General features: G+C 35.5%; 3 protein-coding genes across 8 annotated transcripts in view; all 3 read right to left on the bottom strand.

Moving 5' to 3' along the window:
- Positions 1–25,032, bottom strand: part of LOC120772577 (filamin-C) — a 95,843-nt gene extending 70,811 nt beyond the window's left edge. For 2 of the 6 annotated variants that reach the window (XM_040101280.1, XM_040101279.1), the window contains exon 1: positions 2,987–3,855. In XM_040101280.1, the coding sequence (XP_039957214.1) occupies positions 2,987–3,223 (237 nt within the window). In that variant the 5' untranslated portion in view covers positions 3,224–3,855. The other 4 variants (XM_040101277.1, XM_040101276.1, XM_040101275.1 and 1 more) reach the window with 4 other exon arrangements.
- A 4,680-nt stretch (positions 25,033–29,712) lies between these two features.
- On the bottom strand, positions 29,713–36,501 carry LOC120772899 (trigger factor-like). Its single transcript, XM_040101779.1, has one exon. The coding sequence runs from the start codon at positions 33,140–33,142 to the stop codon at positions 32,714–32,716; it is 429 nt and encodes a 142-aa protein (XP_039957713.1). The 5' UTR covers positions 33,143–36,501; the 3' UTR covers positions 29,713–32,713.
- On the bottom strand, positions 33,102–123,380 carry LOC120773048. The gene is made up of 12 exons (XM_040101979.1): positions 123,349–123,380; positions 107,907–108,730; positions 105,920–106,262; positions 103,454–104,460; positions 60,925–61,076; positions 60,084–60,225; positions 55,983–56,132; positions 39,319–39,486; positions 38,819–38,975; positions 37,014–37,180; positions 36,519–36,875; positions 33,102–33,165 (listed from the first exon to the last, which is right to left on the bottom strand). The coding sequence occupies exons 1-11, from the start codon at positions 123,378–123,380 to the stop codon at positions 36,550–36,552; spliced, it is 3,468 nt and encodes a 1,155-aa protein (XP_039957913.1). The 3' UTR covers positions 33,102–33,165; positions 36,519–36,549.
- Positions 123,381–144,179: the final 20,799 nt, after the last annotated feature.

The following is a 144,179-nucleotide window of genomic DNA, read 5'->3' as shown; positions in this document are numbered from 1 at the left end:
AAAAGTATTTCGAAAATGCAAGCCCGACTTCGAAAGCTAATAAAATCTGTCAAATAAGCTATTTAAGTATAAAAAAGTAGAAGGTTTTAATATTATTACGTTTTTAGTAGCGTAAATAGTGTAATTAACAAGTACGTATTCAATAACCTCTACCTCAACATTCGAAGACAAATACTTCGATTTTGGATGCTGACTTTGAAAAAAATAAATAAAATTTTTAGTTTCTTGAACTCAATGTCACAGAAAGCAATGCAACTGATCCCTTACCCAGTCTATTCGATTTTGATTGCTGACTTCGAATATCGAAAAAACAAATTTTCTCGCACTAATGCTCTGAAAAAGCAATGCAACCAGTCCTGTGTTGTACAGTGTAAAAGAAAAAAAAACCAAATCCTTCACATAATCGATATCAAAAGATCAAGGGTTTCAAATTCAACTTTTTAATGGAACATGTACGAATTGTTCAGACGGAAGCACTGCCGGATGAACTTATAGATAAAATCAAAGTTATGTATGGGATATTTTTTTATTTGTAGAGCGAATGATAGCTTCAGTGCGAACGTAGATACTGTTTGTTCAACTGTGAGTTCATTTCATAAATATTTCTAGGAGGTTTAGTGTCAACTAACAACTGGTAGAACCATTTCTGTTTTGTTTTAACGAGAAAACTTGTAAAAATTATAATATTACAGACTTTCATGTATTAAATATAGTGAACTCACTATTTTATCAACTGCTTTTTACAAGCTATTCTAGTAATGAATAAATATGTTTTGCAGAAAATTTGTATCAAAAATTTTCGGCACACCATCAAATTCTCAAAAAAATTAAGTTTCTTTTATTAAAAATTAGATTAACCACGGAATGAGCTTCTGTTTTAGAATATTTATATTTATATAATCAAACTCTCTCAATTCCACTCCATAAGAAACATTAACGTTCGTTGTCTCAAGGATTGTTCAAAAGTGCAGAAAAATTTTCTTGATAGGATTCAAACAAATAAAAAGAGAAATATCTCAATGAATTAAAAAATCGGCTAACTCCTATACACATCAATATTTCATTAGAAATCGCACAGCTTCCCTCTTGAAGTTGCAAGAATACTCTCTAAAACTCCTAAGTAAATTCTGCGCGGCTAATGCCATGCTGCTAACGAAACCACACCCAACAGAAATACAAAAACTTAAATTGTGTGCCAAGTTAACTAAAGTTGGCTACAATAAGTCTGCATTCATTGAGTAAGTATTTATTATAATTAAAGGTATATGTTAATTAGAACACAAATGAGTGGGAAAAATCGAATGCCAGCAATATCCGCGTGGCAAATATTTAACTACTTCTTTGTTAATAACGACAATGTCATGCCATTATTTAACTCTTTATGGCAGCTTGAATTCGGAAATAAGGCGTTTTCATTGATAATACAAATTAGTACATATGTACCTATATAATATATATACATATATGTATTTACCTACATATGTGCGAGCAGTGGTTTCCTCGTGCTACATTTAGAGCTGGCTCCATGGGCAAACGTGGACTTGTTCGCCTAATACGTTAACATGGCATGAATATAAATTACACCAATCCACCGCATTTGTACACACTTAAGCAGTGATATGTAGAGACGCCTGTGGGGGACGCATGTGGGCTTAAATCGGTAGATGTGTGTGTTTATGCCAGAACAGACGTTAGAATTATGAGCGGGTGAGATGTGTGCGGGTATACAGCGTACGTGTATGCTGGTATATTTCAAGCAATTTGCGTGTGGGTTGCACATTTTAGGCCATCTTGCCATTGTCACAACAACAACAAATCTTATGCTTAATATTTTTGTTTTTCGTTCATATAGAGAACTTCATTGTGTTGTGTGTTAATAAGCAATGTGTTTTTGCTATTTAGTCACAATTGTTCAAGTCAGCGATATATATACATACATACATGCATGTGTGTGTGTGTGTGTGTGTATAAGATAGCTGCAATTACGTTTTGCAATATCCATTTACCTATTTTTGTGCGGAAATACTGCGGAAATACTGCGGAAGGAACCTACTTAGCTTGACATGCATTAATATTTATGCACAACTTTGTATATAACTGTCTTTAGCTGGCATGCCCACACCCGCTAGCATGGTATGGTGCACATTTGTCCACCGGAAATGGCTGGCGATTTGCATGTGTTCTACAAATAATGCCGTAAGCTTGATTTTAATATGTTATATTGTGAAAACCAATGGCTAAAAGTCAGCGAATTTTAAATAGAGTTAAAGGATTTGGTAATAGCAGTTGGAAAAGTAACTGTATAAAGTGTAGTTTTATAAAAAAAACACTGATATTCTCAAAATTAGAAATTTCGTAAACGAATATGGAAATTTAGCCTATGCCACAAAGTCAATCAATTCCCATCAATTCTATAAGGCATGGAAAACCCTCCACCAATGTAAACGAGTGGAGCTGTCGGAGGGAACTTGTGTTTTTTTTTACGAAATATATTATAATATGGCTTTACGTCCGTACTGTGGTGGTATACATTCGTTTTAGTTACTCGAAGCTATTAACTTTGGCTTAATTTTTTAGCTTACATTCTAAAGCTAAAAACTGACAGGAAAAAGGCAGATTATTTGCAGTAAAAATTAAATATCTTCATTTAATTAAAAAAAAATAAAAAATAAATAATAAAATAATACTTTTTACTAAGCATGAACTCGAACTTCGAAGCTAGTTATATAGACTTCTAAGACTTACTGGAAAATGTCTGACTATCTTTTATAAAAGTTAAAAATCTTTATACAATTAAAAATAAAACCTCATGGAATCCTTTAATAGAAAACACAGTCTTTAAGCATTAAGGAAAAATTCCTTGCAGACGTAATATTCTTAAATATACATATATGTATAATTAACATTTACTTTAACAAATTTAATATACATTTTTGAGTATATAATTTGTATAATTTATAAGTAGAGAGAACTTTGCAACACTCACCTGCATGCCCGTTGGACGCAAATGCTCGTTCACCCAATTGCGAAATGTGTTCGCCTGTATTTCGACCCATAGGTCCTCGTTGCCGCGTATGTTCATGCCCTTGGCGGCGGTGCCTTCGGGGCTGCGCGCCACCAAACCGGCATGGGTGATCTTCTGCGTTTCGGTGCTGCCATCGGTGTTGTGTTTCAGCAGACCGGCGTGTGTCACTTTGGCACCTTTAATATCTTTCACATCCATCCTGCGCGAGGATGACTACACACTGTCACTTAAGCGATTCGTGCACTTATTTTTCTTAGTATTCGGATTCTTTTTCTTTTTTTCTCGTTGTTGTTGTGAAAAGAGTAGAGCAAAATGTGCGAAATTCGGCGTTTAACACAATTTGCGTTTTGTTTTCATAGTGAACTTCGCACGGTTACGTCTAACTTTAATTTAATTTTGTGTACTAAATAAAAGCACACCAACACACACTCAACTGCACAGACACTCGCCCAGGCACAAGTGCGCGCTTTGTTCTTTTTCAATTTGCCTGTTGGAGGAGATTTATTGGGTAGGCAATCACCTGCTGCGCACTCACTTATTTGGGCAGCTTGCTAACTCTAAGATTCTTTTAATAAATTGCGTTTTGCGATTTTGAATATTTCGTTTCGTTAACGCTGAAATTTGAGGAAAGAAAAGCTACAATTAACACTACTTAAACACGATTTCAATTTACTTAACAATTATGTAATAAAATTTGCCAACACTTTTGCCTTTATAGTCAGGCTTAAGCCTTTGAACCAAGCTACAAAGATATATTTGATTTTATTCACAAAAAATTGCCAACTTTTCACGCGTCGAATTGTCGTGTGTGCGCGCTCAGCCACTGCTGCGCTCAGACTGAAACGCGTTTTTAGCCAAGTTCGCCAATTAGTTTTTTCGAATGTTGGAACAAAAAGCAAAAATCTATTCAAAAATCCGCTCCGCTTGATTCGTTCACCAACACCAGTGTGCACTCGACTCAGCTCAGCGCCAACCCACACAGTTTCAACATTTCAAGTCAGCCTACTCACTTTTCGTAGCAAGGCTTGTACAGCGGCAACCACAACAACAACAACAACGCTGAATCAACAACAGCTTAGCTCTTTACAGACATATTTAGACTTGGCTTGAGAAACCTGCCTCAGAACGTCAACAAATCGCAAAAAACGATGACGTCATGCACGCTTTTCGAAAATGAAAATGAACAATGTGCGCGCTCACCAACACATAAGCGCAGGCGCACATTGCACACGCTCTCTCACCACGCGCTTACTTCACAGATCTCGCTTAGCTGCGGCGCTCTTGGCCAGTACACACAAAGTGGCTAGTTGCCGCTTTAGCCGGCGATCTTCTGACTTTTGCCTCTGCTCCCAGCTTCTCACTTTGTGCGCTGAGCTTTTTTCTTGCTGCTGCGACTTGTCTAACTTGTTTTTGGCTTAGAAATAAAAATTCGACTGCTCGCTGCTGCGTAGTTGCTGCTGTTGTTGTTAAGCCGAAAAATAATAAAATAGAATTTTGAGTGAGCAACTTAATGCGAAATCGTACATCAAAGAGTGCGGGTGAAAAAAGCATAAAATAAAGCTATGGCAAAGTAAACAACAGCGAACAAGCGTCACAAAGTGCAAGCAACAATGCTAATCAGTGATCAAAACGGATTACACTGAAGAAAATTTTGTGTAATACACAAGAAAGAAGTAATGATTTTTTTACGAAACGGATGAACTCTCTTGGAAAGGTATTTCAGTCGCACTAGCGACAGAATGAGAACGGGTAAGAGCTTCGCTGCTATGCACTGCTGGATGGTTGGGCCTCAGGCGAACTCGGCAAGCGCTAGTAGTCTACCAATCACAATGCCCTTCTGGCCCAGCGTAAATCGTTAGAAGTCTAATCTCATTCAGAATAATCTGCTTCGAAGAAATATATTCGCCCAAAACTTTCTTTCGACTGCCCCTTAGTCTGACCAAAGCTAAAATACCTTGGACCTCAGACGTTTAGACATCCAGATGAAATTTCGGAACTGAAAATAAAGAACCCAAGCATGTTTGTAATCGATTGATTGCGTCCTTTATTGCCATATAGATCCCTTACGGAGCTATGGCCATCCGAGGGTGTTGAGTCCTTTTCATTGTGGGCCATTTTTTACTTGGCGGGTTCCAAACACCGCGAATAACCCAGGTGTGGGATTGTTCGCCTTCTCACTTTAACTCGCTTTCAACGGATTTTTTTGGCTACCCAGCGGAAACTCGGTCTAAGGCCGAAAGTCATCAGCTGCTTAAGCCACTCCCAAGTGAATGGCGCTGAGAGAACTTACCCCACTTGCGTGGACTTCTACACAGGACTCCATCTTTCCTTCAAGGCCCTTTGTCGAGTGCTAATAACCATCTACATGAGTTTTCATATGACTTCACAAAGGAGTGCATATAGCAGTTGAAGTGTGATCCGCCCGCCATATTGGGGAATCAGTCTTCCAAACTAACCAGACCCAATTAATAGTAAATATTAATATTCATCCGAGTATGTTTTCAGAAAAATTATTGATCTTAAATGAATTTTCTTAGTATAAACCAAATGCGGAGATCCATAGTTTAATTGACTCAAAAAAGGTATTAATAATAGCCTTTATGCATTCGGAGTCGGAATACATTTTAGGCATAACTTTATAAATATTAAATAATTTACTAGTGTTGTAATTATTACTAAAATTATTAAAGCGTGATCAGGAAAAATGGTAAGTTGTTCTATAAGAGTAGAGGCTCTGTCTTGAAGGCCAATCTTGAAGGCCAAGGGCAGCTCATGTTGCATCGAGAGCAATAATCTTCAAATGGAAAATTTTCGAAAGTAAGTTTTTTTTTATTGATTTTCTAGAAAGATTCAGGAAGGAAGAGAGAGGAAATTTGTTGCGCCAAAGGTAGGTGAACTAACGAATCTATCGAGAAAGTAGGACCTTAATAATTCTAAAGCGAAATATGAACTTTTTTCGAATTCCATTCAAATGTTTGGTTAACTATAATGAAATCTCAGATGTTACGCTTTTTTGTTGTTGTGTTTTTAGTTAAAACTGCAAAAGTTATATGAAGATTTATAGACTCTTCAGTTCCAATTATAGAATTCTTTCATCTCAAGTAGGTAAGAGTAAGTGATTTATTACGCTTTAATACGCTTAACTGTTCATACTTATTACGCGCTATTACATAAGCATAACTAGAAACTACACTTGTGTTCTGTACACAATCACAAGTCAATAACTTGTGAATGAAAACGCCGTGAGCACTTTATAATTTTTTTTTGCTGATAACTGCTTAGCCTCAGCCGCCAGTTCATTATGGCCACATACACACATAAATTAAGAGAACCACAAAAGTAGTCACCTATGGTGCGACGGTTGAGTGAAACCAAATGAAAAATTCCAGAAAATGCTGCCTTCGTGTTGACACCTGCGCGCTTGAGTAACCAGCTGCGCTCAGCTCAGCGTCTCATGCTGAGTTCTACGACAATATCTAATACTCCTAACGCGAGTACTCGTACGAGTGGGTATATTTGTTTGTATGTATATGTATATTACAAGACTGTAAAGCTTTTCGCATTTGGAATCTCACATCACTACTGGGAAAAGACTGCTCGCTTGTCGTGATGTCATAGTTCTGGTATTTTGTTGATTTGATTTTTAGTAATTTTATGCCAAGCCTAAAATATTTTTACAACTTTTGTTTAGTTTACGATTTAAAAGATAGGTGATTTAGCATGTATTTGATATATATGTATTTTAGGAAGTTGAAACATGGGTGGGGTAAAGTGTCAATAATTTGGAATGAAATATTACTACTGTCTATTGTGGCGCATTTATTATTTGTTTATATAAAAAACTATACAAAATACTAAAATAAAATTGTTAATATTGGGTAGTAGAATAAGTCTTTTCGTATTTTCTCAATAGATGTCGTTGGATTCGTATATGGTATCGCCTGTGCTACCGATAACATTGTGTCATACTATGTAGTGCTGGAAAGGTAAGATTTTAAGCTTCATTGAACCAAAATAAAATTAAAAAAAAATCGGGGAAGTTGAAAAGTTACAGCTGTTCTAAAATGAATGAAAATAATGAAGAAATTCGCTATATTTTGAAAAATTTTTCTATAAAGAAGGGAAGAAGAATGCCACGCAAGCCACTAATGAAATTTGTGAAGTTTACGGAGACGATGCTATACCAGTTCGTGTAGCACAACAATGTTACGCTCTGGTCGACTTTTCGTTGAAAAAGTCGATGAAATTAGAGAAAAGATTGACCAGGTCACATAAGCAGCCTTGACATCGCTAAGGAACTTAACATTCATTATCAAACGGTTTTGAACCATTTAAAAAAGGCTGGCTACAAAAAGGAGCTCGATGTTTGGGTACCACATGAATGGTCTGTGAGAAATTTAAAGGACCGAATTAACATCTGCGATTCTTTGCTGAAACGAAATGAAATCGAACCATTTCTGAAGCGAATGGATAAAAGATGAACTATGGTCCAAGCGTGGTGAAGCTCAACAAATGGTCGTAGAGCCAGGATTGAGGCCTTGAAAGGTTATGCTGAGTGTTTGATGAGATTGGAAAGAAATCATCCACTATGAACTGCTCCAGTCTGGTCGAACGATTGATTCGACATGTTACTGTCAATAGCTGACGAGACTGAAGCAAGTAATAGAAAAAAACGGCCAGAATTGATCAACAGAAAGAGCTTCGTCTTCCATCAAGACAACGCTAGATCACACACAGCTTTGATGACTCGGCAAAAACTGGCAAAGCTTGCCTGAGAAGTTTTGATGCATCCATCATATAGCCCTGACCTTGCTTCATCGGACTACCATTTGTTTCGGGCAATGCAGAACTGCCTTTGTGGAGTAAAGTTGGCTTTAAGAGAAGCCTGTGAAAATTACTTGTCGCAGTTTTTCGCCGAGAAACCAGAAAAGTTTTACACTGATGGCATAATGTCTCTAGCGGAAAAATGACAAGAAGTGGTCGTCCAAAATGGTACATATTTGGTTCATTAAAGTTCATTCGAAATATAAAAAAATAAGTTGAAATTCGATTAGAAACGCGAAAAGACTTTTTTACCTACTCTTTATTACTTACTTAACAAAGAACACAATCCACAGAAAGAAAGACTTCAAACTTCACAGAATTGTTCCTAAGCAAAGAACACTTCCGTATGGATTTGTGGCAAACTTGAGCTAAGTGAAAAATTTTAAGTAAGCGAAATTTGCATTTGCAGAGACACATTTATGCCAATTCTACCAAAAACTCAATCAAAATTCTTCACAAAATCACTTTACACGAAAAAGAAAAAACCTCTTCAGTTGAGAAACGAAAACAACTTCGACAAATAACTGAAAATCCATATGAGAAAATATATTAGAAGTGTCACAACCACAATTTATGGTGAGAAAATCCTCTCTCGATCGCTGGCAATCAAAACTAAGCGCCAAAGCAGGTGCAAAGCAAGCGCGTTGTCAACAAAAAAATATACGCGCCAACAAAGAAAATGCAACGACACAGACACACTGACAGCGTGGCAGCGGCACGGCTCAATACTTTCGAGCGAAAAAATTGAAGAATTATTGAAACTGCGACGGCGTAAAAAAGTAAAAACTAATCCGTTTCGCTTCAGATTGCCAAAAAGGTGCACCGCAACTGATTGCTGGCGACATTGTGTGCATGTATGAGTGTGACTTGTTATGTGTGTGTTTAGGTGGACTGGCCTCAGAGTGTGCTCGTGGTGGCAGTGCTTTGCGTCAGCTTCGTGACAGTTGCAATGCGCCGGAAATCGCTGCCGCCTTTTCCGTTTTGTGTCACTTTAACTGACACAAATACGCTTAGCAACAACAACTACCACAACAACAACTAAGGTAGTGTACAATTCTGCATGCAGGCAGGCGGCAGGCATCCAGTTGGCTGGTGTATTTTCTAGAATGGTTGTTGCTAAGCGCCCATAACGAGCAAAAACGAAATGCGAATGCAAATAAAACTTGGCATTGCGTAAAATAGCAGCAACAATAACAATCAAACTGACGTTTATCGCTTGAAGTTTAAATGCCAAAAATGAGCGAAAAGAACCGTGAGGCTTAGGCAAAAACAATGTGCAACGCACGAAGTGTACACAAGTTGCAGTTGTTGTAGGTGTTTGTGTGTGTTTGTTGGTGCGTAAAAATCGCAATTTTAAATGCAATACACACATACACCAGCTTACACACACACATATTTAGAATTACAAAATATTGCGCATAAAAAATATTACGACTTTGGTTCGCGTTGCCGCCATCAGCCATCAGCTTCGCAGTATTCGCTTTCATCTGCGCGTTGTCAGCTGTGTGCATGTGTGCGTGGGTGCGAGTGTGTGTGCGTCGACCAATACAGCGATACCCGTTACATTGTTTTCGAATTCACCATAAACGTGTGTACGTCACCCGTTCGCCCACGAAAATATTTGCTTGAACGTCATAGCACTTTCGGTACTGATATTGTTGGTTATAGTTGTTGTTGCTTTTACAATTTTCACGGTGAGCCATTAGCAATGCATATTTCGCGAATTTAATGCGCTAGTAGGATATTTAAAGTACAAACAGTCTACGTTGGAGTAGAGAGAAGTCTCCGAAGAGTGGAAAATATGGTACGAAGGTGTGTAAAACTTCTCCTTACTTTGAGTTCAGGAAGCACTGCTACTGCAAGTTCGGCTTTGCAATGTTTTGCAATCGCCAATAGCTTCGGTTCAAGTCACTAATATACCGGAGAGTTTGAAAAAGTAGTTGACACTCCGATCTGCTAAACATACATACATATATATCGATAGACTTAATAATTCCTTGTTATATAGTCATTTGGGATTGGAAAGTGATGCTTCTCGAAATACGTTATTTTCGTTATGAAGTTCCAAGGCCAAGTGCAACATCACTCAAATATTTCGGTCCAGTTGTCTACAAGTAGGTTTGCTTAGACTCTTTTGGAGATCGTCCTAGATATATTTTATATATTGCTAGATAATAGATATCTTGTAATGATTATTTGAATATACATATTCGATTTTTTAAAAAGGTGGCGTAAAGATTTCAAGCCAAATGCCAACTCTCCCCCAAAAAAATTTTCATCGGAAAGTAGTATAAACTCTCTGCAGTTCTATACTCAAATTGAAATCAATTTGATTGAATTGTTGTCAGCATTTTCAATTGGAAAATGTTTTAATGAGAATTTCTAAACAGATGGCAGCTCTCCACAAAAAAAAATTTACCGAAAGTTGAATAAAACTGCTAAAGTTTGTCAATCGAGTTGTCATAATTTGATTTCAGGTAGATTGTTTTAGTATTTAAAAAAGGTGGCAACCCCATTAATTCAGTTTTTTAACTGTAAACTTTCTTATATATTTTTTCTTTGGTTTTTGTCGCTGTATTAACTTATTTATTTTACTAAACTGTTTAAACAAGAATTTCTAAATAGGTGGCAACACTCCACAAAAAAATTTGTACCGAAAGTTGAATAAAATAGCTTTTGTTTGATATTCGAATGATAATAATTTATTTATCTCAAGAAATTGACTGAAAGATAAATTTTAAACAGGTGGGAACTCCTCTTAACCACTGTTTCCAACGTTAAGTGCCCTAAGGCTGCTTTATTTCTTCATCTAATGTTTCTTTTGTATTATCAACTGTTGAAACTAAAAATTTTCATTTAGGTGGATTGTTTTGGATTTTTAAAATAGGTGGCAACCCTTTTAAGTCAGTAGTTTTAGCTGCAAACTTAAACTTTTAGCTTGAAATCTTGTAATACTACATTTTCAGCATCTAACGGTATTATACATACTTTAGCTGCGTGTTATTTTCATTAGGAGCTTTTAAAATTTAGTACACAATCTCTGCCAGCAATGAATGCAATTTTCCTCACAACACGCTACACGATAAAGGGTAAAATACTATAAATCATACATACAAGTATGTTTGCTTTTAGCAGTAATTGTTTTCCAGTTTCTCATATGAAAATGGGGACGGAAAATTGGGTTGACCTCAACAGCTTTACCCAATGAGGGACGCATACTAGTATAAAAAGAATGCCAGACAATTGCTTATCAAAATTTGCCTTCAATTTATTTATTTATTTATAATGAGCTTAACCTCGATTGCATGCATCTATTTTGTATATCAAATCAGAAAAATGTAAACCAGGAACTGAATTTCACAGACAAAGCCAGATGCTTCTGCACGCGCTCAAACAGATTTAATTTGCTGTAAAATTAGTTTTAGTTTAAGCAAAAAGTATTATAATCGCGGTAAACAAAGACAATGCAAGCACGCACACACATACAGGCATACAAATGTATAATATAATTATATATGCGTGTGTGTTGCGGTGCATTCGATTGTAAAGAAAAATATCACAGTCACAGCTAATCGCATGACTGCATTCGAAAACAATTTCATACACCCATTTGAGCATTTCAACTGATTTTATGAACTCTGTATATTGTTTTGTTGTTTTTTCTGTTTTTTATTTGTGCTTTATTATTATATTTTGTTTGTGATGGCGATTAATGCACGAGTCATTTTCTGATTTTCAACCCGTTTTCCTTCACCACAGACACACATTCACACCTACTTAGCTACAGAACTGCGCACATACATATGCTTGTAGATAAATAAATATATGTAAATGTATTTGTGCTTGTGTGTAGGTAGTTGCATACAAATCGACGAAACAATGACTAATTGCACGCATTTTAAGTTCAATGCCAATGTCAGCTGAGTTTGGCCCGCAGCCGCTGAGCTGAGTTTAATCGAGCTGAGTTGTACAGTCATTGTGGCTTATAGAGCTATATAGGTATGTGTGTGTCTGTGCTGTTGTGCTTAGGTGAGTGCGGACTGTCAGTCCTCATGCGACAATGTCACTTATGAGATCACAAGGCTGCTGAATTGACTTTGCGCTGCAATTGACAAGTCACTGATGGCGCTTAGAAATTATATTAAGAAAAGTGAAATCGGTGCATGAGGCATAATGACCGATGCTGTTTTGTAGAATTCCATAAACGATTACGATGAAAAAAAACACGCAGACCGTGGAGCGTCATTTCAGCGCCGCTCGCAGCAGCTCGAATGATCTATGGGACGGGTTTAGCGTCGAGATCTTAAATTGAAAGCGTACAAAATGCAGCTTTTGCAAGAACTGCAGCCACTCGACCTTCCCAAGTGACATCTCTTCGCTCTATGTGATGTTCTTAGAAGATCTGATCTCATTTCTAGCTCAATGGATATGTAAACAAGCAAAATTGCGGCATTTGAGACGAAGAGCAACCTGGCGAAATTCAAGAGCTGCCATTTTACATATGTAGATAAACAATGGTTTGGTGTGGTTTGTGGGCCGGTGGAATCATCGGTCTACATTTCTTCAAAAATGATACTGGTGAGAACCATGACAACCGACGATTTGGTGTCTAAAATTGATGCTCCTGATCTCAGCGACATTTGTTTTCAATAAGACGTCATCACTTCCCATATACATCGCATCAACACTTCGGTGAGCAGATAATTTCACGTCTTAGGCCGGTCGACTGCCTACCAAGATTGTGTGATATCACATTGTAAGGCTCATTGCTGTGGGTATATGTAAAATCTTAAGTCTATGTGGACAATTCCGCTTCGATTTAGGCATCGGAGCAAAACAACACGCGTGTCATTCGGCAGTTACCAGTCGAAATGCTCGAATGAATCATCGAAAATTGCACACAACGGATGGTCTATCTGATAAGTAGCCATGGTCAACATTTGAAAGAAATAATTTTCAAAAAATTAGAGCCACAGAATGCTCTTTCGAATGATAATAAATATTCCTCATTAAATTTGAAGTTTCTGTGCTTTTTCTTTACAAAAATAGGGAAGCTCGAAATGGATCACGACTTAGTCGATTTAGCCACGTCCATCTATTTTTCCGTTTACTCATCCGTCCATCTGGCTGCAAATACGATGAACTAGTCTTCCCAAATGAAGATATTGGACCACTATAGCATACAATTGCCACACAAGCTGACCGCTTAAAATCTTGTATGTAAACTTGTTTATTTGTGAAAGCTATTGTAGCTTCGGCGCAAACGAAGTTAACTTTTTATCTTTTCTGGCCTCATTCCTTGAATTAATTGTTGTAAATAATATTAACCCTAACGCCACGCCCAACTGTCCGTCAACGACGCTCCGGGCTACCGCATAATTGAAGGTTTCTCTCACCACACCGCCATTAGCTGCTGTAATTCTATTTGTTTTTGCTTATTTGTTGTAAATAATGTTGTAAATAAGTAATTTTACAATTATTTACTTTTTTCACTCGCAAAAACGCTTTGCATGTCGCCGAGATAAGCGGATAAGCTAACTTTTCGGCGTGTCAGCATTACAGCAATTCAGCTTTTTGACTCGCCGCGCGTCGTTCAACGCTTAATTTGCTTTGTTAGATAACTACGTACCTGTTTATTTTGATTAAAAGCATTTTTGTGTGTTTTTTTATTATGTTTATCTTGTTTTTGCTCGTTTATTTTGGATGACATCAGTTTATTTTATGAATTTTTAACAACATCATTTAGTTGTTGTAGCTGTTTCACTGTCACTGTCGCGTTTTTGATTGGTGTCATCACTCGGTGGTTTATATTGTATAATAAGGGGTATAAAAATTGATTTTAGTTGTTGTTCAGTTTGTCATGTTGGCAGGGCTGATTTGGAGGGAGGAGAATTATATGAGAGCTTTAGTTAAAAATAGCGCAAATTTTCACTTTAATGATAAATTGGCTAAAAGTTAACTCAAATTTATTTTGAAAGTATGTTTAGAGGGTCAAAACAGCTGGTGGTTTTGGGTAAAAGTTCTATGAATTTGTGACAACTGGATTAGATATGTTTCTAGTTTCGAAAGTTTCATGTTCATCACCCCAAATACCTGATCTCCCTCGAGCTAAATGTTACTTTCATGCTTGGAGTTATGTAAGGCTCTAATATGGAAAAAAAATTAGCTTCAACTCTAACAACTTAACTTAACCAATTTCTAATTAGGGTGACGTTGAAACAGACTCGGCAATAAATCAGAGAGAAGTTGCCAGTTAAATTAAAAAATTTAACGAAATTTATTACGCTTCATTAAAATTACCAGTACTTGCTGCAAAGCTGCAATGTGTGTGTGTAAAATTCACAACAAGAGAACGCCTGTAACTCTATATGTGTTTGTGTCTCATCGCGTGTGTCACACATGTGCCAGAAATGCAGTTACTTGATTACCATAGATAGAGTTAACTGACGCCTCATGCACCGCATTCTAATTGAAACATTCACAATGGAGACAGCAGCTAAGCCCACAAACAAGCGATAAGCTTACACGCGCGCTTCTAATTGCAGTCAAAAGAATGCGTTACATAATATACTCACTTGGCAATGGCGCGGTTGTAGGGCAGCAAGTAGAAAAGACGAATGAAAACAAAATGCCAGAGAGCTACCTGTTGCGAGTTTGTGTCTTAAGTCTACTGTTTGCGCTGCCATGCATGGCATAATTACCAACTCAGCATGTATATATGTATGTGTCAGCATATGTGCGCATTCTATGATGAACTTGGAAGCGACTGTCTACTGTAACAGTACTTTCAGCGCAACTGCGACACACAAACAACAACAAATATGTATGTTTATGTGTTTCACTGCGCCGCCTGCTGACTGAGCAAGCGGCTTGAATAAGCATGTGAATGTAGAAGTGGTGGAGGAAAACGCTGCGCAACATTTTCATTTATGAAATTCTGTGTTTCGTCTGTCACAGCCAACATCAGCACTGCATTTAGCACACATAACTGACACATACGTCGTCGAATTAGCAACGCAAACGCAAATTTCATTGAAATTCACGACTCATCTGCGAAATTCGGTCAACGCTTTCCCAGAATTTCGGCTGCTAAGCTAATGAGCAGATGTGCATGCTTCAAATTTTATTTTTACGATTTAATTACAGCGTAAAATATACTAAAAGTAAAAAAGGTAAAACGAGAATGGCAGCTAATCAAAAGTATTTGCTGTTAATGGCAGGAAACGAGTTGATAAATCGATTGCTAATCAATTATGAATTGTAGAAGTGAGCAGGTTAGTAGTTGTAGGGTGGGGTAATATCAGTGGCACGTTTGATAAAGTTGACACCGAAAGGGCTTGGATGTAGCTAATGCTAAAACGTTGCAGCTGTGGGTGGAGAGGTGGGAAGCAGATTCTTATTTAGTAAAGTTAAGCCTTTCTCAAGCAAAGCAGTTTCTTGTTTAATAAGTGTAAAGCCTTTCCAAGATTTATTTAGTCGTTTAAGGAATAGTTTCCATTATTAATATTTATTAAAACAAGAAGCTAGCTAATTATAATAAATGCTAAACGTATTTTAGTAAAGTCTACCTTAATGCGCAGTTGGGACTGTTTCGTAAGTATGGAATTATTTCACTATATAGAGTTCAAGTCAACTTGAAAAGGCTGATATTTCACTTGTTGGCATACAAGTCAGTGAAATCGATTACAAGTTAAACGAAGTAACATTTAATTTCTTCTGAATATAAAGATGCTATCTTAATGAAATTGTGGACGGGAAACATAAGCGATCAACTGCACAGGTCCTCAACTGACAACCAGGCCCAGATTCAGTTAAAACAACTCGGATTTACTAACTCTTATAAGCACCTTTAATACACCCTTAATAAATACACGAAGGCACTGACTTGGTGAGGTGGAAATCCATATCAAGAAAAATTAATAGAAAAATTCAACATGGCTACGTACTTTTGAAAAGAGTTTCATGCTGAACTGAACGCAAGTCGAAGATAACTTTACGTACACTTTCATAGCCCAAACGAAGTATTTCTAAGATTTAAATTTTGTTTATATGTATGTATATGTGATTATGAGAAATAGATTAACAGAAATCTTGTCGGCAATAACTTTTGCCGTCAACGCAGATATATAAATTATATTTGAAAATTTCTAGACGTTTTCGCAGAAAACCTGAGAATATCAATATTAAACCTTGAATCATCTGCCTTCTTATGGAAATTTAGTGCAAAAGCGACCTAAACTAGGCTACATGCAAATGAATTACAAATTGAATGAGGCAAAACTACTCTAAATCTGAAAAGTAATCTGCCAATGGTTTGCATCCAGAGGAAAAGCTTTTGCTAGTTTTTTTAGTCAAGTTGTTTGACAAAAACAACCTTCATGTCGATTTGTGATTACTTAGTAAGGAAAAAAAATATTTTCAAAACTTTGATCGGACAGTTTGAATCACAGCTATATGCTACAGCGTTTCAATTCGTAAAAGTTGTTCGGTTATTGTAGCGCTTTCTTGGAAAATAATTCACGCTATTCGTTTAGTAAAGATATCTTATCGAGTGAAACTATTTTCCATACAAGGATTTGATTTTGATTGTTCAGCTATATTTCATAGTAGACAGTTATCGTCTATTCCGACAGTTTTGTGTGGGTGAAAAGAACATTTTTAAAATTTCTGCTGGATATCTCAAAAACTAAGATACTAGCTGAGATATATGCCTAACGTAAAATCACTTTTCATAAGTTTACAAGTGAAGGAAAACCTATTACTATTATAACCAGTGATATTGGAACAAAATGTGTCTTTTGGTTATAAAATGGTTATATATAGGTTATCATAAACTGAAACCAAATGTATGTTTTGGTTATAAATTGGTTATACATTGGTTATCATAAACTGGATATATTGGAGAGGTGAAGCTTAAGAAATTATGATGATGATATATTTAAGAAGACGTAGTGAATTCTAAGCAATAAACAACTCAATTTCGAATTTTCGAAGTTACGTTGTTTTGCATTTTAAGTGACAATATACTTTGTAGGGTGCTTATAATGCCAAGACTGTAGTTGTTTTCTTATTGAAAATTCTCAATATAAAGACTTTTTACAAAAATAGTTTGGTAACTCAAAACGCTGGATATAACTTTAGAAAAACTTTTCCACATACAATGTTCTATGTACATCCACTTCAAGTTAATTTCTGCACATCCAGTGATCTCGAAGCTTATCGAGAGTGTAATCTAAAAGTCTCAAAACGTGTTTGTTTCGATCACGACAACTATTTTCATTTCTTCAGTGATCCACACATGTCATCTTAATAAAATACTAATATTGTTTAACGAATATTGAAACTTTTTATTTATTCGGACAGTTAAAATGTTCAATAGAGTTTGCCAGTCCGACTTTTTACTTATAGTCTTCGCAAAAACTGCCTTTTACAGCCTTATTCTAAATGTAATAGTCTATCTTACCTTCTCGCCTAAAACACATTATAACAAAACTATATACCTCGAAATTTGATGCAAATTAGAACCAGAAGAAAAGAGAAGTAAAAAATATCTACCAAAATTTATTCCGCAACAGAACTTTATGGCGTTTACAAGTGAAAGTGTTCTCCGGCAAATGCTTATCGCATTCAATCTCGCTCCACTAAGCTTAATTTTTATTTTATACAGACATCTGTGTGTGTTTGTTGGTAAATAAATATTTTTAATTCAGTTCGGATTTCGCTTTTCGTGGCATATGTGTGTTTGCAGATTCGCTTAATGAATTCAATAACAGATTCATATCAAAAATGCCAACAACAGCACAAACAACAAAAATATGTTAACACAAAAATGGGGAAACTCGTTCGGGCAGCGAGAAATGCGCAAAGCTGAAAAATGAGCAAATACACAACAGCAAATAGTAGTGTTGGCAACAACAACACTAGCAAAAGCAGTTGTGTAGCGAACGAAGTGGTCAAAAAGCAACCAAGCAAACACAGCGTTAATCAACAGCATTCCAAAAATACACTTTTATTTATCGGTGTTGTGTGAGTGGTGGCGGTGGCACGCAAAGCGCAACACACGAGCTTAATGCCCGCCCGAGGGTTTCAGCGTTTGAGCGCCGAAATAAACAAGTAAAAAGGTTTCAAGTGATTACCACACGAAGTAATTGCAAAAATAGAGACAAGCGAATATTGTAGAAATTGAATAGAAAGATAGTGAGCAGCACGACGCTTATTTTACAAAAAATCTGGCTTGTTTACCAAATCGATGATAAAATTAATTTATTGAAACACAAGCAAGTAAATATGCTTCGCAAAAAATATTCGACAATCATTTATTATTATTCGCTGTTACCGAGCAGCGGAGAGTCGTGAAAAGTTAACGCTTTACGCGCCGAAAAATCACGCCAAAATTGGTTGCCGCGCGTGTGTGAGTGAGTTGTTTTGACGTGTTCAACGCCACCACCGCCAACGCCAACAACGACGCATTTGGTTTTTTGCAAGTGGCTGGCGGATTGCTGAGTGTTTGGTATATATGTACATATAATATATTCTTCATATTTGTATATATTTATGTATATGTACATATGCATATATATTTTAATATATAAATATATACATATGAGACTTTGAAGATATATTCACGTAGGTGTAGGCGTTGTTGTTGACACATTTCATTGACTTTTGCACCCGCTGCTATGTGGGCAGATTTACCCAAAAGTTTAATTGACTTTTTTAGCAACCAGTGTCGCAATTAAATGTAAAAATTTCAAAAATAAATATGTCGCATACGAAATTTCTAAAAAAAGAATATTTGAAATTATTGTTTCAGTGATCCGCCCACGTTGAACTGAAAAATATTTCTGATGAAGCAAACGCAATAAATACTAAAAAAAATTAAATTCAAAATTGGAGCAGAGTTCGCTGAAGTGAATTTCAATACAATATTTAAAACCATATTGGTTTAAAGAATTAGAGAAATCTATTGAGAGCACCAGCATATATCCGTAATTTGTATTCGACTTCTTAAAAGAAAGTAGATAGTAATGAAATTCAAATCAAACTAAATATTTATTGTGTATAAATTAGGGTGACCATGCTTGTAGAGAATTCAATTACCTACAAAAATATGAGGTCTACAATTTCAATTGACTTTTTAATTGAGTTATAAGAATTCTAAGAAATAAATTGCATTAAAATAATCTAACTTCAACCCTTCTAGGTTTTAAAGGGATAGGTTTCTGAAAAAGCAAGAAAACGGTTTTAGAGAGCATTAGATTTCTTAAAAAATGTATGCAACGAGATATTTTTTGAAATAGCTGGAAGCGAAATATGCATTTTTCTTCCCGTTACTATTAAGAACTCATACTTAAAGAGGTTTTCGTAGAGGCGTCTAGGAACCTATTTTCCAACTATCAAGCAAAAAAAAAAATATTTGGCCTTTTTAGCCACCCCAGTATATAACCAATATAACTTTAAAGATTTACAACCGCTTTTCGAAGTTATAACTATGTACACCTCGACTAAAAGAATAAGATGATTTCACTTTAATTACTTTTTGGAAAATTAAAATAGTTTAGAAAAGCTATAAAGACAATAAAAATTAAAATTGTGACAAAATACACCGGAAAATTGTAAATAAATTCCTTGGGTATTCCAAAAAAAAATATTTTATTTTTAAGCAGCTGCTTAAGTTGGTACACCTCAGTAGTACCTTGGGATGTTTGCAATGGAAAAAAATATCAAACAAAAAATTTGCCTATAATTTTTCTATTTCTAACCAAATTTCGTATGCGAAATCGTTCCGAATGTTGTAAAAGGCTAACGGTAATTCAGTTTTATCAAAAACACGTGACTACGACTGACTTTCAAAGACGATCAAGAGATCGTTGAAGACATATGTACCTCATTCTGGACGACCTTTGACGTCTTCATGGCAAGTGTTGGAGAAATGACAAAAGATAACAAGAAATCTCTCGCCAGTCTATTCGCATGTTTTTGGTGGATATTTTGGATATGAAATGCGTTCTTGCTCGACTCGTCTCGATAAAGCTGATTTTTTTGAGTACGATTGTTACCGAATTTAAAGCCAAAAACGCAAAAAACATTATCAGTCAACCACCAAATTTGGATAGTGTCATTTTTTCTTGCTCTCCACACTGAAATTTTATTCGAGTATTTCTTAGTTCATATATGATAATCTCATAAAGAAACTGTATTATTGTTCAGAGGCTGGTCACAGGTATATCACGTTGTATATTAGAGATAATGTTAGACAATATATTATAGGGCAAATTGTCAATAAGAATACATTTATAGAAACAATAGTAAATGGTCTTTATGCCGGATATACAATAAATTCAAACGTTTTTGAGGCAGCGTTTAAGATTTTCGATGATATTTTCGGTTTATGAGTTGCCCAGAAGTGTAGAATTTTTCAGAAAAAACGATTTGTTTGGAAAGCCAGCATGTTCGGTATTTGAAGGTATATCCTAATATAAATGGATTTAGTATTTATTTTTTAGTTTTTGTTTTGTTTTTTTTTTTTTTATTTAAGATAATTTTTATCAGAAAAAGCTCCGCAGTGTCAGATACCTTTATTCGGAGGTCCTCCAGAAAATCGACTACGAGATCAAGATAATATTTTTTATTTCAAAATTAATCGCTGATTATTATGGTGTATTAATTTCTGTACAAGAACATTTTTTGGCAATTTTTATTTATCAAATAAAAAGTAATCTCCCAAAAATGTATTCTTTCTAGCTTCCAAGTAGTTATAGGGAAGTTTAAAGTGAAATTTTTGCACCGATTTTCAGTAAATACAAAATTATTTCTATAGCATATTATATATATATTAGACTGCCTGCAAGCCTCCTTAGTAAGTACAATATGATGAGAGACTTAAAGCTAATAGTATTAATAATGTAGTTCTTAGAAATATTTTCTCACTTTCATCGTGAGCCCACCAACACATTAAATTTAGCTCTTTATAATTTTAAACACTCACTAAAAAATCAGCTTAAATAAAAACAACAAAATAAAAGCAAAATCGTGCCAAGGTCACCGCAAACGCCAACTGGTTGCAAAAAACCATGGACCAGCTGATTCAGTCAGCTTTGTTTTCGAACATCAAGATAAAAGCGCATGAGGCTATAATGACTGAAAGCAACAGTACAAATCAGCATGGAAAAGCAAATAAATATAATTGAGCATTGGCAATGAAAAAAAATAAAAAAAAAACAGAAAAGCTAGCAAATACAAAAATGAGAAATATTTATGCGTTCGTGTAAAATCCCAAAATTATTACAAATGTTGAAAGCAATTAATGAAAAGTAAGTGACCAAAGTCATTGCTGTTAATGAAAGTGACAGGCGGCGGACTACCCTAACAACAATAACAACATATTAGGTATCAAGCTACTATCGCCAACAATCTAGCTACCTTGAGGTCTGCAACTCAGAGCAAAGCGACAGCGTTGGTGTTGGTGTTGGGCGAGTGTGCAGCACACTTCCTTGTTGGCAACAGCGGGCCAATTCGCTGACATAGAACGACCTCTTGCCATATCATATAAAGAATTTTATAATACAACTATTAATAGTCTAAAAGTTAACACTCTGATTTCTAAGTCATAGTTTTTGCGCTTAACAGCTTATTTTATATTTCGAGCCAGGGTAAGCAGTTTAAAGGTCTTTATCAAACAGGCTTACTCATGAAATCCTTAAATATCTCATGCTTGAAATAAGAAGAATTACCGAAAAACCCTAAAATATTCTTCATAATATCAGTTTTAAGTTGGTATGCTAGCTTAGAAATAAAACAATCATTTTTCTTTTTATTTTCTGAGTTTAACCATTTAAGAATATTTTTACGAGTGGATTTTGCAAAAATTCAGTTACTTTCTGAGATTTAAATATTTTACTGGTATTTTTCTGGTCCGGCTTTTTATGACTTATTCTAGGAAAAAATTTACGTGAATCAAAATTATTAACTACAAGATTGAATATCAGAAATAGTATGCCTTCAAATGTGTTGCATGTCGAAGAGTTAAGCAACGAACTCGATATATTTATATCATGCGAGAAAATTGTCGAATGACATAAATCAAACTGCTGAGAATTTCACCGCGTGATTTTTTAGAATTATCGGCTAATAGTGAAAATTAAAATAAAACCGAAAAAATAAGCACTTTGTGAGGTTCATATCTATGTGTGTATTACAGTTAAGCTTTTTAAACCTTGTCGATTTCAACCACAGTGTAAATGTCTGTAAAAAATTAAATTATCTTAAGTAAAAAACGATGTTTTTAACACCGAAAAGGCAACCCTACATTGTATGTATTGGATAGTCGAAAAAGTCTTTTCGTATTTTCTTAATAGATGTCGTTGAAGTCGCATATCTCCAGTGCTACTAATCATTGTCTTATATCACATAGCGTTGGAAGGGTGAGATTTTAAGCTTCATCTAACCAAAAACAATTAAATTCCGGGAAGAGGAAAAAAAGTTACTGCAGTTCAAAAATTTGTGAAAATAATGAAAAAATTCGCCATATTTTGAAACTTTTGTTTAAAAAGGGAAGAATGCCACGCAAGCCACCAATGAAATTTGTGAAGTTTACGGAGACAATTCTGAAAATTTCGATGTGAAAGATGCACATCACTCTGGACGACCTTTCGTTGGAAAGTCGATGAAATTATGGAAAAAATTGACCAGGAACGTCACATAAGCAGCCAGGACATCGCTAAGGAACATAACATTCATCATGAAACGGTTTCGAACCATTTGAAAAAGGCTGGCCACAAAAAGAAACTAGATGTTTGGGTACCATATGAATTGTCTGTGAAAAATTTAAAGGACCGAATTAACATATGCGATGCTTTGCTGAAACGAAATGAAATCGAAGCAAATGGTAACAGGAGACTAAAAGTGGAGTCAATATGACAATAATGTGCGAAAAGATCATGGTCCAAGCATGGTGAAGCCCAACAAATTATCGCAAAGCCTGGAATGACGCCTCGAAAAGTTATGCTGAGTATTTGGTGGGATTGGGAAGGAATCATCCACTATGAGCTGCAACAGCCTGGTCAAACGATCGATTCTACGTTTTACTGTCAATAACTGATGAGACTGAAGCAAGCAATCGAAAAAACCGGCCAGAATTGATCAACAGAAAGAGCTTCGTCTTCTATCAGGACAGCGCTAGATCACACACAGCTTTGATGACTCGGAAAAAACTGGAAGAGCTTGGCTGAGAAGTTTTGATGCATCCACCATATAGCCCTGGGTTTGCTTCATCGGACTACAATTTGTTTCGGGCAATGCAGAACTGCCTTAGTGGAGTAAAGTTGGCTTCAAGAGAAGCCTGTGAAAATAACTTGTTGCAGTTTTTCGCCGAGAAACCAGAAACGAAACCATAATGTCTCTAGCGGAAAAATCGCAAAAAGTGGTCAACCAAAATGGTACATATTTGGTTCAATAAAGTTCAATATAACTACAAAAAAATGTTATATTTGATTAGAAATACGAAAATCCTTTATCGACTACCCAATCTTTAATGATCAGCATGACAAGTTGCTTTGATTTAGCCATGTCCGTCTGTGCGTTAGTCTGTATATACGCGACCTAGTCTCTCAGTTTTTGAGATATTGATCTAAAACTTTGCACACGTTCTTTTCTTACCAAGAGGTTGCTCATTTTTCGGAACCGCCGATATCTGTAATTCTTGCATAAGGCTTACATACAAACTGAACGATTTGAATCAAATGCTTGTATAGAAAGCTTTTTATTTGACGAGATATCTTCACAAAATTTGATAATGATTGTAACAAAATTTGAGTCACGAAGAGTAGAAGATTTTATTAATTGATCCCTCGTCTCTACGATAATACCTGAAAAGTTGCTGTTTGATGTCATAACTAAACTATAGGTATAATTGTTTTCATCACGATATTTTTAAAGATTCTGACAAGTCTTCGAAATAATTTCGATTATTATAAGCAATTCTCCGTCACATATTCCAGGCTACCATTATTGTCATTAACTGAGCACATAAACTTATAAGCATAACCTGGAAATCAATGTTTCCGTGTTTGCTACATCGATTTCTTAAGATAAGTTATCTTAATGGTTCAATTTGATCTACAAATGCACAAAGCAGACCGGCCCATTGTTTCCGTTAGTGTAAAAATCAAAAGCAATAAACTTAAAACCGATGATCGGCAAAAAGATGGAATTTCAATAAAACCAAAAAACGTGAGAACTGCGGATCAAAGACAAGCGGTAAATAAAACATGCAACAAAGTAGGAGGAAGCAAAAAATAAATAAACAAAAAAGGAGAAAAAGCAAAAAATTGTTACGGTACAAAATGCCGAAGAAAAACCCAAAAAATACAAAAGCAAAAAAAGCAAAAAAAAACAGAAGAAAAATACAAAAACAATAGCGCAGAATAGGCAACAAATGTGGATAAGATAAAAGCGGCACCTGCGAGCGCACGTTAATTACAGCCCAAATGAAGTGGCGTGTAGCGGAGTTGACTGGCGACGACGTTGCGGTACTTGGCGCTCAAGTATGCTGAGATGGAAAACAAAAAGAAAACAACAAACTAGTACAAAAAAGCAAAAACACGCCATCAAAAGAGTATCGAGTGAGTTACAGCGCTTACAGTGGAGCCATGGTGTGCGTGCAGAGCGCGCTTGTGGCAAGTGCCATACAAGCGCACAATGGACAAATGGGCTGGTGCGGCAAGCCGACTGTGAGTAATGAATTGCAGCGCGCAACAAGTTGAGCGGGCGGCGCGTTGAGACGAAGCGGGCGAGACGAAGCGAACAAGTAGCTCGCGAGACAGCGTCAGCCTGCAGACCAAAATAGACACAGAAAAATTCCAAAAAAAAAAAAATTAACAGAATAACAATTATGACAAAAGCAAGTAGCAGAAAGTGGCCGAATTTCTGTTGCTGTTATACACGCTTAGCGCTAATTTGAGCAGCTATTTATTCTTTAAAATATAACTTTATATTTTTGACACAATCTGTTGCATTTTACCGCTATTTGCAACGCAACAAATCTATTTTTATCACTTTTGGCGATTATTTTGTCAGCGTTTTGTATTACTTCTATGCACACTTGTTGTAGTTGTTGACTGCTTTTTTCACAATGCAAATTTTTGAGGAAAGCGACTGCTCCGTAGCACTTGTGACGAGCTTCAGACACGATCGGCAACTGTTGGTCGGCTTCACTGGTAGACTTAAAGTGGGCCGTGGTTAGGCTAAGCTTTCGAGGAGCTTTCAGTTTCATGCGCTTCCAGTTGGAAGTGATATGCTTTGAGAAAGCTCATTGGAATTGCGTGACGTCATAGTTGCTTGGTTGAATGTCAGAGTCGACGCAGGCAGTGCTGCGCTTGTGGCTTAAGTCTTTTGTTTACCTCTTACTCTCTTGCAGCGGAAGCTTATCTGTGGCTGAATATTTACATTTTGTTTATTTTGTTAGTTTCTTTTTGTATTGATAAGTGTAGAGTATTGGAAGCTAAGAGACAATTGACGAAACACGTGAATTTAGTTAAGAATATCCACTTCTTGGGGTAACACCAAGAGAAAAAGTGAATGAATTACCAGCAATAGAGCAAATTTGAGTTTTAATTTTTTTTCTCAATTTTCTCAAAATAAATCAATGGACCTTAGATTATTTAGGACCCACATATCAGGCTTTTTCTTTTGGTCTTAAGATTTCCTTTTCTGCCTTATAGGAAATGATCTAACAATCTGCAATTATTAAATGTGATGGATTCTTACGCAGTTCAAAAATATTTATTCAGAGTTGATTCAGAGTTCCTGATTGATTAAAGATTACCATCTATTAATATCCAATTAAATTCCAATATTGCAAAGAGAAAATACAAACAATTGAAAAATGAATCTCGATCATATTTAGCAATAGAGTCGCCACCTAATTAAAATTTTACATAATTTTTGTAAATTTAAATGCTTTCTTATAGCCTTCCAACAAGCATCTTAGAGATCTTTAATTAATTTTTTTTATAGAGTTGCCACTGCTCGAAAAAACGAAAAAATAAGGGGTTAAATCAAAACTTTCTAAAGGTATTTATAGAATATTTAGAGGTCTAAATTTATTTTTTTTATAGAGTTGCCACCGCTCGACAAAACTAAAATTTAAAATAATGCTACAGAAATGCTGTAAAAAATAAGGCGTTGAAGAAAAAAAGAGGCATTTAATTTGAAATATTTTTTTTTCATAGAGTTGCCAACGCTCGAAAATTTTAAAATTTTGGCAAATTCTACAGAAAGGCTGTCGGAAACAAGGTGTTAAAGCAAAACTTTCAGAAGATATTTACAGAATATTTAATTCTTAATTATTAAAAATATATTTTAGAACAGGGTTGCCACCTAACAAAATTTGAGGAACGAAAAATACTGCAAAATGGACCAATATAAATATATGATATATAAAAGCCTTTAGTTCTTACTGAAAAAATAGAAAGAGTTGCCACCTGTCGGGGACAGCAAAACTGTATTTCCATATTGAATATTCCACCCACCAGAAACCAGAAACCAGAAGAGAAGTAAACGATAATTTTTTATGAATTATTAAATATTTATTTTTATTAAATTTTTATTTTTATTCAGTTTACACGTTTGACTGGTTTTTTGAATTTTTTTTCAGTATTTACTTAAATGTCGTACATTTACATTTTCAAATAGTAGTTTTTACTTTTTAATTTTATTTTACTAAGATTTGCATTGTATTTCATAGAAATTACATTGCATAATTTTTTTAGTGGAATTTGTTTGCATTCATAATTCCAAGCTACAATCTCTCTGTACCGCTTTGTAATGCAAATTCAAATTTTAGAATAATCAACATTCCTTAATAAATAAAAAGATGAGATGAAAATCTGGCATTGAATATACATATATTTCTATATCGAAGCGAATCAATACATAGCCATACTTGCGATGCCAAAACTATCAAAATATGGAATGATAAATTTTTGTAACTGTAAATTTTGTTGTGTCATGGTGCAAACAGCTTTTACAATGAACTATCGCTGCCTCCATGTACTCCAAGCTCCTCTAGCTCTACTTTGAAGTATTTTTATTAACGCCATGTATGCTTTGTTTTTATTATAATCCACAATTTGCTGCCTAACTATGGCTATGACTGTTTATTAAAATAAAAAATATTTGTTTAAAAAGGAAAAAAAATATTTACAAAAGAAAATTGCCCACGGAGAGCAAAATATTGGCTAGTACTGAATTAATAGTGCTAATTATTATTATTTTTTTTTAATTTAAAATGCGCATTTTTTATTTGCAAAAAGGCGAAAATTCTCATTGTGTAATGGTTAACATAATAAGCTAAGTGAAATGTTAGCTATTTTTTAATAAATATTTGACTCACAAACACTTATAATAATTTCGACATTTTCGAAAAGAAAACTATTAACAAATATCATAAATTTTATCTGGATTGTGTCAACGTTAACAAATTCAAATATTTAATTATTTTTAGTAAATATGCTTGGCAAAAACTTAACTATTTATGTATGTACAACAATATATATTTTTAGTAATTTAAAATTACAAAAGGGAAATTTGGTATGGTTTCGAACCGAAATTAGGGTTTATTGTACATTATTTTGAAATTGAAATATAAATAAAAAATAATAGAATTTCTTTTATATAATTTTCAATTTCAACTTTTACAAAAAATAGAAAAACAGCTTAAAGAAAAAAATTAAATGTTTTCAGTAAAAATAAAATAGAATATTGACAAATTTTATAACAAAAAATATTAAAACTTAAAATAAAATATATTTTTAATTGAAATAAATTTATTTTTTAATTAATTTAAGTTTTAAAATTTTTTCAACGATTTTAGAAAAAAAACAATAAATTTTTCAGTTATCAGTAAGCAGAGTTCCGGAAGTAAAGTAATTGTTAAATATCAAAAGCAATAAATTTTATAAGCAAATTGTGATTCTTCGAATATGAAAATTTTTTGTAAATTTTTGGAAAAAAATAACGGATTAAAAAATATAAATAAAACTAAAAAAAAAACAAAAATATATATAACTTTTTTATAGAAATTTTATAAAATAAGTTGCGAACTAAAAAAAAATTGATAAATATAAAAAAATTTGAAATTTTGTTAAAAATTATCAATCAAAAAAAAAAATTATGAATTTCTGAAGAAATAATGAACAAAAAAATTTACATTATTTTTTGATAAGAAATATGTGAACATATGAATTAAAACAAACATGAATAAAAAACTTATAAATTTTTTAATAGCAATTTGAAAATTTGAATTTTTGCCAACAAAAAAAAACAATATGAAGTTTTGGGATAAAATATTGTAAATAATGAATTGAAGAAAATAAAACAATGTAAATTTATAAATTAAAAAAAAAATCGAATTTAAAAAAAAATAATTAAAAAAAATACGAATTTTTGAAAAATAACGAATTTTATAAGATTATGAATTTTCAATGTAATTTAAAAAAAGACGAATTTTGAATTTAAAAAAAAATTTAAAAAAAAAATATGAATTTATACAATTTTAAAACAAAAATAATAATTGAAAAAAACAGGTAAGAAGAATGTAATTATAAATTTTCGCAAATTTACGAATTAAAAAATATATATAAATTTTTGGAACAAAAACAAATAAAATTAAATTTTTGAAAAAAAAATTAAAATTTTTGGAAATAATTTTGTAAAAATTATGAATTTTGAATTTATTACAAAAAAAAACAAATTATGAAAATTAAAAGCTAGAGCTTTTCAAAATATATTAAAATTATGAATTAAAAAAAAATAATGAATTTAAAAAAAAACATTTATGAATTTAATTTTGGAAAATATTATGACTTTTCGCAAATTTATGTATCAAAAAAGAGTTTTTGAAAAATTATAATAATTAATTTGAGTAAGAAAATTACGAATTTTGAAAAATAATGAAATTATTAAAAGGATGAATTTTGAATTTAATTTAAAAAAAGCACTGATGAAAATTAAAAAAACAATCAATTTATAAAGATATGAGTAAACAAAAATATAAAGTTAGGAATTAAATACAAATAATGAATGTTTTTCAAGTTTGGAAGTAATTTTATATTTTTTTGTAAATTTTTTGATTTTATTAAAAAAATGTAATTCTATTAAAAATGATTGAATATTATATAAAATAATAATTTAATTTAGAAAAAGTCACGAATTTAAAAAAAAAAACAATTTACAAAATTTAGCAGTTTTGAATTTATTTAAAAAAATTGTGAAAATTTAATAAAATTGAGCTTATTAATGAAATATTCTTAAAAAAATTATAAAATGACGAATTTGTAAAAAAGGTATGTGGATTTTTTGAAACAAAAAATTTGCGCTAAATATACACGCCGATTTTATTTTAAAAATTAAATCCAATTTTTAATTATAGCTACTTCTTTGTTTTGTGAACAACCTAAATAGCTTGCTTCTAACCTGGCCCCGCTTGCTTGCAGCACCTTACCAACTTTCACTTGCCTTCTTTGCAAATTCAATGATTTTTTTTTGTAATTTCAGCGATAAATTTAAATTTCACGTATCACCTAAATTTAAACTGCTACTTAAGTGCTAATTAATTAGGTTTTCATTTGAGTTTTTGTAAACTAATTATTTTCCACTAGTTTTGCTTTCGCATTCCTTGTTTGGTAGTTCATTATTTGTTTGTTTGTTTGTTGGCTTGCTTTAAATTTAATATTAATTGCTAAACTCATTTACCTATTTTGAAAATGTCGTAATTTTTTTTATTATAATTTAATTAATTTTTTCTGTTTGTTTTTAGTTGTTTTGGTATTTATTTTTATTTCTATTAATTTTAATTTGTCTGCACTAGGTTTTTTATTGTTTACGAATTTTTAAAATTTTACAAACTTTCATACACACGTTACATACAATTACAACAAAACGACAAAATACGCCTGACTCACATTAGCAACTGCTGCTTGATACCGTTATTATTTTTATTCATACACAGTTATCTATATATTTTGTATTACATGTATATTTATGTAGTTTGTAGACAAGTCATTGGAATTATTGGTAAATATTTACTGCTATGCTCTTTAAAACTACAAAATTAATTACTTTTCATTAGCGCTTTTTGCGGCTCATTAGTTTTGGTGATTTCTGCTATTAAATTTTTTTCTTTTATTTTATGCAAATTTTAGTCATTTAGTGAATATCTCTTAGCTACACTAACGATGACGCTGAAAAGCTTTGATTTCCATTCTTTGTGTCATTTTTTGGAATTATTATTAATAATAATAATTTTAGTTTTAATTTTTACAACTCAGCTAATTTTTTATAATTTATTTTTAGTTTTTTTAATATTTTTTTTTTTTAATTTCTTTGTATGTTTACTCATTTGTTTGGCAGTTCTTTTCCAATAGTACAAATTTGCTTAGTTATTTCATTGATTTTTCTTGTTTAATTTTTTCTTCTTCTTACCTAATTAATTTCAAGTATTTTATTTATTTAAAGTAAATCGTTTCCAATATACACATGACAATTATTATTAATAAGTTTATGTTTTATTGAATCGTAATTATGTAAATTTCGTTTGATGAACGTATGTAAATGTGTATGTATGTAAGTGAATGCTGTTCTAATCCTCTTTCTTGAATAACTGTAAACCTTTTTCGAGTATAACTTATTTTTTGATTATTCAATTCTTAGCTACATACATTTTACAAGTATTTTCAATAGATTACTTCAAGAATTTGTCTTACCATAACTACGACACTTACGCACTAAAATTGTATATATATTTTACAGTATTGATTTTTGTTTGAATATATCCTAACTCTCTATTATTTTTATCTAGTTTTTTTTTCATTTAGATTACAATTACAAAGCACAATAGTGCATTTGGGCGCCATTATTTGCCACGCCCAACTCACACGCTTTCACTTGTACCCTTTTATATACTATGCTGTGGTAGTGTGTGTTCAAGAGCTAAATGTTCGTCCAATTAGAAAAAAATCTAAGATGATTATATTTACAGCAAATTGCAATGATTAACTATTATTTACAAAGTGTATGACGTCATCAGTTGTGAGCAGTTCTAACGGTGTTTGAGTGACTGTTGGCGGTGATATATTGTTTGAGGCGGTACTGCGCGGGTATGTGGTGTGACGCTCGTCGGTATTCGGATTGTGCCGATTACACCGTGAAAAATGTTTTTTATGGCAGTGTTAGATCACGTTCGGGAGCATGTTCGGGAGCATGTTTGGGGTTGTATGAACAAAATCCAGAAAATTACTGCGAAAGTGTTTCCACAATCATGTTTTGAGATAAGAACTGGCGTAATTTCATTTTGTGAAGGCTGGGTGTCGGCTATAACCGCGTAAGGTACTGAGTATAATATCTCAAATTCGAAATGCAAGAGTTTATCATATCTTTAGTATATTCCTCATAATAACAAAAAGAGAAATGTCAAATTGTCAACATGTGGACATTAAAGTGTTTGAGATAGAGTTCGAAAACCTCGAAGACATCATCTTTGTATTTGCTTATCAGTATTTTAAGAGGATATTAAATTATCAAGTTACTCCTTGAGCTTACGATGTAAGCGAATATGAAAGCATGTTTTTGGGTACTTAACTTCAAAGACACTTAGTAATGTTCGAAAAGGTGTTTTGCGTGTTTGACTTCGAATTTACTTAGCAATGTCTCTTAAGGAGCACACCTAGTGTGAAGTTTAAAAGGAAATATTATTTTTTCATATTTCGATAGGTCATACCTTTAAAAATATCAATCTAAAATTTTGCTGTGATACCTCATATAGTTTTTGAGTTACAAACCTGTAAGTTATAACCGATTGGTTCAATCAGCTTAATCAGTTTAATTTTAAACGTATTTTTTGCGATACTCTAGTCTAGTGAGGTAGAACTCCACTCCGTTTGAAAAACCAGCTGAACATCTAAACAGCGAAAAGGAAGAACGACTGGGGCGCTGTTGTAAACTCAGCTATAACCGCGTAAGCGTTGCCTATGCCAATAAAGCAGAAGTTTTCGAAGTTTCTGCAGTAATCACTCGGAGACATATGATCCGATCGCTATCAAATTTCTGCATATTCTATATATTGATCTTCATGTAATAGTATTTGATCTGATTAAGAATCGCCAAAGAACACGAACATCCACCGGGAAAGTCGGAATTACTACACCATTGAAGGATCTTTGTTTAGCGCCCTCGGAGATTGCTTGGAACTCGTAAAATATCTATTCTTTTTTCAAAAGTTTTAATGGGTATTCCGAAAATACGAATAAAAGCAACTTTCAAATATAAACAATTGCTCCTTGCCCGTCTTAATCGAAACAGAGTTAGATGTGAAATAATGAATGATGGAAATCTCTCGTCTGCTTCTCTGATATTCAACAAGATTTTCGCACTATAACTAGAATGCAAGAAACTGTATTTTACTCGACTTGTAACTATTTATATTGCTAGTGATCCCATGTACGATTAAATTCATTCTTATATCGAACATAATATCTAACGCAAGAGAAATCCGTGAAGCGAGCAATATTTTGCAAAAATTTTTATGAATCAAAAGGTATGTGTATGTGTGAGGTTATGTGCGTGATTGGCTTCTGCAGTACCTTACTCTAATACATACAAAAACTATTTGGCAGCTACCTGGGATGTACACGAATTGCATTTATTGAATATTCTGACTGTAAAGCTACGATTCTCACTTGTACATTGAAAAGAATTAAAATCTAATATTTCTAAGCCTACAAACCAACGCATCGAGACATTCACCACCTACTTTCGCCTTCGAATGTATGATACGCAATAAAACTCTAATCGGTTTGGCGGAAATTCTCAAATCGATGAAAACTTGGCTACCCGATCAGCATGCCGATCACGAGTTTTAGCTGCGTCCGATGTAGAGGCGTGTGGTCTATAAGCATCCGCTCCAACGCCACCAGTACCACCACCAGCACTGCCACCGAAATGTGTGGTGGCCTCGCCCTCTTCATCGGACTCAATCAAATTGTCATTTTCATTATCCTTGCCATCGCTGTCATCGTCCACGTCATTATCCTCATCATCGTCGTCGTCGTCATCATCATCATCATCATCGCCATCTTCGGCGCTATCCACTTGCATGCTGGGTCGTTGATGGCGGCGCGAGGGTGGCGTCTGTGTAGACATGTTCAGGTAACGTGACCATGAATACTTTGACGTCTCTGGCTCGGTTGATGTGAGAGCGGTGGACACATTCATTTCCCCTCGATTTTCCTCTGACATTACTGTAATTGTTGTAGCTGCTCCTGTTGTTTTTGTTATTGTTGTTGTTGTTGTTCAAACATATACATACACAGGTTTTCGAGAAAAAGTTTGGAGTTTGTTGTGTGAGCAAAGTTTGGCATTTGATGAGCAAAATTGCATTAAATTGTTGGTTAAAAAGTTTTTATGGAAAGTAAACAGTGTGTGAGAAAAGTAAACATTCATATTACAGTTGCGAATAGAAAATCTTATAAAATAAATAGGCTGTTTTAGTAAATCAATATCAGAGACTGAATTTTCATTCTGAATTTATTGACATATTGAAAAGATACTTGGATTTTTTTCTTGTTTGAACAAATCAGCTCTTCACAAATATTTCAAGAATCATCTGGTCTCGATCTAGTGAAAAAATCCATTATTTTTGCATTAAATTGAGGGTTTCATTTAGAATAGTTTGTTACAAGTCTAACATGTACTATTTCGTTTTGTAATTTTGAAGGTAAACTCATGATGGTACTCTCGTAGGAACCCTTGTCTCTATTGGTCAAAAGCTTGGAAAGTGTTTTGTAACAAACTTCGCCTGGGGCTCATCATTAACATTCACCATAGAAAGGAACATGTGTAATCACTTGGTTCCCGGTACAGACTATAAAGTGAATAAGAACTTTGCAATCAAGTTCCCGAAGCTGTTGACGAGTCAATAACTATGGTCCAATTATTGAGAATGCAGGTCCGCCTTTGGACAAGCTCAAAATCCTCATGACCATCAATCGCCGCTTGGAGACCGCTTGAGACTGCTAATCGCGGTACGACTACTGACGTTTTCGCTTGACGTGATCGTAAGTGACCCAGTAGTCGTCACCAGTAACCAGTCGCTTAAAAAATAAATATATTTTGCTGCGATCTTGCAACTATTCGAAAATAGAAAATCGGTGATGAGGTTTTTTCACTTTTTTACACTCAAATATGTTGAACTTTGTGGAGACTTATCCAAAATTACTTTAATACGAAGGAAAAATCAGCCTAAAGTTATCGCGTTTCGGTGAAAGTTTATAATGAACATGCTCCACCTAAACAAACGTGCCAGGAGTGGTTCGCACGATTTAAAACTGCTGATTTTGGATTGGAAGATGAAGAACTGGAAGCATTACTCGGATAAGATTGTTGCCAACACAAGAAGAGAGTTCAAAACCTTTGAGAGGCACACAAGTAACTAATTAGAAATATTTAAAACAAGCCGGATACAGTCAAAATCAAGGAATTTGATGGGATCAGAAGAGCATGCTGTTTTGCGAGCTTCTAACACCGGTTTAAACCATTATTGGGGAAAGCTACATGCAACAGTTCAAGAAGTTTAATCAAGCGAGTGAGCGCACAGATTTTTTTGTTAGCACGAGACAACGTCCGGTGTGTCTTACGTATGTACTTGCAGCCGTCAACCTTATCCCACTGCACTCAAAAGCACAACGGACCAAAACCATGCATTGTACAACGCCTCAAAATAATACAAGCTTTTTGCGAGTATTATTTGGTTCTAATTGGCCAAGTGGAAGGGAAACCTTTTCCACCTTGGTCGGGTTCGAAGCCCAGCTAAAACCTCTACCGTGGTGTGGGTCCGTCACTTGGGCGCAGTGCGACTCCACACTGAACTCCACCTGCCTTTAGGTTTAAGCCACAGTCATCACAAATATCCCAAAAGGACCAAACTCAATGTGCAGTTTGGAACGAACTCTAAGGGCTAAAAGCTCCCCGTTGTACCATATTCAAGTGTCCGGTCAGACCTTGCTGCTTTTGCTACTACCAGTCGAGCATCCATTCAACTCAATTACTGGTGAAATGTGTCGGTTGAATTCCAATTGTCTTTTAATTATAAGAAATATCATTCAAAGTCTACAATATCAGTTCAAGCTGAGTATTATTACGCTGTTTCTGACAAGACTACACGGATATTTCGAGGCAAGCCAAAAAACATACAAGGTGCATATTGGATTTTAATCGCCGCTCACGACAGGCATACCTTACCACGGGCAAATTCTACTCACTGCCCGCTGGGAGAATAGATACGAGACAATAATTTTAAATCATAACACCGCTCGTCCTCATGTTTCTAGACCGCTTAAAAGCTATTTGAAAAATAGCGGCTGAGAAATTTTACGATACATCGTCCTTATAGTTCGGGTCTTGTTCCTTCTGGCGACCATTTGTCCCGGTCGATGCAACAGGCGCTCACTACAGTTCACATCAAAACAGGGTATCAAAAATTGACATGTATCGTAGAGTTCTTTTGGGATGGAGTCGACAAATTGCCGGTATATTGGGAATATATACTATCTACAGATGGGCAATAGTTTGAATAATAATAATGCTTTTCTTAGACAAACGATACACTTTTGTAAAAGGAAAAACGCACGAATAAAGTAATAGTGGGTCTATAGAACTTAACCAAAATGTTTTGTAAAATAGTCGAAGGATAATGGCTTTATTTGCCTTGACTCTGTTGTATGTCAAATTTTGTTCGACATTTTATAATTTTCTAATGATTTGTAAATTTCGGTTATTTCTCCACAGTCTCTGATATTGATGAAAACAAAAACAATCACTGAATATTCACATCTAGTAAAATTCTAAAATTCTTGAAACACTTATGTTTAGTTTGTTTTTAGGAACCATTCAAATTTTGAATAAACACGAGGATGATCGCTGATGCTTGGCGAACAGTGACACTGATAGCGTTGATGATGATGGTGATGGTGATGACGAGTATGATGATGACATTGCTGATGCGAATGACAGAGGCGGCAATGCAATCAGAAATAGAAACATTGTTGCAAGCGGAAATTGAAAATGTTGCCGAATAGTTAGGTTGTTTCTTGTTGTTGTTTGTTCTTGATTTTCCCTTAACAATGTAATGAAAGGAATTTAGAGAATAAAACACATTGACTTGCTGGTACACATGTATGTATGTATACAGTTATATACGAGGTGCTGGTGGTCATACGAATGTGTGCGTTTATTTGTGTAAATTGTAGCAAGTGTCTGTGTGTGGGTGTGTATGCATACTCGGTCAGCCAATTTACGGAATACAAACACAAAATTGAGTGACAGTTAGACATGCGATGTACCGCGAGGAACACACATACATAAATAAAAGAGCGTCAATTTTCAGTTTAACATCTCCTGGACCACGGGCGCTCAAGGGTGTTGGTGATACTGGTGATTGTGTTCTGATTTGTTGCTGCTTGCATCCACACTGCGTGACACAGTTGAGTTTGTCGTGTTGTGTGTGTTTGAGAGTAGTTGGAATGTTTGTGTACAACGATAATGTCAACGACAATTTTAACATTTAACTACAACAACAACAAAGCGAGTCATGTTAAACATGATATGTACATCATACCGATCGGCTGATGGGGCAGCTCGCTCCCGTGTTATATGATACTCTCACGATTGCGTTCCATCTCCTCGGTCTCATTCTCCGGATCCAGACTGGATGTCGACGAGACACCGCATATTTGCATCTCGATTTCCGCCAGTCGATTCTCTAAATCCCATTGTTGTTGTGATAATTTCGTATTTAGAGCTTGATTCTCCGACTCCACAGTGTGCAGGCGCTCGCGCAGACGTTTGATTTCATCTTCTAAGGCTTCATGTGAACCGAGTAGTGGCGTAGTGCCGCCACCACCGATGCCACCGCTAGCGGCGGACAGACCGCCACCGTAGCATTCTAAATGCGAACTGGAATCGCAGATGTGTCCTGCGGAACGAGGTAAGCAAGGAAAGTATGTATAGTAGAGAAAGAAGTTCGAATGCGTTATAGGTAAACTACTCTTCATTATGTTTTATAATAATTAATTGAAACAATAGTTAATTTAATTGTTCATCATCGACATACCTGACCGACTTGGCTGTGACTGTAGTCGTGTTGAGTGATGCGACGTCGCGCGACTGCGCGGCCGATCGTCCGAACTATGCACACTAGGACTGACCGAGCCGGGTGAGTCGGTTGCGCGTGTGATGCGTTCCGTATAGGTGATTGTTGAGCGGGGACTGGGAGCACGACTGTGATTTGAAAATATCATATTTTAATTAGTTTAGTTAATAATAGATTATAATACGTATATAAATAAGCATGATTCTAAAGTAAATGTTTTTTTCTACTACGTCAACTGAGGCTTCTTAAAATTTTGAATTGCTTAAGCCCAATCTTCGATGACGATTAGAGACTTTTAAGATCTTGAAATCGCAAAAATAATCTTCCAAGAATATTTAGAGATAGGTTTCTTTAAGTCTGAGAGCGAAGACAATAGGGCAGGACCTGACGCGAACATAGCTGAATCGGCGATTAAGCGTCAAAGGTCGCATGAGGGATGGTACGAGTACACGATTGCGAACGGAGGCTGCGCCAAAAATCGCAAAAACGCTGGTTCAATAGAACTTGGCGCATTCGATCGCAGCAGGGAGTATGGCGCCATCTCCCACGAGTAATTGAAGAGAGTAGCGACGGCTATCTCATTAGTCTTCTTGAAGTTAATCAGAGAAAAGCCTTGGCCACCTTGACAGTGCCGAATCAACAACCTGTTCTCCATCTGTCGAATATGTTCTCGTCAAAATTTCTCAAATGGAATCATGACTACGAAATCGGAATGTTGCAGAAGTGGTTTAAGGTGTCTACTTGGTTATGACCATAATGCCACTCCCGTAGAAACCCTCGCCTCTATTGGCCAAAAACTTGGAAAGTGCATTGTAACAAGCTTCTCTTAGGGCAATTTTTTCATTCGCATTAACATTCACCATAGACAGGAACTGGAGTAATCACTTGGTTCCCGGTACGGACTATAAAGCAGATAAGAAGCTCTTAATCAAGCTCTCGAAGCTTTTGGCTGGTCAATAATGATGGTCCAATGATTGTGAGTCCTACATAAGGGAAGAGCTCATATCGGATGATTTTCAATGATTATGCATCAGGTTTTTGAGTAGATCAAAGTTATAAGTGAAGTTCGTGAAGTCACCGAAAAATTACCTGCTGCGGAATTGTCTGAATCGAAGAAGTTAAAAAAAGAGTACTTGAAAGTAAGAGGATCTCAAAACGTTTTGATTCATATTTCGAGTATGAGGTGGGTTAATACTAGATTTATATCAAAAGATCTGAATCTGTAGCTAAAAATCAGGGAGCAAATTCCGCGAACCACGTCAAAGTCTGTCAAAATCAAGGTAATGCTCATCGTTTTATTTTATTAATATGGTGTGGTTCATCAAAAGCTCATACCACAAGGTCAAACAGTTGCTGTTTTAAGGTGTCTACTTGAACCACTTCACCGAAAAAGATTGGATTGGTGTGCAGAGAATTCATGGATTTTCCACTACTATAATTATCCGTCACATTCTGGCATGATTGTAACTGGATTTTTAGTCAAACACAAAATGGAAGTCCGGATTTTTCTACCTGTGATATTTCACTATTTTCGAAACAGAAAAACTGCAACAACGTTGGCATGCTTCTATTGGTCCAAATAGAGCCTTTTGAAGGCGATTACGTTGGGTGCGTATGCAAATTCAAATGAGAGGTCTGTGGAAGTAAATCTTACATTATTGTCTCTGTCTTTCACTGCTTTTACACTTTTTCACGAATTCTCTTGACATTAAATTTTTTTTAGAAAAATATATATATTTTTTGTCTAACCGCTTGCAGCCACTCACCTATAAGATACACTTTGCTGTTGTTGCTGCTGCTGTTGTATTTGTTGTTGCTGCGCGAAGGACAATGCCGACGGCGGTGGCAGCCACATATCCTCCAATGTTGTACGGCCGCAACTCTCCACCAAACCGGGCGTCGATTGGCAGCGTCCCATGGCAACTACATTAAAGTATTTTACTATATTGTCAAATGCAATATATACAATAGTGAAATACGAATCAATTTTTTGGGTAGGAAGCATTTGGTGTGTTCATAAAATATGTGAAACAACAAAGAAATAATTATATAACTATCACAACTAGTGGGCAATTAACTCTGGCTTAATGCTAATTATGTGTACTAAATTTTAGTAAAAATAAAGTTTCCAACAAATAAATTAATAATTAGCAATAGCAAATCTTAATTTCAGTACAAAATCTTTTAATGGGGTTCAGTTTGGGTGGGGCAAACGGCAACTTTTGATTATTTTAGCTATTATTACATTATTTAAATTTATACACACCTTTCTCTAACGGCGCTTTTTTGTATTTCTCCAAACGCTTCACCGCTATCGACTCGAGCCGCACACGCGCCGCCGGATACTCCTTCAACACGTCCCACATATCCTTTTTGCTCAGCACGAAGAGGTCGCTATAGCCCACCGAGCGTACCGAGGCAGTGCGGCGATTACCTTATTTTTGTTTTTTGATTTTCGGACAAAACATTATTGAAATGTAAAGAAGTTGAAAATTAATTAGTTTAAGATTTCAGCGATAAATGAGTCTGGATCTTTATGTGTGATGGTCTTGCATGCAAACAGAAAATTAAAATGGAGGATTATGAAATGCTTCTGCAGGATGTTAGTGAATAAATGGTGGATTGAGAGCAAGCTATGCTAAGTATCGTGGTTTTTACTGTTTAAGTAATTGGCACTAAATTTTTTTCAACCGGGAAGAGATTCCTGGAAATAAATTAATTTAAATGAAATAAAAATTAAAATTGAATTAAAAAAAATTAAAAAAAAAAATTCAGTAATTTGTGTAAAGGTTTTTGCTTTTATTCTTAAGTAGAAATATTATGCGTTAGTTATGTCTCAAAGCAATCCCTTGGACTAACAACGGGGATATATCTGTGCAAAAGCAGCAACACTGCTTGGTGAAAATCAGACACGAAAATTTAAAATGTTAACACTAAGTGTGAAAAATTTTGAAAATAATATTTCATATCTTTAATATTTTATATGATTGAGTTACTTTGATTTTTAGAATTGCTTAGAAATTATTGTTATTCTCTATTGAGTTTGACAGCTTGATGAACCACTGTGTCCAACAGGCTGTGTAACGGCGAGAACGTAACCGTCAATGGTGAGCGATATCGTGCCAAGAAAACCGAAGTTTTGATGCCTGAATTTAAAGATCGGGATCTCGGCGACATTTGTTTTCAACAAGACGGTAGAACTTCCCAGATATCGCATGAATCAATGGGTTTATTGAGAGAACACTTCGGTGAGCAGATATTTTTTCGTTTTGGGGCGGTCGACTGGCCGCCAAGATAGTGTGATATCATACCGTTAGACTTTTTTCAGTGGAGATATGTAAAGTCTTAAGTCTGTGCGGAAAATTTCACTTCGATTCAGGCCTTGGAGCAAACTAAGCGCGTGTCATTTGTCAGTTACCAGTCGAGACAGAGTAAAGAGGACTTAATGAATGGACTGAGACGTAGCCGCATCAAACATTTGAGAGAGATAATCTTCAAAAAATAACTGCCAAGAAATATTCTTTCAAATAATAATAAATATTCCCCAATATTTTTGAAGTTTCCGTGTTTTTTCTTTAAAAAAGTGGGAGCAAACTTTAGTGTTTCATTTACCATATTAGAATTTGGCACTAAAGAAGAGTAGAATTCGTCCACAACTTTTCAAAAGTTGTACATATAGAACACGTTTTGAGAAAATAAAATTTCCCAAATCTGCTTTAAAAATTACTCGGAGACAAATAATCTGACCATTATCCTTTTTTTTTGTGCAGTAACCATATAAACATAGTTATCCATAAACTGGCCAACCAATTTTTGATTTGATTAATAGTTGAAAGCTGCTAGGCCATATATACTTTAAAATCAGCTTAATTTTTTTAAACTCCTCCATGTTTAGATTTTTAATTTTTATTATCTGTCGGACATTATGCAGATAATACTTCCACTATTGGAGAAGGCTTTTCGGTTGTAGGTTTCAGTTGTAGACCTTTCTTAACGCCATCGAAGATTACATGCAACTACTAATTTCAAGGCTTTGGAATTATTTTTATACATTCTGATTAACTATATATAACACTTCTAATATTTTTACAATTTCTGACAGTACTAAGTGTGCTACTATGATCGTATTGCATCTCTCTGATATAATTTTTAGAACTAAAAATTTCTAACTTCAATTAAATTAATTTTTCCCTCATTTTCGCTAAAGCTAGGAAACAAGTTCGTATTACAAAAAATTGACAGTGGAGATAACTCTACCCCTTCACTAACATACCAGTAATTTTAATAATGTCCAAAGTTGTTATCTGGTATAATGACAACATATCATTGCCAGGTGAGATTAATATATACTTACAAAATTGTACTAAAATAAAAAAATTAATTTTGAAATCAATTTTCGACACCTAAAGCTATAACGCAAACTGAAGAGCTAAAGGTTGTCAACCATTTTTGTATCGTTTTACAATTTAGGCTAATCAAAATATGTTAATGCACATTTATATTAATATTTCAAGCATCATATGGAAATTCCTTCTCAATTTATGTAATTTTATGTGCGGCTAACTTACATATTTCATAATTATTTTATGTAATTTTTTATCTCCCGTAAAAGCCATATTTTTGCATTATTTTTTTGCATTTTTTTGCTTTCAAAATAATTACACGCAAAACCGCAAATTGCAATTTATTTTATTTTGCAAATTTCAAGCAGTTTCTTCGCAATGAAACTAAATTTTTTTCAAAATTAAAATCAACAATTTTTTTTTACTAAAATCAACAATTTCTTTAAATAAAATCAACAATTTTTTGCCATCTCTGACCATTTGGTTGGTTTGGTTGGAATAAATTAAAAATTATCGCATTCTCTGGCAGTTTTTGCAATCGGCTCAATAATGTAAATTCAAAGGGTTAACATGTTGTTGCTATTTGCTGGGGTTTGTGGTGGCGGGGTGTGAAAATGTATTAGTGCATAAATAATTTAAAAAATGTGAAAAAATATTTATGCGCATACATGGATCTACATATTTATGAAAAAGTGCGCTAAATGCAAAATAAAAACAGAGAAAAATAAAACAACAACAACAACGATGTGTAAATGTGTGTGCAGAAATAACTGTAAAAAATGCTTAGATGCAAGTAATTGTGTTGTTGTTGCTACAATAACTAATGTCAAACAAAAAGCAAATGGAAGTAAATGCTGGAAAACAGTTCAGTTACTGCCAGGCAAAGCAATACAACGATGAAGATCAACGCTAATAAAATATGCATAATTATTGGAATTGAAATATTTATGTACTAAAAGTAGATAATTTGTATTTGTTACTTTATTTTTGTTGTAGGCTGACTACAAAATTGCATTATGTGTCTGTGTGTTGGTACCTGTTCTGCCTGTATGTGTTACATATGTATGTCAGTGGCTAGGTATTTACTACGGGTATAAATGATAGAATTGAGTTAAAAATATTTCAATAATTCCATAGAAGAATATACAGTATGTTTACAGAATTACACACCGCGTACGTAGACACATACATACACACATTTTAGAAGAATAAATATTTAGATAAAAATGAAAAATCAATAATATTTTATGCATAAGTAAGTGTGTTAAAATAAAATAAAAAAAATAATAAATAAGAAAGTGTAAAGTAAATATGAAAAAGAATATGAAAACTGCGCTAATAATTGAAAAAAGAAAATAAAAATTTAAGCTTTTTAATTTGGCATTTAAAACAAAAAAAAAAAAAGAATCAAAGAATTGCGACTGAAAGACATGTCAACCATTAAAATTAATATTGGTTAGTCCAAAAAGTATTTTCGCATTTCTTATCAAAATTCAACTTATTTTTTGTATATTTATAATTAACTTTAATGAACCAAATATGTACCATTTTGGACGACCACATTTTGTAATTTTTCCGCTATAGACATTATTCCATCAGTGTAAAACTTTTATGGTTTTTCGGCGAAAAATTGCGACAACTAATTTCCATAGACTTCTCTTGAAGCCAATTTCATTGCATTAAGGGAGTTCTGCACTCACCGAAACAAATGGTAGTCCGATGGTCTAAAGTCAGAGTTATATGGTGGATGCATCAAAGCTTCCCAGCCAAGCTCTCCCACTTTTTGCCAATTCATCAAAGATATGTGTGGTCTAGCGTCTTCCTGATGGAAGACTAAGTCCTTTCTGTTGGCGGTTCTGGCTGTTTTTTTCGATTGTTTGTCTCAATCTCCTCAGTTGTTGACAGTAAAATGTATAATCAATCGTTCGACTAGGAACAGCTCGTTGTGGCTGATTCCTTTCCAATTCCACCAAACACTCAGCATAACCTTTCGAGGCGTTAATCTTGGCTTTGCGACAATTTGTTGAGCTTCGTCAAGCTTGGAACATGATTTTTAAATTTCTCACAGAAAATTCATGTGGTACCCAAGCATCGGGCTTCTTTTTGTAGTCAGCTTTTTTTAAATGATCCGAAACCGATGATGAATGTTAAGTTCCTTAGCGATGTCATGACTGCATTTGTGAGGGTCCTGGTCAATTTTTTCAATAATTTCATCGACTTTTACCACGATAGGTCGACCATAGTGAGGTGCATCTTTCACATCGAAATTTCCAGAACGGAAACGAGCGAACCATTGTTGTGCTACACGAACTCATACAACTTCGTCTATGTAGACTTCACAAATTTCATTAGTGGCTTGCGTAGCATTCTTCCCTTTTTAAAAGAAATTTGCAAAATATGGCGAATTTCTTCATTATTTTCACTCATTTTTTAACAGCTCTACCTTTTTTTCAAATTCCCCGAATTTAATTTAAATGAAGCTTGAAATCTCACCTTTCCAACACTGTATGGTATGACACAATGTGGTTGGTAGCACTGAAGATATACGACAGCAACGACATCTATTGACATAGTACGAAAAGACTTTTTCGACTACGCAATACAATCAATTTTTTCGTCCACAAAATTTTAGCTAAACAAACCTTTTTATGTTTCAAACACGCCATAACTAATTAATTTTGAAAATATTTATTTATATTTTTTATATAAAATATTTATTTTTCGACCTTATTTTGACTTTATCGAAAGAATTCTATTTTTCATTTAAAAAATCCCATGTCGTCTTCATTTTTCTTTTTCTGATGGTATAAAGAGTAAATACACAAACATTTTTTCTGAGTTAAATTTCCATTTCTAGAATGAAAACCGAACAAAAAAATTTAATAAAGTACTTTTTGCTAGTTTTCTGTTAAGTGGTTTGCTCTTATTGCCCATTGTTTTCATTTTTGTTCGGACTACAGGTAGACATTAAAACGAGAAGTGATAAACCATTCATCTGGAAAGTACATCATTAGAAAAATTCTCAAAATTTCCGCACTCGCATATAAACAAGTTGTCACGGCTTAAATAAATTTGAAATTAGCCACTTCAGTTTTTAGCTGTTTTATTTTTATTTACATGCATACTACTTTATAAATATTTTTATATTTGATATAAATCAGACCCTAGTTAAAACTTAATTCTAAATAAATCGTTTGAAACTCTACATACTATTCCTTTTTAAAGTCCGTATAGCTGATTTTGATATTCCTTTTCCGATATTTCTTGGCGATGTCCGCGCATTTAGTGGTTATCGTAGAGCGCACGTCGGACTCATTGCAGCCTGTCTTCTGCATAACACAATAAGTCAAATCATTTATTTTGTTGATATCTAGTTGTCCCTTGGCTGGTCGTTCCCGACCTTTAAAAGCCGGAGATGGCTTGCCGCTGAGTGTATGTGTTGCCAATATATCTTCACCAAATATTATGTTGAGTAGATTTCTGGTACTGATGCTGTCCGAATCCCAAGATATGTTGTTGAACTCTGATCTCAACACCTGTGTGCCGTTCGGGCCAATCGTAATAAACTCAGAGTTTTCATCTTCATCTGGTAGCTCCTCAACTGTTGCGGGTAAACTAGGAGTTCTTACAGTGTCAGTTGGTGCGTTGCTCACGCTCAGACTTTCATTTTGCTCTGGTAGCTGCGCAACTGATACTGGTAAACTTGGAGTTCTTACAGATTCAGCTGTTTCTCTGTTCGCGCTTTCTGACTCTGTTTCGGAAGAGGCAATCTCTACGCCGCTGTCTATTGGCACTGACTGGTCACTTTCATCGCTGTTATTTACCTCACCATTCTCATGAGATTCCTCTTGAGACGATTCTTCAACTATAAGCATATCACCATCCTCCTCAGGTTCCTCTTGAATAGATTCATCAATTATAAGCCTATCATTATCATCGTCATCTAGTTGGTATTCATCGGCATCATCGCAGCTAAGGGACAAATCTGGTACATGTATAATAGGAGGTTTATCTGAAAGTGTCGCGAGCACAAGGTTGCAATAACCATCGAAGCTGCTATAATCATGCGGTGCGGCTTTGCGCTTATTTGTTCCCGGTGCGTGTTCTTGAAGTTCCATTTGCTCGAGTTCTTCACTTGTCGACATTTCCATATTCCTGAGCAATGTTTGTTTCTTTTCTATAACAGAAGAAATCAGTGTGTTTAGATATCCGTCGGATGTAACGTATATAGCGTCCATGACTTTGTTAAATTCCTCTCGGTTCTTTGCTTCCTTAAGCATGCGAACATTTTCAAAAGCTTCACGTAGTTCATTATTGAATGCAGTTTGCTCCATTGTTATTATATATTTTCGTATTGTAAAAAGCGCGTAATATTTAGTTTGTTGTGTATAGTTGTGTTTCGTATGAATACTCAGAATACTCTGCTTGGGACGTTAGAAATTGATCGGATTTTATGCACTTGTTCGCAGGTAAAAATTCTAAAATATCTATTACAGCGAAGGATTATGTGATTAAGCTTGTGGAACGCAGGTAGAAATCGCTTAGCCATAAAGAACTTCGTGCGGTGCTTCGTGGGGTTTTCCGAACCCTAAAATTCCGTCGCTTAACTATTTCTCTTTCAGAGAATGGAAAAAAGTGTTGCTTATTGACTTTTTTTGAAATATTGACAGGTACTCTTCTCCTGTTCAAGCGTTATTAGACGATTTTGGAATATATTATTTTGTTTAATCATCAAATATTCGTCTTAGTTATGTTATAAGACAATTTGTTGTAAATACGTTTTGTTTATTAAAAAAATCACTATAAATTATGAAATATGTTTAGTCCAAAAATTTTTTGTGATTGTTTTCATTTCTTAAAAACCTTAACTTCTCGAATTAGCTACTATAAAAAAAAATTAAAAAAAAGTTACTTATTTCTTAGTTGTTTGTTTAAATGTATAATTTTTCCCAAAGATTCAAAATACAGTGAGTTTCAAAGGATTTTTTTTATTTATTCTTAAAAAGTGTAAATAAATCACGGAATATCAGCGATCGATCGCTCACTTGGCTTTGAGCACGGAAACCGGATATCATTGGCTGTTGACAGAGGCTGCTTTGGGTTCATTGCTGAGTTCAGTGAAAAAGGGATGGAATATTTATATATGTATATTATATGAGGTTGGATATATTCGTTCATGAAAGGACAAATAACGAAAACAATGTTTTTAAGCGCGAAGCCATCCAAATAAGCGGAATTTCCATTTTTAGGATAAAAACCCAACCAAAGAAATCGTATAAAGCGTTATTTAAACAGTTATTTTTTGTTAAGTTATTTTCACAGTTTGAATTTTTATTCAGACGACAGATGGACATTAAAATAACATTACGTCATTAGAAAATTACCGAAAATTTCCGGACATTGGAACGACAAGTGATAAACTCATAATTCTGGTTTTACGTCATAAGAAATTTACCCAAAATTTTCGGACATTGGATCAACAACCCATAATTCTGGATATTACATAATTAGAAAATTACTCAAAATTTTCGAACATTGGAACGACAAGTGATAAGCCCATAATTCTGGAAATTACGTTATAAGAAAATTACCGAAAATTTTCGGACATTGGAAAGACAAGTGATATGCACATACTCCTGGAAATTACGTCATAAGAAAATACCCAAAATTTTCGGACATTGGAACGACAAATGAAAAACTCATAATTCAATTTATGTTACAAGAAATTTACCCAAGATTTTCGGACATTGGAACGACAAGTGATAAACTCATAATTCTGGAAATAATGTCTTAAGAAATTTACCCAAAATTTTCGGACATTGGAAGGAAGGCATATACGCACACTTCTGGAAATTACGTCATAAGAAAATTACCCAAAATTTTCGGACATTGGAACGACAAGTGATAAACTCATAATTCTGGACTTTGGGGACGACAAGTGATAAACCTCAAAATTCAGGAAATAACATCATCAGAAGATTACACAAAATTTCCGGACTTTAAGGAAAGATTTTAGAAATGAAGAAAATTTCTGGGCCAAACACCTTGACTTTGACTAATGACGGACCTCACTACACCGTATAAACCCAACCTTGCATCAGTTGTGGAGCCGCGACTGCATAGAAACATTTTCATTAATAAGCACAGAAAAAAGAATCTGGGTATGACGAGATCTCTGCGGAGGAAAATCCTCAACAACTGGAAATATAATTATGTGTGATAGATTAGATGACGAAGTCGCATTTCATCAGCGACTGGGAAAAAGCACGAAAAAGTGAACGAAAAAATATTCAATACTTCAAAAGTCTTTTAAATAAAATTTGGGTCTACCTTAACTAGCCTGAATAGCTGAGGTACAATAAATCATATATGGATGGATATAAGCTGTTAGGTTTTAAAAACATGTCTATGTACCCGAATTGATCCCTAACTATAGAAAAATGGATGGTTCTCTCACATGCCAAATTTTCTTCAAATGAGACATCAATTTTTAGTATGCTTAGGATATAGATCTGACGAAAATCACTAAACATGCAACAGTTCTTTTTGTGCTTTGACAAAAAAGTGCACTCTCTATTTTATCTTACGAAGGTCAAGAGTTGCTAATTTGTTCAAAGATTTGAGGATTTACAGAAATTATGAAATCAGAAGCGCTGTAATGGATTGCATAAGGTGCAGTAGGAAGATACTTTTAGTTCTAATTATATTTATAGTCAAAATCATAAATGGCTCAAATCACATGACGATTGTAAAAATAATATTGCATTCAAAAACTTAAATGCTGGCCTAAAAGGGTTGAAAACTCGGCTATATCCTCGTAAACGTTGTCTACACTAAAAAGAAGAAGACCTAAAAGACTAAAAAGCTTGTTTCTGCGAATGGTTTTAAATATATTTAATTAAAATTTTACAGTTATTACAGGCTTGTATAGAGAAGTCTGACTTTTCCCGATAAAACAGAGCTGTGGTAACCGCATCCATAGCTTTTGTTTCAATACTTGTGGCTGCGTTCATTAATGAAAGGGACACCTCACATGCAACGCAAGTGCAACAATTGCTATGTATATATATTAAAATATGTACACAGGTATATGTATATTCATTTATGTGCTCTCATACATACTTAATGTTGCAATAATTGCACATTAGGTCTGAACATTGTCGGCAAAGCCCACATGCACGTTCATCACCACAGACACACACCCGCATTGTAAAATTAATTAATTAATTAAAAATATTAATGTGCCAGCCCATTTGCAAATGAGAATAAAGTGTCAAGCAGCGCTGCAACAACAACAGCAATCACCTGCACAATTGAAACGCACACGCTGGCCGGACTTCCGTCATTGTGCAACAATCATATTCACGGCCGGTTGACGCGTCGCACATTTGTTTCAATTTAATTTGTGTCTCTTCAAGTGTATGCCGCCGCCTGTTGCGTTTGCAGGATTAAGCACACAACAACGCCGGAATTTATTTGATTATTTTTCCATTTATTCAATACGTTCACAATTGATAAAAATGACTGTGAAGCATTTCTGGCGTGCATGAGGAAATATTTTGGTTATGTGATTTGATTTATTTTCGAAACTGATTTGCCACATATGACAATCTTCCATAATGGTAACCTAAAATGCAAAATAACGTAATATCACTTTTCATAAGTTTACAGGCGAAGAAAAAACGTTATACTATAGAGTAGTTGAAAAAGTCTTTTCGTATTTCTAATCAGATTTTAACTTATTTTTTTTTTTATATTTATAATGAGCTTTAATGAACCAAATATGTACCATTTTGGTTTACCACTCTTTGTCAATTTTCCGCTGGAGACATTATTCCATCAGTGTAAAAATTTTCTGGCTTCTCGGCGTAAAACTGCGATAAATAATGTTCACAGCCTACTCTTGTAGCCAACTTTACTCCATTAAAGGAGTTCTGCATTGACCGAAGCAAATGGTGATCCGATGGATGCATTAAAAATTCTCAGCTAAGAACTCCCAGTTTTTGCCGAATCATCAAAGATGTGTGTAGTCTAGCGTTGTCCTGATGAAAGACGAAACACTTTCTGTTGATCAGTTCTGACAGTTTTTTTCGATTGTTTGTTTCAATCTCCTCAGTTGTTAACAGTAAAATGTAGAATCAATCATTTGAACAAGCTGGAGCAGCACATAGTGGATGATTTCTTTCCTATCCCAACAAACACTCAGCATAACCTTTCGCGACGTCAATCCTGGCTTCGCGAGCATTTGTTGAGCTTCACCACGCTTGGACCATGATCTTTTTCGCACATATGACAATAATTGGATTGAGCCACTTTTCTTCTCCTGTTACCATTTACTTCAGACATGATTCGATTTCATTTCGTTTCAGCAAAGATGTTAATTCGGTCCATTTTTCACAGACCATTCATGTGGTACCCAAACATTCAGCTTCTTTTTGCAGTCAGTCTTTTTTAAATGTTTCAAAGCCGTTTGATGATGAATGTTAAGCGCCTTGTCGATGTCATGTTCAACTTTCTCAAATTTAATTTTTTTTGGATAAGTGAAGCTTAAATCTCACTTTTCCAACACTATATGATATGTGATTGGAAGCACTGGAGATATACGACTGCAACGACAGCTATTGACAAAGTACGAAGAGACGACTAACCAATAGCAACCACTCATATTGGAACAAAATTTGAATTTGGGTTATAAAATGGTTATATATTGGTTATCTGACAGACATATATTGGTTATGTCAAATTGAAACAAAATTTGAGTTTTCGTTATAAAATGGTTATATATTGGTTATTATATCTGATAGAGATTTTAGATTTTTTTTTATTATATTACGTATATATGTTGTTTTGAATTTGAAGGGACGGTTTATATTATCTAAAAACATAGAGAAATATTGTAGATCTTTAAGTCTGGCCCAATTAAAAAAATTATTATCCTTACCTACATATCTTTCAATCCAGCGTACCTCATTAACATGTTATGTTTCATTACAAATCTCAAAAGGCCAATGTTAAAGCTTTAAATTTGAAATATAATTAAACATTTTCATTAATAACACCAACACTAATGCAAGAGTATGCAAACTTGTGTGCTTTATTTTAAAGGGACCACAATTATCTCTCGCTGATTACAATCGATTGCGTAAATTCATCAAAATTTCTGCAAACTTCATTAATTTCCTTGTAAAGGCGGGGAGTGGGAGCAAAAAATTTACCGCCGACAATGCTTTTGACATATTTCATGAACAGAAATGCACTAAACACTCACACACCTAGTATAAACAACGGGCGGCGCGCATAGCTGCATTTTAATATGAAATGAAATTATTCGTTTATAATTCGATTTCTGCTATTATTGCTATCAATATTAATTGCAAACTGATAATGAGCGATTTTACGAGTTGTAAGAGAATAAGCAAATGAGGCGCGAATACAAAATGTGTGAATGCGTGTGTGTGTATAGGCGCTGCAGCAAGGACAAACCGCAAACGCTGTGTTCCTACAACAGCATTGACAACTGCCGACACACACGTACACAAACAAGCACTTCACTATGCATTCATGTGTGTGTGTGTCGGTCATAATTATATACATATATATGTATATATATATAGTAAGGGTATATACACGATGTGTGAAGTTAAAAGCAATTACTTGTGTTTGATTGAACCTGCTTTTGTAGCGCATTCGGCACTTTGCGCCTGTAATTATAATGCAATTAAATTGCAGTTATTTCACGATTAATTCGGGATTGATATTCACTTATTGGATGGCTTAAACAGCTGCAGCTGTAGCTGCATATATTATATGTGTGTATGTGTTAGTGTATGTTAATGCACGATTTAATAACAATAATTATAATGCTTAATTATCTACAAACGCAAACATTTATGCGCATTTATGTGTGTGTGGTATATAGTATACAATAAAATATATATTCAGCGTTTAAAGTTCAGATCTTGTAGGCGTATAATATTAAAAAAAAAGATCAATTTTACAGAAAAATAGCAGCTCAACGGAGTGTAACACGAATTATTACAGAAAAATCTCATAGACCGAACTTCTAGGATTGACGCTCAGGAAGCTTTACCAATCTATTTGGCCAATTAGCAACAGGTTTCTATGAAGGTGGCATTGTGAGATCGAGCTAAATGGTGCATATTTGTCTAACTATTACCTCGTTGAATTTTCATATTATATTAGTTTAGCGGTCAATTTATATTTCGGTTTAAAAATAAAAATCAAACCAATCAATCCCGGTACTTTTAAGAGAGATTATGAGTGCATAATTTAAGTAATCCCTGCTAACCTTGCCATAATACCAATCGTATTTCATGAAAATATGCACGAATATAAAATCATAAAATCATTAAAACAAAAAAATTATGATAGAATAAAAGCAAGAAAGACAGAAAAGCAGATAAAGATAGTCTTGAAGATATGAAATGTGCAATACGCAGTCTTCTATCATAAGAAGAGTATAGAGTAATTCTGATACTGAGGCATGACATGAGTCAAATAACGGAATTGCTAAAGATCGATCATAAAAATTTTTTTTTTGTTATAATTTTTTAGAAATTATATTTTTATAAATTATGCTATTAAAAATATCCATTTAAAATTTACGTTCAAAATTTATTGCGCGCAAAACATTTTTGTTATTTGAGGCAAAATATTAGAAACTTATTTCTTATTTCGATATAATTTGAAAAATTTTGGAGTTATGAATTTCAACGCCCGAAAAAATACCTTTAAATATTTGGGCATAAGAAAAGTGGTTCATTATAAAATTAACTAGCCGGCCTAATATGCCTTTTTCTCAGCCTTTCAATGAGATCTATGCACCTTCAAATTATTCGACATTTCTTTATAAATAAAGGAATTTTTTTAAAAACAACCTTTGGTTTTTTTTTTTTTATTCTTTACTATTTTTATCAATTTTTATTTAGAAATGTACATTGTATAGGTAAATTAAAGGCAGAAGTCAGGTAGATAAATAAATTTCGGAAAAATATGTTTACCTGCGTTATTATAGCCTGGAGTTTGTATAATAATTGTACAATAAGTTCTGGAAAAAGGTCTGAATGCTTTGGAATTCTTTGTTTTAACTTTGTTGCAAGTTAAATTAATTTATTAATTTTCATTGTGTTCAGTGTGCTTATCCTTCAAATTAATTTCATATTCAGATTTCTTCAATAAATATTATTTATTTTTGAATTTTTTCATTTGGTTAAAAAATTGTAAATTGTTAAACAGCTAATATATACCACTCATAGTAAATATAGAGAAATATAGAAACAGATGCTAAGATTTTTCCACACATATAATAACATATAAAAAGCTTTGGCAAATCATCAGAAGGCGCATCTCTGCCGACTTTTTGGAAAATCCTATTATCATAAATACCTGTAAGAAGGTTGTAATCGGTAATGCGTATTCTGTGATTCGGCTAGATCGCTAATACTTTGTTAACTGCGGAATATAAAAAGCGAAGGCTCCGGTTAAAGCAAAACAATTTCAATACAAGTCAAAGCATAATGACACCATTCGAATTTCAAAGACTTGTCGAGGGATTTAAAAATTGTTCGAAATTCAGGACTCTGTACAAAGACTTTGAATGATATGAAATTTGCTGTAGACTAGCTTAAATCTTCTGTGGGAAATGTGGTGGCTAATCGGAAAGTCTTAGTTCGACAAGGACTTCTGGACTACAAATATATTTATTAACATTTTTTTAATGAATGATTTTGATTTGTTCAAAAAAACATCTGGATATATATAACGGTATAAATTAAAAGTCTTTTAAATATTCATTAGTACTAGATTCTAACATAAGAAAAATCATCAAGCTACCTAAGGCACCCAGTGTTATGTTGTAATAGACGGAAGGAACGTCTACAGTGTTTTAGACGTGCCTCCGTTTCGAGGACCTAGCACTGATTCAGAGTACCATTTTGTTGCAGCGAAGATACCCACCTCTATGTAGCAAACAACGCACGTCAACAAACATTAGGAAGGTTCGACGTCGAGAAGCTGCAACCACAACATACAGCAGAACGATTTTCTACTCGACTTGCACTCCTGCTCTCTGAGAGCACTCGTCAAGAACTCGGTATAAGGGAACTGTGGGACGGCATTTCAAACTCCTTATGTGCAGCTGCAAATGAAACGAAAAACGAGCGGGATGGGATAGATACCGGGAGTTGCAGAGGAAAACGCGACGTATTTCCAGACAAGGAAAGGAAAGAGGCCCAAATGCGTGAGTTTGAAGAGCTTGACAAGCTGGCCGGCAGGGGTAATGCTTGAAAATTCTACGAAAAGATGCAGCAACTTACAGAAGCTTTAAAGAACGGAGGATACTCTTGTAGAAACCGCAGAGATTATCTAGTGACTTAAGTCCAGAGCATACTGAAAGTATGGAGGAAAACTTCTCCAGCCAACTGAATGGCATTGCAAGCATTACACCAGGAGATGGTGAATCCGATTCCCCAATCGATGAGCATGAAGCAGACGTACCATTACGCCACGTTACATTGCGCGACCATGAAGAAGTTTGAGCGTACTGTGTGAAAGTTTAAAGCCCACCGTCAACAAACTGATTGGAAAATTGATGGTCTTTTGAGCATAGTCAACGGCGAATACCGCAGCCGATGGAGCGATGATGGATGAAAACACTCCAGTTCTGGAGTATAGGACGCAGTACTGGTGGGGGAAGCAGGGGAAGAGGAAGACCTCCACTCTGTGGATAAACACGCTTAGGAAGTACCTAGCTACGCTTGGAATCTCCAATTGGCTCTAAACGTGAAAATAAAGAAATACTGGCACACTGTTGTAAACTCGGCTATAACCGCGTAAGTTGTTTCGACGCCAATAAAGGAGAAGAAAAATTTTCAAAATTCTCAAATTATTTTAAAAATATTTCAACTCATTTAAAAAATAAGAGAGACACTCTCCGACGCGGCTCGAACCCCGTTCGATGCGTTGCGAAAGGCGATCATAGTTCTGTATTACGAACGAGCCACTTTGCCGAAGTCGAGCGACTTGTTTTCATATTGTAATGTAACTTGCGTGGTACAGATATGAAAACTAGTAGATGAGACTAGCTGCCTCGGGGTATTTAGGAATATTGTGGAATATAGAATTATCTATATTCCTTTCTTTCAACTTTCTTAAACTAATAACACAGTACGCAATCAATATTGCCTAAATATTTGATATTTTAATTTCGTAGACTTATCTAATAAAAAAAAAGCCAAATAAATTTAAAAATGGAGAAATAAAATAAAAATATAACAAAGTTTTACAGAAATATGAAAATAACAAATTAAAACTATATCTAGAAAAAAACTATCACACTTACTTATGGCATTCATTCGGTATAATAAAGTTCTACGATAAATGTTCATATGTATGTATGCGTGTGTACCGCTGTGCAAGTTAAATGTGTCACTTGCTGTCATAAGAATATCTTAAGATTCTCTCTTTATCGCATGCTAGTCAAATATGGGTAATTTGTTTTTGTTTTATGTACTATTTCTGAAGGGCTATCACATAGAGTTAAAAGTATTAGAACAGGGTGGTGCAAAAATATATTTGCTGCATTTTTTGTTTTTTTTTGACAAGCAGGAGATATTTGTGTGAGTTCTAAAGCTTGTGAAGAATTGGCAAGATATATTGATTAAAATGAAACGAAAACGTATTAAAGGATTATATACAGTTAGAATTTTCATAGTCGATGACCAACATTATTCGAAAACGGCTAAGTATTTAATCGAAGATTTTTTCTCACAGATAAAAATATTTTTTTTTTACAAAAAAAAATTTAAGGCCAAAATCGATTTTTTTGCGAAATTGTCATTTTATAGAAAATTTTATTTTTCTTATTCCTTGTATTAATTACTACATCTTAAATTACTTTAACGAAACCTTTTTTTTAATTTCAAAGGACCCAATTCAGAGAGATAGTGGTCCTTTTTGAGAAGAGTTTCCAGAGATACAGCTGATCCTTTCCAAATAAATATTTTTACCAATAGTTATAAAATATTTTTCTTTTGACAAAAGTTTTAAGTAAACAAATGTTCATATACTTTTACGCCACCCTGTTCGTGTGGGTATGTAATTTGACTCGTTATCATACTTGCCACTGTGTGCTATTAAACTATAATTGTAGACTTTATGTGATTAACTACGATTTGCACAACATCGAGAGAGGAGAGGAAATAAAATTGACATTTTAAGGTAAAAACTAGTTCGAAAATATTTCTGAATTACAAATAAATACTTCAACACACACAAGCAACACCAAATTGCATTTTAACTGTAGATTGTGTAGGGTACAGACACATTTATTTTTGTTTTGTTTTTTTTATTTGTGTACGAAGCTACTAAAGATGCCTTAGGGACTGTTGGACAACTTAATGGTTGTGTTTTTTTTTTTATAGTTCTAATATTTGGCTTATTTGCTGTGTATATATGGGGCATGGGCAACAATTGCTAGGGGGATATCGCACAAATTTCACGAAAAGAAAATTTATATTCTTATTTACGTGTATATTGTTCCGCCTGGCGCACTAAAACTGATATTTACCAAGTTCTTTACCTGCTGTGCCCATATTCAGTATACTAATCTCGCCAAAATAGGAACCTGCCTTCAGTGAAGCCATCACTGTCTTCCCATTGTCGGCGACCACCTGCAGACGGCCGCGATTCACTATGTACATCTCCTTGCCAACCTCGCCTGGGGGTGTGCGGCAGTAGCAAGAAGGTGGCACAGCGGGGCGGAGTAGTGTTGTCGTGTGTTGGTTGTCGGTGTGAGCGGTTGATTAGCACATTTGTAGTTGTCGGCAGATTAGAGAGATGATATTCGTCGGTCGATAGGTAGTGTGGTTGTAGGCAATAACGGTATTCAGTTGGCATTGTGGAGGATTAAGACGGGTTTGAGTGGTTTGTGTTGATTTCGGTGGTTTGCGGTGGTTGAGTGTTGAGTGTTTTGGCGATTGAGTTGAGGCGAGCGGATAACAGGCAGCGGCCAAGAGCCAAGTGCACAAGATGAGTGCATGACAATGCCAGAGATATGTGCCGTGGCCGGCGAGGTGGAGTCCCGGCGGTGACGTTAAGATATCCAAGCAGGTGATTTATTGTTGACATAAGTATAGCCCAAGGAACAGTTGTCGTTGTCATTGAAGTCGCAGTTTGCCGTTGTTTTTGTTGTTGTTTTTGTCGTGTGAATGCCAACAGACAATTCATTATCGTCATCGCCGTCGTCATTGAGGTGAACGTAAGGATACCGGTATTGGTGTTGGCATAAGAAATTGGCACGAAACATCAAACACACACATATATGAGTACATGTATGTATGTGTGTATATGTATGAGAATGAGTTGTGAGTGTGTGGCGTGTATGGTTTGACAGTTTGTTTGGCATGAGAAGTTCGTGACCAAAATGCAGCAGCGCGCAGTTCATTAGCCAACATTTCAGTGTGTTGTTGTTGTTATGAGTTCAATTGGTCGTGGTGTTGGTGCATGTTGTGTTTCCAGTGTGGCAGGACGTGCGTTTATAGACGATATCGTACGTTTTGGCACACCATTACAGTTATAGCCAATTTATGTTGTTGTTATAGTTGTTGTTGTAGTGGTTTTCATTGATGCGTTGTAAAATTTTCGTACAAATTTGGATTTTCCAGTGTCCGAGCAACGAACGAATAATGTTGCGGTAATCGTTGTTGTTGTTGTTGTGATTAGTTAAGGACATCATCGTCGTCATTGGCAAAAACATAACAGCAACAGACCAATTATTGTGGCGACACAAGCAAATTTCGTTTGCAAGTATTTTGTTGTTGTAGCGTGCGTTTGGTGCACAAGTGGAGATTAAAAGGTGTTGTTACGACGTTATTGTTGTTGATTTCATGGTTGTTGGAAGTAGAATTTGTGAAAAGAAAATCTTTGTTAATAAGTTTAAATTCCAATATAAAAAGCAGATATTGTAAATATAAACATACATGTCTACTATACAATATCTTTCTTAGGTACTGAAGATACATATATTATAATAATTATTTTATTAAAAAATAAATTCCTTGCACAAATATATAACGGTCCTTATCTACCTACCTAAAACTATGTATGTGAATCATTGAGGTAAACATACAAAGTATTCCAAGACACCGAACTATTCTGTTGAAAGGTTTTTGTATAATTCAAATATCTATATATACATTGTGACAAAAAAGTACTCAGAAATTGTAACTTAAACGTAAAATATTTAATTATGAATCAATATTTATTTTACCGCCTTCAAGGTAAGCTCCTCAAGATGTAGTATATTTATGCTAATGATTTTCATGAGACCTTTTTGGATGGCTTTCAGCTCCTTCAGCAAGAATTGAAAACTATTTGATCGACTGAAAATTGGTTCTATTGCGATGATTGTTGACTTGTTTGCATGCCAAACTCTAAACCCATATCTCACTGGCAGTTACAATGCTCTCCATGACCAGCTTGCTGTATTCTTTTTGAAACAAATTCAGCTTAATCGGAACGAGTCTAGCAAGAACGTGTTTCGTACCAAAAATATCCACCAAAATAATTCAAACGGACTCGCGAGAGATGTCGAGCTCTTGCCATCTCTCTAACAATTGCCTGACGATTATCAAGCACCATATCGTTCACTTTTTTAATATTTTCATCAGTTGAAGAGTTCGAAGGTCGTACAGCACGAGGTATGTCTTCAACGATCTCTCGACCACCTTTGAAGGCTTTGTACCACTCATACTTGTACGTGCTATTTTGTCACAATAGATGAACATGTCGACCATTCGAATAATTTATATCTAGCCTTGGTTTTTAATTTCGAAAAATTATTATAAAACTATTTGTGAGGCACTGTGTACTTTGAGCATTATTCTGGATTAATCTAAATATTTGAAGCCATCCTGGAAGCTTTATTGAAAAATTAAATTAAGTACAAACCCCAAGGTGGTGCCGTATACTATAAATTATTTTGAATAAAAATATTCATAATAATAATGAAAGCTTTAATTATTTTTTTTTTGAAATCTTCCTATTTTTTTCTACGAAAAACTGTCGACCAAACTCGTTATTTTTTGTTCAAACCGCCGCTATTTTGTCAAATTTCAAAAAAATAAAAAAAGGTTGAAATTTTTGGTTTAGGTCAAAAGTGCGACTGCAATCGTGGACTTTGTACAGGACCTTTTCTTTAGGCATAATTTCAACAATTTATTTAACTATTATACACCCAATAAATAAATATAAAAAAATCCTTACGTCTTCGTTATGAATCTATTTATTTATAAAAAAATTAGACCGATTAATTAATTTTAACAATAAAAAAAAATCGCGAAAATCAGTGATTTTTCGGAGGGTCACACTGAGACGATCCCTTAAGGCTTATGGTGGCTATAACGTCACTAAGGGATTATTGTATGTGATGTGAACTTAATACAAAATTTAACAATATGCTTCAGTTTAAATATTATCTTGTTTACACTGAGATTGCATTACTAAATGAATATAAGGAAGAGTCTCTTTAAAGATCTTGCTGCTGTATTTTACTCTCCCATCTAAAATTTTTTTTTAATAAAATCTGTATTTGGAGCGAAAATTGATGGGATTGGCACCAGGTTTATAGTGGATAAGGCGGATTCTCAGAGGCGCGGTATAGTGCACACCGAAGGCGGTATTGCTGCTGGGGAACAAAGTATTTAGCCGAACCACTATCAGAAACGTTGCAAGTCCGATGAATTGGCCCAAAGCGTGAATACCACCAATCCCGATTTTGATAAGAAGTTTTTTTTGCCGAAGAAGTTTAAGTTGAATGTGTACGTTAATAAAAAATAATAATCAAAATAGTGTTAATAAACACAAGACATTATTCAGTCATCGTTTCATCCTCAAAAAGTCGCTGTTTGGTGTGCTCATTAGTCCACATTTCTTCAATACTGAAGCCGGCCATTATTTTACAGGCGAGCGTTATAGAGCCATGACTAATGACGTTTTTAAGTCTGAATTGGAAGATATTGATGTGGACTACTTTTGGTTCCAACATAATTTCCTACATATTATATTACAGCCAAGGAAACAATCTATTTATCGAAGGACACTTTCGGATTATGCAATTTAACATCGCTGGACTAGTTTTTGTATGTAATATTGCTAAGGAGTTCAGGAAACTGTTGGAAGTTAAATGTGATTTTGATTTGAGGATGCTTTTTTATATATCTTAACTTAAGACTACCATACTTTTATAATGTAAGTCGAATCCTTTAGCTTATTGATTAATTAAAATTTTATTAAATATTATTAAATAACTTAGATTTACTAAAATACCTTTAAAAATAAAAACACTTCATTAAAATTAACAAACTAAAACTTAGTAAATCCAAATTCTGAGAAAAAAGTTTCAAAACCCCACACACAGAATAGAAAACCAAAACCAGCGTAATTTTATTATTTAACAAACGGCACGCGAACACGTTTAAATCGTCAGCTGGAACTCAAAGTATAGGCAACAAGCTCTCGTTTAAGCGCTAAGTATCAATTAAGAAATTAAAGCTTTGCGACTAAGGTACCAAATACAGCTAATTAACGACACATATGTGACTACCGAACTAGTAAACTGAATCTCTCTCTGTTTGTACATACAAGTATATGTCTGTTTGAATTCACTTACCCTTCCGGCAAATGTAGTCGCCGGGTGAGAAGAGTACCGGCCGCAGACGTAGCACCAATTCGCATAGGAAACCCGCTTCGGTATTTTGAAAAATTTCAACTCGCTTAAGTGTATCTAAATGGACGTTAATTGCTATTTCAGCCTGTAAGTATGCAATATACAGTGGAAAATTAGTTGGCCAGAGGGAAGAAGCAACAGAAAAATATTTGAAATTTAACAGCAAACAAAAGAAAAAAACACAAATGAGATGCGAAATGTGTAGTGAAATTTCGGAAATACAATTACCAACACACATAAATCAACTGAAATGCAGCAGCAATGTGTTTGCAAATGCGTGTGAGTGAGTTTAAGCGCCGGCATAAGCAAGCTGCCTACATTAGCAAGTCTATGCATGTGTGTGTGTGTATACATATAAAGCGGCTATTTGAGTCACCGGCAGGCAGTTGGGGCATCAAACAAAAATTCGAAAATTGCCAATTGCAAAATTTCCGATGCCCAATAACCGACAGCCGTGTCCGAGCCAGTGCTTCACTAAAATGCGAAAAATAAGTGCGTGTTCGTGTGTGTGTGTGTGTGTCTGTGGGTGTGTGCATAAGTGCGTTGAATGCTTTTGCCAACTAGTTGGTCATACACATTGGTGAAAATATTTCCGCCAGCAATGTAATGACATCAGCCATTCATTGGTGGATGCAGCGCTGAAGTGGCTGCGATGCAATTTCGTTGCTGTTTATGTGCCATTCTAGCAGTTGCCTATATATAGGCGCTTATGCTCGGCGCAAATGCACGCATATGCCTATATATGAATGTGTATGCATGGAAGTGTTGAGGTGTGTGTATTTACCTTTAATTTATCAGGAAGACAGGATACGGCTCGCTCCTCGTCGGAACATTTTTGGGTCAGCCACAGGTAATCGAACCATTTAATGACTTTCACCTGCAGATGATTGGGCACACGGCGCATGCGCATGTACGTTTTCACGCCGTCCAGTTTGGCTGCATTCACAGTTGTTTTCAATAGCAGCAAATGTTGTTGTTGCAGTAGCAGCAGCGGCAATGGGCACAATAATCGCATGGGCATTGTTGTAATATATTGATTTCGCATTGTTGTTTTGTTGTTGTTGTTGCATACGGACAAATTGTAAATCATTCAGCAGCGTGCGAGTTAAATTCAGGCGCATTAGTTCATCAGCACAGTCAGCCCGGCAGCAATCGGCAATACAATGCGCGCGTGTGTGCGTGTATAGTATAAAGGAAGAGAGAACATTCAATTAATAAATGGTATTAGGTGAGAGCTTTAATATACTAATATTATTAAACTTGGCGTAAAATTGTAGAGACTTAAGATTTTTACTATCTAATTTAAAGTATTATTTTATTGTGTTGAAATGGGTAAAAAAATTGTTGACCAAATCTGCTGTTTGAGAGAAGTTGCGATCGGTACAGAAATGACAAAGTTACATTAAACTTCGGAAAAAATTAATATGAGCTGTTCAATTTAACATATGTGTCTCACGAAATTCCGTATCCACATACGTATGATGTTTTTTTTTACTATATATTTGGTTTGAAATCTATCTGAAGACAATCAACACATTTTATAAATGTAAAAATTATAACAAGATTGTGCAGACTATTCAATATATTCTTCAATAACATAGTTTGCTATAAATATTCTTAAAACTGCTTAGAATACATTTGTAAAGTCCTTTCTTCTTAAGCGTCCAACATCCATACTGTTGTCCAGTAAATTTATCGCCCGTAAGTTTTTATAATTAGAAAGTCTATCTACATACATAGGTATCTTCGGCAGGCTTTACTGATTTCGCCTTTAATAAAAGGTACATTAAAGTCTTTGTGGATTTCGAAGTTAAACTTTGGAGGATTTCAATGTTGGATGTCCTCCCCGTCCCCCATAACTGCATTACAGGTAAATACGCCCATACTGGTTTAAGGATTGACTTTAGAGTCGAACTTTATTTTCAAGACGAAGTTGTGATCGCGAGCCTAAAAGTTAATACATTTTTTTTTGATTTAAATTTGAGCTGCTTTAATTTCTCTTTTATATGTGTCTTGCAAGTGAGTCTTCTGTCCAAATAAAGATCTAGGCATTTGACTCTTTCACTTTCAAGTATTGTAGAGCAAATTATTGTTACGGAGGGACATTTTTCGGTTCTTAATGTAAACTTTGTATGAACGGTCTTCTGTATATTTACTTCTATCTTCCAATTCTTTAGCCGTTTTTCGACTATATTACATAAGTTGTTCTTGTAAATGATGTGAGGTGTTATTATGGTTAAAACTTGTGGCAATAAATGCCATATCATCAACATAAGTTGCTACTTCTAAATCATTGATGATCGGCAGATCAGTTGTAAATGTTGTAAATAAAACGGGATCCAAGACGCTTTCTTGTGAAATTCCAGCATCAATCTAATACAACTCAGAAAATGCACCCTTTTCTTGGACATAGAATTAACGGTCACTCAAAAACGACTACATAAATAGATAGCAAGGCGCTGGGAGACATTTATGTATTTTATCGAAGTCATTTATTATTTTTAAGGAAAAAGTTTATCTGAGTATTTATAAAAAACAAGAAATAACATTAGATTCGTCTCACCGAAAGCTATGATACCTTTCACAAAAGAATTTCTCTTTCATAGGTCATATATGTATACAAAGATTTGTACCTTGATTTTGAATGGTCGGTTTGAATGGCAGCTATATGTATGTTATATTGGTCCGATCAAACTAATTTATTCGGTGTTTTAAGTAATAATAATGCAAAACTTCTTTAAGATACCTCGATAAATGAAAAATTGTTTACACAAGCACTTAAAACCGATGGTTCAGTTTGTATGGCAGCTATAGGCTATAGTGGCCTGATATCGGTGATTCCGACAAATAAGTAGCTTCTTTGAAAGGAAAGAACGTGTGAAAATTACGATATCTCAACTGAGAAGCAAGTTCGCATGGGGTCGTCGATGATTTCTGATGGATGTTGGTAAATTGGAGTTAAACCTAATTTATATATCCCGTTCAGGGTATAAAAATAACTTGCCTTAAAATTTGTATTTCTATATCATGAAGCTTTGATCTATGATACCAATCGTTTAGGGTGGGCTATGGATCATAGACATTGAGTTTCCTTCGAAAATTAAAAAAAAAGTGAATAGATTATGCTTAAGAACCTGAATTTAATTCTTACATAACTGAAATCGAATATATTCCTAATCTTCTTAAATACTTTTCTTGTCCAACAGTATTTTTTTCGCTGCTGAAACTCAAACAACCGATTATTCTTTTTGCTGAACGTGTGAAAAGCAACCCCAACAGAAACCCTTTAACAAGTACCTGGAAGAGATTAATTTCGAAGATAATAATGATTTATAACGTGTGATTCGAGTAGAAGTATTTTCGACAGAATAACGTTTACATATCGTTCAACTTTAATACGAAAATTCACGTTCTGTAAAGAACGTGCTTTGCGCGGTCGACATAACCCCATTCACAACATCAGCACTCATCCTTAGACCCAGCATTCATTATTGGATAATGCTCGACCGAATAGACCATGTTCAGCGCGCAGTCATCGAAAATTGAACTCAATAGATGGGCCATCTTAGTCGTAGCCGCGGCCAACATTTGAAAGAGATAATCTTTAATAAATGGGGAACCTCCAAATGGAACACCCTTTACAAAAAGCAGGAAAAAACAAGATAACCTTGATATTGAGCTGATAGTTTTGGCATCTTTTCATCGATTATTTTTACCTATGAATTGATTTTGCATTTCTAAAGTTAATTTTTCATTTAAAAATGGAAACTCCCTGAAAGAAAAGTTTTTCATAGAATCTACATTTAAATATAAAATTATTATCTTAGTTTCAGTCTAATAGTTTATTGTTCTTCTATTTTGTCTGTAAAATCAATTCACAGATCATAACGAGCAGAAAAAATTCGGTAAAGAGTCTATCGAAAAAAGATCTATCAACATCTGGCTAATTACTACTACTAATGATAAGGACACACAATTTCTCTTAGACACTTTAAAAATAGACGCAAATTCTGGAATGTTGTTATTTTATAAAAAAATTTCTTTATACAAGTAGGTTTACAAATTACCGCTACCTTTAAAAAATCTTTTATCTATCAAAAAGTGCAAAAAATCCACACATATTTGTCACTATCGAAAAATACTTACACATAAAAGTATATAAACGAAAAATTAATTGATGTAAATATTGAGGCGAACTGGTGACACGGCATCATTAACCTTTCAGTGTGGCTGAATAAATTTAAAGCCGAAGCAGTGCGCGTCAGCCACTCCATACTTAAATAGATATATATATATAAGATGTTATGTAAGGAACAAAAGTCAGAAAAGGACTTAAACTTGCTTTTCGCTTCCTCCGACACAACAACCAACACATTTACACTCAACCGTTAAACGCATGTATTGACTCACAGCTGCAGCCGCATCACTTCCCTCTCATCAGACTCATCACCGGAAATGTTGTCACAATTAAAAATTGACGTTATTGGACTGTCTATCTGACGCACGGCAAGGCACGTTGCACGCGAAACTTTTTAATGCAATTTATGCACGTAAGGCCCACTGCATACGTAGCCGGCCGCTTGCGATTACACCTTGTCAGGTGTAAATATGTCGCGAGATAAAAACGAAATAAATTTCTCCATTTCAACGTTGAAAATGCGAAAGTTGCCATTTTAAATGCACATCGCAGCGCCGCTTAATGCACTGGCGCTACGCTACTACGGCGCTGCTACTGCGCAGCCGTCTGTGGTGGTGTGTGCGGCAGCCGTGTTGATGTGTAAGTGTGAGTGCATTGTGCATGTAGTCGCGTAACACTTTTAAGCAGTTGCAGTGCGTTGCATAATTTTCTGCAACATGAGGCTGCATTTAACGGAATCTGATTTAAGGAAGGCAATTACTGGACTCTGATTTAAAATGACGAAAAATTTTAAATTACGAAAAAGTGCGTTGGTGTTTGTAAAAGTTATATTAACGGATAATTCTCCAAAGGGACATCACTTTGGCTTAATACAGACTTTCATACCACCTACATATATGTATTCATGATCACCATAATTAATAGAGAATTTATTGAAGGTTTTTAAAATACTTGATGTGGTAAAGGGTGCATATTTGGAGGTGTAAAACTTGTAACTTAAGTAAAATAAGAAAATTGTAATGAAAAATTCAGTCAAAATATATAATATCCAATTAAGTGTTGAACGTAGTTTCGAATATATGTTGAACACAACTATATACCTGTTATATAGACCATCTTGAGTCTGATTTTTAACCTGTGGCTAATGAAATTATAATTGAAATGTGACTTTGTGTTTGCTATTCAAAAGGGCAACTTTCGAAAAAAAAGTCTGTGTTTGTTCCAATGCCAGTAAATTTAAATACCAAACACTACTTGTGTTGCTTTGACAGATAGTTTGACAGTAATCGCTCTTGAGTGTCTAAACCCCCATGGGAATATCGCTGACATTAAATTCTATGTAGAGTGTAGAAGTGTTAAGCCACATTCTGAAAATTTAATTACTTCTATAAATGTATTGAATTGGAGATTTTTATACAGGGTGCAACACAGCCCAATAATATTTTGAACATTATCTCACTGACCCTAATTCAGACTTTTTACCCATTTTGAGTATTTCTCTCATAGTTTTCAAGAAGTAATTTTTATACTCTTGCAACCAATTGCTACAGAGTATTATAGGTTGTAAAGATTTTCGAACTTCCGGATGACTTTATCCTGCATATATCGGTCAATATGTGAGTTATTCCAACGAAAATAGGAAAGCGTGTTTACTCATAACAGTGTATCTTTGTGCCTAAAATAGATAAATTTCAGCGAAAACTTGGCCTATCCCCTATATGACTAATATCAGGTTTTTCGAACATCCGGCTGACTTTACTTTATATGATTGCTTTAACACCTTAAAGTATTTCCCTGGCTTTGATTCTTGCAAGTTGCCAGAGTATAAAATGTTCGGTTGCATCTGAACTTAGCCCTTCCTTACTTGTTTACTTGCGTTTTCGAATAGGTGGCAACCATATTGCAAAATTTATACAAATACATTTTTTTTCATCAGACTAGTAGGATGCTAATATTTATCAGTTGAATTAATTTAATTAAAAAAAAAAATTAAACAGATGGCAACTTCTTTTTAAATTTTCGTTGCAAATATTTCAAATTTGTGAGTTTTAGAGCAAATCAACACTATTTTTTTGGTCTAAGAAAATTTATTAATTTTAAATTTTAAACAGGTGGCAACACTAAATATTTTAATATTTACAGTAACCTAAAACTGCATGAGTTGACACTGAAACTCTAATTTTTCCACATAATTTGATTGAAATTAAATTTTCCGACAGGCAGCTCCTTAATTTCTCTTTAAGAATACAAGTAATACGAGTACAACGGACAATTAAAAAAATAATAATTATAATTTTAAATTAAATTAAAATTTTTTCTTCAACATTTGCATTATTACTTTCTTTTAATAGTTAGACTTTTCTCAAGAGCTAGTGGGCGTCGAATGGTCAACAATTTGTAGCTTTAAACAAAGTTTAGTTTCTGAGAAATATTTCAAACCCGAGTTAATAAAGCTGCACATGTGAAGCTTCTAAAAAACACAATAATATATATTTTTGAAATTAAATGTTCGCTCAATACATATACATACATATGTATGTATATTATAAAATCATATGTCGTGTGCAGCGCTCATCGATTGCCGCACATTTTAAAACTTTGACCATAAAAACACGAACTTTACAGCGGCAGACGAGGTGACAATGTATACGGACTCCTGCTAAATTCGGAAAATAAAACTAAAATATTTTAATTTGTTTAGACAACTAAAAAATTTGTCGAAAATCTAAAGTCGAGTGGAATTCAAAGCATTTAAAATGCTCGCAGGTAGAATAACTGAATTTTCACTTTATATTAACGGCACTTTCCGAAGCACAGGCTGTGCTGCACTTCGTGTTCGAGTGTAGCGGTGCACCAACTGTGAACTATAAACACAAAGCACCTTCTTAGTCGAGTATAGTACGCTTACAATCACAACCGTAACCACAAGTCGCCTCACCAATGTCACCATCAATGTCGCATCGCTCACCAGCCATAAAATTGCAGTCTTATCATGTTGTCGCAATTTGGCCATAATCCGAAGATAGTGAACAAAAGCGAAACACGACAGTTTGAATTGAGTTGAACGAGGCGCAACATGTGTTCGCGGCAACTGCAGAGCAATAACGGAAAATCACGGACTGCCGCAATGTGCAGCCAAAGAGCTTACCAGTCAGCAGTTGAGCTATATTAAACTACAATTTGTGGAGACACCCAGCGGCAAAAGAGGAGACGGCCTAAACAGCTGGCGCTGGTGCTGCCACTACAGCCACTTCAGTTGCTGTTTGCCACATGCCACAATTGCAATACAGTTCAATTGTTTGCAGTTGCCAGTGTCCGAGGAGCGAGCAGGAGAGCAAAATGTTGCAGTAGTTGAACTGTGTATGTTGAGTTTAAGTTGCAATGGCTGGGTCGTCTTAAGTGGCAAGGCATTGTTGTGAACCTTGTGGTAAGGCGGCCATAAAGTAAGAAGTTGAAGACACAACTTTTAGTCGCCACTGCGACAGCCGCAACAACGATAAAGTTTGCGGTTGCATTGAAGTCATTGAATTTTCGGGCTATGCAGCGCACCCGTGGCCAGAGCCACGACCTCTCGACCAGCGCAGCCGGGCCATTCAATGCGTCGCTTTTGTATTTAAGTAGTTGTACAAGTATTTACAATTGCCGCTGCGGCAGTTTGTCTTACGGATTTTATTGTCTCTGTGTTCGTGTTGCTCATAGTTCAATCCGCAGCTGGCTGCGTTGTTAAGGAAATTCCTTTGCAGTTACTTATAAGTATTTATGCTGCCTTCATAGCCAAGTGGCTTCGTAAGCACAAAATAAGCCAGTTCGTGGCATTAAATGTAAATATGTATAATATATAGCAGATATGTATTTATGGTTGTTTGTGAGAGGGATTTAAATTTGCTTATTCTGCAGTGTTTCCCTTTTATTAAGAAGGCGATTAGTTAAAAAGAATATCTGCAATAATTTTGGAAAAAGTTCAGATTATTAGCATACGAAAACCCTGAAAAGTAGGCTAGAAAAAGTAACAAAGTATTGCAGTATTAAGAAATGAAAAAAGATAGCGAAAACTGCGAAAGCAAGTCGAGGATATTTCGGACCAAAAAATAGTCCTCGCGGTAGTTGTTATTGATACAATCTCTTTATATTTGCATGAAACTGGTCAAAAGAAATTTTCTTCAGAAAGACTTGACTGTGATCGTTCAGCTTGTTAGGTACCTACATATGTACTTCAGTGACCCGATATCGGCTTTTCCGACAAATCATTAGTTTTCTATGCTGATCATGTGTATATATATATCGGGTGATTTTTTTGAGGTTAGGATTTTCATGCATTAGTATTTGACAGATCACGTGGGATTTCAGACATGGTGTCAAAGAGAAAGATGCTCAGTATGCTTTGACATTTCATCATGAATAGACTTACTAACGAGCAACGCTTGCAAATCATTGAATTTTATTACCAAAATCAGTGTTCGGTTCGAAATGTGTTTCGCGCTTTACGTCCGATTTACATAATCGACCAAGTGAGCAAACAATTAATGCGATTGTGACCAAGTTTCGCACTCAGTTTACTTTATTGGACATTAAACCAACCACACGAATGCGTACAGTGCGTACAGAAGAGAATATTGCGTCTGTTTCTGAGAGTGTGGCTGAAGACCGTGAAATGTCGATTCGTCGCCGTTCGCAGCAATTGGGTTTGTGTTATTCGACCACATGGAAGATTTTACGCAAAGATCTTGGTGTAAAACCGTATAAAATACAGCTCGTGCAAGAACTGAAGCCGAACGATCTGCCACAACGTCGAATTTTCAGTGAATGGGCCCTAGAAAAGTTGGCAGAAAATCCGCTTTTTTATCCGACCAAATTTTGTTCAGCGATGAGGCTCATTTCTGGTTGAATGGCTACGTAAATAAGCAAAATTGCCGCATTTGGGGTGAAGAGCAACCAGAAGCCGTTCAAGAACTGCCCATGCATCCCGAAAAATGCACTGTTTGGTGTGGTTTGTACGCTGGTGGAATCATTGGACCGTATTTTTCAAAGATGCTGTTGGACGCAACGTTACGGTGAATGGCGATCGCTATCGTTCGATGCTAACAAACTTTTTGTTGCCAAAAATGGAAGAACTGAACTTGGTTGACATGTGGTTTCAACAAGATGGCGCTACATGCCACACAGCTCGCGATTCTATGGCCATTTTGAGGGAAAACTTCGGAGAACAATTCATCTCAAGAAATACGGACCCGTAAGTTGGCCACCAAGATCATGCGATTTAACGCCTTTAGACTATTTTTTGTGGGGCTACGTCAAGTCTAAAGTCTACAGAAATAAGCCAGCAACTATTCCAGCTTTGGAAGACAACATTTCCGAAGAAATTCGGACTATTCCGGCCGAAATGCTCGAAAAAGTTGCCCAAAATTGGACTTTCCGAATGGACCACCTAAGACGCAGCCGCGGTCAACATTTAAATGAAATTATCTTCAAAAAGTAAATGTCATGAACCAATCTAACGTTTCAAATAAAGAACCGATGAGATTTTGCAAATTTTATGCGTTTTTTTTTTAAAAAAAGTTATCAAGCTCTTAAAAAATCACCCGATATATATTTTTTTTTATGCGGTTTCGGACGTTTCGCACTCGATCCTAACAGAAATTTCCATGCCAAGGCGACTGATGTCAATTTCGACTGTTTCTCCTGGTTCGCCGAAGATAAAACTGACGAGATGTTTTGCAAAAGCCGTACTAGATGATTCTACCTCACTTTCAACCGTACAATTTTGACAACTTGTGTGCGATAGCCTTACCGCCTGAATATTAATTGGATAATGTCCAGAAAGAACTCCTAAGATTGCTCCAAGATGAAATCATCTAAAGTAGTTCAGTAGAGCTACCATGTTCTTTTCGAGGATAGCAGAAGCGATTGTGGTTAGCCAACGAAGGACGGAGATTGGATTCATTCTGTGGGCGATTTCATAGCGCAAAAATATCATCTTTGGCGAGAGTCCCCACTTCTTTTTTATGGCTCCTCTATAGCAATATCGGAAATTGTAATTGAATTCCCCGGGAAAATGATGTTTTAAAAAGAATGTATTTTGCTAGGACCGTCCTTAGTTCCTGTGCCAATTATAACTGCGATCCGTCAACCAGTTTGCTTACAGCAGCTCCTTAAGTCGGCACACCTCAGTAGTGTGTTGCGATTTTTACAATGGATAAAAATATCGAACAAAGAATTTGTCACAATCTTTTTATTTCTAACCCAATTTCGTATACAAAATCACTGTGAATGTTGGTAAAGGCTTGCGGTGATTATAAATACAACCCTATGAGTTTGACAAAGGCGCAAAAGACGGCCGAGAGATCGTTGGAGATCGTTCTGGACAACTTTCGACGTATCAACTGTTGAAAATAGTGAAAGAGTGAGAGATATGGTACTTGAAAATCGTCTGGTATCTCTCGCGAGTCCGTTCAAATGATTTCTGTAGATATTTTGGGTATGAAACTCGTTCTAGCACACTCGTCTCGACAAAGCTGAATTTTTACAAAAGAGTACGACTCTGACCGAATTTAAAGGCAAAAGCGGAATGAATATCATCGTTTAACTACCGTATTCACCAGATAAAAAGTGCTTATAAAAAAGGTTTCGAGGACTGGAAAAATCGTTTGCAAAAGGGTATTGCATCTGGTGGGATTACATTGAAGGCGGCAAAGTAAATATTGATCAATTGCTGGTTTACTTATAATTTCTGGTTAATTTTTTGTCTTAATGTATAACATTACTAATTAACACTAGCCTCACTAACATCGTTATATCAACCGGCATGTTTGTAGTCTTATATAGGTATAAGCGGGCTAGGTAGAGAGGTGAGCTTATTACAATATTATTTTTGATACTTGAGTATCTTATATATGTATTTACCGATATAATATATAAAGTCAATCATACGATTTGGTATATGAAGCTAGAAAAGTCATTTGTCGATTTTTACTATTTTTAATGAGAGATGGATGCTCGCACAGTGAATCAATGCGTCAAATTTTCCTGCTTATTTTAATAAAAATGTAAATGGCATATCTCTTTGTCGAGCCAACTCTTCTAATTTTCAAGTGATTCAATCGAATCGACGTTAATAAAAATATTTCAGGGTTCCGAACAGAAATTTCATTAATTTTTAATATTTATAATTTTTTATAATTTCAAAATTATTTTATAATAAAAGATAAATATTTGGCGCTGGTCCCCAATATACATATATCTATTCAACCCAAAACCGAAAAGTCACTTTATTACATTGCTGCAACACTTGAAATGCGTTTCATGCTGCATTTTTTGAAACAGCTTTAATTTCTCACGCCTTGTTTGCACTCCAAAGTATATTTCTCCACTTTGCAGCAGCAAACACATCTGACACCAGCGCATACATTTTAAGCGAAGCTACAACTTTAAAACACAACCACCAACACTTGTCTGACAAAATTGCTGAGAATTGTTTGCGATTAAATGAGAAGCTTTCGCAATATACCAGCAAGCAACGGCTGCTGGGGGTGGGGGGTAAGAATAAATAGCGGCTTAGCCACGTTGCAGCTCGGCACTAAAGCAGCTGGTGAATAAATTTTACCTTCCACAGCTATGTGTACACACACACACAGACACAAGTGAAGCAAAAAATAATTGTCACAGCACAACAACAATAGCAAACAGTGAGATGCGCAGATATAATAGACTTTTCCCAACTACGTTGATTGCTGGCAAACACAGAGAAATGGCGGCGCAATTGTTTTATTTTTCAACATTTTTTATTGTTGTGCATTTCATGAAAGCGTCTGTTGTCAGCTCACACACACACACACAAACACATTGGCAAACGTGCATGAAAAAGTAGTTTGCACTCATGCTGGATTAGTTGGAGCTCGCACGATAACTACGGCAATCTTTCTATGTAGTTCTCATCGCTTACAAATCACAGCCACTAAACAATAATAACTCATACGCCCCGGTGTGTTAGCCCAAATGCACTCAATGCACAAATGCTGCAGCGGCAGGGCAAGCAAGCGCCGTGTCAGTGGCTCGACGCTTTGTTTACAAATTCCAAGCGCCATGTTGTCTTTGACTAGCAAATGCTCACCCCGTTCACGTGGCTCTACGTGTCTCTACGTTGCTGGGGGTCGGCCCTTGTGCTGCTGCACTTTTTTGTTCGCTCAGTGCGGCATTTGGGTTTGGGCTCATTACCGGCTAACACCTTTTCCACCAAGGCTGGTGTTTCGGTATTGTTACGTGCATTGCGCTTTTTTTTTGAAAGTGTTTATGTGTGTATGTGTATGCTCTTTTATTCCCTTGGCATGCAGGTTCTGCTTGTTTTTTACATGTTTTAGATTTATTTTATCTGCACCCATGGCTCGTATGGGGCAGTATTACATAAATATTAATATGAAATTGTGATATTTATATTTGTGCATTGCTGAGCATTTTTAACTTTAGTCACAAGTTATTTTTTCCTTTAACCTATTTAACATTTGTTTTAGTTTTGTTTTAGTTTCATAGACTTTCTCATTGCTCTGCCCTTAGGCCTTTGTTTAGCAGGCTTTAAGATTAGGTTAGGTAATGTTTGGCGTATTCATGAATTGGTGTTGTACTTGCTTTCGGAGGCATAACTGTCCTTTGTGCACAGGCTTTATGTGTGCCAGGAGAATTGTTGCTCGACTGTTTGTATTACGTGGAATAAATCAGCATAAAATTCAAATATTTTTTTCATATTACCTGAGAGAAAATATTCTCCTTCTATGCATACATAAAGTAGGATAATTTATTATATGCAACTATCTATTTCTCTTTATTAAGGAGTATACGGTTTTTTTAATTTTATGGGTTCTTATCAATTTGAAAGGTGAATTTTGTCATAGCACTTGGAAAAATCCTCCGTCGTGATGGCCATCAGAGCCTTCTTCGATTCAGCTTTTATATCCTCAATTGTGTCTAAACGGTGTCCTCCGAGTGAATTTGCTGTAGAGCCAGAAATTACACGAAGGTAAATCAGGCGAATGCAGTATATTCATTCTTATATAATAACATACTCAGTGTTTTCGTTTATCAACGATATAGAAGTCAAAATGCACAAGCTTTCTGAACTTTCCACAAGACCTTAATATTCCAAGATTTTTTTTTTTTTACCGTGGAGTCCTCTCGTAGTTTAAACCAATTTAGCATAAAAATTGTTCGGGAATGCACTCGCAGAAATCTCTTGAGAAAACAGAAAATTGTGCTAAGTGAAATGAGTATATCGGCCAGATTAATGTCAATACTTATTCAAGATGATCTCCACATAAAGGCCTACCTTCAGTCAATCGTTTCTGTTTTTAGACAACGTTCTTGAAAAAAATTTACTCAGCAGACAGTTCAATATTCAGCTGCTGTAATGTTAATGCATACTCTCCTGCAAAGACGTCAGACCTCTTCACTACAGTAAAGAGGGGCTTAAAACTTGGACAAAATGGTACAGAGGTATGTTTTAGATGACGTGGTAAAGCAACTAAGCAATAATATTTTCGATGGAGAACAATGGATGGGTTAACACAACAACAGTGCTGAGTGCGATGAACTTAATTGTGGGTGTTACCTGATGAATGACGAATCCAACAAAAGTTATTCACGGACGAAACACTTAAAAGCAAATATCTGAGTTTTTTCAGCTGGAATAGTAGCAATCATACCACTAGAGCTACGCAGAGCTGTATATTCCGAATGGTATATTTTTTTGCAAATTGTCTTAAAAAAATCAGGAAAACCAACCGCCGAAGATAGATTACTCTTCATCACCACAATGTTAGCTATCACACATCGACTGAAAGCACTGCATTTTTGAACACTCGAAACATCGATTTGATAAGCCAACTACCGTATAAATCTGATTTGCCACCGAATGATTTAATTTTATTTCCGCACGTAAAAAATTAACTGAGAGAACAACATTTATCGACACCTGATTATTTTCACTCATTTTTGAACAGCTGTAACTTTTTCACAACTTCTTTGAAATTAATTGTTTTTGGTTAAATTAAGCTTAAAATCTCACCTTTCCAACGCTATATGGTATTACACAATGTGATTGGTAGCACTTACAACTGCAACGACATCTATTGACAAAATACGAAAAGTCTTTTTCGACTACCCAATATGTATGTATAAAATTCTACGCCCAGCCTACCGTTGTTAGTGAACTCAACAACATTGTTTTCCTTCGCAGTAAACTGCAACATAGTTGCAGAAACAACTTTTATTACAAAAAGGCGAAGGCGATCAAAAGTCAGGCTAAAGAGAAATGGCACAAGCATCTGGGCTTACTCGCGTTTCCATTGCAATTTATGCGCTTTTAATGTACGCACTTCTCCAGTGAATGCACAAAGGTGAGCACGGCATAAATGCATAAGTTGCCGCAACTCAACTTACGCACGCACACACACATATACACAAAGGCATGTCACGGGCCCTGCCAGGCCGTCAAAGCCAGGCAGTTCGATGAAAGGAAAAAGTGCAAGTGCTGGGACATAAAAGAAATCGTTGCCATTTTCCCCAACCGAGCTTACAAGGTGCACGCTATCGATGTTGGCGGCGGCGGCGCGCTTTTGTATCCGTTACAAGTTGCAAAAGTTCAACGAGTTTCGTTATAGTCATTGTTAACCCTGAACAGCAGTAAACTTAACACATGCCACACGCACACACACGCACGAACATTGGCGCACTCAACAATATCACGTAACAATTAAATTTCTTACGCGAATTTGAGTCTTTTATTCCAATTTCTTTGCAATTCACCCCACTGCCTTTTCGCCTTTCGCACACCTCGAAATGGCTCTGACTTTATATATGCATGTATGTGTGTATGTGTGACCGTGTAGGATTATGCGCTGCTAAAACCCAATTGCACTTTGACTACTTTAACACTTGCAACAAACAGCGCTACCAAACACACATACGCACATATACAAGTATTCACTCACGCCATCCTTCGCATCTTGCAGTTATTGTTGTTGCCTATAACCTTCGATGCGTTCGTTTCCCAATGCGATTATCCTTTTTCATTGCTGAGCATGTAGAAGCGTTTCATTTATTATGCTGCTGCTTGTTCCTCCGTTGCTTAGTAGATCATTATTTGTTATAGTGCGCTGTTGTTGTTGCTGTTGATATCATGACTGCCATTGTTATTCGTTGAAAACGCGCCACCAATTGTGATTGCGTATGTGTGCGTGTTTGTGTGCTTGCAGTGAAAATTCTAAAAATAGCATCAACAATAATTTCTGAGCTATTTTCAGCGTTGCCTTCATCCTGACGACGACCTCACGTTGTCTATGTGCTGTTGCTCTCTCGCCGCACTGCCTGCCTCTCTCACGCCGAGTGCTGATTCCTGCAATGCCATTGCAATGGCATCATACGACCTCACAGACCCTGCTGTTGCTATAATCTCACTCACTTGCTTTTGCTCTCACTCTCTCTCTCTCTCTACCTTCTCTCTATTTACTTTTGAGCATTCTCCGTTTATTTTCTGTGACTTTTTTCAGTTTAAAGTTAAAGCATCAGCCAAACAGCAAACCTTCCTAATCCCCACAAGAAGTACGAGCACTTGTCTGCTGCCGCCTTAATACTCTCGTCCCCAATGTCCTTGTGCTCCGTTATTACTATTCATTCAACTTGTGCTGCAGCGAACGAATCGGGGTGACCGCATAGTGCCATGTAGGAAAGTGTTTTCGATATTTTTCATTTATTTCACTTTATTGTGGTTGATAATTTGTAAATTTTTATGTGATTTCTGGTCTATTAGTATTAGCAGAGTTATTAGTTTATACTATTTTACTAGTTTCTCCTTGAATCTCTTCACAAAAACCTTTTTTATGACCATCACAATATCAAGTTAAGCCTGTGATATCAATTCACTAAAGATCCACCTCATCATGTAATATTACTTCAACTTTCATATCCTTTTTTAATCATATGACCTTCAATCTTCTCCACTTTATCGTGTTATATCACAATGTCCCACATTCAAATTACACATTACTGGGTCAAGTCATAGATATATCATTACATCAAGTTATATAATATTTCATTCCATTACCCCAACATATGTCTTGTGTTTTATCAAATCACATCAATCAAAACATCACATACAGATAAATGTTTTTTTTAATCACATCGTATGGCACATTATCTAAAAATTAGAGTAATATTGCACTTGATAATTGTCACTATAATATGAAATTTTTTCATTATATGATTTTTAATAACTCCACACTTTTAATCTCATCGTTATCACCATCACATCACTTACATTGTAGTCTTATGATGATTAATCACATTACTCGTTTATTCTCATTTCATGAACTCAATTACATGATATTTTGCCAAAATATGATTTTTCATCACATCACAGGATATTTTGTCAAAATTTGATTTTTCATCACATCACATGATATTTTGTCAAAATATGATTTTTCATCGCATCACATGATATTTTGTCAAAATATGATTTTTCGTCGCATCACATGATATTTTGTCAAAATTTGATTTTTCATCACATCACATGATATTTTGTCAAAATATGATTTTTCATCGCATCACATGATATTTTGTCAAAATATGATTTTTCGTCGCATCACATGATATTTTGTCAAAATTTGATTTTTCATCACATCACATGATATTTTGTCAAAATATGATTTTTCATCGCATCACATGATATTTTGTCAAAATATGATTTTTCATCGCATCACATGATATTTTGTCAAAATATAATTTTTCAAATTTTAAATTATTTTATTTACGCAAAATTGAAAAAAATTTAAAAAACTATGCTTTTATAAATTCTAAATATAATTTTTAGTAAATCCACACATTATTATTTATAAAGAATTGCAATAAAAATTTCCCCAACTTTCGAACTAAATTTTTCGCAAATTATTCCTAGACACACGCCGCATGTTGCCAATCGATATTTCCGTCGCAACGACGCCGCCAACAGTCGCCGCAATTTCTATTTTTAGAATATGGGTTGCGCGCAAATACATCCATAAATACACACATCTATTTATATATATGTGCATCTTTTATGGCTTCCAACAGTGTGTGTAATAGAGGTTGCATGCTTTCGTAAGTGTGTATGTATGTATGTGCCTGTACAAAATTTCTATTTTTACTACCCATTACGATTTTCTACTACTATTTCCGTACGAGCGTCTGTTTGCGCCAATAACAAAAACACCAAAATGAAATATGTAAAGACATACGCACACACACAAATAATATATAAAATCTAACTATGCGCTGTACTAAGTTTGTGTTTTTCTTTTTCATTCTGCACTTCATGACGCTAATATCCTTGAAAAGTGCATTTCCCAAGGATATCATTGTCGGTGGATGGCACAAACAAGTACATATACACACACGCACACAGACGCCATTCATAGCATGCCACATATGTGTGCGTGAATGAGCCATACATGCTTGTGTTTGTATGCCATTACCTTGACGCGGCACATACCCCAGCAATGGCAATGCAAAGTTACTCATACGCTGCGTTCGCCGCAAGTGATGCTAGTGCATTTCTCTACATATGCGCATATATATGCTGATATATATGTATGGATGTGTGAGTGCCTTTGCATTTGCAGTTAAAAGTATGCATTGTATGTGGATAAGTGGTTGTTGGCAACTTCTTGTTGCAACATTGAAACACATTATTGACGGCTGCCTGGCAGGTAGGCAGCCTCAGCAGTCAAATAGGCAGGCAAGTTGGCAGGCCGACAAGCGGGCATGCTGCCAACCCTTGTAGCTGATTCAATTTAGGTGTTATTTCCTGACGCTGACGCTTTGTTTTCATTCCATTTCACTTTGCCGCTCTGTTTTTGCTGCCTCTAATGTATTTTTATTTGCAACTTTCTGCCTTCTTCTTCTCCTCTTATGCATACATAACTTTTGTGTGTTGCGCGCTTATTTGTGTGCTTTCTGATGTTGTTTACGCTAGCTGGCCCTCGGAAAATATCAGCAGCTACAGCAGCGGCGCGAATCTTTTGCGGGGGAGCGCACATATCAGTTGATATAGTTGGAACATTGTATTTGTTGTCAGGCATTTAAGCGCATATTTCGGATAGTAGGCGATAAACGACTTGGCAGCAATATTAAACAGCTTACATATTATGCAAGGAATAGCAGTAAGTGAAATATGATGCGCTGACAAATTTAAATACTTCGTGCACTGCACATTTATTATGATGGAAAAGGGTAGACTAAGCTTTAAGTATTACGTGCGATAGTATTAGAATAGATATTAATATTGATAATTCCTTCAACGTCACAAATGACAATAATTTATATACTTTTTTATTTAAATTGATCGATTTATTTAAAAGAATGCTATCGTGTGTAACCTCTTTATCTCTATATGGACCCAATGTCGTGGTAGTACAATTTCTTTTTTGGTACTGCCCCTAACAGAAGCTTAATTGAAGATAAAAATCTCGTTTCAAAGCAATGCGAATGCAAACTCAGAGCCATTAGAAATTGGTCCCAAAAATCAGCTTTTGAATTAATAAGTTTTATCTTAATCAGCTTCTGGCTATTAAAAATTGCAAAGTTGCAGTTAATGGGAGTATCAGAACTAAGCAGAAACCTGAAAATTTAGTTGGGAATATGCAATAAACTTGACTGAAGCAAATTTAGATGAGGTTACTGCTCCATACTCACAACTCCATACTCACGTGGGTCCTACGACGACTTCTTGATTTATTATAAGTAACTTCCATTGATGTGTTTGACTTAAAAGTGTCACCATGACATGAAGATCCCTGCCAAAACTCATAACTACTCCAAACTAACTGCCCCTCTTAAACATATGCTAATAGATATAACGAATAATCCCAGGAGAGGTGATTTTTTCAATAGCCTCCTTTTGACAGATCAGGCGTGAGTCGTGTCAAGCTGTCATGTTATTTTTGTTCAGTATTGTTTGGTATTCATCATGGCAAGACTTATGCTTGAACAACGTTTACAAATCGTTCAACTTTATTACGAAAATTCACGTTCTTTAAAGAATGGTCAACTATATCGCCACCCATCTTGAGACTCAGCCTTCATTGTTGAATAATATTGATTAAATAACCACGTCCCGCACGTAGTGAAGAAAATATAGCTGACTATGTACACGAAGACCGTGGAGAGTCGATTCGGCGGAGTTCGCAGCAACTCGAACTAACGAATGGAAGAACTTGACGCATTTTACGTCGTAATCTTGAAATGAAAGCGAAACAAAATATAGCTTGTGAAAAAACTTAAGCCACTAAACTTTCCTAAGCGACATCGCTTCGCTCAATGTGCCCTTGAAAAGTTCCAAGAAGATCCGACGTTTTCGCGCCATTTTGATGAGACCCATTTTTGGCTCAATGACAATTCTGAAGAGGTTCAAGAGCTGCCATTTCATTCAGCAAAAACAACAAACCACACTAATGGGTGGGTGGAATCATTGGTCCATATTTGTTCAAAAATGGCGATCTTCACTCCATGATGACTGACTATTTGATGACTGAAATTAAATCTCGTGCTCTCGGCGTCATTACTCACACATCGCATTAATCAATGGATTTATAGAGAGAACACTTTCGTGAGCGGATAATTTCACATTTTGAGCTGGTCGACCGGCCACCAAGATCATGTGATATCACACCGTAACACTTTTTCCTGTTGAGATATATAAAGTCTATGCGAACAATACTGCTTCGATCCCGGCCATGGTGCAAGAGATCACGCGTGTCATTCGGTAGTTACCTGTCGGAATGGTCGAACGAGTCATAGAAAATTTGATTAAACAGATGGACCATCTGAGACGTAGCCGCGGCCAACGTTTGGAAGAGATGATATTCAAAAAATAAATGCCAAATAATGTTCCTTCTATTAAATTTGAAAATTCTGATTTTTTTCTTCAAATAAGTAGGAAACCTCGAAATAGATCACTCTTTGTATACATTTTTTAATTAATTTTGGATTTACAAAGTTTTACAAATTGTATGTATTTTGTAGATATGAAAAATAAATTATATCGCACACTAAATACAGAGGTGTCACCACACAAAAAAATGACAAATGTTCTGGAAATTCAAAAACCACTTTAAGTTCACAGTTATCTTCACATATATGCTTAGATTTTATATTCGTTCCTCATATAACAAAATGTGAGCGATCTAGTCGAAGTGAAAAATAATTATTATTAATGAAAACAGGAAAAATTATTTTGCCCAAAAGCATTTTGCTACCTGCCACATTCATCACTAATCACCCGAGCATAGTTATGTATGCCGTGTTTTTCTGCCTGCTTAAAACCCTTAAAAAAATAACAAGAATAGGTGATTCACTCAAAAGCTGTCAAACTTATACACGCGCTTTTCAAAAGTCAGGGCAAACTAAAATTCGTATGGATTTAATTGTAGTATCGCGCTCTATGAGTCAGGCCGGGAAATTTTTAATTAATATGGAGAGCTACACAATAGTGTTCTATTATGATAGCGCTATGCTTATTGCAAGGCCGGTTAAAAACTATTTAGAAAAAAGCAGCTGAAAAGTTAAGATCTTATTAACAACCTATAAGAAACTATTTCGATTAAAATTAATCAAGTCAATTCAGAAATATATAATTTCACTTAAAAGTTCTAATTTTAACATTTTTACCCCGATTCACATTTAACCCTTTCGCATCTCCATCACTTTAGCCAAAAACGGCGATAACTTAAGATTTAATTTGTCTGATTTTTGGTTTAATTATAGAAACCTTGTGATGGTAAGTTTAAAAATGTTGCATTTCCTAAATAAATGCTCTTATAAATAATAGAAAATGAGAGTATTGCCGTTTATTCATTGTTTATATTTGTATGAGAAATCATTATTTTTAGAAGCAGTTAGTATATTAATAAAGCAAAATATCTTTAAATCCAGTTACCAAAAGTCTTAATCCAGCAAAGCATCTTTTAATCCTGTTAGTAAATATCTTTTAATACGGCAAAATATCTTTCAATGCAGTAAAATGTCTTCTCGTATCTTTAGTTTAGTTATCGATCTATGACGACTCCATCATCCTCTCCCTCAATACCGCTGTTGTCTTCAAATGGACATATCTGCAAAATCCTGGTGAGTGTAACTTTCATATCGTCCAAGATTAGCTTAACGTCTGGATGTTCATTTCTACGGCAATTTAATTCTTGCATGAACCTATGACACTGTTCACCCATTTCGTCAGCATCTGCAATTACTTGTAATTTCTCAAACTCTTCGAGAAGTTTTTGTAATTCAACTTGCGTTCTTAACTGATCCATTATGCTCCGACTTGTGTTGAGATTGTTCCGCTTCTACCGTAGGTTGATTTCGTTCTGAGGGAGAGATGCGAAAATTGTTCGCATTTTATGTGCTTGCCGCAGGTAAGAAGTTATGAGCGATCTAGCCAAAGTGAGGATTTATTTTAGGTTCTAAGAAATATGATGGCTGATTTTCGAAGGTCAGCAGAACTGAGATTTTTAACAATGCCTGTTTTATTTTGATTTTATGCTACTGTGAAATACAAAGGCAAATTACAACAATAAAAGCCTATGAATTGAAAAGACTATCCTCAGTATTGTTTACTGAGAGGCTAAAAACTGGCATGTCAGCGTATTTTCCAGAAATTTATTTTACTACCTGCCTTCTGCATTAATAGTCACAGCAGCGTAGTGACTATCGAGCTTTCCCACACCTGCGGAGAATTCTTAAAACACGAGCGGATTTCTCTGCGTTAGTAAAAACCTGTTTCTGCGTGAACAAAAACAAATTAACGCTCTTCATTTTCGAAAATCAGTCATGAACTTTAGAAACATATCGCAAAATATGTTTGAAACTTATAAAAATTTAAAAATTCTCCAGACTATAGAATATCTTCAACAAATGAGAGATTTTACAGTATACAAAATATCCTGTTTTATTCAATGGAAATTCTGCTTTCGTTTAACAGTAATCGGCAGAACTACTCAGAAACAAAGATAGATAGATAGACAAAGTATATGAATAAGCGGATGAAACATCTACACCAAAGTTATTTTCTCTAAATGAACTCAGTGATTTAATGCGTGAACAAATTATGAATAACCAACCAATTTACTAAAACGCTGGATGTGGAAGGATTTTGGTTTTGGTGACGTTTGTAGAAAATTTCCGAACGTAGTATGGAAAAGCTGAAAGGTGGAATATTTTATACAGCAATCACTGAAATATGCAGATTTTATCAAAGTTACGACTTTTTTGGAAAGTGAATCATAAAAAAGTTTTGTGCTGATACTCGAATTTATTTAAGTACCGCTAAATAACTAATTATGAAAAAAATGTGCGAATATGCTGGCAAACTGCCAGACTCTGGAAGCAAATTTGAGTATCGAGTGTGGCTGTCTCCGTAATAAGCTGGAGACATTTTCGTATAATTTTGTTATTTACAATGGTGAACAGAGAAAGCGATTCAACTGGGATCTAAAAGTGATAGAAGAATGGTATCAATGTTTTTGAGATCGGCATATTATGGCATATTACTACTGGAAAAGCGCATAAACTGTTGACTTTTGATGGTTTATTGAAATATAACACATGTTTTTGAAACTTTTCTTTCTGTTTTCAAAACGAAACTGACATAATAAAAAGTATATAATTTGTTTACAGTTAAAGTAAAAAGTAGTGTAAAAAGGCAACAAAGACTTAAACGTGGGCAAATTTCATTAAAAAATCGGTATTTTCTTGAACTGTGGTTTGAAATTAAGTGAACTTTTCCATAACCGGACACCTTCAGTATTTCTGTCCGGCTGTTCAAATATGCAATGTGGCAAAAACGTGTGTTTAAAAGGTATTCCTAAATTTTGAAGTTGCAACTCAGAACTATATAATTCTACTGAACTAATAAATGTGAATCAATGACAGCCAGAAGTGAATGATCGACAATTAACCCACCAGTTTCAATTGAGCCACAGCGATGAAGATGGCGCCAGCGCAAGTCAATTTGTAGGCTGTGATCATTTTACATATTTATAAAAAAAAACTGTCTCAAATCCTGTCGTTTATCAGAGATAATTTGAACGAAATATGGTCAAAACAGTGTCTGTGCTTGGTCATAGGAACATATTCATTTCCGGTTATAGGAGTTGCTTTCGTTTACAGATATTAATGAAAACGTGGTGTTCATGAAATTTGTTCAGCGTTGGGAGCTGTCCGTTCATGAGGACTCTACGCAAGTGAGAACTTCACTGCAAATCCAAAATCGATCTTATACATATCTAAGGCAACAACACCTTTTTAGAACAGAGTAAGTATTTGATAAAAAATATTTTTTGCAAAATAGCGAAAAGTTAGCGTTTACCTCTTAAACTATGTATATATGTATGTAAATATAAATATTTTATTATTTCGAATTTTAAAAAGAACTATCTTATACCACATATACATATATGTATATACACCATCCTGTATATTTATGAATTCAGGCTACGCGAGTGATAAAAGCTACATTTGTTTACTAACAACGGCTAACTTATTTACTCGGCTGTCGGTTCACCAACTGGCGCTGACACGTGTTCGCTAAATACACACACACAAAACCAGAAAACAACAACAAAAACAACAACCGCCGACGCAGCGGGCATGGGTACTGTGCAAGTGGCGGGCCAGCAGTTAGCGTGGCATGCAACTATTGTTCTAAGCCTGGACTAACGGTTGTTGTGGTGGCGTTGACAACTGGCGACTAAAAGCTGACAAAGGACGAGTAACGGCAAAACCGTAGCTAACGTATGCTTGCTGGTGGGTGCGTGTGCATGATTCAGGACAATTTCAGTTTTGCATGCGTGCGTGTGCGTATGTGTGCGTGATAAGTTCACGCTGTTGACAATGGCTCGTTCTTTTTCAGCTCTTTTCAGCATTATTTTAGCCGGTTTGTGACAAGTGTTAATTGTTTGCTGAACAAAAATTGCGTAAACGTGACCAGAAACATTCCGTAAACAATGCGGTCGGCGCCAGTAAACACACGAGCAGTAAATACAGTCACCATGTTTGCATATTTTGTGTTACTGTTTCCAAAAAGAGTACACTGTTGCTTTCTAAAAGCTTTAAACTATTTTTAATTGAGGTGTCGCTGTTTGCGAATTTGTATATTTCAGTTGTTTGCGCGTACTTATATTGGGTAGTCGAAAAAGTCTTTTCGTATTTTGTCAATAGATGTCGTTGCAGTCGTATATCTCCAGTGCTACCAATCACATTTTGTCATACCATATAGCGTTGGAAAGGTGAGATTTTAAGCTTAACTTAACCAAAAAAATCAATTTCAAAGAAGTTGAAAAAAAGTTACAGCTATTCAAAAATGAGTGAAAATAATGAAGAAATTCGAATTTTTGAAAATTTTGTATAAAAAAGGGAAGAATGCCACGCAAGCCACCTATGAAATTTGTAAAGTTTACGGAGATAATGCTGTATTAGTTCGTGTAGCACAACAATGGTTCGCTCGCTCCGTTCTGGAAATTTCGATGTGAAAGATGCACCTCGCTCTGATCGACCTATCGTTGAAAAAGTCGGTGAAACTATGAAACAAATTTACCAGGACCGTCATATAAGCAGCCATGACATCGCTAAGGAACATAACATTCATCATGAAACGATTTCGAACCATTTAAAAAAGGCTGGCTACAAAAATAAGCTCTATGTTTGGGTACCACATGAATAGTCTGTGAAAAATTTAATGGACCAAATTAACATCTGCGATTCTTTGCTGAAACGAAATGAGATCGAACCGTTTCCGAAGCAAATGGTAACAGGAGACGAAAGTTGAATCAAATACGACAATAATGTGCGAAGAAAAACATGGTCCAAGCGTGGTGAAGCTCAACAAATGGCTGCAAAGCCAGGATTGACACCTCGAAAGGTTTTGCTGAGTGTTTGGTGGGATTGGAAAGGAATTATCCACTATGAGCTGCTCCAATCTGATCGAACGATTGACTTTACATTTTACTGTCAACAACTGATGAGATTGAAGCAAGCAATCCAAAAAAAAAAAAAACACCAGAACTGATCAACAGAGAGGACTTCCTCTTCCATCATGACAATGCTTGACCACACACATCTTTGATGACTCGGCAAAAACTGGAAGAGCTTGGCTGCGAAGTTTTTATTCATCCACTATATAGCCCTAACCTTGCACCATCGAACTACCATTTGTTTGGGTCAGTGCAGAACTCCCTTAATGGAGTAATGTTGGCTTCAAGAGAGTACTATGGAAATTACTTGTCGCAGTTTTTCGCCGAAAAACCAGAAAAGTTTTACGCTGATGGACTAGAGTTGACAAAGAGTGGTCGACCAACATGGTACATATTTGGTTCATTAAAGTTCCTTGTAAATATAAAAAAATAAGTTGAAGTTTGATAAGAAATACCAAAAGACTTTTTCGACTACCTAATATGCCTTTACAAAGCAATCAAGTAAAAAATAGTTTTTCTGACTTGCAAGTAGTAATTATGAGTCTTTTTAAAGAAAGGATCGAAGATAATAATAAGAAGAAGCATTTATCGATAACAAAAAAGTAATTATATATATATTTATTAATAAAAAAAAAACAAGCATCTTCTTAGTAATATTTTAACCTTGATATTTTTGATGCAAAGTAAACCTGTAACGTTTTCCGGTTAAGCAGGGACATTTTCCAAACAAGTGCTGCCAAATATTTGAGCATACCAAAGTGACACACACATGCATACAAACACATATGCAGAATAACGTTGACGCCATGCATTGTTCGATGTGAACTTTTAGCCCACAAAGCAGCAAAGTGCATGCATTTGCACAAAAATGGGCAAAATGTTGCAATAAACTCAGCAATACAAAACAAAAGCAAAAACAAACGCAAAACAACGGCAATAATAGCAACTTGCTGAGTGAAAAAATGGCAACGCCAAAAAGCGGGGAACGCCATGAAAATAAATGTTAATAAAACAAAAATCAGCAACAACGCGAATTCCGTCTACTGCGCTTAATGCTGCGGAAATTATCATTGCGCTCCATCTCATGCGGCATGTGGCACGTCGACGTCAGCCATCAGACGTCACATACCGCCACTACACCAGCTGAGCTAAGCTGTTGGCCATTGTTGCTGTACTTTTTTGTTGCGCTACCACTGCTACAGTTACTTTACGTTGGCATACATGCCGCGTGCTTTCCACATTTCGACGTTTTTGTCGCTTTTCTGCTTTGCGCTTTATCTTTACGCATTGTTTGTTGCGTCAATGCTGCGGAATTTTAAATTTTACACGCACACACACACACACTTGCATACCTGCAACTCCACCGCCGCCCTGTCGCATGGCAATTGCAGCATCAGCAACCTGACAGTCCCATATCCAGCGGGAGCTTATCTGCTCTCCAAGAGAAAAGCGTAATAAATGGTGAGAGCGCTGAAATGGAGGAAAAGCGGCGTGGCAACCAAAAAACGGTAAACAAGTTTTTCACATTTCGTATGTTGTACTATTAATATACCGTTAAACCGCAGCGAAAATGTGTTGTTGCAAGTACCTAGGCACCGTGGCAATAACATATGGCACGTTGAAGTGGCAAAAACGACCAGGCAAGGTTGAGAAAATTTAATGTGCTCTGACCACATTATTCGCTCCGATTTCATCGTTACTTTTTGCAAGTAAATTCTGTGGTGTATACATACACACGTTTATATACAGTTATTTGGTTGGTGGTAATAGTGTGGTTCATAATAGGTTGGGTAATAACAAGCATATGTATTAACATTGCTTGTTAGCTTTATAATATCGTTATAATTATCAATGTTAGTATTATTGTTATTTCTTCGATTTTTATTAATATTCATACTTATACTTGTATATTAATTGAATTCACTTCAATATTCGTATTCAATTCATATTCGCAATTGCTTTTATATTCGTACTCATGTCCACACCCACATTCTTATCTACATTATTTTTCACTCATAGTTATACTTGTACTCACAATTATATTCTTACCTCAATTTTAGTTCAATCCGATATCCAAAGCCGTTGTCATTTTATTCATTTATCCATATACGTACTCATAATCAAACTGATTCTTGTCTCCGCATTAATTATCACACTAGTGAGAGCAAAAAATAGTAAGACTTTTTATTTTTAATTTCGAAAATTGTGAAACCCATTGTATCTATCCCATTTACTAATTTAGTATGACCGTCAGTAATATCTGTGCCAAATATCACATCAAAATAATAATTAGTAGTTAATATACGCCTGTCATTTTGCAGTACATAAAGTGAATTTATCCAACAAAGAAATTCCACGGAATTTTTGTGGACGGAATTATATTTCTGAACATTTCCGAAACGTTCAGAATGTTGGAAAAGTCTTCGGTGAGAATAGTTTGTTGCGAGGAAATGTTTTTGATTGGCACGAATCAGTCAAAGATGGTTGAGAACTACGTCCAGCATGTCCATCAACATCAACTGATGATGAACACGTTAATATAATAAAATAACAGATGCTTGTTAACCGACGATTAACAAGTCAGAGATCTTACTGGCATAGTTGGAAAATCAAAAGAATCCATTACCAGAATGTCATGAGGCGTATTATTACTGACGATGAGTCTCGAAGCTGTGCTTACGGAAGCTGATGATCAGTCGGTCAAATATCGTGACAAAGGTGAGCTGAAGCCGAAAAAACAGTTCAAAATCAAGGTTATGTTGACAGTTTTCTTCGATTATCGAGTTGTGGCGCCCTCCGAATTCCTTTCAACCAGCCAATCTGTCCACATGGAATACTATTTTAGTGTTATGCGTCATTTCCGCGAAGCTATTCGTAAAAAGTGGTCGGAGTTATGGGCCGATAACTTTTGGTTTTTGCACCACGTTAATGCACCGTCGCGTACTGCATTGATTCTTCCTGACATTTTCGCCAAATTTTTTGCCAATATCGTACCGCAACCACTGTATTTGCCTGAATAAGTTGCGTGTGACTTTTAGCTATTCAGCAAACTCAAACTAGCGCTATTATGAAGGCTATTCCGGTATTGACTTTTACAACTGTTTCGAGGATTGGAAAACATGTTGGCTCTGTTGTATCTAGGCCAAGAGAGATTACATTGAGGGAAATGACATACTTGTAGATTTTTAAGAATAAATTAAGAAATTTTAAATTATCAACAAAGTCTTACTATTTTTTGCTCATAGTAGTATGTAATATGAACTCATATTCGTATTCACTTTAATATTCAATTTTATTTAATTTTCAAAATCATTCATAGTCATATTGACATATACTAATATACATATTCACATTCATTACGGGGTTAAATGGGTTAACGGGTTTAAGAAAAATCGATTTTTTTATTGCTTTATTAAATTTTGCAACTCCTCTAAAATAATGCACTACAGCCTTCAGAACTTGAGCGCTCGATGCTAGTTAGGCTAAGTGCGAGGTCTTTAAACGCGTTTTTCTTCGAAACTGTTCTTTTGAAGATTTCTCGAGAACTCCTCTCCCGAATTTCTTGAAATTTTACACATGTCTGTGAGATACAATTCTTAAAGGTTTGGACGAAGGATTTTTTTTATTGCGATTATTTAAAAAAAAATTGTTGCGAAATTTTAATTTGTTTGTAAAAGTGTCTGGCAAAAATCCAATTTTCAGATTTTTTCCTTCGTCGAAGTTCCAAGTGAAGATTTTAACTAAAAATCGAATTTTTCGCTTTAGATGATCCTGTAAGGAGCTATCTTGCCAACGCGGGCAGATCTTTTAAAAAATAAATTTTTAAATATATTTTTTTAATTTTATAAAAAATAAAATATTTAATTTTTTATATGAAAAAAAAAAAAATGTTGAAGAAGGCGGTATTTTACCCGAGGAAACCCTCTAATGCCTTTGAATCGCGATTTCGTTAATAATTATACCCTGAACAGGGTATATTAAGTTCGCCACGAAGTTTGCAACACTCAAAAGAAAACGTCACAGACGCCATTATAGTATATAGTATATGTTATACAAGTGATCACCATGACGAGCCGAGTCGATACGGTCCATCTGTCTGCATATAAGTGAACTAATTCCTCATTTTCTGATATATCGATTTGAAATTTTCCACAAGCTCTTTTCTCCCCAAGAAACTGCTCATTTGACGAAACCACCGATATCGGATCACTATAGCATATAGCTGCCATACAAACTGACCAGCCACTATCAAACTGTTTTTATTTTAAAAGAGTAATATAACTAAAGCGGCAACCAAGTTTGCTTGTTTTAAAGTTATTTTGGCATATAATCTCAGTTTTTAGTAATTTGGTTAATTTCAATACCTTTTTCATTTGGGCCACCCATTATACTCATTTACCATTTGCAAACCGACGTAAGCACGCTGTGCCAGACCAATCGCCGGTAAACGAACAAACATAATTGCATTTTGATGTTTATGCAACATACGGTACAGCAATGAAATTTCACACTGACGCCCACATGCACACACACGTACACGTGCACACACAAGCAGCTCTTAAAATTTATGTGAAATCCAAAAATACTTAACTACAACAAAAGGAATGCAATTTGCCACAACAACTCATTTGCAAGCTGGCAACACGCGTGTAGCTGCTACAGACGAGCTAGCTGTACACACATACACATGCAGGTGTATGCCATGTTCATATGTGTGTGTAGGTGCAAGTAATGAAAAAGAATGTGCGGCATAAAAAACACCGACAGTGCGGCAAATGCCGCAGGACATGGTCGGTATGTTGTGGCCCAAATAGCAACAGTCAATATCTATCAACAGCACAACAACAATAACAAAAATACCAGCCATACATTGGCACTGGCGTAAATTGAGTCATTTTTTAATTGTTTTCCGGTTCGTTTAGTAATTTAATGCCACGGTAATTAACTTTATAAATTCTTGGCAAGTGTTGATGTTGTTATTGTTTTTGACTTTTTGTTTTTGCTTACATTGTTCGTAATATTTTAACACATTTTGCAATAATTTGCATTTGCTGTGAGCCAATGTGGCAGCTGCGGTGAATTTTACATGCGCCGCGTACTAATTGCCAGACCGAATATTAAAAAAATTAAAAAAAAACTTTAAAAAATTTAATAATATTAAAAAAAAATTAATAGGAATAAAAAAAAATTTTTAAAATTTTTCCAAATTTTTTTCAAAGTTTGTTCGAAACTCTGTCATAGTCAAGTTAGCAAGTAAATAATAAATTAATAAAATTAAAAAAAAAAAATTAATAGGAATAAAAAAAGTTTAATAAAATTTTTAATATTTTTCCAAACTTTTTTCAAAATTTGTTCGAAACTCTGTCATAGTCAAGTTAGCAAGTAAATAGTCGCATGCATATGAACTGCTTGCAAGACCACTGCGTATGAGTGACATGTTAATGTGTGACGTAATAAATATATTCAGATTCACTGCTACTGCACTGTTAACCGCAATACCACCAGCTGTGTTTAAGCATCAACATTATGATTCAATCAGTTTTCTGTCTGTTTTGCAAAAGCACCAGCAACAACAATAATAATAACAACTAGCATCACCACCATTAACAGTAACCACAACAACATGTCACAATATGTACAGCCTTACTGTCACTTAAGCGTCCTTGTCGCTCCGCTCCTCGAAGCTTGTCTGGCGCTGAAGTGAGGAAGCGTCGGAAACCACAGCGATAAACGGTAACTGGAGACTATTTTACACATGCAAAATGTAGGTAAATGATTTGCAGCCATCTGCATAATACAAATACATACATGTATGCACACACACATACACACACATTGTTTACTTGCACCACACACACACACACATTGTTTACTCGCCAGTTAAGCCGATTCAATTGTACGCGCGGCGTCTGGGGTGACAAAATGCCTTCAAGGCGCTGGCTTGACTCACCACAAATCATTGGTGAGTTTTCATAAATGAGTAAGTGGTGTGTAAGTAAGTAAGTAGGTGATTACAAAGACAACTACAATTGTTTGACGCACATAACCAAGCACAATGACGCATGCCGTACATGTGAATCGCTCAATTTGTATGTACAAACACACATACATATATGAACATGTGTTCGTAGATTCTTGCAGCTGTGGCATTTCCTTTGCCGTCAGAGCGAGTTTGGGCCACCATCACACAGCCACACTGACACACAAGCACACATACTTTGGCACTTAAGGGAATGCTTAATACTTTCATGAATAAGTCAGTATGGCATGCACTTTGTGGACTGTGGCAGCTCTGCTGACCGCTGCTGCCGGTAAGTCAGTCGTTGTTAGCAACAGCTAGTTCGTAGTTTGGTACGCTGTGTGCTTTTAATTTTTACTATTTGTGTCTCCTTCTGCCAACGCTTTGTGCTGGAGTGCGCTTAAGCCTCTTGGATCTTGGCTCTTTTTGAAGGGCGATTTTTTTGAATGGCATAAAATATGGCATTTTAATGCTTCTTATGTCAAGTAAAGCCTTGGCCACAATTCACACTTTCTTTTATTTTTAGCGAAAGATTTGATTTGACTGACATTGATTTACCTAGTGCACATGTGGCCAGTCTTAAGATATCTTAATTTGATTGGCACACAATTTTCGCTTTTTTGAAGACAGGATATAATTGTGGAAACCTGAATGAATTCAAATGGTCAAAGGCACTGATCACGAAGATATTTGCTCTTCAAATTAAGCTCACCTTAAAATTGTTCCAATTTTTCTAAGGAATGCGACTTGTGCAATGTTAAGCATTGCATAAATACCTACTGTGTGAACTCCAAAACATGTGCGAGAACACTTAAAGAAATTTTATTATTTATTTTCGTTATAACATGAGTCGGCTTAAGGGGTTATGTCCATGAGTGAATTTTAAAAAGTCTATTTTTTTGCAAATACTTAAAGTATATCAAGTGTAATGATATGTGACATGTACAAATGTATGAATATTCTCCGAAAATTTTAAATTGACACGGAAAATAGTTTCAGTGATATGAGCGTATTTTTAAGAATTTTTTAACTTAGTGTATGTGACTCGTACTGTGTTTGTGCGGAAGGTAGTAGAACTGATTTTCCTTCATCGCGACTGTACTTCGGAACGTATGCCCGCCGACTAGAGTCGGTAGAGGGCATTAATAGCTAACGAACGAGCGGCTGGTCAATTGTCTTCAAGCACCTGGAGAGTCAGTGCAAACCGAAAATATAGGATTCGTTGGAACAAAAGTACGCCATTAAATTAAATGGTCTGGTTAGATGACATCAGCCCATGTAAGAAAGTGACCTTCAATATTTGAATAATCACAGGTGACAAGTCATGGAACTTTGAGTATGATCCCGAAACAAAGAGGCAATCTTCCTTTTTGTTTGAGACGACAGAGGGAATCCAAGCTGCATGCATCTCGGCTCTCAAGGCTATTTCGGGGAATGCCTTTCGTGACATCTTCAATGCTTGGAAATCGCATTTTTTTGTATGCGAAAACCTACACCTCAAATCAAGCTGTAAAAACCACTCGGTCCAGTTGGCTGCCTCCAGGGATCAAGCATGTTATGCCCGTGGAATCAATATCTTGCCCGAAAGCTGCCAAATGGTATTGGATCAAAATAAGAAATATATAGTTTGTTTTTTACTGAATTTACTTTGGGAACGACACAATAAATTGTTAATACCTTTGAAGAGAGATGAAGACAAAAACTATGATTTCTGTAACTCGACTTAGTTTTGGGAAGTCAGTACCAGAACGAGTGTATCTTGTAGCGAGTTTAATGACAATGGACTCACAAAAACTAAGCGTATGTTTTGGCAAACTAAAGGTGGGCTCTAGATAAACTAAATTTCACTAGCACAGGTCATCCTTTGGATGCATGTTTCTAAATAAGAATCACATCGTCTCAATAATACTTAGCAGTATACTATATTAGAACTTATCAATTCGCTGCGGCTAGTTGAGACGTTGTGGCTTAGGAGAGTGCACAATAGACTCTAGGTAGCGGTGCAATCCTCACTTTCTTATCTAATCCAGGTCATTAATTTAATATAAAGTAACCTTTGATTATTTAAAAACACAAATTTAGCTTACTGTTTTCGCAGAGCGAATCACATAACCTTTTTTTGAGTAATAAACTGGAAGTCCACAACGTGATCCTAGAACAACAAATGTACTTTGTTCAACTTTCCCCAGGAACACATCAATAACAACAAATTATTTGTGCAATCCCCATAAAATAGAAAATAAAGTAACAAGTGTGATGTCGTCAACCTAAGCGTTACATATGTAAATAAAGGCTATTAGCAGTTAAAGGGACATCACATGACAGCAGCGGGTAACAAGTGTTCAACTTCAATTTAATTCGAGTTATTAATGACATTTCGAAATGATTTGCGTATCGAGGCGTACAAGGGACAAACTGCAAACGTATGGCTCGTTAGTAAATGTTGAGAATATATGTATTTACTTAACTGGGATAAGGAGAAAATTGAAAAGAAAACGAGCATAAGCCAGAGCCTGTTCGCACAAGCGCGCATTAAGGGATGTGCGCACTTAAGTGAGGAAAGGGCAAATTGAAGCAATTTAGTGAGTTCAGTGAGGGGAAAATATATGCAAAACAGCAGAAGGAATATCAGCATTATCCCCATTTTATTAGTGCAGTTTCTGTCGACAAGCGGCAGCGGGCCACCACAGCTCGATAATATTTATGCAAATACAAATTGAGTGAGTCAAATGACGGGACGCAACGCGGGTCGACCGAGACGCAGAGAAGAAAGTGACAAGCAAAATGGCGCAAAAACAGATGATGATGAATAGCTTATGCTAAATATTTTATGATAATTTGTTTGTTAGTTTGTTTGGGTAGTTTCTGCACCACTGCCACCCGAGCGACCAGCCAACCAACCGTCCGAACAGCAAACCACCGAACGGACGAATGAATAAATGAAGTGATTGATGGTTAAATGACAACGCGTTTGTATGTGCGTGTGCGTGTGTGTGGGATGATTTGGAAAAAATATGTCAAGTGAATAGTTTGGCATGCAAATCCGCCACAAGCACGCTTAGCGACAAACCTGCTGCTGCCGCACTAAGTAGCAAGTCATAGAACAACAACAAGCAAGCTGATTGCAATAACATGTTCATAAACGAGGAAAGCGTACGCAACAACAACAACAGTTGGGAATATAAATATCTAATAACGGATACGACACATGTTGGTTTCCACAGGGAAATTATGCGTAATCGGCACAAAAAGTTGACATTATATTAACAAATCATCAACTATTTAAATGGCATACATTTCTTTTGCACTCGGACTATAGAGAATATGACGAGAAAGCTAATATACAACTGAATTCGAACTGTGAATAAATATGAGGCGTTTTCCTTTGAGAAATGAGTGATGAAAAGCAAAGATATAAAAAAAAGATAATCAAAGTCGCTAGAAATGCTATTAAATAAATAGTATTGACTGCTTTTCGTAAATTATACAATTTACTAGCAGACTATAAATTGTCACCTAAAATGCAAGATAACGTAGGGTCACATTTTATAAGTTGACGGGTGAAGAAAAACGGATGTAATAGAAACCACATATTAAATATTGAAACAAAATTTGTGTTTTGGTTATAAAATGGTTATTAAATGGTTATTATATTGGTTATCTATTGGCTATCTATTGGTTATCTATTGATTATATCTGACAGCGAAAGCTGAAAATTTTATGCTACATATATGTAACATGCTGCAGTGAATCTTAAGCAATAAAAAACTAAATTTCGGTTTTTTGATGATACGTTGTTTTTCATTTTAGGTGACGAAATAAAGTTTTACGACATTTTTTCACAAACTGATGAATATTTGGACTAATTACAGCCAAAAACAAGACAAAAATATTTGGAAAAGTTGAACTGAGCATAGACAAAAAACAAAATAAAATAAACATTTAACAATCGGAAAATATTGCTTGAACATAGTCGATCAAATGCAATAAAACCCTCTTATAAACTCTGATAAATATTTATTGGCATTTCATTTCCCGTTTAAATGCGACTCAAATATTATTCATGCGCAATGAAATGCTTTTAGTTTATAAATTCCAGTCCATAAAATCGCATTATGATTATTTTGTTAACTGTGCGTGTATATGTGTACATTTGTTTTTGTGCTTCTTTAGTTCTGACACTCGGGCAATGCTTTCTTTCAGTGCTGTCAATTGCTGAAAACTCAAAACTATGCAAATTATTAAAAGGCCCATGAAAATGTAATCAAACGATAAATAAACATGTATGTTATATAAAGTTGTTGTTGTTGTTTCGGTTGTTTGGCTTTGAGAAAAAGGATAGACAGACAGCGACAGCAACAGCAACAGAAGCAGAAACAGAAACAGATAAATGACTCATAAATAAATTTAAATGTCCGAAAATAAATGTGTCACAAAAACGTGTATGAAATGCTTAATATTATATAACGGGGGTTTAGTGAATGAATGGCACTTCAGTTATCTGACAGGGCGGGTGTGAGAACAAACTTGACAGTTTTGTCGCTTCAGAAAGGCGGTTGGGGCGCATAGTTAATTTGAAATGAAATTTCAAACCCTCGCCTTCCTCAAGTGAGATTTATAGGACTTGTTCTGTTGTTGTTGTTAGAATTTAGAATAAATATAAGTTTTTGTAGAAATACTTTTAGAGCTGAGTGTTAATATGTGTGCATTGCAACTATTAAAATGCTTTTATCTTTCCGCTGAGTAACAGTTTGTTCTCTTCATACTTAAGAAATATCACTCATACGCCATGTGAGGCATTGGGAAGTGCATGCAAATTAAAATTTTTTTAATTCAAAATTCTGCACATTTGTGTAAACGAAATCACACTCAGAAATACTTAGATCTTATGCACACATTTAACACTTCAGCGCCTAAATGTATGCAAAGTAATGCACAAATGCCATATATCAACTCACAAAGTGCGCTGTTTGGTCACTAAGCACTCATAAAACCTATCCATATTTGTGTGATTTCCGCTATTTCTCTGCTTGTCACAAACATTCGCTGTGCCTGTTCGAGTGTGCTATTAGCAAAAAAGTTTGAAAAATAGCCACAGCAACAAAAAACGAATATAATGTTATATATTTAAAAATTATTGTTCAACAAGCATGACGGCAGCAATGACGGGTCGCCAAGGCATGGCAAATCAAATTTATATTGCAAAAAAAAAAAAATATTTTTAAAAGTGTACATTTCTGGTAAATTTTTGTGAATTTTTGCAGTTTGCAGCTTGCAGTTAAACGTGTTTTCATAACTTTTTAAAAGCCAGCCGCTTGTTGTGTCCACATTTGACAACTGAAATCATTCAATAACAATTGCAAAAACAACATTTTCTAATGTATTTAACAACAGCAGTCATCAGCGTCACTCATGGCGCACACATTGGCACAATATGGTGACAAGACCTTTATTAGTGTATGTGTGCATCAAACTAGTAGAAAGAAGACTGACAGTGGGTTGAGTGGCCAATGGAATACTATTTAATTAGTACAAAAATCAGATGCCCATACTGCAAATCACATATTTTAGTGAAAATATAATAAAATATTTAGAGTAATAAAAGTAAAGGAAACAGAAAATACTTGAACCTTTAATAATTATGAGAAAAGCTTTGCCCAACAAAACCCGAATATCATAAGAGTATTTAAAATTATATATTTTTTTAATTTTTTTTTAATATGTTTGATGCTTACTTATAAAAAGGTCGGTCATTTTGATTGTTTAGTTGATGGCTGCCAGCTGTTTTGCTTCATTTCCTTGTTTTTTCAAAAAATGGACTAAAGAATATGGATAAATTTTTGTCCGAAAAACAAAATTAAGTGCGCGAAAGCATTCCAAATGTTGGCTGTGACATATGGTGAAGCTGCCTTGAACAAAAGCACGATTATTGTTGGTACAAAATTAACTATTGAAATGTGTTAACGCGTCTACTCACGCATCACTGCTTATGTGCAAATATTCGGCCAAAAACAATACATTAATGATGTTGCAGCCAGCATATTCTTCAAACCTGAGCCTCTGTGACTTTTTTGCTCCTAAAACTGAAGAGGTCCATAAAAAGACGACGCTAACCTACGATTGATCAGAAAAAAGCGCAATGAAGGAGGAGCTCAACTAGATCACAAAGAATTACTTTTGACCTTTGAAAATTGGAAAAATGCTAGCGGAATTGCAAAATAGATTAAACGCAGCTCCAGAACCCTTGATAGATATTTAAAGCATCCAGATGCATATGTAGAACACTAAGCACTATCTGAACAATCGGATTTAGAATAAATGATGTGGACTGTTTTATCTGACACTCGATTTAATGATTGGCGTTCAGTTGTCGTTACTGATGAAAAACGTTTAATTTAGGTGGCCCTGATGGCTTTCAATACTATTATCACGATTTGCGGAAAGATGAGCTAAATTTAAGTCGTCACCACAGCCGAGAAAGTGGAGTCATGGTGTGTGGTGCCATCACGCTTCAAAGAACTATCAAAAGATAAACGGTGATAGCTTCAAAACATTTTTGTAGTCCGTCTTTCCAAAATTTAGTGATCTCTTTGGACCAATTCCTTGGATTATTCAACAAGACAATGCTGCTATTCATAACGCTCGAGTAGTAAAGTCGTTATTTCGAGTCAAAACGTTAATGTCATAGCCCGACCACCATATTCTCCAGACCTTAACGTAATTGAAAAGGTTTGAGGCGGCTTATACGGAAGGTATAAAAAGGGAGAAAGCAATACAAAGATAAGGAAACATAAACTGCAGCTACTAAAAGTGTTTGGAGCAAGATTTCCTTGACCTGCATAGATTCCCTGTATCATTGAATGAAAGACCGGATATATGAAATTATTACTAACAAAGGAGACACTCATTACTGAAATTATTATTATTTTATCTCTAATAAATCAAATATTAACAAGCAAAAATAATCAAAAGTGTAATATTTCCTAATTTGGATTTTGCGTTGTTGTTTCTGGCCTATTAAAATGTGTATATTGATAGCAATTCAACTACGTATACATAGCTTTATCTAATAAGACCAGTTACTTTACCTGCGTTGTTTGCAGCGACAAAAGAACACGAAATTTTTACTTATGTATGTAGTAAAGCATTTTAAAGGTGAAACCGGTCAAACTAAAAAATCACGAACTTTTGACTTATCTCGTTTTATGCGTAAAGCGCACAGGTACAATTTTTTAAGCGAAATCAGCAAATTCAACAGAAGTAGTGAGAGGGTATGAGTAGGTGCAAAGAATTACAATAAACAAACGGTGATAAATGTGTATGTGTATATACGTGTATATATATGTACATATACCATGTACCACGCAATGTATGTACTCTGCAGTGGTTTATAGTTTATCTTGAGCAACCTGCAATCAACCTTGTACACCAACCTTACCTCGCAGATATTTGTCAACAAGTGTGTGTGTGTGTTTGTGTGAGTAAATTGTTGTCGAATTAATAGCTGAAACGTGATTTTGAATTAATTTCAAGTTGCTCATTATGACAACGGTGCACATTTCCCTAACGAAAATGCGCCCCAAAATAACCTGCTCGTCAGCAGAAAAAAGATTTCTGCACTTCAGTTCGCTACGCCTTGAGCTTTTTGAGTTTGTGTTTACCCGCAATGAAGTGCCAAATTACCATCCGATTAGACTTAATGATACTTTAAGTGACAAAGCACCTTTACGGCGGTGGGGCATGCGTAGCACGTGCCCCCCCCCCCGCTGTGTGCTTATGCCTGCGGTTCACTTTGATATATGTATGCATATGCTATGGTGGCTGTTGTGTGTGTGGCAACATAATTCATTTGCGGCCAATGTCTCATAACTTTTTTGTGGAAACTTTCCTCCTCTATCAAGCTTCGATTTATTCATGGCCTTCTGCTTGGCCCGCTAATATTTATGATGTACTCTCTCCCGCACTTAGATATCACTTGCCTCAACTTAACTATTCAATAAATCTACTCGCACCTACTTAAATGGAAACTTTGCCTATTAAATTTGATTTATTTTCGCAAAGTCTGCGCCATCTTGTAATCGTTTTTAATAGTTTTTACATGTTGTACAATATTTATAAGTAGTTAATAACGGTTAAGTGAACATTGGTCAAACGGACCGCAGATAGTAATATATCATTGTGGTGAAGACTGGCCTCTGGAGTGGACATTGTTCAGTTTTTCGAGGCTTTGATTAATAGGAAAATGTGAAATTTGTTGTGATGAATGCAGGTTTTTGCTTTTCTTTTCTTTTGCGTTTATTGAAGCTTTTTAATTGATGAAAACTTGAATAATATAGAAACTAAAGTTAAGTTAAGTAAACTAAAACACAAAATGTTCGAGAAAAGTCCTATACACACATCATGTGGTCCGAGTGATATATATATTGATAGTCGAAAAAGTCTTTTTGTATTTTGTCAATAGATGTCGTATATCTCCAGTGCTACTAATCACATTGTTTCATTCCATATAGAGTTGAAAGCGTATTATTTTAAACTTCATTTAATCAAAAAAAATTCGGGAAAGTTGAAAAAAGTTATAGCTGTTCAAAAATGAGGAAAAATAATGAAGAAATTCGCCATATTTTAAATTTTTGAATAAAAAAGGGAAGAATGCCACGCAAGCTACCGATGAAATTTGTGAAGTTCACGGAGAGGACGCTGTATCATTTCGTGTAGCACAACAATGGTTCACTCGCTTCCGTTTTGGAAATTTCGAAATTTTGATTTACACTGATGGATTAATGTCTCTAGTGGAAAAATGGCAAAAAGTGGTCGACCAAAATGGTGCATATTTGTTTATTTATTTAGTAGTATAAATATAAAAATAAAATAAGTTTGATAGGAAATACGAAAAGACTTTTTCGACTACCCAATATATCAGAGATAGGACTTCATACCAAAAAATTTTTTAAACTTTTTTGTGATTTCTCTATTCAATATCGTTTAAGTACTCTACAAAGATGTACACAAACAAAGAGTATTCTCTTAACATTCGTCACTTATTATATTTTTCTTATAGATGTACACATATATTTCCTGCAACTTCGTTTTTAAGCCGTTATTCAAAATAGTTTTTTAAGTTTATGATTTACCTTTTTATAATATGTTAGTTAAAAATTTACCTTTATCTAATGATAAATGCGTTTCGTTGAGCAATTTTTGCCCTGAGCACCATTTTATACTCTTTAAAATATTTTCTGACATTCTTTTCTATTTAGTGAAATATGACTTACATATGTATACGAAAACGGTCTGCAATATTTTATAATTTCGCAGTATTTCACATGTTTCACATACTATAATAGTTACTATTCAAATGTGAACTTCGGTTGCAACGAATCTAACAGGTCAATTAGAAAATCCCCAGCCAACCATAAACACATTTTTTTGGCAAAATTCGTTTTTTTATTCAACGTGGTTCCCTTCGAGAACGATAGACCGATTATAGCATTAGACGACACTATTTTTATAGTACGCTCTGCCATTTGCTGCCAAATAAGTCTAAATTTCGGCGACAAGCTTTTCATTTCGGCGAAAATTTTATCCAAGCGAGCATTCTTGTGATATCTTAAAACAGAAAATATTCACTGGAAAACAGAATACGATGGATGCGGAAGCAAGTCAAAGCCTAATTCATGGCTTTTTGCCATTGTTTCCACTGACTTCTGACACAGTGCTTTCCCTTGGTGAAATACAAATTTCTTTTTACGCTGTTTTACGCGAGTTCATCGTGTGCAGTTCACTCGAATAACTGTCGATCAGACATCGGTGTAAAAACTCGGTTTTATTACGCCGGAACGTTTCCAAGTACTGCTCTAAATCATCGTCATTGTTTTTGGTCAAAAGTGAGCTCGCACGGCATCCACTTTGCACAGAGATTTCTCATATCATCATTTTTGATGTTTTAGTCGGTAACAAACTCTTTTGGGCATCCACTGCGTTCTAAAACTTATCATACCAATACCTGATGGCCGATTTTCCTGGGACAGTGTTCGAAAAGTTGACATCAAGTCAAGTTTTTGCTTCAACTGTATTTCTTCCTTTCAAAAAGCAATATTTTTTCAACACGCAAAATTCCTTTTTGTCCGTTTTTCTCAGTATAACAAAACTTGCTTCACTCAAAATGATGTAATTTGTAAACTATTGAACCGACAGCTGTCGAGTTTATGTACTCGATTTTTAAAGATTAGGGATAACTAAAAATCTGAGGGACCAGTTGGCATATTTACGAACAAATATGACTAAATTGACTCAACTCGTCAAGCTAATCGTAGAGTGTCCCCGACGTTTTCTTCTGTGAGTTAAAAGCTTCGTAGCAAACTTAAAGTACCTTGTGCAGGTTATGAAATCTTAGTTTGTCTTATATGGGCCATATTTTTTATTATAATATTTCCGGCCACCAAAATGTATTTCACGTTTCCTTTTGTACGAATTTCTAGCGAAAGAACTGCGCCCTAACTCAGCTCTTCATTACTTCTTTATAATTTGGTTTCTTTTCACTGAACTTCAAATGAGTTTAATGAAAATCAACTGGCAAAACGGCACTGTATCTTCATTCTTATTCAACTGGAAATTCGTCGACATCATCGTCGTCGTTACTAGTATTGAAAGTCAGTAGCTTTCATTCACTCACCGGCTGATATCGGTGAAAGCATCAATGCTGAAATAGGCGCCAGTGTCGTCAGTTAGTATCATGACAGCAATTTTCATATTTTATGGCCACTGCTTTGCCTTGTAATATCCATATAAATACATCAAATTGTAAGTATGTATATATATAGTATATATTATCCCCGCTATTATCCTAGCTACTATCGCAACCCTCACACCGTTAGCATGAATGAAAGCTTCAAGGTTTAGGCGTTATCCGCGATTCCACTCCTTCTCTTCAGTGCTTCGAACATTTGGCGCTACTATCAGCTGTTGTGTACCTCCGCTCCTCTATTTAATACCCGACTTCACTTCAATTCTTCGGTTGCTCTATTATCCAACCACTTGTGCTGCTCTAGTCGTAGCATGCACTTTGACTGTGCTCTCTTGTTGTTAATTTCTTGTTCTTCTTATTGCACGGTATTACCAAGCGACAATGAAGTCAAGTGGAATTAAGATTTCAATACCCATTCGCTTGAGGGCGTTATCCTCATTCTAGCCTAGCTGCTATATACGCTCAGTTGCTCAGTCATCCCGTTGTGCAGTTATTCATTTATTTATGTACAAGCATTTAGCTGAGAGCTTGTATGGCGTTAACACGCCTTTTAAGCATGGCGCTGAGATTGCCGTTGCCATTGCCGTGCACATCAATGTAACTTATGGTTATCACCATTGTTGTTGAGGTTATCACTGTTGTTGCTGCTGCTGCTGTTAATGCTCATGTATATTTTGACTTATAGATTATGGAATTTGCTTTGATTTCCCCCACCAAGGCGAACGCTGACGCTCCAAATTTTATATCCAATCGTCAGCATAGTTAGCAGTCTTATCGCCATGTCAAATAGCTGCTCCCTCCACGGCTAAGCGTTGGTATTTATTTATAACTTAGCGGGAGAATAACCCTTCAACCTCCATTTTGTAAGTTCAAATGGAAATAGAAATATACACACACATTTTGCTGTTAGTTTCCGTAAGCGCACGCGAATTTTTATTTCGTTCAAGTAATGGATGCCTGAAATTTTCATCCGGCTTATAGTTGACTGTGTACTAAATGCTTATTTGATGTCTGTGAACTCAGCTTTCTTTTAATAAAAACAAATTTTTATTAATGGCTTTAATCAGATGTAAAGAGATGCTCAACTCTCCTGTCATTGAAAATGGACGAGCTGCTTACCTACCCAACTTTGACAGTTGTCTGGTTCAGGTAAGTTTTGACCTTTCGCAATTGGAAAACTGGAACGGCCAGATTGAATTTCCACCAAAAATATATGTGAACGGTGGGTTTGGGAAAAGAGGCTAGAATGTAGACTTTAATGGAGGAAATCAATCATCTTTGTACACCAGTTGTCTGCTGACACCATGGTATTCATTAAAAATGTTGGAAATTTTGTACTTCACGTCAAGTAAATCTAAACTTAACTTATTTAACTTAATTGACATTAGGTAAATAACTGATATTTTATAGATAGATTGATGTACTCACCTTGAAATTCCTTGCGTGCCGCACTCACCGACGTTACAATGTTCGCCACATGACCCAACACCGTCGCGAACAGCATCAGTCCGAATAGCAATTGTAATATCACAAAGACGTATTCACCCTTCGATCTGGGCTTCGGCAAATCCCCGATCGTCGTTAAAGCTAACGTACACCAATAATAACTTTGTAAATATTGTTTAACTACATCGGCCGATTCGGAGTCATGATAGACCCAATTTCTCGAACCGAATCCATTGTTCTTATGTATAATATGATACAGACATCCGTTCCAATGGAATATCACAAGTAGGTAGTGTATCAACGCTGTCGAACGAAATAAGTTCGGATAGTTTGTATGTCGTTCGGTACGATCCATAAATGCCCAAAATCTATAGATTTTCACCAAACGAAATGAACGCAATATCGAATTGAATCCGATTGATAGATATAAAAAATCCAATGGCAGCAAACATAGGCAGTCAATGTAGAATGTTGTCGAATTCATATAGTGTTGTCGCAATTTTGTTGCATCGGTTTGTAATACACCATCCTCCAAGTAACCGGTACGAAAGTGAAAGAATATATCTATGAGATATAAAAAATCGGAGAAATAATCGAGACAAAACCAAATGGCAATCGTTCGTCGATTGATCTCTTGAAAGGCGAAACGATAGATTATCACCCAGAAATTATAGAGGAACGCTAACGATACAACCATGGACCAGTAGTAGCATAGACGCCCCGCTGGATCGAACACAAAGTGGAATTTACGCGAGGCAGTGGCGGCACGAAATCGTTGCGAGGCGGTTCGATGTGGTTGCTGCTGATGATGTGACGCTGCGGACTGTTGTTGTTGTGTAGATGATAAATGTGATGCATGTGACGGTTGATGGTGCGCATGCGACACCGACGCCGAATGGTGTAGCTGATGCGACGATTGATGCGATTGTGAGGGGCCGCTATGCGGCGGGGCAGTGGTCGTTGAGGTACCGGAACGTGAGCGGGGATATCTGCAAAAAGCGAGAGTGTGAGAGCGTGCGAGAGAAAGAGAGAGGGAAACAAAATTTAATTATTAATTATGTATGCGCTGAAAAGCTACTAATGTGAGTTTTCAATGAAATTCAGTGCATTTTAAATTACCTCCATGCATACACCCGTGACTTAAGCTTTATTGAATGCGTAAGCTTTCATGGGTTTTCAGTTAATCCTTTAGTTCAATGGAGGACGTGTTACATATTTGTATATACTAGATATGCTAACTTTTCTGTATTAGAAGATATGTTGGTATATTTGTTATGTTGTGTGAAGTCTTATCGATTTTTCTATATAAAAGCGGTAAATGAATAGAAGCTATAAATTAATAGTGGACTTAGTGCGCCGCACTAAAATATTGGTATGCAAATTGCACGCTTAGCATCGCTTTTGAGCGGCGAAGGTAGTGAAAAGTTGAAGGAAGAGCATGAGTATGCTATAAATATGTCACGACATAGAAATGTTGAGTAAAACTATTTTTCTTAAACTGCAAGACGCTGTCTTAATCACTACACTGAAGTCGGATGGGTTCAATGGGTGAGTATTTTGATTCATTGATTCAAATCTTGTTCGAAAATCCTAAATAGAAAGGAATCCAAAGGAAATTACCTTAAGAAAGATTTGGTTTTAAGGATATTTCATTAGAGTAGCAATCATTTACTAGCGGATAGTCGTTTCATCGCAATATTCTGTGTTATTCTTCCTTCCAAATGGTTTTTAGAATAATTGTAGTGTCAGAAAACACGACGAAAAATGTCTCCATTGAAATTCTATTTTTTCATATTTATATGGTAGTTCACTTCTAGTTTGGCCTCTTTAACTTATGCGAGTAGTGTTAGTGTCATCTATTGACAATACTGAAATTGGTTTGTGACCCTGCTAAATTTTAAAATATTCTATTCTGAACTGACATCAATTCAACCATAACCAAAATCTGGAAGAATATTTTCTCATACTATTGTGGAATGGTTTGCATATTGTGCGCATTTCCTAAGGGGTTGGATTGCCGCTCCTTCACATCAGCTTGAGTTGTGTGATGCTTTAGCAACATAAATTGACAGTTACGCCAATTTGTTGCCTCTCCAGCAACACAGTGAAACGTTAAGTGATTGAATAAGAGAGTAAGTATGTAACAGTGAATTTATATTATTACTCGCCTGGGGTGAACACCTCAATCATGTATATATGTATGTATGCATATACAATGAGATAGGATAGAAGCAATGAGAAAGAGAGACAGTTGCTGATATCACTGACAATAAATTTCCTTACAAAATTGTGTGTAAAAGTTACATTTTCGAATTGCAGATTCAAACTACTTTCCGGTAACCGCACTCCAACCAAAATATTTATATACCCATATACATACTATATATATATACATATATATTTATATATAATTAATAACACAATTAAAATTTGTAATGAAATACGCACCTATCAGTGCCGTTGCAGAAATTCCCGCTAAATTGATTACTCCCCGCCAAACCGCCGGCCAATGTGTTGTCTTGTGAACTGCGCGCCGTCGCTGAGCGTTGCCACGAATCGAGTAACGGTTGCTCGCCGGACATCGTTTTCAGGCGGCCGCGAGATTTGCGACGCTGTTTGTTGCTGCTGTGCAGTAAATCCATTTCGGAGGCAGTGCTTACAGTGGCCACATGTGGATTGGAGGCACGTGATGCGCATGGTGTGGCGAGGCTGTCGTGTGATGTAAAGAAACCTTGCTGTGAGACACTCTGACCGAATTTCGGCTGTGGCATGCTAAATTTCGATCCGAGATCTGTAAGGGAAAACAGGAGACATAACGCTCGATTAATCATGGAAAATTTTGTAAATTTCAATAATAAAATTTCACTGTGTTGAAACTATTCCAACCGAAGTGTTTGGGTTTATGAAGGATGAATTTGATTTTTTATTATATTATATGGTTATTAGAGTGATGTGAATAGGGTTAAAATGACTTATGAGGTAGTAAAATCGAGTTTTAGAATTTCTATGAATTTTATGAGGAGAAAGAGTGATTAAAATCAAATACAAGAAGAAGGGCTATTCAGGCAATCGCTTAATTGTATCGCTTAGTGTAGGCAACTTACTAATTGCCTCAATTAAGGAATATCTGAATTGCTTATGAAACTAAATTAACCGAAATGAAATGAAGTATTATTATGTCAAAATATTTTCCTAAATTAAATGATGATGAATGCATAAATTAAATTGAGGTTAAAGTTTCACGATTTTATCGGAATTATTATAAACAAGAAAAACGCTAACATTGGCTGCACTGAACTTATATAAGCTCCACAGCTGTGATTTTATAATATTTAAGGGGAAAAAGATCTTTATATTGATTATTTCCATAGTGGTCTGATCTGATCAGTTTCTTCAAATGTTGTACTGTTGTCTTGGACAATAATTCGTGCCGAATTTCGTGAAGATAAATTGTCAAATATATCTGGAGGATGGGGCCACTAATAGAAGTACACACAGGTGAGGAAAGTTCTCTGAACGCCATTCACTTGGAAGTGGCCAGAAGCGAATCTTTTACATATGGCTTACAGCTCACGACGTCCGGTCTTAGACTAAGTGTACTCTGCGTATCCCAAAACATCCGTTTGAAGATGGGTTAAATTGAGAAGGCGAAACATTCCTTCCAAGGGTTGTGCGCTGGGTTTGGCACCCGCCTCGTAGAAAACACCCCCAATAAAAAGAACAAAACATCCTCGGATTAGAGACACCCCGTTTGATGTTCACTGAATTAAGAGGCAGCGGCCACGTTGGCCAGGTCATGTGGTCCGAATGGATGAAAGCACTCCAGCTCTCAGAGAAGTTGACGTAGTACCTGTAGCAGGAAGTGAAGGAGGACTTCCACTACGTTGGAAACGCCAGGAGAAGGACCTGGCTACACTTGGAATCTTCAAGAACTTTTTTTAATGGCTCAGTTCAAACTAGGACAACTATATTATATTGTGTAAGAATAACGGCGATTCCCACAAACTCTGAGAAAAAACTGTGTGAAAAAATTCGTCACAATATTTTAAAACCCGAGGGACTAGTTCGCATATATAGAAACGAACATACAAACAGACGGATAGACTTTTTGGAGTATAATTATAACAAAATTTGAAGAAAAATACTCTTAAAATATAGTTTTTAAGAACATAAAGAAAGAGGATGGTATTAATAGGTTAAGTTGGAATATTTAAAGTGAAACAATAGTATGAAAAATATATGTAAGCTTTCATTTTTTTAAATTTTATGCGTGAAATGAACTTTGAGCTTAATGAAAGCTTTCCAATGAAAGCTCTTTAAAATATATCTCAGAACAAATGCAGGGGAATGCATATGAGTATGATGAGTGAATGCGTTTAGACCAATCAGCTTTCAGCTAAACACCCCAACACACTAAAATGATTACAACGCTTACCAAGAAAGCTCTGGCGATCGATCGAGAAGCGACGCAGGCTACCTAAATCGATATATTGTTCATCGCCCGTTAAAGTTGGCGTAATCGATAACTCAGTTGTGTGAAATCCCGTATTACTTTCGCCACCAGCACCAAAGCCGCTGCGACTACCAGCCGCACCCACAGCACCGCCTCTATTACCACCACCCCCGCTGCCTCCTGTACTGAAGCAGCCCAGCGTGTTGCCATAGAAACTACCATCTAATTCGGCCATTTGCTGCTCGTTCGCCGTCAGCGGTTGTATCGAGCGAGAACTATGATCCCGGTAGAGTGGACGTGGCGATGGCACCAAATGCCGCAAAGTACCGTTCAGCGAGAGACGTGGCTGCATTATCTCGGGAAAGCTGGCACGCGGTCTCTGCGAGTTTTGCGGCTGTCGATTGAGTGAAAAATAATTGCGTGGCTGTAAATGTGAAGAGGGCCCCGCGCCACTACCACTGCCAATGCTCATGCCACCAGTGCCGCCAATGTTTTTGCCAACAATATTGTTGGTCATTTTTAAGCGTCGGATCGATGCGGTTTTGGCTTTGAATATCACTCTTCTAGTTTTACTTTTAATTGCTTTCGCTTTGCTTGTGTGCGGCGCTGAGCGCTCCGAGTTTCCGGTTGCCTCTTGATTATCTGCATCCGTTGTTATTGCTTCTATTGTTGTTGTTGTTGCTGTCGTCGTCAAGTAAGCGTGCTTCGGCTTGCCCAGCTTATGTGTATGGCGTTGCCACTTCGACGTCGCTTGACCACTTGCTTCCGGTTCGTCCACATCTAAGATCCGTTGCTCGTCATTGTGACTATGAAAATAACCGGAAATTGGTGAAGTTGGTGGTAAGTCTACTTAGTTGTTATATGGTTTAGTTGTTGTTGTTGTCGGAATGATGATTGTTGCATAATAAAATATGTACGAGTAGTTTTGGGTAGCGATAAATGGTATTATTTGGTGCAAACGGAGTAGGTACAAGTAAAAGTGGGCGGGCAGAGAGGCGGGTGGGCACACATGAGCGCGTTTGTATATAAATACGAAGGGATTACGTTTACAAGGCAGTGCAATGGCGTTGAAGTTGTTGAACCATACATAGTGAGATGTCGTAAGATCATGATAAGGAGAGAAAGATAAAGAGAGAGAGAGAGAACTAGATAGATGTACACGGTAGGAGAAATGGTTACTCAATAATTCAGTTATTTGGTTTCTGCTAAGCAGGAATACTCTATCTACATTTACATAGGTGTAAGGTAATCACAGTAACAAAGTAGTAACGGTACAACAAATTCATATGGTGTACTAGGTGGGTGCAAGCAAGTTGTTAACAGGTGAACAGTTGGCTTTTTTTTATTTCTTCCGACGATTTGACAAATACTCGCACTTTTGGGGTGTTCAAAGGGTGGCATACGACTAGAACACATAAAAGGTAATAACAACAACAACAAGTGTGGAAACAGCTCTTTAACTTTGTGGTGATAGCGGTGGATTTGGGCAGTTGCTGGTGGTGGCAGTGGTAACAGTAATGATGGGAATGCTAGTGATAGAAATTATGGTGGCAGTGTTGGTGGTGGGTTCACTCAAATACACAACAGTTGGACATGAAATGCAGTTTATACAATACATTATGGAGTTTTCTAAATTGATTTGCAAAGTGTATTCGATATTCGAATGTTTTCATTGTCACATATTCCATTAAATCCGCATCTATTTGCTTAACTCTATTTATTTGCAAAATATTTGACCTAAAATCAATTTGCTCTCAAACTATGCCATGCCAATAACAACAACGTGCAAATTTAAATGTGATTCAGCTTAAATAAACACACGAAAAGTTGGATAACGGTAAATTACAATTTGTGTAGTAAGGCACACACATACACAGAGACATTCATACAAACAAAAAACAAATATACATACATATAATTAATAATTTCTCTCCATTTCGCTTCAAAGCTCACATTATTATAATTAGCTTAATGAGAATAATAATGTTATCTGAATATTATTTGCTATATTTTATGTTGGATATATTTGTTTTTAGAGCCAGTAATAACTACAGCTCCATTAAATATTTAAAAAATACTCAAATTATTATTTAAGCACTGCAGCGATTAGCTTGACGACTGTTAACGAGTTCAGCGAGCATTTCTTTGTATTTTATATAAAGTATTTACAATATAGATTTTAGAAGTCCCACAAAACAGAAAAATTCGATTTTCAGTTGAATTCCCCAGCAAGTCGGATTCTTCGAAGCTTAAAAATAATCGCATCCAAAGTGATGGTATTTCTAACCAAATTTCGTGTGCTGAATTTTGGAAAAGACTTATGGTAATTCAATTTTATCAAGTGGTACAAAGCCTTCAAAGACGGTCGAGAGATCGTTGAAGACCTGTTAATACTTTCAACTGATGAAAATATTAAAAAAGTGAGGGATGTGATGCTTGAAAATTGTCAGCTAAGTGTTAGAGAGATGGCACGTAAGCTCGTCACCACTCGCTGGTCCGTTCTAATGATTTTGGTGTATATTTCGGGTATGAAAGTTGTTCTTGCACGACTTGTCCCGGTAAAGCTGGTTTTTTTTTCAAAAAGAGTACGATTGTGACCGAATTTGAAGCCAAAAATAAAAAAAAAAAAAAAACAAAAATAAAAGAATAACATCGATCAATCACCGCATTCACCAGATTTCGCTCCGAGTGATTTCTTCTTTTTCCTCAAACTGAAATTGTCGTTCCGTGGTACCCGTTTTCAGTCGATCAAAGAGATGAAGCAAAATTCCCCGAAGGAGCTGAAGGCCATACCGAAAAGTGTATTCCATCTGATGAAGATTACTTTGAAGGCGATAAAATAAATATTGATCAATAATTGAATATTTTGCGTTTTATTTACAAATTTCGGGCTTTTTTTCACAGTCTTCACTTTGTCACAACCTATCCAGCTGAAAACTGATACTTCATCAAAATTCTTATATAGTTCTTGAAAATATATTTGTAACAAAAACAATAGTAAGCTTTAGTCTGCCATACCCCTTGACAAAATTTTAATAGGAAAACCAACATTTTTTATGTGAAGTTTGATTTTCATACGTTTGGCAGTTGTTCGTTTATCTTTATCTATCGGTTTTTACCATGGAAAAAATTGAAAAAAGAGTTTACTTGAATTTTTTTCCGAAACATGTTCGAATAATTGTTGCAATTAATATTTTATTCAATATTCCCTCCTAATTATCATAAGTATGATTCATTGAAACATACAATACAGATTACTTAAGCATTTTTGTAAAATTTTCGATTTATTTTTTTTCATTGTTTTAAAATGTTGCTCAAGTTTTAAACAAAATTTGCGAATATTCAATATAAATATACATATACGAGGGCTGCTATATACATAAATTCTGGCCTAGGGCAACACTAAGTGTTGCCAGGTGCAATCTGACATTTCCATTGGAAAGCTTGACATTTTTTAGCATAACATCACGCAGAACGTTTTGTCATTTAATCGTAAATTGTTTTATTTACAGGGAATTAAAAAATTCATCTCGGCCAAAAAATGGAATTAACTCGTGAACATTTTCGTGCGATCATTTTTCACAACTTTCGACCTATATTATCACGACAAGATTGCGTCGATGAACTAAAATCTTTGTATGGCTATGAAGCACTATCCTATAGCACTGTGAAAAACTGGTACTACGCATTCAATCGTGGCCGACGCTCGCTCAAAGACGAAGTCCGTGAAGGTCGTCCAAAAACAGCCGTTGTGCCAGAAAACATCGATGCCGTACGCGAACTGATAATGCAAGACCGTCATGTAACATACCTTCAGATAGAGGCATGCCTATGCATTTCTTCCACCAGCATACATTCGATATTGAATGAACACCTGGCCGTAAAAAAGGTTTGTTCTCGTTGGATCCCGCACAATTTGACAATCGCTCAAAAAAAGGCTCGTGTGGATTGGTGTAAAGAAATGCTGAAAAAATCCGATCGCGGTGCTTCAAAAGACGTTTATAAGATCGTCACAGGTGACGATTCATGGATCTATGCGTATGAGCCCGAAACAAAAAAGCAATCGACAAAAAAAAAATAATAAATAAATATAAAAAAAACACAAAAAAAAATAAATAAAAACATTTTCGTTGATAAATATGCCTATTTACCATATTAGGCCAGAAATATATATAAAGCAACCTACATACAAGTATAACTGCCTCTTCTACCCTTAGCATATATATCTATAATGTACTGTGCCTCAAAAAAATCCAACCGAAAATAATGCTATTCCATAGTAAGGCAAGTTTCGTTAAAAGCAGTCGGCTAATGGAAAATAATCGTACATAAATAAGAGAGAATAACATTTTCTCGCCTCAAATAACGGTTGCAATTGAATAAGGTAAATCTATAAGTATATATTTAGGCGTTTTAGCTGGGTAATTTGAAACTGATATAGCTCCGAGCCAAATACCCACACTTACACACCTCCACACATAGGCGTTTCTATATGTGCATGCAAATAAATGAATTTTCTGAGAGGGTGCCGTTATTGCAATTTTAAATTTTTTCCCTTTTCTTCGTTATTTCTCCTTCGTTTCACTTTTTTTTGCTGCGTTCACCTGCAGGGTTAAGCTCAACAGCTTGTCTTCGGCTTGACTGCCTACAACACCCCAGAGCAATTACTCTGCAGGTATGTGCGTCTGAACATTTGCTCGCATGCGATAATTTTCGCGTTGCGTTGTTTACGCGCGCACACACTGCCATCATTAAATATTTATTTAATTTTAACAGCCTTGGCAAGATGTAGGCGCATTCGACATTAAACTGGGGGAACTTTACTATCCCAAACGTAGACACACATCTACAACTTATATGTTTGTTTGTATGTGTTTGCTCGTCTATGCGAGCGCGTGCGTGAATATGCTAAGTGAAATGTTCTTACCTGTCGAAATAAGAATAATGAGCGGTTGGGGGTGCCATTAAATAGCTAGCAAGCAGAAATAAACATGGCTTAAAGCTGTTGAAAGCCAGGCAGCCTTAAATTGGTAAAATGGCTCTTTCGGCCTGAAATATAACACCAAGGAAATTAAATACTATGAGAGGATAGTGATATTTTAGACGATTTTATGTTTTGTAAGTATTTCTAACAAGTCTATTTATACATTTAGATTTTTTTAAATAATGGCTTTGAGTACTGTGAATAGAAAAGTGTGTTGCAGGCCTAAGCAGGTGGAGCTAGTTGAAAGGGCATTTCGTTTATTTGGTTTTTTTATGAGTTCTTTATCTGTGTAGGGTATTCTAGCTTGGGTACAGCCGAAGTTAACATTTTTGCTTGTTACAACTATAGCAGATAACGATATTTTTGCAACAAGACTCGGACTTTTTTTCGACTTTTATTATGAGAAGAATTATGACATGTAGCAGATATTAATAAAATACAGTGTGTTGAAAACATCTACTTTTCGAACGCATTCAAGGAAACAAAGTAGGTGTCGTTAACAGAACTGGAATAAAATTCTAAAAAGTCTCCCATTTGTGAGATATGGTTGGTACTCTACAAAATACGTTCATAGAAAGTCTCTCAAAATATGAACTCTTAGTTGTAATAGGAAGGGTTTGCGCCTTATTGTTTTCCCTTTTTGTCTTTTCAAACTCAAATCTCACTACCAGCTACTTAAAAAAATATCTCACTTCATACCCAAAATATCTAACAACATCATTCGAACGGACTCGCGAAGGAAGTCGAGCTCTCTTGTCATCTCTCTAACACTTGTCTGATGATTTTCAAGCATCATATCTTTCACTTTTTTATACTCTCGCAACAAAGTTGCTAAGGAGAGTATTATAGTTTTGTTCACATAACGGTTGTTTGTAAGTCCTAAAACTAAAAGAGTCAGATATAGGGTTATATATACCAAAGTGATCAGAGTGACGAGTAGAGTTAAAATCCGGATGTCTGACTGTCCGTCTGTCCGTCCTCCCGTGCAAGCTGTAACTTGAGTAAAAATTTAGATATCATGATGAAACTTGGTACACGTATTTCTTGGCTCCATAAGAAGGTTAAGTTCGAAGATGGGCAAAATCGGCCCACTGCCACGCCCACAAAATGGCGGAAACCGAAAACCTATAAAGTGTCATAACTAAGCCATAAATAAAGATATTAAAGTGAAATTTGGCACAAAGGATCGCATTAGGCAAGGACATATTTGGACGTAATTTTTTTGGAAAAGTGGGCCTACTAAGTTTTTTGTACATATCTCGGAAACTACTATAGCTATGTCAACCAAACTCTATAGAGTCGTTTCCTTCAGGCATTTCCATATACAGTTCAAAAATGGAAGAAATCGGATAATAACCACGCCCTCCTCCCATACAAAGGTTATGTTGAAAATCACTAAAAGTGCGTTAACCGACTAACAAAAAACGTCAGAAACACTAAATTTTACGAAAGAAATGGCAGAAGGAAGTTGCACCCAGGCTTTTTTTAAAAATTGAAAATGGGCGTGGCCTCGCCCACTTATGGACCAAAAACCATATCTCAGGAACTACTAGACCGATTTCATTGAAATTCGGTATATATTATTTTCTTGACACCCTGATGACATGTACGAAATATGGGTGAAATCGGTTCACAACCACGCCTTCTTCCAATTTGAATTCCATCTGATGCCTTTTCTGTATAATACGAGTATACATATACATTAGGAACCAATGATGATAGCGGAATAAAACTTTACAAAAATACGGTATTTGAAAAATATGTAAATGACGTATAATGAAATCTCGATAATCACTTTATCATGCGAGAGTATAAAATGTTCGGTGAGACCCGAACTTAGCCCTTCCTTACTTGTTTTTGATTGCAACTATATCAAAAAAAGATGTCTCGAAATTTTAATTTTTTTTGTAAAAATGTCTGCCAAAAATCCAATTTTCAATTTTTTTCCTCCGTCCAAGTTCTAAGTTAAAGTTTTAACTAAAAGGCGTATTTTTTCACTTTTTGATCCAGTAAGGAGTTATTCTGCCAACGCGGGCGCATCATCGTTATGGCCGAGTTTATAATATTTTTTTTTTCCAAAAATTTCAGAATTTTTTTGCGAATAGTATATGTTGGAAGTAATAAAAAATTTTAATAAAATATTTAATTTTTTATAAGAGAAAAAATTTTTAAAAAAGAACTGTTTTTTGCTCGAGGAAACTCATGTTACGCCTTAAATTATGTATAAATATACCCTTAAAATTGCATAGCAATTTATGTACAAGTTTTCTGTTCAAATTGCCAAAAATTGCCTTACTTTAGAGTGTCACTTAAGGTGTGCCCCTTAATATTGTTTAAACCAAAAAAAAAAAAACGCATTTTCTTAAAAAATTGCCTCCAAGTATTAGTAGTAATTAAGAATATGTTTCTAAAGCACTGCTAATGAAATTTTGTTAACTTTTTTATATCAGAACGTATGTAAGTGAAAATGTTATATATTAATTTAACACGAAAAATAACTTACGAAAGTTTCTCCCCAACCCCCGCGCACGTAGTAACGTAACAACTACAACAAAATAATTAACGAAACAGAAAACATAGTAACACAAGATAATAATAATAAAATGTTGTTGCCATCTAACATTGACGGGAATATCCTTAAGGGCATAAACACATGTATAAAATGTAACTGTATATGAGCAGCAAAATGCTAGAACTGTGGGTAGACTTTAATGTATGGAAAATGTTTGAAGAGAATTAGGTGAAAATCAGTGCCAAGCATTGGCGGCATAGAAATAGTAAAAACAACAACTATTGGATAAACATATATGATAAATATGAATCGAAGCTTTCACTTTGCGGTTGCTAAAAAAAATTAAAAAAAAATTAAAACAACTACAACTAGTGACTGATTCAACAAGTCGTCGCCGCCATATGCTTATATATTTGATATACAGTAAAATAAGGGAGTGCGTGTATATATATGTATATATATATGTGTGTGCTGCTTATAGTTAAACCGATTTGTGATATGCTCATTTAGAGAGCTATGTTTAACTAAGTGGAAACTTAAGTGTATTTTACATAAACTCAATATAATCACACAAGTGTACACACACACAGGCGCGCAAATAAAACGCAGACAACCCGTGATTCGGTATCGACGGGCAAAGGTGCGTATGTAAATAAGTGTGTTTGTATGTGTGCAGCACTTGAGTTATTCAGCCGCCAGTTAATGGCAATGCAGCATTTAATAGAGCAACACGCCAGCGATTTATTTGCATTACAGTTATGTATATACATATATGTATTGGTGTGAGCGTGTGAAGTGTAAGTGCTACAATCGTCCAAACGTGTGTATTTGTGTGTACGTAGCTTAATTGTGTAGTTAATTTGTCGTAATTTTATTTGCCACCTGTCTGGCGTTAACAAATAATACTTCAGTCTCAAAAGGTTGAAAGTCCACTTGAAAACAATATTAAAGCTATAGGACATAGACATCGTTTAATTTTACACTGTTATAATATTTTGCTGTTTCAAACGAATAAAAAGAGAAATATTTTTATTTTTGATTTCTTTATTTTTCAACCCGGAAACGCATATAGTCACGCATACAGCCACGAAATTGGGAACTCCCAAAAGAAAATGCAAGAGACTCTATAAATGCAAAATCTGTGGCTCATAACATTGTGACGGAGCATTTGAACATGCGCAAGGTGTGCGCGAAGATGGTCACAAAAGGTCTCAATGACAACCAGAAATCGCAGCGAGTGTGCCAAGAAAACCCCCAAGTGGATATCTGTGTATGATCCTGAGACAAAGAAGCAATCTTCAGAGCATTTTGAGACGACACAGGGGATCCAAGCAGCATGCATCTCGGCTCTCAAGGCTATTCCGGAGAATACTTCCCTTGACGCCTTTAATGCTTGGAAATCGCACTGGCAGATGCATCGACGCAGAAGGCGCCTATTTTGAAAGTTTTTAAAGAATTGTAACGATTGGTTCAATACATTTTTCTAAATCGACCTATTACTTTCCGAACAAACCCTGTTTATAAAAGAATCAGATTGAGGGATTGTGTCGATTTAACGCCAACTAGTTCCTCAGTTTTTGTGAGATCAATCTGAAATTTTGCATACGCCAATTCGAAATACCAAGGGGAGCCATGTCCTTCTCCACCTGATCTCTACAACAGAGTGCCTGTCTTCCTTTTCTTGAGGGTACTGCGTCCATTACTTTCTGAGCTGGAATATTTTCATCCACTCGGACGACATGACCTAGCCCGCGTAACCGTAGTCTCTTAATTCGCTCAACTTTGTCAATGTGGTCGTATATCTCAAACAGCTCATCGTTCCATCGAATGTGATATTCGCCGTGGTCAATGCGCAAAGGACCATAAATCTTATAGTAAGGATGCCTTAACAGCTTATGTCATTGTCCATACCTCCGCACCATATAAAGCACGAAAATACTGAGTGACTTATAGAGTTTGGTCTTTGTTCGTCGAAAGAGAGTTTCAGATATGCAGCTCGAACTGTTTTCTCCAAGAGCAGATTGAAAAATACCCACGATGGGTAGTCGCCTTTTCTGAAAAGTCGTTTTCTAATGAACGGCTCGGAGGGATCATTCCGGATCCCGACGCAGCTTTTGGTATTGCTCAACATCAGTTTACACAATCGTATTAGTTTTGCACGGATACCAAATTCAGACATCGCGGCATAATGGCAGCTACTTTTCATGCTGTCAGAAGCAGCTTTAAAATCAACGAAGAGATGGTGTGTGTCGGTGGTCCTTTCACGGGCCAAGATTTTTTACGAGCCTACTTATAAAAATGCGAATGAATTCCTTGTGATTCCATAGAGTTTTTCTTAGCTTAAGGCGAAAACACAAACCAGGGGGGCTAAAAATGAGAATAACATTTATAGACCCGGTGTTGACGATTTCGATGATTCCATTTCAATATTTTGTATGTCAAAGTTTCACCAAGCTCTGGAGGACAGTTTTCGAAAATACCGTTAAAAGAAATGGAGCCCAATATTTTGAACGTCCATCTCATCATGTATTTTGAGCAACTTTCCTACTTCAAGCTCTTAACTCGAAGCTGAACCGAGAGGAAAAGGATCTTGTCTGAAGTAAGCAATCGCCCGGACTCGGTCTGTTTCGGATAATAAGAGAGATATTATGTTCCATTATAACAACGCCTGGCAACGAACATCGATACTGGCTCGCCAGAAGCTCCGAAAGCTTAGTTGGAAGGTTTCTATATATTAACCTTATAGTCCGGAATGGCATCAACTGATTACTACTTGTTCCTGCCTACGGCTAATAATTTCGCCTCAAAAGAAGCCTACGAAAGGTGACTGTTCCAGGTTCTGTCAATAAGGACGAGTGTTTCTATGAGCGAGTTTTCTTATGAAATCGCTTTCGAAATGTCAACAAGTTATGGAAAAAATACTCATTATATCTAATTCGGTGCATTCTAGCTATGCCAAATGATTGCTTCAGTTTACAATATAAAAAATAATAAACTTTTTTTTTGCTAGACTTCCCGTTATACAGATTCAAAAACGTTAGGAATTTTCCATCGCTTAGTCGAAAATGAATAATTATCCCACGCAACTGTAAATTAGTCATCACTTCAAAATCTCTAATTGAAATGTCATCACAATACTTTTCGTCTCCGTTCCAGTTGTCACAAAATTAGAAGCTGGCAAAATTGAATATAAAATTGACAGCTGCTTTTTGTCACTGCAATCTTTGACACTTGAAGAGTGTCAATTCTATTTAATTTAGGCTAAACGGCATCGCACGCACATATTATTTGTACGAAACCAAGCGATACAGCTCAAAACTTCATTAGCACGCAAACCCAACCCTCCCACATAGCCGCAGGCAAATTTACCTTGAATCTCATTAACTAACAACCCGAATGCCTTTATTTTATATTGAACACAAAAAGTTCATCGTGACATGCGCTGAAGCAGAAATAATTTCGCGTGCAGCCATTAAATGTGTAATGAGAACGTGTTTTATGAGATTTCGGCAGCACGTGGGCGGGAGGGGTGTCCATACATGCGCGCACACACGCACACTGTGCATGCAAATGTAACTGTGTGCGTTGATGAAGTGAGCGGCGTAGAAAGTGGCACAGAGTCACAAAGATTTAGTAGCTGCTACTTAACGTGGCCATAAATTTTGTTGCAGGGTGGCAAGTGCACGCATCAAACGGCGCTATTTCGCTTTCTGATAAAGTACAGCATGCGCTGCCAGCGAAGGAACTGTACAAGTAATGACTTTTCGATTCTATTTCCTCGCACTGTGCGATTTTGTTTTGCTGCCATTTCGCGCTGTGACTTTAACGATCTCGAACTGATGACGCGCTGAGAAATGGAGCGCAGCTTGTAAAATTTTGACAACAAAAGTGCATTGGGGCGCTGTTGTTGGCGGATAAAGCAACAAAAAGTTCTGAAACGCATATCGTAAGCACGTTTATGTGGTGCAGTGTTGCACTGTGGTGTGGGGCATGCTGCAAGTGCTATGAGAGAGACCAAAGACAAATGTTCCGCTACTCTGGCACATTGACACCGCGTCCGCTTTTGCAAATTTCCCTTGTGCGTAACGCTCATTTGCTCTGCCCCGTTGAAGCAGTTGTGATTTTTTTACTTCTTTGAACTTTTATCACCAACATAAACAGTTTGCAATACCTAATATTATATTTATATTGAGTATTAGGACTCTGAAATAAATGATCGTTCTTACAAATTGAATTCTTGTTTTTATGTTCTGACATAATTTCAAGAAGAGCGCGCTTCAATAGAGCTCGGTGAGCGTTAATGAAATGATATTTTTGACGCATTTTTTTGTAAACTAAAGGCTCTGATGGCCATCATGACGAAGGATTTTTCCAAGTGCTAAGATGACTGGAAAATTCGTTGGCATAAGTGTATTGCAGCGAGAGGGGATTACTTTGAAGGAGATGAAATGGACAAAATACACCTTCCAATTTGATCACAGTAGTATTTGATATTTCAATAGAAAACAAGTATTATTTTCGGGATTAGGAGAATATAATTTTATAGTCACGAATATTGGAAAAAATTAGATTTACAAAAAATCTAGCAAGTTCTGAAATAATCTGAAAGTAATAATAATCCCGAAAATTTTTCGGGATCCCGAAATTTTAATTTTAAAAACTAGAAAGTGGAAATGAAATGATTTATTGACCCATTTCTTACACCAAACTTTTGATATTTCAATAGAAAACAAGTATTATTTTCGGGATCCGGAGAATATAATTTAATAGTCACAAATATTGGAAAAAATTAGATTTACAAAAAATCTAGGAAGTTCTGAAATAATCTGAAAGTAATAATAATACCGAAAAAATTGCGGGATCCCGAAAATCTAATTTTAGAAACTCGAAATTGGAAATAAATCAGAAATAATAAAAAAAATAAAACGAGTTCTGATATATTAAAAAATAATAATAATAATGCCGAAATTTTTCGGGATCCCGAAAATACCATTTCAATTTCTTGACCAGCAAGTTCTGAAATTATTTAAAAAGTTGATAACTACTATCACGAAATATTTTCGGCAACTCGAAAATATAAAATCAAAATCCCGAAAAAGGTAAAAAATTTGTATTTATGAAAAATTTACAAATTCCAAAATTTTAGTTTTAGGAGTCATTTTATTAAACCTTAACCGTGAAAGTGTTCTTTAGTATGTGACCTCAACGATTCTGGCACGATTCTTTTTGAAGAAATGCCACCATTATTCGAGTTAGTTATACCTGAACTATTGTTTTCGTTGGGTGGGCCTTGTCCTCCCCTCTAATGATATATCTCCCAAACCATTTATGCTGTAGCAACTAAATTCGCTCAAAGCATTTTTTTTGGAATCCCTGCAAACCCTGTGAAAATGTCCCAGCCCTTCCTTACTTGTTGTAATTAAAAATCAGCAAACTTTTCTTTTCTTCTCTTTCTTGTAGCCTGACGTATAAATATTAAATTTTTTCCAGTGAAAATTAAACTTATTGCTATTTTTAAGTAACGTGGCAACTCCACAAAATAATAATGTTTATTTTTGTTTTCCGCAACTTCCATCTGAATTCATCCCTTCTTTACCAAGCTCTACTTCAATTTCTACGTGCCTTTCTTTTGTTGTTGTTGTTGTTGTAAAATAATTGACAACACAAAATGTGCTGACACTCAACGTTAACCTCCTCCCACTGACCTTTATTTGTAACGATAGAGCGTACTATTTTTTTGCCCTTTTCCTTTTTGTCGATTTTCGAATTGAATGGAGCGAGCAGACAGCCATGTGGCCAAGTAGACGAGAAGAAAATTTCCAGAAGGAACTAAAAAAACCAACACACACACTATAAAAGCATTTAAGTAAAAATTACTGTTTCCCCTTTCGCCAGTATGCCTGCGCTGCCGTAGACTCTTTCTTAGGGTTCAAGTTTCAGCGAAGTGACAGCAGCTGCTCGAAGGCTCCTTAAAGGAGTCGCTCAACCGCATATCCAGCCGGTCAGCCTGCCAGTCAGCCAGCCGGCTAGGCTAACCACTTAACTTGCGCCCGGCGACCGTCTTCGTGCTGGGTAGTGCCGCCGAAGTACTCAATTGTCAAGTGAAGGCAATGGCCCAATGACGGTCGACAGCACAACTTAACCGTAAATGTTATGGCTTGTCCTGAGCGCTTATCGTTTTGGTCAGCAAAACTATGTGTATGATGAGGTATGTGTAGTTTGTTGATGGCCAAACGTGTTCGGAAGTGTTTTCTAGCATCTTTTGTTGGTCACATAGTTGCCTCCAACCAAATTCCATATGGCTCTTCCCATGCCCCAGCCGCTGTCATTCATTTGGTTAGCTTTTAGCTTGCTTAAATTGCTGTTGCATACTTTTAAAGTTGCTGCCACCTGGTCTGTGCTCGACTGTCCCATATATTCTGGTGTGTTTCAGCATTATTAAATAATTTGTTCCACTTTACTTTGGGAGCGTTTGAGCAACAGACAAGCGTGGATGCTATTAAACAAGCATGTGCTGGCAAACACATCCACCCCACGCACTTCCTTTTTCGACTCAGATACGTGTGTGTTCATTGTTTCTTTAACGGTTAAGTTACCACCATTCAAGCAGAACGAAACTTTGTTGCTCTAAGGTGTTCTTACTTCACGTCCTTTTAAATAGTTTTTAAACTTTTTTGCTGGAAACCGCTTTGTTTTAAGTAAATTGAAAGGTTTTTCTTTTCTTGCTTAAAGTTACGCAACCAACGTCAGACGAAGTTTGCCTTCAACGTCTTCATACTGCACGACAATAAATTTTCTCTTCACTTTGTGGCACATTTTTTTATGGCACTTTTTACTTTTAATAAAGACTCTGGCAACTCACTGAACGCTCCGCGTCCACTTTTGAAGCGAAAACTGTGCTTAGCTCTTCAGCTCTGCGCTAATTGGATATTACTGTCATCAAGATGCTATAATAACTATTTCTAAGCGGCAAATGAGGTGAAAGAGATTGCTTTATTGTACGTGTTTGTGTAGCTTAGCTGGTCAAAGGCAATGCTGGGAATTGATTTTTCGATATAAAGAGTTAAACGCGATGGGCACTACTGTGCCCAGAAAATAAGGTGACATTTGAATTTAAACTGCGCGCGTCGAAGGATTTGGAGAATTATTTTTTTTTTTTTTTTAGGTTGGTAGTACTGTCAGTCACATTTATGTCAAATTTCATGCCAAAATATTCACTAGTGTTTGAGATACATGTCGTTTTGTGAGCTGCTAAAAGAGAGTTTTTTCGGTTTTTGCGATGCCGAAATATGTTGAGCAAAGAATTTGCATTAAATTTTGTTTACGTAATCAATTTTCTGCTGCGGACACGTTGAGGATGGTGCAGAAAGGCTTTGGTGATGAGATTATGTGATAGTGAGTTTCAAGCCGGCCGTGAACGTGTCGAAGACGAAGAGCGTCCAGGCGAGCATCAACCTCAACCGACGAAGTTTGCGTTCATCAAATCAAAGATTATCGAAAGGCTCAGCCAATACCGTTTTGAAGGATGTTTTGGGTCTCAAGTGCGTCAAATCTCGACTGGTACCGAAAACATTGAATTTTTTTGGAAAAAAGCCGTCGCGTTGAAGTGTGTGAAACGATGCTTTCCGACTACCAGGATGTCATGAAACGCATTATAACTGGCGATGAGACTTGGATCTATGCTTACGACCTAGAAACAACCGATCAATCGAGCGAATATCGTGCCAAAAGAGAGCCGAGACCAAAAAAATCGCGCCAAAGTCGCTCAAAAATCAAGGTCATGTTGACTGTTTTCTTCGATTATCGTGGTGTTGTGCATTATGAATTCCTTCCAACCGGTCAAACAGTCAACAAGGATCCACCTAGCCGCCTAAAAAGACCGGAATTGTGGAAAGACAATTCTTGGTTTTTACACTACTATAATGCACCATCCCATATTGCCCTCGTAATCATTGATCATTTCGCCAAAAACTCAACCCATATCGTTCCGCAACCACCGTATTCACCTTATCTGGCACCGTGCGATTGTTCACCAAGCTCAAAAGACCGCTCCGGGGACACCGTTTTTATACGAAAGAGGAGATTCAAGCCGCAGCGAAGACGGAACTGAAGGCCATCCCGGAAAGTGACTACAACCAGTATTTCGAAGATTGGAAAATCCGTTGGCATTAGTGCATTGCATCGGGAGGAGATTACTTTGAAGGGGATGAAATTGATTTGGAAGAATAAATAAAGAATTTTCAAAGGAAATACAATGTCACCTTATTTTTTGGGCACAGGGAACTCATAACACGAAAGTCGGTGAGGAAATTTCTTCCAAAATGGCTGGACCGATGGGATGAAATTTTCACACGATTGGCTTAGATTTATTCATCAAGTTAAGTCCTACACAGCTATTGGAAGACAATTCTGCCTACGGTGCAGCAGTATGGTGGATAGGCGTACGGAAATCCACTTACTGGAAGCCAATGGAAAGGGTTTAGAAGCTCGCTGTGCTGTGCATAACGGGAACAATAACAACCCCAACGGCACCTTTTGAACAGGTAGTAAACCTGCCAACTATAGGCTTCTTCGCGGAAAACTGCGCAGCGAAATCCATACAGGCTTTTCGAGCGAAGGTTGGTGGGTTATGGCGATTTGGCAAGCACCGACTAAATGATCCTACTCTTCAACTGGAACGAAGATTCAAAGCAAACATAGAAAAAAATGGTTGGCGTTAAGGCAATTCCAGGTAGACAGCCGAACAGCAAAGCATTCTCTATACGACAATCTGGACAGAATCGTGGTCAAGAAACTCAAAACTCCAGGAAACGAGCTATCTGCAGACTGCAGAAAATGTCTTTAGCGAGGCGCCAGGGAAACAATGGAGCATCTCTCGTGCACTTGTTCCGCATTGGCAAGACTATGCTCTAAGCCCCCACGGTATGATACCCTGGAGTCTGTTGAAATTTTTTTTAAGCGCAGGTTGACTTCTCTTCATGGACCTAGCAACTGAACTCCATCTTGTATCGCGAAGAACCAAAACTGGTCAATGCGTGACTCATTGGCCTTCCAGATTACCTCAACCTAACTTTACCTACTCACTTACCTTGGAGGATCTCCTGGAGATCGACTACGGAAACAACGAAATTAAAAATTTTTAAAAACGAAAGTACATAAAAATCTGTAAAGCACATACCTATTTATACCCTGAATAAGGTATATTAAATTTGCTACGAAAGTTGTAACACCTAGAAGGAAATATTGAATATCCTGTAAATATACATTATTTATAGGCGATCAATGTGACGAGATGAGTCGATCCAATCATTGTGTCTGTCTGTACATCTGTTTTTGAGATATCGATCTGAAATTTTACATGTCCTTTTCTCATCAAGAAGCTCCTCGTTTGTCTGAAAGGATGATATGGAACCACTAAAGCATATAGCTGCCATATAAACTGAACGATCGGAATAAAGTGTTCGTATGGAAGGATTTTTCATGTGGTGAGATATCTTCGTCCAATTTAGTATGGGTTATAGGTTCACTCTCGGAATAAAATGTTCAGATCGAGTCACTATCGCATAAGCTACAATGTGATCAATCAAAGTTCTTGTAAGAAGTATTTTATATTTTTGAAAATTTGTATTATTATTATAGCTTATTAAAACTTATTCTCTTATTTTGTATACTATTCTGAGCTCCCTGAGATTTCAATTCCATTCTGAGTATTGCCTTATTTATGAATAGATAGATCTTTAGACTGACACTTTTATGAACATTTCAGTAATAATGCCACTTTGTGGAGCGTGATCTATAATAGTATTTTTTTTGTTTTTAGATATCAGTTAATTTGCAGCAGACAAATTACCTCCAAACTATCTTTTCGAAGGAGATCGAATTTCGGAATAATGGAATCCAAATTTTTAATTAGGAATCGTCGGTTATTTTCATTTATTTATTAAATAAAATGTTTGATAAAAAAAACTTAACAAAAACCCGCATTTTCTCATACTTGCATGTGGATATAACTTTTTAAAAAACACTGCGTTACAGGTCGTCTAAGTTTTTATTAGAAATAATTGTTCACAGTTCCAATATTCTAAATTATTTGAAAGAAAAACTAATTTCCGTTTAAGAAAAGACCATCTCATCTCCAAATACGTACTACAAGTAAAGTCCTGCATTCCATGCTTAGGCAGTTAATACTTAAAATACCATTTTTATTTTCTACTTTCACCAATTTTGAAAATAAAACGTCTCCAATAAAGTAATTTTGATAATTTTCACTTGTACATAGGTACATACACATTTATTCCTATATACCAACTTATCTCACTTCAATATGCCGCGAGTGCGTATGAGCAACGTTAATAAACAGCGCACGAAAGGCAATGAACTCAGTGCACTCATACAGGCAGATCACATTGATATACATACATACTTATACGCCAATACACGCTTACACAGAGTAGTTTTTGACGACATTCGTGTCAATGCAACAAAAACAGCAATCGCCTTTATTAAACTATGATTGTGCTATCGCCTTTGACTCCTCAGCACAAGTTTAGACTTGCGTTGCCTTGCCGCCGATTTAGCAGCAGCTGTGACCATACGAAACGGTTTGAGTAAGCAATTTCGATATTTGCAAAATCATACATATGTACACAGCAATATATATTTACACATATAAGTGAGGAGCAAGTACATTATTTGATATACTTGTATGGGTGCGGCTTTGCTTTCGTTGCTTTGCATATTTATAGTATTCGAAAACTTTCGAAAATCTGCTGTGTACGTGAGAATGCCTAGCAGACATATTTATTCGATAAATAAGGCAATATTTAACTTTTGTCCTGAGGTCACTTTCGTGCACAAACGGCTCCATAGAATAACAATTTTCGGTACAAAAGTGACAGAGCGGAGGCAAAAGAATTCAAACGAGGTGGAGAACAGCTGCAGTAGATGTGAAAGGAACTGAGCAACAGCAAAATGGTAGTGTGTGAAACGAAAATGGGTGTTCAGGAGTTGAATTTGGTTACTACACATGAATACACTCAGGTCAATAGAGTCGTCAAGATATTCTTTTGAGAGAGTTAAGCAAGTAAATGTTAATATATTGAGACAGTTTTTAAGTCAAAATGACTTCAAAGAATTCTTATCATATTTTTTATAAAACTTCCTTGTCATTGAAAAACCGAAACACCTCAAAAACTTAGAATGACAAATATTTTGGAAAAATTTAATTCTGAAAAATTTGCATTTTTCATGCAATTTTTTTATCATTTCTAAAGAAATTAAAATAATTTTTTATGAATGTTCAGGCCGGAAATTCAGATCAAAAGAGCAAGGAAATTAAGAAAACAAATTCAAATATACAAAAATCTCATAAATAGCTACTAAAAAGCAGAAGAAATTTAGCGCAGATTAAAAGCGAGAAAGTGGCAATGAAAGGCGGCAACATGTGAGAACTAAAGGGAAACGAAAGCGAGGCGACACATAGCCACCGGATAACGAATGTGGACAAAAAGAAAATTCATAGAACGCAAACAAAACACTAATTCCCTGAAATCGGCTAAAGGCAAACACTACAACATTACCGCAAACACAACAACATTGGCGCAATGACAACAACATTAACGCAAACAATAACAACACAGATAAAGCTAAAAACAGTTCCACGCGACCAACAAATGAAACGCAACTTGCATACAAATGATGCTGGATCAGTTAGTGACTGGGCATTTCCGCGTACAATTAGACGCAGCGCTGCCACAATTTGACGTATGTATATATCGGCGCGCTCTTCGCAGGAAAATTCATTTGTATGGCTGGCATGGCAATGTGTGGCGACAGATTATACGGTTTCCAAGACTTCAAATTGGTATTAGCAAACAGTTGGGGACATTTCTGAGAAAATTGAAATTTCTACTCAATATCTATTTGTTTTTGTTTCTTTTTTTCAATAGAGTAATTGTGTAAAAAAGCCAAATAAAAAATAATTACGTACGACCGCAACGGGATAAAGAATTATATCGTTATTTTTATACCCTGAACAGAGTATATTAAGTTTGTCACGAAGTTTCTAACACCCAGAAGGAAGCGTCGGAGACACTATTAAGTATATATATAAATGATCAATATGTTGAGCTGAGTCGGTTTAGCCATGTCCGTCTGTCTATATATATATGAACTAGTCCCTCAGTTTTTAAGATATCCTTTTGAAAATTTGCAAACTTCATTTTCTCCTCAAGAAGCTGCTTATTTGTCGGAACTGCCGATGTCGGACCACTTGCATAGCAAACTTCCTCATTTCACGAAATATCTTCACGAAGTTTGGTATGAGTTATTGTTCATAGAAATAATGTAATATGGGAAGATATTGTTCATATCGGTTAACTAGAGCATATAGCTACCATACAAACTGAACGATCGGAATCTAGTGCTTGTATGGAAAACTTTCGCATTTGACGTGGTATCTTCATGAAATTTGGTATAGATTATTTTTTTAGGCAACACTGTAATCTGCGAAGAAATTGTTCAGATCGGATTACTATAGCATATAGCTGCCATTCAAACTGAACACATAGTTACTAAAAGAAATGCACCTGTGAAGGGTATATTAGTGTCGGTGCAGCCGAAGTTAACGTTTTTTCTTGTTTAAAATGAAAGGGTGCTGCAAATATTTATTAAAAAACTTGATTAAATACTAACTGATATGTAATGAAAAGTAATGGGGAAGGATACAGGGTCATTGGCATATAGGGGCACGAGCAAGTCATGTTCAAATTTTTGCTTATAAGTTGTCCAAGCTTTCTAAGTTGTGATTTATTCTAAATTTCAATAAAACTATGCGTGTAATATTTGTACCGTTGAAATACTAAAAGTAGACATGGTTGCAATCTAATATCAATTAGATTAAAAAAACTCTAAGGTGACTCAAACGGGCCTACCAATTTAGGATATATAAAAGTCTTTGGCACATCCTTGTCCAAGCTAATCCATATGCTTGACATAACCAAACTGTGATATTCGGTTGTGTCGGTTTTTAAGATATTTTAATACATACATATATTGGGTCCTCTTTTCGTATTTTGTCAATAGTTGTCGTTGGAGTAGTATATCTACAGTAATACGAATCACATTGTGTCACACCATACAGTGTTGAAAAGGAGAGATTTGAAGCTTTATTTGACCAGAAACAATTTAAATTAGGAGAAGTAGGCAAAAAGTTTCAGCTGTTCAAAAAGAGTGAAAAATTTTGAAGAAATTCGCCGTATTTTGAAATTGATGTAAAAAAGGGAAGAATGCCAACGTAAGCCACCAATGAAATTTATAAAGTAAATCGTCTCGACATCAGGCATCCGGTATTCGTGATCCAAGCAAAGCGAGCGAACGGTCGTAAATATTTTTCTGTTTTATTTTTTTCTTTAATGAAAAAAAAAATAAAAAATCCTTCCAAACTATTCACACTTTAACTTTTGAATAAAATTAAAACTTGGGTTAAAGAGCATTTGATAAGACTTAACTTTTATCCAATTTTTTAGAAAAGCTAATTCGAAAAGTGGACGCTTTCAAGAAATGAAAACAATCGAGATATACATTTTTCTATCTGATAATAAGAAAAAATAGAAAACCGTATGTAGGAGGACCTTCCCGTTACAATTAAGAACTCATGCTTGGAGAGGCGTTCTTAGAGCTGTCTAGGAACCTATTTTTCCGATTACCAAACGAAAAAAAAATTTTTTTAATCACCCTACTGTCCATATTTCAAAAAAAGTCAATAAGCAACAGTTTTTTTCCATTCTCTGAAAGAGAAATAGTTAAGGGACGGAATTTTAGGGTTCGTCAAACCGTACGAAGCAGCGCACGAAGTTCTTTACGGCTAAGCGATTTCTACCTGCGTTCCACAAGCTTAATCACATAATCCTTGGGTGTATTATTTATTTTAGTATTTTTACCTTCGAACAAGTGCATAAAATAAGATCAATTTCTAACGTCTCAAGCAGAGTATTCTGAGTATTAATACGGAACACAACAAACTAAATATTACGCGCTTTTTACAATACGAAAATATATAATAACAATGGAGAAAACTGCATTCAACAACGAACTACGTGAAGCTTTTGAAAATGTGCGCATGCTTAAGGAAGCAAAGAACCAAGAGGAATTTAGCAAAGTGATAAACGATATTTACGCTAAATCCGACGGATATCTAACCGCACTGATTTCTTCTGTTATAGAAAAGAAACAAACATTGCTCAGGAATATGGAAATGTCGACAAGTGAAGAACTCGAGCAAATGGAAATTCAAGAACCCGCACCGGGAACAAATAAGCGCAAAGCCGAACCGCATGATTATAGCAGCTTCGACGGCTATTGTAACCTTGTGCTCGCGACACTTTCAGATAAACCGCCTATTATACATGTACCAGATTTGTCTCACCGCCTGGACGATTCTGATGAATACCAACTAGACGACGATGATAGGCTTGTAATTGATGAATTTATTCAAGAGGAACCTGAGGAGGATGGTGATATGCTTATAGTTGAAGAATCGTCTCAAAAGAAACTTCATGAGAATAGTGAGGTAAATAACAGCGATGAAAGTGGCCGGGAGCGACCAGCCAAAGGACAACTGGATATCAACAAAGTAAATGATTTGACTCATTGTGTTATGCAGAAGACAGGCTGCAATGAGCACAACGTACGAACTGCAATCACTACCAAGTGCGCGAACATCGTCAAGAAATATCGGAAAAGGAATATCAAAATCATCTATACGGACTTTAAAAAGGAATAGTATGTAGAGTTTCAAACGATTTATTTAGAATTAAGTTTTAACTAGGGTCAGATTTATATCAAATATAAAAAAATATATAAAGTAGTATGCATGTAAATAAAAAACAGCTCAAAGTCCGGAAATATTGGAAATTTTTTAATGATGTAATTTCCTGAAGAATGAGTTTATCACTTGTCGTTCGGGGAAGTTGAAAAAAATTACAGCTGTTAAAAAGAGAGTGAAAATAATGAAAGAATCGCCATATTTTGAAATTTTCGAATTTACATACATAGACGATGTTGTATCAATTCGTGTAGCACAACAATAGTTCGCTCGTTTCCGTTCTGGAAATTTTGATGTCGACCTATTGTGGAAAAAGTCGATGAAATTATGGAAAAGATTGACCAGGACCCTCACAAAGGCAGCCATGACATCGCTAAGGAACTTAACATTCATCATCGGTTTGGATCATTTAAAAAAGGCTGGCTTTAAAAAGAAGTTCGACATTTAAGTACTGCAAGAATTGTCTGTGAAAAATTGAATGGACCGTATTAACATAAGCGATTCTTTGCTGAAACGAATCGAACCATTTCTGAAGCGAATGGTAACAGGAGACGAAACCTGGATCAAATACGACAATAATGTGCGAAGAAAACCATGACCCAAGCGTGGTGAAGCTCAATAAATGGCTACAAAGCCAGGATTGGCGTCTCGACAGGTTATGCCGAGTGTTTAGTAGTATTGGAAAGGAATCATCTCCTATGAGCTGCTACAGCCTGATCGAACGATTGAATCTACATTTTACTGTCAACAACTGAGGAGATTGAGACAAACAATCGAAAAAAACGGCCAGAACTGATAAATAGAAAGGGCTTGGTCTTCCATCAGGACAACGCTAGACCCATGACTGAGCAAACACTGGGAAGCTTGGCTGCGAAGTTTTGATGCATCCACCATATAGCCTTGATCTTACACCATCGGACTACCATTTGTTTTGGTCAATGCAGAACTCCCTTAATGGAGTAAAGTTGGCTTCAAGAGAAGTCTGTGAAAATTACTTGTCGCAATTTTTCGGCGAAAACTCAGACTTGTTTTACACTGATGTGTTAATGCCTCTAGCGCAAAAATGGCAAAATGTGGTCGACCAAAATGGTACATATTTGGTTCATTAAAGTTCATTAGAAATAAAAAAAAATATATATTGAATTTGCCGGTGAACTGTCAATTTTTTTTATAGTTTTAGTCTGAGAACAATCCGGGTACATATTTATATACAGCGGCATGTTTTTAAACTGTTCGGTTTTAAATATCCATCCATCCATCCATATATGATATATTGTATCTCATCTATTTAGGCTAGTTAAAGTAAACCTAAATTTTATTTAAACGACTTTTGAACTATTCAATATTTTTTCGTTCGCCTCGTACATGTACATACGTCATACTTTTTCCCAGTGACTGGAGCAATGCGACTTCGTCATCAAACCTGTCACATATAAGTATATTTCCCCAGTGTAAATTGGTAATACCATAGTGCTTCAACGCGTCAACAATGATTGCGGATTTTCCTTTGAAGAGATCTCGTCATACCTTATATACTTATAATTGTAAATGTTTCCTTTCAGTCGCTGCTCTAAAATTGATGTAAGATCGGGTTTATGCGTTGCTGAAGAGATATATGTATGTCAGGTACGACATTAGCCAAAGTCAACGTGTTTGGCTTAGAAATTTTTTTTCATTTCTAAAACCTTTCCGTTAAGTCCGGAAATGTTGTGTAATTTCCTAATGATGTTACATCCAGAAGAATGGGTTTATCACTTGTCATTCCAATGTTCGGACATTTTGGGTAATTTCCAGAATTATGAGTTTATCGCTTGTCCTTCCGATCTCTACCTGTAGTGCAAACGAAAATGCAAACAATGGAAAATAATAGCGAATACCTTAACAAAAAAATAACATAAGTACTTTTAGGAGATTGTATCCATTATTTTTTTGGCATTTTATTCTGCAAATGGAAATTCCGCTAATTTATGAAGTTATGGCTTCGCACTAAACGCATCTTTTTTCATTATTAGCAATTTCGTAAAGGAGTTTATCCAATCTCATATTCTAGATACATGTACATATATTTTCCATCTTTTTTGCACTAAACTCAACAATGAGCTCAGAGCAGTTTGGGTTAACAGCCAATGATATCTCATATCGACATCAGTTATCCGGTATTCGTGATCCAAACAAAGCGAGCGAACGGTCGTAGATATTCTTCGTTTTATTTTTCTTTTTAATGAAAAAATTAAAAAAAAAAATCCTTCCAAACTCACTTTCTTTTTTTGAGAAAAATTAAAACCTAAAGAGCATTTAATAAGACTTAACTTTTATTTTAATTTTTTTTTAGAGTAGCTAATTCGAAAAGTGGACGCTTTTAAGAAATGAAAACAATCAGAAAAAAATTTTGGATTGAACATATTTTATATTTTGAAACGATGTTATTAATAAACAAAACTCATTTACCATAATTTGTGTTACTAGATTTCTGAGACACGATTTGTTAATATAATAATTAACTAAACATTACATAATTCTCCAAAATCGCCTTACTACGCTTGAATAAAAGTAAAGTACCTGACCATATTTCAAAAAAAGTCGATAAGCAGCACTTTTTTCCATTCTTTGAGAAGAAATTTTAGGGTTCGGAAACCCCCACGAATCACCGCGCGAAGTCCTTTGCGGCTAAGCGATTTCTACCTGCATTCTACAAACTTAATCACATTATCCTTGGGTGTAATATTTGGTGCAATACGCCATTTTGTTTTAGTATTTTTACACAGCAATATATATTTACACATATAAGTGAGGAGCAAGTACATTATTTGATATACTTGTATGGGTGCGGCTTTTGCTTTCGTTGCTTTGCATATTTATAGTATTCGAAAACTTTCGAAAATCTGCTGTGTACGTGAGAATGCCTAGCAGACATATTTATTCGATAAATAAGGCAATATTTAACTTTTGCCCTGAGGTCACTTTCGTGCACAAACGGCTACATAGAATAACAATTTTCGGTACAAAAGTCACAGAGCGGAGGCAAAAGAATTCAAACGAGGTGGAGAATAGCTGCAGTAGATGTGAAAGGAGCTGAGCAACAGCGAAATGGTAGTGTGTGAAACGAAAATGGGTATTCAGGAGTTGAATTTGCTTAATACACATGCATACGCTCATGTTAATAGAGTCGTCAAGATATTCTTTTGAGAGAGTTAAGCAAGTAAATGTTAACATATTGAGACAGTTTTTAAGTCAAAATGACTTCAAAGAATTGCATCATATTTTTATAAAACTTCCTTTGTCATTGAAAACCGAAACACCTCAAAAAACTTAGAATGACAAATATTTTGGAAAATTCTAATTCTGAAAAATTTGCATTTTCATGCAATTTTTATCATTTCTAAAGAAATTAAAATAATTTTATGAATGTCCAGGCCGGAAATTCAGATCAAAAGAGCAAAAATAAGAAAACAAATTCAAATATACAAAAATCTCATAAATAGCTACTAAAAAGCAGAAGAAATTTAGCGCAGATTAAAAGCGAGAAAGCGGCAATGAAAGGCGGCAACATGTGAGAACTAAAGGGAAACGGAAGCGAGGCGACGCATAGCCACCGGATAACGAATGTGAACAAAAAGAAAATTCATAGAACGCAAACAAAACACTAATTCCCTGAAATCGGCTAAAGGCAAACACTACAACATTACCGCAAACACAACAACATTAGCGCAATGACAACAACATTAACGCAAACAATAACAACACAAATATTAACAACACAGATAAAGCTAAAAACAGTTCCACGCGACCAACAAATGAAACGCAACTTGCATACAAATGATGCTGGATCAGTTAGTTACTGGCCATTTCCGCGTACAATTAGACGCAGCGCTGCCACAATTTGACGTATGTATATAACGGCGCGCTCTTCGCAGGAAAATTCATTTGTATGGCTGGCATGGCAATGTGTGGCGACAGATTATACGGTTTCCAAGACTTCAAATTGGTATTAGCAAACAGTTGGAGACATTTCTGAGAAAATTGAAATTTCTACTCAATATCTATTTGTTTTTGTTGTTTTTTTTTCAATAGAGTAATTGTGTAATAAAAGCCAAATAAAAAATAATTACGTACGACCGCAACGGGATAAAGAATTATATCGTTATTTTTATACCCTGAACAGGGTATATTAAGTTTGTCACGAAGTTTGTAACACCTAGAAGGAAAGTCGGAGACCCTATTAAGTATATAAATAAATAATCAATATGTTGAACTCTGTCTGTCTGTCTGTACATAGTTATACGAACTAGTCCCTCAGTTTTTAAGATATCGTTTTGAAATTTTGCAAACGTCATTTTCTCTTCAAGAAGTTGCTCATTTTCCGGAACTGCCGATATCGGACCACTATAACATATAGCTGCCATACAAACTGAACGATCAGAATCAAATGCTTGCATGGCAGACTTCCTCATTTGACGAAATATCTTCACGAAGTTTGGTATGAGTTAATGTTCATAGAAATAATGTAATATGGGAAGATATTGTTCATATAGGTTAACTAGAGCATATAGCTACCATAGAAACTGAACGATCGGAATCTAGTGCTTGTATGGAAAACTTTCACATTTGACGTGGTATCTTCATGAAATTTGGTATAGATTATTTTTCAAGGCAACACTGTAATCTCCGAAGAAATTGTTCAGATCGGATTACTATAGCATATAGCTGCCATTCAAACTGAACACATAGTTACTAAAAGAAATGCGCCTGTGAAGGGTATATTAGCGTCGGTGCAACTGAAGTAACGTTTTTTCTTGTTTAAAATGAAAGGGTGCTGCAAATATTTATTAAAAAAATTGATTACATACTAACTGATACTGTAATGAAAAGTAATAGGGAAGGATACAGGGTCTTTGGATAAAGGCGCAAGAGCAAGCCATGTTCAAATTTTTGCTTTTAAGTTGTCCAAGCTTTCTAAGTTGTGATTTATTCTAAATTTCAATAAAACTACGCGTGTAATATCGGTACCGGTGAAATACTAAAAGTAGACATGGTTGCAATCCAATATCAATTAGATTAAAAAAGCTCTAAGGTGACTAATGAGAGCGAATGTCGTGATTCAAACGGTCCTACCAATTTAGGATATATAAAAGTCTTAATAAATGTTGTCTTTGGCACGTCCTTGTCCAATTTTGCACTAATCCATATGCTTGACATAACCAAACTGTTATATTCGCTTGTGTCGGTTTTTAAGATATTTTGATACATATCCATACATGTATATTGGGTAGTCTTTTCGTATTTTGTCAAAAGATGTTGGAGTCGTATATCACAAGTGCTACTAATGACATTGTGTCACACCATACAGTGTTGAAAAGGAGAGATTTCAAGCTTTATTTGACCAGAAACAATTTAAATTAGGAGAAGTAGGAAAAAAGTTTCAGCTGTTCAAAAAAGAGTGAAAATACTGAAGAAATTCGCCGTATTTTGAAATTTTTGGGTAAAAAAGGGAAGAATGCCACGTAAGCCACCAATGAAATTTGTAAAGTATCTCGTCTCGACATCAGGCATCCGGTATTCGTGATCCAAGCAAAGCGAGCGAACGGTCGTAAATATTCTTCGTTTTATTTTTTCTTTTTAATGAAAAAATTTAAAAAAATCCTTCCAAACTCACTACACTTTCTTTTTTTGAGAAAAATTAAAACTTAAAGAGCATTTGATAAGACTTAACTTTTATTTTAATTTTTTTTAGAGTAGCTAATTCGAAAAGTGGACGCTTTTAAGAAATGAAAACAATCAGAAAAAAATTTTGGATTAAACATATTTTATATTTTGAAACGATGTTATTAATAAACAAAACTCATTTACCGTAATTTGTGTTATTAAATTTCTGAGACACGATTTGTTAATATAATAATTAACTAAACATTACATAATAAAAGGAAAGTATCTGTCCCTATTTCAGAAAATGTCAATAAGCAACACTTTTTTCCATTCTCTGAAAGAGAAATAGTTAAGCCAAGAAATTTTAGTGTTCGGATAACCCCACGAAGCACCGCACGAAGTTCTTCACGGCTAAGCTATTTCTACCTGCGTTCCACAAGCTTAATCACTTAATCCTTGGGTGTATTATTTATTTTAGTATTTTTACCTGCGAACAAGTGCATAAAATAAGATCAATTTCTAACGTCTCAAGCAGAGTATTCTGAGTATTAATACGGAACACAACAAACAAAGTAAATATTACGCGCTTTTTACAATACGAAAATATATAATAACAATGGAGCAAACTGCATTCAACAATGAATTACGTGAAGCTTTTGAAAATGTTCGCATGCTTAAGGAAGCAAAGAACCAAGAGGAATTTAGCAAAGTGATAAACGATATTTACGCTAAATCCGACGGATATCTAACCGCACTGATTTCTTCTGTTATAGAAAAGAAACAAACATTGCTCAGGAATATGGAAATGTCGACAAGTGAAGAACTCGATCAAATGGAAATTCAAGAACCCGCACCTGGAACAAATAAGCGCAAAGCCGCACCGCATGATTATAGTAGCTTCGACGGTTATTGTAACCTTGTGCTCGCGACACTTTCAGATAAACCGCCTATTATACATGTACCAGATTTGTCTCACCGCCTGGACGATTCTGATGAATACCAACTAGACGACGATGATAGGCTTGTAATTGATGAATTTATTCAAGAGGAACCTGAGGAGGATGGTGATATGCTTATAGTTGAAGAATCGTCTCAAAAGAAACTTCATGAGAATAGTGAGGTAAATAACAGCGATGAAAGTGGCCGGGAGCGACCAGCCAAAGGACAACTGGATATCAACAAAGTAAATGATTTGACTCATTGTGTTATGCAGAAGACAGGCTGCAATGAGCACAACGTACGAACTGCAATCACTACCAAGTGCGCGAACATCGCCAAGAAATATCGGAAAAGGAATATCAAAATCATCTATACGGACTTTGAAAAGGAATAGTATGTAGAGTTTCAAACTATTTATTTAGAATTAAGTTTTAACTAGGGTCAGATTTATATCAAATATAAAAAAATATATAAAGTAGTATGCATGTAAATAAAAAACAGCTCAAAGTCCGGAAAGTTTGGAAATTTTTTAATGATGTAATTTCCTGAAGAAAGAAACTTGTCGTTCTAATGTCTACCTGTAGTCCGAACAAAAATGAAAGCAATGGGAGCAAACAACAAAAAAATTAACAAATGTAATTTTAGGCGAATTTTTTTGTTGGGGCTTCTATTCTAGAAATAGTAGTTCAGCTCAGAAAAAATGTTTTACTCTTTACACCATCAGAAAAAGAAAAATGAAGACGACTTGGGATTTTTAAAATGAAAAATAGGATTCTTTCGATAAAGTCAAAATAAGGTCGAAAAATAAATATTTTAAATAAAAAATATAAATAAATATTTTTAAAAATAATTAAGAATAATGTGTTTGAACCATAAAAGGTTTGGTTAGCCAAAATTTTGTATAAGAAAATTTTGATTTTATTGGGTAGACAAAAGGTCATTTCGTATTTTGTCAATAGATGTTGCAGTCGTATATCTCTAATGCTACAAATGTCATACCATATATTGTTGGAAAGGATTTTAAGCTTCAGTTAACCGAAAAACTAAATTCGGGGAAGTTGAAAAAAATTACAGCTGTTAAAAAGTGAGTGAAAATAATGAAAAAATCGACATATTTTGAAATTTTCATATAAAAAGGGAAGAATGCCACGCAAGCCACCAATCAAAATTACATACATAGACGATGTTGTATCAATTCGTGTAGCACAGCAATAGTTCGCTCGTTTCCGTTCTGGAAATTTCGATGTCGACCTATCGTGGAAAAAGTCGATGAAATTATGGAAAAGATTGACCAGGACCCTCACAAAGGCAGCCATGACATCGCTAAGGAACTTAACATTCATCATCGGTTTGGATCATTTAAAAAAGGCTGGCTTTAAAAAGAAGTTCGACATTTAAGTACTGCAAGAATTGTCTGTGAAAAATTGAATGGACCGTATTAACATAAGCGATTCTTTGCTGAAACGAATCGAACCATTTCTGAAGCGAATGGTAACAGGAGACGAAACCTGGATCAAATACGACAATAATGTGCGAAGAAAATCATGACCCAAGCGTGGTGAAGCTCAATAAATGGCTGCAAAGCCAGGATTGGCGTCTCGACAGGTTATGCCGAGTGTTTAGTAGTATTGGAAAGGAATCATCTCCTATGAGCTGCTACAGCCTGATCGAACGATTGAATCTACATTTTACTGTCAACAACTGAGGAGATTGAGACAAACAATCGAAAAAAACGGCCAGAACTGATAAATAGAAAGGGCTTGGTCTTCCATCAGGACAACGCTAGACCCATGACTGAGCAAACACTGGGAAGCTTGGCTGCGAAGTTTTGATGCATCCACCATATAGCCTTGATCTTACACCATCGGACTACCATTTGTTTTGGTCAATGCAGAACTCCCTTAATGGAGTAAAGTTGGCTTCAAGAGAAGTCTGTGAAAATTACTTGTCGCAATTTTTCGGCGAAAACCCAGACTTGTTTTACACTGATGTGTTAATGCCTCTAGCGCAAAAATGGCAAAATATGGTCGACCAAAATGGTACATATTTGGTTCATTAAAGTTCATTAGAAATATAAAAAAAAAATATATTGAATTTGCCGGAGAACTGTCAATTTTTTTTATAGTTTTAGTCTGAGAACAATCCGGGTACATATTTATATACAGCGGCATGTTTTTAAACTGTTCGGTTTTAAATATCCATCCATCCATCCATATATGATATATTGTATCTCATATATTTAGGCTAGTTAAAGTAAACCTAAATTTTATTTAAACGACTTTTGAATTATTCAATATTTTTTCGTTCGCCTCGTACATGTACATACGTCATACTCTTTCCCAGTGACTGGAGCAATGCGACTTCGTCATCAAACCTGCCACATATAAGTATATTTCCCCAGTGTAAATCGGTAATACCATAGTGCTTCAACGCGTCAACAATGATTGCGGATTTTCCTTTGAAGAGATCTCATACCTTATATACTTATAATTGTAAATGTTTCCTTTCAGTCGCTGCTCTAAAATTGATGTAAGATCGGGTTTATGCGTTGCTGAAGAGATATATGTATGTCAGGTACGTCATTAGCCAAAGTCAACGTGTTTGGCTTATAAATTCTTCTTCATTTCTAAAACCTTTCCGTTAAGTCCGGAAATGTTGGGTAATTTCCTAATGACGTTACATCCAGAAGAATGGGTTTATCACTTGTCATTCCAATGTTCGGACATTTTGGGTAATTTCCAGAATTATGAGTTTATCGCTTATCGTTCCAATCTCTACCTGTAGTGCGAAGGAAAATGCAAACAATGGAAAATAAGAGCGAATACCTTAACAAAAAAATAACATAAGTACTTTTAGGAGATTGTATCCATTTTTTTTTTTTTTTGGGATTTTATTCTACAAATGGAAATTCCGCTAATTTGTGAAGTTATGGCTTCGCACTAAACACATTTTTTTCATTATTAGCAATTTCGTAAAGGAGTTTATCCAATCTCATATTCTAGATACATGTACATATATTTTCCATCTTTTTTGCACTAAACTCAACAATAAGCTCAGAGCAGCCTGGGTTAACAGCCAATGATATCTCATCTCGACATCAGTTATCCTATATTCGTGATACAAGCAAAGAGAGCTAGAGAGCTTCGTTCTATTTTCTCTTTTTAAAGAAAAATTAAAAAAAAATCCTACGAAACTCACTGCACTTTCTTTTTTTAAGAAAAATTAAGTCTTAAAGAACATAGAGAGTCTTTAGTGAGACTTAACATTTATTTTAATTTTTTTTTTATAGTAGCTACTTCGAAAAGTGGACGTTTTTAAGAAATGAAAACAATCAGAAAAAATTTTGGACTAAACATATTTTATAATTTATAGCGATGTTTTTAATAAACAAACCTCATTTACTACAAATTCTGTTATAAGATAACTGAGACGAATATTTGATGATCAAACAAAATAATATATTCCAAAATCGTCTAATAACGCTTGAACAGGAGAAGAGTACCTGTCAATATTTCAAAAAAAGTCAATAAGCAACAGTTTTTTTCCATTCTCTGAAAGAGAAATAGTTAAGGGACGGAATTTTAGGGTTCGTCAAACCGTACGAAGCAGCGCACGAAGTTCTTTACGGCTAAGCGATTTCTACCTGCGTTCCACAAGCTTAATCACATAATCCTTCGCTGTAATAGACATTTTAGAATTTTTACCTGCGAAGAAGTGCATAAAATCCGATCAATTTCTAATGTACCAAGCAGAGCATTCTGAGTGTTAATACGGAACACAACTATACACAACAAAGTAAATATTACGCGCTTTTTACAATACGAAAATATATAATAACAATGGAGCAAACTGCATTCAACAATGAATTACGTGAAGCTTTTGAAAATGTTCGCATGCTTAAGGAAGCAAAGAACCGAGAGGAATTTAACAAAGTCATGGACGCTATATACGTTACATCCGACGGATATCTAAACACACTGATTTCTTCTGTTATAGAAAAGAAACAAACATTGCTCAGGAATATGGAAATGTCGACAAGTGAAGAACTCGAGCAAATGGATATTCAAGAACCCGTATCTGGAACAAATAAGCGCAAAGCCGAACCGCATGAATATAGCAGCTTTGACGGCTATTGCAACCTCGTGCTCGCGACACTTTCAGATAAACCGCCTATTATACATGTACCAGATTTGTCTCACCGCTTGGATGATTCTGATGAATACCAACTAGACGACGATGATAATGATAGGCTTATAATTGATGAATCTACAGAGGAGGAACATCAAGAGATTGGTGATATGCTCACAATTGACGAATCTACTCAAGAGGAATCTCATGGGGATGGTGAGGTGAATAGTGAAAGTGACCAGTCAGTGCTAAGGGAGTTTTTACAAGACAGCGGTGTAGAGATTGCGTCTTCCGAAGCAGAGTCAGAAAGCGCGAACAGAGAAACAACTGAAACTGTAGGAACTCCAAGTTTGCCGGTATCAGTTGCGCAGCTACCAGAGCAAAATGAAAGTCTGAGCGTGAGCAATGCACCAACTGACGCTGTAAGCACCCCTAGTTTACCCGCAACAGTTGAGCAGCTACCAGATGAAGATGAAAACTCTGAGTTTATTACGATTGGCCCGAATGGAACTCAGGTCTTAAGATCAGAGTTCAACAACATATCTTGGGATTCGGACAGCATCAGTACCAGAAACCTACTCAACATAATATTTGGTGAAGATATGTTGGCAACACATACACTCAGCGGCAAGCCATCTCCGGCTTTTAAAGGCCGGGAGCGACCAGCCAAAGGACAACTGGATATCGACAAAATAAATGATTTGACTTATTGTGTTATGCAGAAGACAGGCTGCAATGAGCAAGACGTACGCACTACAATCACTACCAAGTGCGCTGACATCACCAAGAAATATCGGAAAAGGAATATCAAAATCAGCTATACCGACTTTAAGAATGAATAATATGTAGTTCCAGACTTGTACGATTTATTTAGAGTTAAGTTTTAACTGGGATCACATTTATATAAAATATAAAAATATATTAAGAGTATGCATGTAAATAAAAAACAGCTCAAAGTCCAGATATCTTGGTAATTTTTTAATGATGTAATTTCCTGAAGAATGGTCCACTTGTCGTTCTAATGTCTACCTGTAGTCCCAACAAAAATGAAAGCAATGGGAAATAAGAACTTTATACAATTTTTTTGTTGAGGTTTTAATTCTACAAATGGAAATTCAACTCAGAAAAAATGTTTCTTTATACCATTAGAAGGAAGAATAATGAGACGACATGAGAATTTTAAAATGAAAAATAGGATTCTTTCGATAAAGTCAAAATAAGGTCGAAAATTAAATATTTTAAATAAAAAATATAAAAAAAGAAAAAGTTTGTTTAGAATTTTGTGGAAGAAAAAATAGTTTGTATTGGGTAGTCGAAAAAGTCTTTTCGTATTTTGTCAATAGATGTTGCAGTCGTATATCTCTAATGCTACCAATCACATTGTGTCATACCATATAGTGTTGGAAAGGATTTTAAGCTTCATTTAACCGAAAAATTAAATTCGGGGAAGTTTAAAAAAATTACAGCTGTTAAAAAGTGAGTGAAAATAATGAAAAAATCGCCATATTTTGAATTTTTCGTATAAAAAGGAGAAGAATGCCACGCAAGCCACCAATGAAATTTGTGAAGTTTACGGAGACGAAGTTGTAACAGTTCGTGTAGCACAACCAGAGCGTTTACGCTCTGGAAATTTCGATGAGAAATTATGGAAAAGATTGACCAGAACCGTTATATAAGCAGCCATGACATAACTAAGGAACTTAGCATTCATCACGGTTTTAGATCATTTAAAAAAGACTGGCTACAAAAAAGTTCGATATTTGGATATTACATGAATTGTCTATGAAAAATTGAATGGACCGGATTAACGTTTGCGATTCTTTGCTGAAGCGAAATGATATCGAACCTTTTCTGAAGCGAATGGTAGCTGGAGACGAAAGATGGAAGAGAATTACTTGTCGCAGCTTTTCGCCGAGAAACCAGAAAAGTTTTACACTGATGGCATAAAGTCTCTAGTGCAAAAATGGCAGAAAATGTTCGACCAAAATGGTACATATTTCGTTCATTACAGTTCATTGAAAATATAAAAGAAATTAGTTGAAGTTTGTTTAGAAATACGAAAAGACTTTTTCGACTAACTGATATTGAGATATGAGCGATTTGAATAGTTATTTAAAAATATATTTATTTTGCATTTCTTAATAACAATTTTAAGTTTTATCCAGTTCCAGCAAACTGCATTCTCTCTGTATATATAACACCTTAGGTATCACTACATATTGGCTGCACTTTGCACTTAAGTTATTGCATTTGTATTGTATGTGCAAGCAGTAGTACATACCCAGCAGGGTAGTATTTCTTCAAAATCTTTCTGTGCGAATTAAGTAAACGGTTTGAGCGGGCCTAACGAAAAGTTTTCATTCCCTATAGACTCTAGACAAATCTTATCTGAAATTTCGAGAACTATTATCCGATAGTAGTCACTTTAAACTCATTAGTATATTTCATTTTAAGAATATATGAAGCATTGCAACTTGACTAATAAGAACTGATGATCGCACCGTCTAACTTATTGGTCAGGTGGTACAAATATCTCTTACCAATTTTGACTCCCAAAGAATGTTCAAATCGTTGTTATTGGATATACTTTCCAACATCGATTTTGACTTTTCTCAGTAGCGACGTATGTCACTATATACATATACCTTTATACATGTGTCTGCATGTACAAAAAAAATTTCTATTGGCACTTGTGCATATTTGTACTGTCGCCTCCGTTCTACAATTCTATTGCGTCTTCATATACTCATATGTATTTACCGATATTTGTACGGTTAGAATTAGCTCGAGGTTATTTGCTCAACGAATTGCCAAAAATGGCGAGAAATTTGCGGCAGACACTTGCTAGTTACAATGGAAAAAAAACAAGGCAGAGAGGCACACAACTGTTACTGTGCTAAGAATGGGTAGGTATATACTCACATATAAGTATTTGAGGACATATTGTACTTACATATGTAGTTTTACGTTTAAATTTAACATTTAACCTCTTCATACATATAGTTTTCAATAGTTGAGTCCATAAATTTTTTCTTCCTACAAGATTCCTTCTTTAGGAATTTCAGATACATTTGGTAAGGTAAAAGTTCATTCACCTAAGGTCCGAACGCTCTGAATATTTACCATACTATTGTTCAAGTCAGATCGTTCGTTAGAGGAGGCTACTTGACTGGGATATATAGTATAGTATAAAAATCAAAAAACTTCGATATTTATACTAACATT

Source organism: Bactrocera tryoni, chromosome 3 (genome assembly GCF_016617805.1).
Source record: "Bactrocera tryoni isolate S06 chromosome 3, CSIRO_BtryS06_freeze2, whole genome shotgun sequence".
NCBI lineage: Eukaryota > Metazoa > Arthropoda > Insecta > Diptera > Tephritidae > Bactrocera > Bactrocera tryoni.
This window is presented reverse-complemented; position numbering and strand designations above follow the sequence as displayed.

Excerpts from the sequence above, each read along its gene's own strand:
- LOC120772899 (XM_040101779.1), bottom strand. The coding sequence starts at position 33,142 with ATGTCAGAGGAAAATCGAGGGGAAATGAATGTGTCCACCGCTCTCACA.
- LOC120773048 (XM_040101979.1), bottom strand. The coding sequence starts at position 123,380 with ATGATCAATGATTACGAGGGCAATATGGGATG. Across the intron at positions 104,461-105,919 it reads TTCTGCAACGGCACTGATAG|ATATCCCCGCTCACGTTCCG; the intron begins GTGCGTATTTCA and ends CGCTTTTTGCAG. Across the intron at positions 39,487-55,982 it reads CACAGCAGGTAAAGAACTTG|GTAATCGCCGCACTGCCTCG; the intron begins GTAAATATCAGT and ends AACAAAAATAAG.